The 130284-nt window shown below is 43.7% G+C and overlaps 1 pseudogene; it reads right to left on the bottom strand.

The window, feature by feature from the left end:
* Positions 1 to 37051: 37051 nt before the first annotated feature.
* On the bottom strand, positions 37052 to 117962 carry LOC104657692 (annotated as a pseudogene).
* Between the last annotated feature and the right edge of the window lie 12322 nt (positions 117963 to 130284).

Genomic DNA, 130284 nt, shown 5'->3' with positions numbered 1-130284 from the left:
TGTGTAACTATTCTACTTCAACGAGGGTTTTTGCCTTGTTGGAGAGTCATTTTTAGAAATGTATGTCTTAAGGCTACAATGTAGATTGTCCCTGAGGGCTGCAGGTAAATTAACCAATCATTGCTGAAATTTTCCTTAATTCATATGAGTATTCACAACAAACCTGATAAGATTTTTAGCTAACAACTTCACAGAAGCTTTCAGGGAAAAAAACCATATATATATATATATATACACACACACACACACACACACACACATATATATATATACACACATACACTAGTTGGTATAGTTTAAATTTCCTAATTTATAGAAATTTAACATTTTTTCATATCCAAAGTAGACGAAACATGGATGGAGGGGGAAGGGCCTAATCTGTTCTTTTTTTCTGAAACAGGAGTCTCGCTGTATCACCCAGGCTAGAGTGCACTGGCGCAATCTCAGCTCACTGCAACCTCTGCCTGCTCGGTTCAAGCAATTCTCAGGCCTCAGCCTCTGGGATTACGGGCACACATACCACCATGGCCAGCTAATTTTTGTATTTTTAGTAGAGAGAGGGTTTCACCTTGTTGGCTAGGCTGGTCTCAAACTCCTGATCTCAGGTGACCTGGCCGCCTCAGCCTCCCATAGATTACAGGCATGAGCTACCACGCCTAACCAATCCGTTCTTAATGTTGCTGTGTGCTGGGGTACCCCAGCACAAGAATCCTCATAGGTTGCAATAATCATCCCTCTTTTACAGAAAATAACTTCAGCCTCCAGGGGATAAATAATTTGGCCAAGATCACTAAGAGGCAAAGGCAGGAATCAAACCTGGATATTTTCAATCATTTTTTTAAATCGATCGATTGATCAATTGATTGCCAGGGTCTTACTGTATCACCCAGGCTGGAGTACAGTGGTGTAATCATGGCTCACTGTAACCCCAAATGCCAGGGCTCAAGTGATCCTCCTGCCTCAGCCTCCCAAGTAGCTGGGACTGTATAGGCTTGTACCACCATAACTGCTAATTGTTTTATTTTATTTTTTATAAAGACAGGGTCTCACTATGTTGCCCAGGCTGATTTTCAACTCCCGGGCTCAAGGGATCCTCCTGCCTTGGCCTCCCAAAGTGCTGGGATTATAAGTGTGAGCCACCACACCAGGCCATTTTAATGCAGTGGCTCATGCCTGTATTTGGAGCACATTGGGAGGCCAAGGTGGGAGGATCCCTTGAGCCCAGGAGTTTGAGACCAGCCTGGGCACAATATAGTAAGATGCTGTCTCTTTAAAAAATAAAATAATAATTTTAAATTATTTTGTACTTCCTAATTCAAAATTATTCCTTTATTATTATTTTTTTTTTTTTTTTTTTTTTTTTTTTTTTTTAGTACAATTTAACTTTCAGGATTCCCTTTTAAAAGAGTGGTTGTGGCCGGGCACAGTGACTTACACCTGTAATCCCAGAAATTTGGGAGGCCAAGGCAGGTGGATCACCTGAGGTCAGGAGTTTGAGACCAGCCTGGCCAACACGGTGAAACCCCATCTCTACTAAAACTACAAAAATTAGCCAGGCATGGTGGCGGGCATCTGTAGTCCCAGCTACTTGGGAGGCTGAGACAGGAGAATTGCGTGAACCGGGAAGGTGGAGGTTGTAGTGAGCTGAGATCGTGCCACTGTATTCCAGCCTGGGTGACAGAGCAAGACTCAGTCTCAAAAAAATTAAAATTAAAATTAAAATTAAATAGATAAATAAATAAAAGAGTGGTTGTGGTTCTGATCAATCTATGCCCCTTTCACAAATCAAACATCTTAAACGTCCTTCTCTAAGGGTATTTTTTCCTCCAGGTAACAAAGGCTTCCATGGCTGGGGATGAAGAGGTAAGAATAAAATGAAAAACTAAACTTTTAAGTTAACCAAGGAGCTTTATGGTTACAATTTAGTTATCCCAGTCTACTGCCTTACAAAGAACATTATGCAAATGAGAATTTTGTTTTCTTGATACTATAAGCTTCATGGTAATTGTCTTCAGTAATAATTATAACTGAGAGTATGCCTCCCAATGGCTGTGGGGGTGGGGCATGGCCACCAAGAGAAAGGGACAGCAGAGGAGACTCTCAAGACCACAGAATAACCAAGGCGCATCTTCCTAAAGCTCTGATTTCATTTAATGCTAAGTAATTTAAACATTATGTCCATAATAAAGAAATATGTATCATGGCAGGGCACAGTGGCTCACGCCTGTAATCCCAACACTTTGAGACGCTGAGGCAGGTGGATCACTTGAGATTAGGAGTTTGAGACCAGCCTGGCCAATACAGTGAAACCCTATCTCTACAAAGAAATGCAAAAATTAGCTGGGGTTGGTGGCACGCACCTGTAATCCCAGGTACTCAGGAGCCTGAGGCACGAGAATCGCTTGAACCTGGGAGGCAGAGGTTGTAGAGAGCCGAGATGGCACCACTGCACTCCAGTCTGGGCGACAGAACAAGACTCCATTTCAAAAAAAAAAAAAAATATATATATATATATATAACGTATAAAATTTACATTTTTAAGATAAAGTATAGGGGTTCAACGATATTTTGCATTTACATTAGGTTGCTTCTGCTACATCAAAGGAAGCCTTTCCCAGGGAGGATACATTTTCACTGATCAAGGCAATAAATGTTTACTGAATAACAACTCTTTGCTAGACACTGTTCTAAGCCCTGGGGATACAGCAACAAACAAAACAGACCCCCATCCAAAGAAGTATCCTTGCTCTCATGGAGCTTATACTAAAGTGGAGAGAGATGAACAATAAACAGTAAAAATAATTTTTTTTAAGACGGAGTCTTGCTTTGTCGCCCAGCCTGGAGTGTAGTGGTGCGATCTTAGCTAACTACAACCTCCACCTCCTGGGTTCAGGCAATTCTCCTGCCGCAGCCTCCCAAGTAGCTGGGACTATAAGAGCCCACCATAACGTCCAGTTAATTTTTGTATTTTTTTAGTAGAGACAGGGTTTCACCATGTTGGCCAGGCTGGTCTCGAACTCTTGACCTCAAGTGATCCGCCAGCCTTGGCCTCCCAAAGTGTAAGATTATAGGTGTAAGCCACCACACTCGGCTGGAAAATAAATTTTATTTTAGGAGGTGATAAGCACTTTGACAAAATAATAAAGAAGGAAATGGGGGAGGAGGCAACGTGGAGGGGAAGGATGCTGTGATTTTTAAAAGGCGAGGAAGACTGGCTGAATGGTGACACTTCAGCAGAGACTTGCAAGGAGAAGACACCAAGTGAGTTCTGGGGAAAGGGCACTGTGGGCAGGGGCAGCAGACAGTACAAATGCCCGAGAGGCAGGGACAGCGTGGCCACAGCACAGCAAGCAAGGGGAAGAAGGGCAGGAGAGGTCAGAGAGGGGCTGCAGAGCCAGTGGAGGCAGCCTTGAGGGACCGTTTAAGGACTCTGGCTTTCACATTGAGAAAAAAAGTCATAATTAGAGGGTGTGATAGAGAAGCCTCATTGTGAGACATTTTAAAAGGATCTGTGTGGCTGCTGTGTGGATCTGGATTGTCAGTAACAAACTGGAAGCAGCAGGGGGACCTGCTAGGCTATCGGAACGATGCAGGGGAGAGGCAGTGCACCCCAGCTTGGGTGGGGGTGGTAAGGGAGGGGAGTGGCAGGGGAGGAGGCTTTCTCCAGACAGAGCTGAAGCTCCAGAGGGCTGAAGGGAGAGCCAGCAGGACTCGAGGGCAGGTGGAAGTAAGTGTGAGCGACACCAAGGATGACTCCACACTGTTCCATTAAAGCCATGGGAGAATGGGGACAGCAGAGCAGAGCAGGCTGTGGGGGGCAAGATGAGGAGTTCAGTTTTGGACACGCTGGGTTTGAGGTGTCCGCTGGATACTTAAGTGGTAATACCAGTCTGGAGTTCCGGAGAGAAGTGGGCTAGTCCCCAACACAAAGATGGTATTTAAAATGCAAACTGGATGAGCTCTCCATAGGTAAACAAAGGAAAGACATGAGGTCCCAGGAGGCCCTGGAGCACCTCGACATTAAGAGGTCAAGGAAATGAGGAGAAGCCCATAAAGGAGATAAAATGGGCAGTCGGTGAACTGAATTAAGAGGAACCAAGAAACCGGGCACTGGCTCACACCTGTAATCCCAGCACTTTGAGAGGCTGAGGCAGGCAGATCACCTGAGGTCAGGAGTTCGAGACCAGCCTGGCCAACATGGTGGAAGTAACCATGTCTCTACTAAAAAAAACTACAAAAATTAGCTGGGCTTGGTGGCCCATGCCTGTAATCTCAGCTGCTAGGGAGGCTGAGGCAGGAGAATCACTTGAACCTGGGAGACAGAGGTTGCAGTGAGCCGAGATTGCATCACTGTAGTCCAACCTGGGCAACAGAGCGAGACTCCGTCTCAGAAAAAAAAAAAAAAAAGAGGAAACCAAGAGAGTGTGTGGCATCTAAAGACAATTGGGAAAAGGGTTTCAGGGAGAAGACTGAGACACCATGTCAAATGTTCCTGATTCAAATAACAAAAACCAGAACAAGCACTGCATTTAGTAGGTAGGTCTGGCATTATGCAGGTCCCTGTGAACAGGACAAGGGCAGAATGGGGTGAGTTTGAGGATGAGGCCAATGAAACTGAAGGGAGTGAATACAGACAGCTCATTCTAAGAGTTTTATAGTAACGGGGAGCAGAGAGGAATCAGATGCTAGCGGGAAGGACAGAGAGATCAAGAGAGCTTCATTTGATGTCTATGTGTGTATCTTCAGGAAAAATTCCAGCACACTAATGAGAATTAAAGGGAAAATGTGATTTGGTGTAGAAAGAGGGACCATTCCTAAAATGTCCTAGAACGAGTCAAAGGGAGAGGAATCACACGCACAAGAGGAGGTGGCTCTATAGCAACTGCCCCTCCTATCACAGAAACTTCAGAAACGTTTGAGAGGCACCAACATCACATGCATGCGGTGCGGTGCCAGGATACAGGAGCTCAAGCTCCAGTGAGAAACTCCTTGATTACTTGCATGTCACCGTGTTGTCTTGTCATTTCTATTTTTCCCCCTGTGACATTTTTTAAAAAGGTAAGTGACAGTTACTGTTAGTTTCCTGTTATTTCAGGGGTCTTGTTATTGTTGTTGTTTTACAGTTAACTTGTCTGGCTGTTCGGGTACATTTGTGATCATCCTACCAATTTTCAATGGAGTGTGTGTGTGTGTGTGTGTGTGTGTGTGTGTGTACGTATTCCAAGAATGTATGGACACTTTCCATAAAGTGCTTTACTCTCCAGTGCCTCCTCATGTCATGAGTTTCCTCAGTTCACTACCGTGTCTGTGTATAAAGCTTCCTTTCACTTGTCTTTAAGACGCCTTTTTCCACCTTCCAGGGGTGGCCAAGGGCAACTTGAAAACAAGTCTATCTTTATTCTCTCCACTTGGTTTCTTCTCATTGCCTTTAATCATATGGATTCTAGCTTTTGTCTTTAAAAGCTTGCAAACTCCATCTCTCCTTAGCCCTTCTTCACATCTCCATTTCAGAAATCCGACTCTAGCAATTCTGCGACTATAGAGACGGGTCAGGGACAAGTACAGAGGCAGGATAAGGATTATTCTCACTTGCCAGTGCTTGAACCATACCCAGGATTTTTTAACCTTTATTCAAGTCCTAGGAACACCCTGAATCAACTTCATCCCGACATTATCTTTGGGACTCACCGCATCCCTTTCCTTAAGTGTAAATGATAACTTGGTCTATCACTTTTTGTGTAAAGTTTACTTTTCCAAAAGTGCCTTACATCACCTTGGCACTAAAGCCAGGCCTCATCTGCTGTGTTTCTGTTCCCGTCCAGGGCTTCTTTTCTGTAAGGCACAGAAGTAAGAAAACCTAAACAGTCTTCTATTGGAATGTGACTATAAACCAAACAAAACCAATCTAAGACTGAAACAGGAAGAGACTGGCAGATTAAGTCTAATCCAACTGCCTTATCACATAGGTTAGGGCAACAGTCAGAGAGCTGATGGTCACAGATTGAATGTACGGTTTTGAATTTGAGCAGGCTATGAGAAAAGCAAAGCCCTTTTCTCTACTAGACCTTTAAACAGTCAGGTAAACCAAACCAACAGACAGGTTACCAAGCACATTTGGTAAACAGGTAAGTAAACAGATGAAAGAAAGAACCAAAAAAAAGAGGAAAGAAGAAGGAAGGATGGACAAGGGGAGGAAAGGAAATGTATGTGCATGTAGGCTGGGTGCGGTGACTTATGCCTGTAATCCTAACACTTTGGGAGTTCAAGGCGGGTGGATCAGAAGTTTGAGACCAGCCTGGTCAACATGGTGAAACCCCATCTCTACTAAAAATACAAAAAAAAAAATTAGCCAGGCGTAGTGGCAGGTGCTTGCAATCCCAGCTACTGGGGAGGCTGAGGCAGGAGAATCGCTTGAACCCAGAGGTGAAGGTTGCAGTGAGCCGAGATTACACCACTACACTCCAGCCTGGGTGACAGAGTGAGACTCTGTCTCTTAAAAACAAAAAAAGTATGTGCATTTGTCTGTAGATATATGCACACATATGTATGCATATACAAGTCTCTATTAATTATCTAAGATACATCAGGATGTGCCAAAGTTTCCTCAATTAAGGAACAGGTAGAGTAAGAAAATGACTAACAGGATACCTGGAATTTCTTTCCAAATGGGTAACTAACCATCTTTATGGCTTCAGACAAGTCGCTTCAGTTCTGTGTTTCTTCAATTGTCTCCTTTGAAACATTGCCTAAGGTCCATTTTCAGCTCTAATGTTCTGTCTCTACAATACTATCGACTATAAAGACCTTAAAAATGAGTGTTCGATATGTTTCCTGAGACACTGATGTTGAAGCCTCCTGATATTTGTAAGCCTGTTTTGAGTAATAAAAAGATATTCCACCCTGTTATTAGAATTCAACAGTCAGACATTCAGGTGTATCTACTACCATTATTATTACTTTTTACTGTCTTTAATAGTGCTGCTATTTCTTTCTATTCCATACCTTTATCTTTTTTCTAGCCCTTCTAGTAAAGCTGTTATTACCTTCACATAGAAGGTACACTTAATTTCAAAAAAAAGATGCGAATTATTCCTTTAAAAAATGTCCAAATAGACATTGTTCTTCATGGCCCATATTTTTTTAAATCTAAAAGTTGAAGGCCAGGCGCAGTGGCTCACGCCTGTAATCCCAGCACTTCGGGAGGCTGAAGTGGGCGAATCATGAGGTCAGGAGATTGAGACCATCCTGGCTAACATGGTGAAACCCCATCTCTACTAAAAACACAAAAAAAATTAGCCGGGTGTGGTGGCGGGCACCTGCAATCCCAGCTACTCAGGAGGCTGAGGCAGGAGAATGGCGTGAACCTGGGAGGCGGAGCTTGCAGTGAACAGAGATCATGCCAGTGTACTCCTGCCTGGGCGACACAGCAAAACTCCGTCTCAAAAAAAAAAAAAAAAAGAAAAGAAAAAGTTGAACTAAGGGATCTCACTAACCTGATTTATTATAATCACATAAGTGAATCTTACACAATGAAACTAAGAGGCACATACACATATAGTAAAGTGCCCCATCAGATATTTAAGCTCTGTGGTTTTTTATTCAATACTTCTGGTGGGAAGAAGCTGCAAAGACCTTTAACTAATTTTGCGAAAGAAAGCATGGCTCTGCTCAAACACAATCTCAGACCACCAAGACAGAATCATCTGTTTTACTTAGTGGGTAAGTGAAGGACCCACTTATCCACTGGAAAACTAATCTCTTCACAAGGAGCCTAAGCTTATCTTGCACTTCCAGGCATCCTTCCTGCAGGCCAGATCTAATGAGAGGGCTTTGCAAAGTCACTCCCTCTGCACTAAAGTATTGAAAAAAGGTGTTATCTACTTGCATTCAAAACACTATTTATGGTCTGGTCAGTATGAATTTGAGTCGTTAAGTTCTTCAACAGACTTCACTTTCTGTCCACAAGCTCTGGCAAAAATCAAAGTAGGTGACAAGTGTTAATGTGACCAGAGAAGGAGGAGGCCAGTGCTCTGTTCCTGCTCTCAATGCTTGCTGGCTCCGTCAGAGCAGCATTTCTTAGATTAAAAGGAAAAGTCATCAATAAAATGTGAGCAATCTTTCTATGAACTGTAACCTGCCTGAACCACATTCACATTCCTCCATCCCTAAAGACGTGTCTGTAAAGGAAGTGAACACATGGGGGGTGCGCACTACACCGATGGAGATGACAGCCCTGACCTAACACAGCTGAAAATGAACCCACGTAGCCTGCCTGAAAATAATTCACAACCTCGTAATGCTGAAAGTATAAAATTTTAGAATCCCTAAGTGTGACAAAAGGCCACAACAAAATGTTTAAACATGTTAGGAGAAACTCCAGCAGCTGTTCACTCGTACCCTTACTTTCCAGAAATTCTATAAATAATCCTGTAAGTTACAATGACTTCAATAAAGCTTCCTATTTCTGTCTCTCCACCTACCAATTTTCTGCGAATTACATGCTTGGCCAAATTAATGTAAAGCCAAGGAAGAACTACACCAAAGCCAGGGATCCTCGGCCCCTGCCGATGAGCAAACACTAGACGTCCAGCAGTACTTGTGCTTCTGGGGTTTCAAACACCCTAATGAATGAGCAGCCTCTAATGGACTAGAAGATGAATCAATCACTCCTCTTAAACAAGTACCCCCCTCCCAAGATTACAAGGGATTCCATTTCTTTTTCATCAAGTTTAAGACAAAAAGACAAACGATACTAAACAGCGAACATCAAATTACAAGTCTGAAAAGAAACTCTTAAGCTAAATAGCCCACTCAGCTCAAAACTAAGCCCTGATGAGATTATATAATAACCCAAAAACTGCAAAATACAATCTCTGCCACATTTTAATTTCCCTTTCTACCCTGAAAAAATTAACTGGTAAAGTAATAGTCATCAATGCTTTAACACGATCAGACTGAGACGTGGTACTTTCTTGAGACCATCAAGAAAAATAAATCCATACAATATGTACAACTTTTGGAGAGTTAATTAATAAAACGGGGCAGGCAACTGCAATAAATCACCAATAGGTGTTTGAAAGCATATAGACACTCAAATTTAAAGGTAATGATTCCCTTATGCACAGCAACGTGTGCTGCCTAAGTACACAATAATGTCAAACAAAAATAAGTCAGCACTTACATACTGCCGGTGGGAGGATTTTGAGAAACATTTTTATCTCACTTATAAAATTACATCTCAACTCCAGAAGAGGGAAAGTAAACATTTATAACCTTACCTTTGCCAGAACTTTGGATGTAGCCAGTATTTCTCAGGGTCTTTTCGTTAATAAGAAAAGTTTCACGAAGCTAGATTCTATATACACATCCACAAACTCACTCTTCCTTCTGCTCATGGTAAGCCAGGAAACAGTGTCTAACACTTCAAATGCTCAGCCGTTGAGAGCTAAAAACAGATCCTGTGCAATGCTGGATATATTTTTGTCTGCTAGCTACACACCCTCATCATGTTCAATTTTTTCCATTGGTGGAACAGTATGATGCAGACTTAACCAGAAGTGGTTTTCCATGGGCTGCCTGAAGCCATTAGCCGGGACAGCCTGCCATCATGCCTCAGAGAGGCCAGGCTCGCCCATGACTGGGCTGTTGTTGGGCCTGCATTCCATAATTACCACTGAAGTTCCATAGGAACACGGCTCCCAAGTCAGCCGAATAAAGGTTTACTCACTTGAAGGGAGCCTCAGCTTCTTTTTTAAGTCCTTTAGCAGTAAGAATACACACCTACCATCCTTGCATTTAGAGCAGTAGTAAACATTCTGCCTCCAAAACCACAGCTGGAATGTTATGATCATAAAAATCCTGCCTCAAGAGAGGCCCTTAAGAATAATATCATGATTTGCAAAATATCGGGTATAAACTTCCTTGTGTTCCTTGCTGGAGTTCTTTCATTTTTAAGTTAGCTGAACCATGGTCTTGTACATTGGAAGTCCTTGTTACCCCAATGTGGTGCTTTTTTATTAAAAAGGAACCATTAAATTATCTTAAATAAAAGTTATATACAGCAGAAATTCAGAGTGTTTTGGGATCTTGCTATATCCTTTGATGAAAGACCTTACATTTTAAAAATACCCCAAAAAGGCTGGGCATGGTGGCTTACGCCTGTAATCCCAGCACTTTGGGAGGCCTAGGAGGGTAGATCACCTGAGGTCAGGAGTTTGGAACCAGCCTGACCAATATGGTGAAACCTGTCTCTACTAAAACTACAAAAATTAGCCAGGTGTGGTGGCACACGCCTGTAATCTCAGCTACTCAGGAGGCTGAGACAGGAGAATTGCTTGAACCCGGGGGGTAAGGTTACAGTGAGCCGAGATCACACCACTGCACTCCAGCCTGGGAGACAGAGAGACTCCCTCTCAAAAAAAATAAAAATAAAATAAATAAAAATACCCAAAAGGTAAAGCAGCATTTTCAGATCTTTTATGTTATTGTGGAGGGGGGGATGATAAATAGGAGAACAGGATCACAAACCTTTATTTTATAGAAGAAAACCACTTAATCAAAGATTTTCAAAATGTGCATATTCTAAGTATGTGAATACACAAATTATCCTGGACAAACATGTGGCAAGAGATTTTTAAGGTAATATCTTCATCATTTTAAAAATAACAGAGGCTGGGCACGGTGGCTCATGCCTGTGATTCCAACACTTTGGAAGGCTGAGGTGGGAGGATCACTTGAGCCCGGGAGACCACCCTGGGCAACATAGGGAGACTGTCTCTACCAGAAAAAAATTAAACAATTAGCTACCAGGAAGAAATTTAAAAATTAGCCAAGCCTGGGAGTGCATACCTGTGGTTCAAGCTACAAGGGAGGCTGATGTGGGCAGATCACTTGAGCCCAGGAGTTCAAGACCACCCTGGACAACATAGGGAGACTCTGTCTCTACAAAAAATAAAAATAAAAAAATTATCCAGGGCCAGGGGCGATGGCTCACGCCTGTAATTCCAGCTTTTGGGAGGCCAAGGCAGGCGGATCACTTGAGGCCAGGAGTGTGAGATCAGCCCGGCCAACACGGTGAAACCTCGTCTCTACTAAAAATACAAAAATTAGCCAGGCGTGGTGGCGGGCACCTATAGTCTCAGCTACTCATGAGGCTGAGGTGGGAGAACTCGGGAGGCAGAGGCTGCAGTGAGCCAATATCGTGTCACTGCACTACAGCCTGGGAGACACAGCAAGACACTATCTCAAAAAAAAAAATTTTTTTTTAATTAGCCAGGCGTGGTAGCACATGCCAGTACTCCCAGTTACTTGGGAGCTGAGGTGGAAGGATCTCTTGAGCCTGGGGAGGTCAAGGCTGCAGTGAGCCATGACTGCACCACTGCACTCCAGCCTGGGTGACAGAGTGAGACCCTCTCTCAAAAGAAAAAGGATCTACATATCCAACAGAAAGATTTTTACCTAATATTATAGACCAGACTCTACCATAGACAGATAAGTCTTTAATTTCCTATCTGGATGAAAACTGTATCTTTACATATACATCCATCCATCTACCCATGTAGGCACACACACAATCTTTTTCCATATGAAGTTATTACACACTTGAAAGTATGCTTTCTAATCTTTTTTTTTTTTTTTTTTTTTTGAGATGGAGTCTCTCTCTGTCACCCAGGCTGGAGTACAGTGGCATGTTCTCGGCTAACTGAAACCTCTGCCTCCGGGGTTCAAGTGATTCTCCTGCCTCAGCCTCCCTAGTAGCTGGGACTACAGGCACCCGCCACCATGCCTGGCTAATTTTTTGTTTTTTGGTAGAGACGGCGTTTCACTGTGTTAGCCAGGATGGTCTCGATCTCCTGACCTCGTGATCCGCCCACCTTGGCCTCCCAAAGTGCTGGGATTACAGGTGTGAGCCACCATGCCTGGTCATGCTTTCTAATCTTAATTGGCCAATAATAAGAGCCATTATTTAAGACCATCAGTGTAATAGTTATAAAAATTAGCCTGGCCACAAAACATTTAAGTCAGGGCAGGGGCAGGGGAGAATTTCAGAGGGAGGAAAAAAATGTTAACCTGAACACAGAACAGGGAATTTTTAGTGCTGGAGGGATAAACCTGCAAAATTCCCTATTCCAATCCCCTCAAAGTACAGATAAACAGAGACCTTAAGTGACTTGCAAAAGGTCACAGAGCTGGCCAGCAACAGGCGGCAGCACAAGGACGTACCACCCAAGTAACCACAAGCCCCGGGACTGAAGTCAGAGGTTGCCACGGAGGCCAAGTCACATAACACAAAACATGGGAATCCCCAAAATGTTAATTTGGTGTGTGGGTGTGTGTGGGTGTGTGTGTGTTAGGTAATACAGAAGAATGAATGAATACTATTAAATCATGAGCTCTGCTTCTGTCAGACCCAGCAGCCTCATTTCTGTTACTAAAATAGGGAAAATAAAATAAAATAACAGCCAGTGTAAAAGAACGCCTTCCACATTGACTTAAGACAGAAAGGGGACTCCATGATACAAACGGAAGAAAAATTATGCAGAAGGAAATTTAAAGAGACATGTATCAGAAAGCAAAAAAAAAAAAAAAAAAAAAAATCAGAAGAACAATTAATTGCATGGAAATATTTGCATGTCCTACTCTAATTCCTTTCTTTCTTTTTTTTTTTTTCTTTTTTTGCGATGGAGTCTCACTCTGTTGCCCAGGTTGGAGTGCAATGGCGTGATCTCGGCTCACTGCAACCTCCGCCTCCTGGGTTCAAGTGATTCTCCTGTCTCAGCGTCCTGAATAGCTGGGATTACAGGGTTGCACCACATACCTGGCTAATTTTTGTATTTTTAGAAGGGAGAGGGTTTCACCATGTTGGCCAGGCTGGTCCTGAACTCCTGATCTCAGGTGATCTGCTTGCCTCGGCCTCCCAAAGTGCTGGGATTACAGGCGTGAGCCACTGCACCTGGCTAATAATTCCTGCTTCTAGGTGTTTTTAAAACAATTCTGACCTTTTGATACATTTTATATGTAGATCCCTCTCTGCCAGAACCGCCTGTACACATGAATTATCTCCAACATTCCTCAGATATTTCCAATGGGTTTGCATTGTCTGATTTCATTTTTTATTACTGAGGTCACCCAAATGACTTTAGTTCTATGATTTTACAAAGTCACTTGGGGTTTCAAACTATGTAAGGTTTCTCAAGTGCTTTAGACTGCCCAAGTACAGTCGAATACTGTCAATTTAGTTCTCCATCCTAAAATTACAAAAACCAGATAGTTCCAAATCATAAAACTAGACTTGATCTTTCTAATGCTTCGTTCTGAGATAATAATATAACAGGACATATGTGTTAACAGGCATCTAAAATTAAATTCCTTGGCAAAGATCTCTAAGAAAAATGTAAATTACTACTTACTAAGTATTCTATTCTGAAGCATACAATGCAAAATGACCCACGTAAAAGCAAAAATAGCAAACTATTAACAATTATAGAATCAAGTGGTGGGCTTATGGGTGTTCACTGTACAATTCTTTTGATTTTTCTCTATTCTTGCAAATTTTCTTAATAAAATGTTGGGAGAAAAATATATGTACACACACACACACACACACACACACACACCCGCAATAAATCAATCCATAAAAAAACTACATACCTAGTCCAAAACTATACAAAAATTGTTGCAAACCTGATTGTAAATAAAAAACCTGAATATCCTAGACAGTATGTGTACACATGCATGCAAAGATATGTTATTGAGGGTTTCTGTTCCTATCCAGAGAAGAGCTGGAGAATATAAAATAAGATGGGGCACAGGAACATCTCCAGAATGAAAAGTTTGAGAGCCACTATCACATGACAAGTTTGAGAGCCACTATCACATGACAAATTGTTATTAATAAAAATAAGGGAATAGTGGAAACATCTTAGGCTTCAAAACCAGTAGATCTGGGCTAGCAGTTCACCTCTTCATAACTTAGAGGCTTCCTGAATCCCTTTTCCTTCCTCATAAAGTGGGGTTGACAATCATAGTGCCTATCACAAATAAAAAATGTAAATAATATGTTCTAATCTGTAAATAGTTATAAGAAAAACTGACACTAAAATATAAGTTCTAGGCCAGGTGCAGTGGTTCACACCTGTAATCCCAGCATTTTGGGAAGCCAACGCAGGAAGACCACTTGAGGTCAGGAGTTCAAGACCAGTCTCGCCAACACAGTGATACCCCATTTCTGCCCAAAAATTAGCCAGGCATGGTGGCATGCACCTGTAGTCCTAGCTATTCAGGAGGCTGAGGTGGGAGAATCACTTGAACACAGGAGGCAGAGGTTGCAATCAGCTGAGATTGCGCCACTGCACTTACTCCAGCCTGGGCAACAAAGTGAGACCGTGTCTCAAAAAAATAAAGGCTGGTGCAGTGGCTCATACCTGTAATCCCGGCACTTTGGGAGGCCAAGGCAGGTGGATCATGAGGTCAGGAGATCAAGACCATCCTAGCCAACATGGTGAAACCCCATCTCTACTAAAAAGTACAAAAAATAGCCAGGTGTGGCAGCATCCACCTGTAGTCTCAGCTACTCGGGAGGCTGAGGCAGGAGAATTGCTTGAACCCAGGAGGTGGAGGCTGCAGTGAGCCAAGATTGCACCACTGCACTCCAGCCTGGGCAACAGAGCGAGAGTCCATCTCTAAATAATAAAATAATGTTCTAAAGTAATGTGAGCTCTCAGAAATAACCTCTCTGCTTAGAATTCAAAGAAGAAAACAATAAAAACTCCTTCCACTTTCTTTACTTTTCAGGTCAAACACAGAATGCTTCTGACAGAACATCCCACCTAAGTGCCACTCCTTACTGCTAATCTATATTCAAGAAAGAAAAAAGTAAAAATAAAAGAATAACAAGTAGAGATTAAAGATATAAATTACTTTTACCCAAACAGGATTACAAAAGATTAAATAATCCCTCACAAATGTAAACATGCACCTTGGATGTAATTGCATTAATGGGTAAAAACCTCGGCTATACTCATGTGCTGAAGAGGGCTTCCCCACAGTTTCTGATGAAAAAGCGATACTTTAAATAATGTAGGCTGAAGGAACCCAGACCTTGAGAAATGCGATGGCAAAAATGTCCCAGATGAAGGCAATACTAGAAGAAAATGACGTACACCAAGTATCTGCCCGAGAATCCTGCGATCCTCAGAAACATTACTGGGGGAGATGATTTTTCTCCCCATTTGATTGAAAAGCCCAAATTCAGGTAGTCTGTTTCTAAAACCAAAGGTTTCCAAATTTGCCCAGAGAATGCAGTAAGGGCAGATATGACTGGCCTTCATATCTAAACCAGGGGTGGTGTGAAAGTTTACCTCCCACGTGTCATGCTGAAAACCCAAGCAAATGTACAACTGATGTGCAATTCATTGGCCACTCAGACATTGTTCCTAAGAAGCTGGCAAAACAGCTCAGGGCCCACTATTTAGAGTCCCTCTGGCTTGACATCAGATCCCGCTGTGTGACACTGGACACATCATTTAATTTCTCTGAGCCTCAGTTTCTTAATCTGCAAAATGGGGATAATTTTGTCTGCCTCCCAGGCTTACTGTAAGGATCACATAAAATAATAGATGTAAATTGTTTAACATAAGGCCTGCCTCTTAGAATGTTAATTCCACAAGGCAGGGATTTTGTTTAAATTGTTTACTGTTGAAAGTCCAGGACTTTAAGAAGTGCCTGGCACATGGTGAATACCCAATAAATATATGTTAAGTAACTGCATGCATGAATGAATGAATTAATGAATGGGAGGTGACAGTGATGGTGGCAGTGGTAGTAAATGTGAAAGGAAGAACAGTGTTTGTTGCACTCTACGTCTCTGTGTCAGACGCCAAGCAATCCCTTTATTTAAAATAAGCCACTCCACATGCGATCACTGCCCATCAAGCAAAATTTTCAGAGTTTTTGCTTAAAGATCCCCCGCCATTCTCCATTAGCATTTCATATTCCAAGCTGGCATCTTCAACAAGGCAACACTGCAGTGCCACTGTGCTGGTGGCTGGCCACGTGCTCCTGCCTCCTGCTCTATGCTCCGCACTATGGGAGAAGCGCCAGCACCTGCTGCTGTGAGTCAAGGTCTCACAGTCACAAAAATCAGACGACCCAAACTTCTGCTCTGCCTAATGATCATACGCAGTCAAACAACAGCATTTCTCACAAATGCTGATGAAGAGAACCCACCAGTCTTGGTTTAAAAACTGAATACAGTCATGTGCAGCATAGCAATGTCATAGCTGACGACAGACTGCATATATGGTGGTTTCATATGATTATAATACCATATTTTTAATGTATCTTTTCTCTGTTTAGATATGTTTAGACACACAAATACTTCCCATTGTGTTACAACTGCCTGCAGTATTGAATACAATCACATACCATATAGGTTTGCAGCCTAGAAACAATAGGTTATGCCATATAGCCTAGGTGTGCAGTAGGCTGTACCATCTAGGTTCATGTAAGTACACTCCATGATGTTCGCACAACGAGGAAATCACCTGACACTTTTCTCAGAACTTTCCCCACTGTCAAGTGATGCATGACTATACTGCATATTAACTGATTCAGACAAACCCAGACAAATCCTAACTATAACAAACAAATGAACAAAAAACACTGGTAAACATAGCGTTAATAACTTCAATGCTATTGCCTCACAACACTGTTATGAAGAAATGTTACTGGGCCTAAAAGTTCTGGTAATGTTCTTCTCCTACAATTATTATGCATCATGTTTGTGAGCCTTATACCACACCATCATTAATTACTCAATGGCTATGTATTAAATGAAAGCAAAATGAAGAACAAAATAAATTTTTAACATTTTAAAAAGCAAACTGGAGATGTCTTCAAAATCAATGGTCAATTTTGAGAAAATTCAAAACATAATACTAGCATGGTATGTATTGCTTTAAAACCATTACAAATCTAAATTCCCTAATATAAACTTTTTCTAAGTGTTTCAAAGGCATTAAATGCACAAATAAATTTTAATCCAGTCAATTATCTTGGAAATGAGATATTTTATGATGTATAGATTATATATGATATATAACATATAGATTATATGATATAGATAACATATATAGATGATATATATATGAGATATATATATAGAGAGAGAGAGACACGGAGTTTCGCTCGTTGCCCAGGCTGGAGTGCAGTGGCGCAATCTTGGCTCACCGCCACCTCCACCTCCCGGGTTCAAGCAATCCTCCTGCCTCAGCCTCCCAAGTAGCTTGGATTACAGGCGTGTGCCACCATGCCTGACTAACTTTGCATTTTTAGTAGAGATGGGGTTTCTCCATATTGGTCAGGCTGGTCTCAAACTCCTGACCTCAGGTGATCAGCCTGCCTCAGCCTCCCAAAATGCTGGGATTACAGGTATGAGCCACTGCGCCCGGCCTTATGGTATATTTATAAACTCCAAGTGTTACTTACATAACAAGCAAGCCCCAATAATATCACCAAATGATCAATTAATTACTTTCACAAGAATGTGCAAATATTAAGTAACATAAAAATGAGGATTTAAAACCTTTGGCCGGGCGCGGTGGCTCAAGCCTGTAATCCCAGCACTTTGAGAGGCCGAGATGGGCGGATCACGAGGTCAGGAGATCGAGACCATCCTGGCTAACAAGGTGAAACCCCGTCTCTACTAAAAAAATACAAAAAACTAGCCGGGCGAGGTGGCGGGCGCCTGTAGTCCCAGCTACTCGGGAGACTGAGGCAGGAGAATGGCGTAAACCCGGGAGGCGGAGCTTGCAGTGAGCAGAGATCCGGCCACTGCACTCCAGCCTGGGCGGCAGAGCGAGACTCCGTCTCAAAAAATAAATAAATAAATAAATAAATAAAACCAATTCTTCATAAAAGTTGTTCTTTTCCATTTTTACCACTTTTATTCAACAAAGTACTGGAAATCCTGGCCAGGGCAATTAGGCAAGAGAAAGAAATAAAAAGCATCCAAATTGGAAAGGAAGAAGTCAAATTACCCTTTTGTTCAAAGTAGCTTTTGTTCACACATGACACGGTTTTATATTTAGAAAAACCTAGACTCCACCAAAAACTGTTGGAACTGATAAACGAATCCAGCAAAATTGCAGGATACAAAATAAACATACAAAATCAGTAGCATTTATATAAGCCAACAGCGAACAATATGAAAATGAAATCAAGTAGGCAATCCCATTTACAATAGCTACAACGAATGTAAAATATCTAGGAAGCAATTTAACCAAAGAAGTAAAAGATTCATGCAATAAAAACTATAACACACTGATAAAATAGACTAAAGAGGACACATTAGAAAATGGAAAGATATTCCATGCTCACGGACTGGAAGAATTAATATTGTTAAAATGGCAATACTACCCAAAGCAATTTACAGATTCATTGCAATCCCTATCAAAATACCAACGACATTCCTCACAAAAATAGGAAAAAAACATTCTAAACTTTATGTAAAACCACAAAAGAACCTGAATAGCCAAAGGTATAGATCAATAAGAACAAAGTTGGAGGCATCAAACTATACCGGACTTCAAAATTTACTGCAAAGCTCTAATAACCAAATGAGCATGGTACTGGCTTAAGAAAGAAAGGAAAAAAAAAAAAAAAAAAAAAAACACATACACCAGTAGACCAGAACAGAGAATCCAGACATAAATCCACACATTTATAGCCAACTCATCTTTAACAAAGGCACCAAGAACATACAATGGGGAAAGGACAGTCTCTTCAATAAATTGTGCTGGGAAAACTGTTAACTATAGGCAGAAGAATAAAATTAGACTCCATCTCTCACTATACACAATAAATCAAGTCAAAATGGATTAAAGACTTAAAGCTAAGACCTGAAAACATGAAATGTCCAGAAGAAAACATTTGGGAAATGCTCCAGGACATTGGCCTGGGCGATGATTTTCTGTCTAAGACCTCAAAAGCACAGGCATCAAAGCAGAAATCAACACGTGGAATTACATCAAGCTAAAAAGCTCCTGCCAGCTAGGCACAGTGGCTCACGCCTATAATCCTAGCACTTTGGGAGGCCAAGGCAGGAGGATCACTTGAGGCCAGGTGTGTGAGGCCAGCATGGGCAACAGAGTGGGACCTCTCTCTACAAAATTTTAAAAAGTGGCTGGCTATGATGGTGAGCGCCTGTGTTCCCAGTTACTCAGGAGACTGAGATGGGAGGATGGCTTGAGCCCAGGGGTTTGAGGCTACAGTGAGCTGTGATCACACCAATGCACTCCAGTCAGGGTGACAGAAGAAGACCCTGTTTCAAAACAATAAAAATAAAAAGCTCTGCACAGAAAAGGGAACAATCAGCAAACTAAAGAGACAACCCACAAAATGGGAGAAAATATCTGCAAACTACCTATCGGACAAGGGATTAATAACCATGACACATAAAGAGCTCAAACAACTCAATAGCAAAAAACAAATAATTCGATTAAAAATGGGCAAAAGATCTGAACTGATATAATGGCCAACAGGTACATAAAAAAACACTCACCATCACTAATCATCAGAGAAATAAAATGAGATATCATCTCACCCCAGTTAAAATGGCTTTTATAAAAATGACAGGCAATGACAGATGCTAGAGAGGATGCCGAGAAAGGGAAACCCTTGTACACTCTTGGTGGGAATGTGAATTAGTACAATCACTATGGAGAACGGTTTGGAGTTTCCTGAAAAAACTAAAAATAGAATTACCATATGATCCAGCAATCCCACTAGTGGGTATAGATCCAAAAGAAAGAAAGCCAATATATCAAAGAGGTATTTGCACTCCCATGTTTATTACAGCACTATTCACAATAGCCAAAATATATCAACCTAAGTACCCATCAAGAGATGAATGGGTCAAGAAAATGTGGTATATATACATAATGGATTATTATTCAGCCATAAAAAGAATGAAATCCTGTCATTTGCAGCACTGTGGGCGAAACTGGAGGTCATTATGTTAAGTGAAATAAGTCAAGCACAGAAAGACAAATATCACATATTCTCACTTATATGTGGGAGATTTAAAACAAAAAGTAAGTCTGATGAAAGTAGAGAGTAGATTGGTGGTTGCCAGAGGCTGGGAAGGGTAGGAAGGAAAGGATGAAGACAGGTTGATTAATGGGTTCAAATATACTGTTTGATACAAGAAATAAAACCTAGTGTTAGATCAGTAGAGTGACTCTAGTTTACAATAATCTATTGTAAGTTCCAAACTAGCTACAAAAGAATAGTTCTAATGTTTCTAACATAAAGAAAATACAAATATTTAAGGTAATGGGTATCCCAATTACAGATTTGAGCTTTACAAATTATATGAATGTGCTAAATTACCATTCATACCCCGAAACTATGTACATCTATTATGTATAATTTAAAAATCATTTAAAAAATTTTTTTCTTTAAAGTGACCTTTTTCTGTAGGTCATTATATCCAAATTAAATATATATACCTTAACAAACAACAATGGGTGATAATGTACACAATCCTAAGTTTTGAAATTAAATACAACGCTTTATAAAGGCTAACAGGTAATACTTTTGTGTAAATGATAACATCTGTATTATTATGCTACCCAAAAAGAACCCTACAAAATGAGTTTTGGCTAAGGTAAAACAAAGTTTTTGGTAGAAAAAAAAATCCTTTAGGAAATATGCTTGTAAAATCCCGGCTTATAAATACTAGCTACTGGGTACATCTGTTTACAACATTTTTGAAGGGTTCTATTGGAATATTGAAGAAAGTGCAAGTAATCTGCTCAGATCTAATTGTAGTTAAAGTTATAATGTTATATTCAGCCTCTCAGTCAACTCCTAATATTTTCTCTTTATAGACTGAAGTAAAATTTTTCAAGCTGGAAGTTTCCTAGTAAGTTTAATTAAGAGAATAATTGAATTTGAGTTCCAAAGAGACCAGACAGGTCATCTATCTAGCCCAACCTTCCCTCTAATTTAGGAACCTCCTACAGCATCCTGACAGATGGGGCTACTTTCATTTACCTAAATACATTGAGTGATGGAAAGTTCACAGATCCATTAGGGGGCACATTCCATTGGTAAATAACCAGTTGATAGATGAGAACTCCTTCCAGCAACTTTAAATCAGTCATTCTAAAAATTCCACTAATAAGTCTTTCCATCATTATCAACACACATCCTACTCCTCTCTTCCACCCAACCACCCTGCAAAAAACTGAAGTTAATTACCATGGATCTTGCCTGCTCTCTCTCTAGCCAAGCTCTTCTCTGCCTTCTGCCCTGTCTTCACGATGAAGCCAGAATCACTCTCATAAAGCAAAACAAAGTCAGATTCTGTTCATAACTAAACATCAAAATGCACAAAGAACAGAGTCCTAAAACTTCAATCTGTGCCTTAATACGCACTGAGCCCACTCTCTCAGTTATATCCACTCAGAGTCAACAAGGTTACAGGTTCCATCCATTTGGGTCCATGAAGTCTAGGGCAGACTGGGGATCCACTGGAAAAAGCAGAATGGAACTTAGTTCCATAGATCACAGATGTGTGCAAATTACACACTGTCCCCATTTCACCAAGCCAGGAGGCCACAGTAGATGCTAGGAAAGGCAAAAAAGACATGCTGCCAGGCAACTCCTTCTCCATGCCCATGGAGAACTGAAGAAGAGAGAGGAAATGAGTCATGTCTGAAGACAGAGGGAACCTTTAACTGTCCAGATTAGGGGTTACACTCAGATACCTTCAGAGCTATTTAAATGTATGAGCGAAGCCAGGCACGGTGGCTCATGCCTGTAATTCCAGCACTTTGGGAGGCTGAGGCAGGCGGATCACTTGAGCTCAGGAATTCAAGACCAGCCTGGGCAACATCGCGAAACCTCATCTCTACAAAAAAAAAAAAAAAAAAAAAAAAATAGATACAGATAGAGATAAATATATATAAGCTAGATATGGTGGGGCATGCCTGTAGTCCCAGCTGCTCAGGAGGCTGAGGCAGGCAGGTTGCTTGGATCCAGGAGGTTGAAGCTGCAGTGAGCTGAGACAGCACCACTGTACCACAGCCTGGGTAACAGAGTAAGACCCTGTCTCAAAAAAAAAGAAAAGAAAAGAAAAGAAAAATAGTGTGAGCAAAGCAGGCCTGACTGAGTCATGTAGTCCTAAGACACAAAAACCACTTGTTTGCAAGTTAGGCTTCTACAAGTATACTTCCGCACACATACAAAAATACCCTCTTCTATTTTTTTTTGAAGTTTGAAACTATGAAAATATCTTTAGTTTCACCACTACTACTGTGGACATTGATAAAATAACTGTTTGTTTTCTCCTAATTCTACTAAAAGAAAACAACTTAAGTAAATGAAAAGTGACAACTGACATTTGATAATGGCAGTACTGTGTGGGGACTGTGGCAAACCAGCCGATGCATGACCCAATCAAAAGGCCACCATCTACACAGCTTCAGCTATCCACTGCCAGCTGAGAAGGCAGAACCCAGTGTTGCCAGATAAACCTACATTTTGAAGAAACACTAAAAATTTGGCTTTTCTGTAAAATTCGTAGTTTTTAAATGCAGGCAATCAATTTAAATTTAGTTAACGCAGTGATCAGGGATACATTTTCTAGGCCAGACAAAGGTTATCCACAGCCCAGAACCAGCCCCAAACTCATCAGTTTGCAGCCTCTGCTGCAAATGACAAAATACAAACAGAAAAATTTTCAAACCTAAAAAAAAATTTTAAATTAAAACAATAAGCAGTCCCAACTCCGTGACTTCAGAAGGCTAAATCCTAGGTTTCTGGGGGCATACAACCAACTTGGCCCAGGCAAGCAGATAATCAGGCATGAATCTGGAAATGGGGGCATCGACATATAAGCATTGAAAAGGACTGCAGAGGCCATGTTGTCCGCCTTCCTGGTGCCTGGAGGAATCGTCTCTATAGAGCTCTTGATCTGCAGTCGACTAGTTGCCAGATACCACATGTGGCCCTGAGACGCTCATTATTGCAAAGAGGCACCATCTCATCTTTCCACAGCTCTATAGGAAAGTCTTCCTCACATGAAGCCCAAAGTGGCCTTTCCCTACTGATACCTGCGGGTCCTAGTGCTTCCTGCAGAGGCAGATCAGACACAGCATCCCTGCTTCCCCTTACACATGACATCTGCTCAGACACTCCAAGGTCGGAATTGGCTTCCCTGCTAAGCTTACCACTTGCTAAGCTAAACCCACTCCCTTCATCATTTCGTACAGAATGCCATTTCTACACCTTCCCCAATGGCAATCACCTTCCTCTGGCTATCAATGTGCCTCTTACATCTATGGTCTGGAGAAATGGAAAGAAGGACACTCAGGTTATTAAGCACCTACACTGTGAGGTAAGCACCGTGTCAGGAGTGTGACATACATTTTCATATCACAGCAATCCTCTTTGAACTGTATTATTATCATTATTTTACAGACAAGGAAACTGAGGCCAAGCAAAGTTTAGCAATTTACTGAAGGCCACAAAACAAGCACAACTGGAAAACTCAAACCAGGTGTCTGTCTGATACCAAAAAGACAACTATATTGTTATACACACAGAAAATGGCATGTTTGCAAACAGTTTTATTGTCATTGTTACTTATTAAAAGTATAACTAATTATAAGCAAGTCTATTCTTTCTGGTGATCTCAAGAATGGACTGTTGTTTTCAGTGCAAAACAAATTCTCCATGCAAACAAAACAAATTTCAAACTTGTGTTACCATTTAACGACCAGTACCCATATATAAACATATATATATATATATATATTTTTTTTTTTTTTTTTTTTTTTTTGAGACAGACTTTTGTTCTTCTTGCCCAGGCTGGAGTGCAATGGCGTGATCTTGGCTCACCACAACCTCCACCTCCCAGGTTCAAGTGATTCTCCTGCCTCAGCCTCCCAAGTAGCTGGGATTACAGAGATGTGCCACCACACCCAGCTAATTTTGTACTTTTAGTAGAGACTGGGTTTCTCCATGTTGGTCAGGCTGGTCTTGAACTCCTGACCTTAGGTGATCTGCCTGCCTCGGCCTCCCAAAGTGCTGGGATTACAGACGTGAGCACATACATTATTTTTAAACCTAATTTGTAAATTGAATATATAAATATCTGAGTATATACTAAGTAAAACAGCAGACATTTATATAACCCATGTACTCACATACTTAATCATAATCATTCTACAAGGAAAATTGTATTATCCCCATTTTACATAAGAAGAAAGTGAAGCATCAAGAGGTTAAATAACCTACCCAGCTTGCATGGTAGCTCACGGCTGTAATCCCAGCACTTTGGGAGGCTGAGGTAGGCAGATCACTTGAGCCCAGGAGATCGAGACCAGCCTGAGCAACACAGCAAGACCTCGTCTCTACAAATTATAAAAAAAATTAGCTAGGCCCAGTGGCACAGGCCTGTGGTCCCAACTACTCAGGAGGCTGAGGTGGGAGGATTGCTTGATCCCAGGTGGTGGAGGTTGCAGTGAGCCAAGGTCACATCACTGCACTCCAGCCTGGGCAACAGAGCAAGACCCTGTCTCAAAAAAATAGCAATAATAACCTACTCCGGGTCACTAGCAAGAAAATGTCAGAGATAGGATTCAAAGAACTCAGGCAGTCTGACTCCAAATAACTGTAGATCTTAGGCTTTCCAAATAGTGTATTTCAGCAGTAGTTTCGAACATTGTTAACGCATAAACATCTCTCTAAAGCTAATTAGATACTACTCTTGGATATTCCAATGTAGATGATAAAAAAAAAAAAAAAAAAAGGTCAACAGAAGCAAAGCTTACCAATTAGGTCAAAATTTCTCGCTTTAATATGTATTATATTTATAAATAAACCCAGAGATATTAGACCACTTCCTGTTTACATGTAATCTAATGTTAAACTTGATCATAATATGAGGGCGGAATTCACATTTCAAAAAAATGTTTAAACAGACAAATTAAACCTTTTAAATATCCTCCAGTGTGAGCAAATATCTCACCATGTGACAGTGAGCAATTTATACAATGAGCCTCATTTAACTGTTCAACTCTTACATTCAGACAAAACATATCTGCTGTGCAACAGACCCTCTTGTGGGCTCTGGACACGGGTGAGGAACCGGGCAGAGAAGGTTCCTGCCCTTGTGGAGCTTCTGCTCTAAGGAAGGCAGAGACAAGACAACAAGCTGATACACAAATATGCAAAGGAGAAAATGATCATTGAGGGACAAGGACTTTGCAGGGAACTAAGAGGGAATGGCGTGGTAGCAGTGGCTCAGTGTCCTTTAGATTGGGTGGTTAGGGGTCCTTCAGAGGGAATACTTTGAGCTGAGACCCAAACAGCATGAAGCAGTCAGTCAAGGAGAGCTGGGGCAATCTAAATAAAACAGCAGAAGATTATGCCTGGGAAGCTTATGTTTATCTGAGTGTGCTTCAGCTAAGTACACGTGAACTCCAGACACGGCAAACAGTCCGGGGAACTACCTGCCACCATTTCAAACGCCGCTGGGGAACTGTTCAGCTTTCCTGCTTTAGTACTTAACCTGCAACACCAACACATCCAATTAGTAAAACACCTCCGTCGGAATGAAACAGCCTTAAGGTCACAGTTGGAATCTGACCTTTCCTCAGTGGCTTCCTAAAATCTACGTCCCCTGAGCTTACCTGATCTTACAACTCCAGTTAGAAATTACATGCTCTCTATGTTCTCAAGCAGGAGGTCCTATTTGGTTTGGAGTTTAAGTGTGTGCTCTATCAGTATGTGGCACATAAAAGGATGGAAACTAAAGCTTCCCAGGCTGCATCCTCTCCACCTAAGCTCCCACAGAGGCCTGGCATACCCGTTTTCCACATTGAGTGGGTCATCCAGCACATCCAATTAAAGTGCTTTTGTAATAATCTACTGAACTCTGAAACCCTGTTGCTTGCAGGAACCTCAATTATAAGCATTCGGCAAACCTACTTTGGCTTTCCCCACTCGACTTCTCATACAAAGTGCAATTAACAGAGCTACATGAGAATGTGGGGAGTAAGCAAAGAAATACAGAATGACATATACTTTTAAAGCCTTTGAGATATATAAATGCCTCAAACTTACCCACAGAGGAAGTATGGAGGACACTTAGATTCATTCATCCAGAACGAGTTGGCTGAAGGTATCCTTGTCATTCATACACGCAGCTCTGGCAAAATAAAACAAAAACACAGAGGCGGTGAGAAATAATTTTTCAAATCAGATTTTTATAATTAAAGCTCAGTTTCTCAGCATTCTGTTGTATCTTGGTGTTGATACAAGAAGGGAGAATCTGAAAGAGAAATCAAGAGTTAAGTGATTAATTATAAAGGAAATAAGGTCTTCCCACATCCTAACTGGAGAAGCAGATTTACTGCTTCATTCCATAATGTCATGACTGAACCATTTGAAGATAGAATGGATGGAGGGAGGGGAGAGAGAAATAGATATAGATGATAAGTAAACAGACAGGAGCTGGATAGATGGATGGATGGACAGACGGATGGACAGATGGATGGACGGGTAGATGGATGATTGATTGTTAGACAGAGCAAGCCTACTGTGACCAAACCACTACTTCAGATGCTAGAAATAAAGCAGTGAATAAGAGAGAAAATCTCACTCTCACTGAGCTTCATTCAGATAGAAATACACAGTTCAATAAATAAATAAGAAAAATATCCTAGAGTGATACAGGCAATGCAGAGTCAACAGGGCAACGAGATAGTCGGTGACAAGTGGCTAAATTAAACTGGAAGATTAGGAATTTGCTCTCTGAAATGACAACTAGCCTGAAATCTGAATGGTATTTGAACTTAGGGAAATGATCCCCCAGGCAGAGGGATCGGCTAAGAAACACCATGTCTTGAGCCATTATTATGGATTCAGAAGCAGAACCCAAGTGGGTAGTGCCAAAGGATCAGAATTTCATAACTTACTAAACAGATGAGGCCAGGCACGGTGGCTCATGTCTATAATCCCAGCACTTTGGGAGGCCGAGGTGGGCGGATCACTTGAGGTTAGGAGTTTGAGACCACTCTGGCCAATATGGTGAAACCCCGTCTCTACTAAAAATACAGAAGTTAGCCAGGTGTGGTGGCTCACACCTGTAGTTCCCACTACTTGGGAGGCTGAGGCAGGAGAATTCCTTGAAACCAGGAGGCAGAGGTTGCAATGAGCTGAGATAGCGCCACTGCACTCCAGCCTGGGCAACAGAGAGACTCCATCCCCCCGCCCCCCAAAAAAAGTGATTTCTGAGTCGTCTCCTATTATAGAGAATAATAATACTTTCTTCTTGTATTTGATATGCTACTTGGTTATATATTAAAATTCATAGACCATTAGTCGACACATCAGAAAATACCTCTTTTTTTCATTGTTTAAAAATGTGAAACAGACTGCTTTTAGAGTGAGACTTATCTTTTTAGAAGGCATGATATTAACTCTGTGATGTACACAAGATACTTTATGATGGCAATAACCATGTGTCCTTAACCCAGAATGCAGTCCTTGATAAAGAATGCAGACTTTAGGGCAGGGGTGTCCAATCTTTTGGCTTCCCTCAGTCACATGGGAAGAGAAATTGTCCTAGGTGCCACCTAAAATATATCAACACTAATGACAGCTGATGAGCTTTAAAAAAAAAAAATCACAAAAAACGTCTAATAAGGTTTAAAGAAATTTTACGAATTTGTGTTGGGCTGCACTTAAAGCCAACCTGGGCTGCAGGTGGCCCACAGGCCATGGGTTGGACAAGCTGGCCTTAGAGCAAGGGGATTGAGATTGGAGTTCAAACCCCAGACACTCCATGGCCACCTGAGTGAGCTGAGCCCAGTTATTTAGATTGTCTGATCCTCTGATTTCTTCAACTATATAATGGAAATATGATCTACACTACAGGGGTATTCTAAGTATTTAATGAAATAATGTACATAAAGTACTTAATAAATTGCTTGAAACATGTGACGTACTCAAAGTAGCAAAAAACCACAACTAGACTTTCACTGTAAATAGTCACTATTGAGAAAGGTTTGACTATCACAATGACTAATGCTATAGAAATACACCTATACGGGGGCCGGGCATGGTGGCTCACGTCTGTAATCCCGGCACTTTGGGAGGCCAAGGCAGGCGGATCATCTGAGGTCAGGAGTTCAAGACCAGCCTGACCAACATGGAGAAACCCCGTCTCTACTAAAAATACAAAAAATTAGCTGGGCGTGGTGGTGCATGCCTGTAATCCCAGCTACTCAGGAGGCTGAGGCAGGAGAATCACTTGAACCTGGGATGCGGAGGTTGCAGTGAGTGAGATCATCCCATTGCACTCCAGCCTGGGCAACAAGAGCAAAAGTACGTCTCAAAAAAAAAAAAAAAAAGACAGAAAAGAAAAAGAAATACACCTATATAACCTGGCATAGTAAAAAGAACAATTTTCACTTATAGGATACCAGGATTGGGGTGGACCTGTTAAAACCCACCCATTTCCTTCATTCTACAGGTGAGAATTTAAAGCTCAAAGAGGTAGCATGATTTGCCCAAGGTGACATGATTAGTTTAGAGAACATTTTCAGAAATTTGTTATATCTGGTCAAGAATGCCTACCTTATAGAATACATTCCATATTGATTTAAAACTTTTTAATTCACTTTGTCATTAACCCAGTATGGATACACTATTTATTTATTTTATTTTATTTATTTTATTTTTTGAGACAGAGTCTCATTCTGTCACCCAGGCTGGAGTGTAATGGCGCAATCTCGGCTCGCTGCAACCTCCGCCTCGCAAGTTCAAGCGATTCTCCTGCCTCAGCCTCCCAAGTAGCTGGGATTACAGGCACCCACCACCACACCTGGCTAATTTTTGTATTTGTAGTAGAGACGGGATTTCACCATGTTGGCCAGGCTGGTCTCAAACTCCTAGGCTCAACTGATCCACCTGCCTTGGCCTCCCAAAGTGCTGGGATTACAGGCGTGAGCCACTGCACCCAGCCGAAAAAACTATTTTCAAATGATAAGAATAGAAAACTGAATCAAGCTGCACTGGACTCTGTCTAAATACATCATACTGACAATCTTTAAAAACCAAGAATTGTAATATTTTACTGATGGCCTCATAAATGATTATTTGCTAACTGAAAACTATAAAATATAAGATCTGCCATATTTTAATGTTTCCAATGATAATAATGTTGGATCTCAAGCATCTGTTACATGACAGAACTTTCCACATATTCATTCCAAATACCACCCTATTTCATGTTTTTTGGTTTGTATGCCTTTGCGTATACTGTTCCCTACAAGGAACGCCTCCCTGGAGAACTTCTAATTACCCCTCAAGACCCAGCTTAAGTGTCTCTTCTTCTGATCACCTACTTTCCTACCCTAAAATTCACAGGGTTTTCGCTCCCTCCTTCACCTCAACACTCTTTCTGTTACAGGCAATTGCCTTGCAATTAGTTCTTTTGCACTCATCTGTCTCCTTTACTAGAATTCACTTATCTTTCCCCTTTACTAGAAATGCTTTAAAAGTGAAGTATTTTGTTTCCCTGGTGTCTGACACAATTCCTTACTCATGGCTGCTTGATAAATGTGTTCATGAAATAACTGATTCATCAAATTGCTAATACAACATGTTAAGATGTGGCGTGGCTTGCTTTTCCATCATATCACCATAACTTGCGTTAAAGAGGAAGCTGCAGCTTAACTACTGGCCATTTTGGTGTTTTTTGTTGTTTGGTTTTTTGATTTTTGTTGTTGTTGTTGTTGTTGTTTTTGAGATGCAGCCTCGCTCTGTTGCCCAGGCTGGAGTGCAGTGGCACGATCTCAGCTCACTGCAACCTCTGCCTCCCAGGTTCAAGCAATTCTCCTGCCTCAGCCTCCCAAGTAGCTGGGATTACATTGCCCGCCACCACACTTGTCTAATTTTCGTATTTTTAGTAGAGATGGGGTTTTGCCATGTTGGTCAGGCTGGTCTCGAACTCCTGACCTCAGGTGATCCACCCACCTCAGGCTTCCAAAGTGCTGGGATTACAGGCGTGATCCACCATGCCCGGCCAACCACTGGTCATTTTTGGATGGAAATGATTTTAAGCAGGGTTATAGAATATTTAAGCTTAACTCACACTGACTTCATCCCTGTTCACTTTGCAGATGGAGAAAGTGAAGTCCAGTAAAGATCAAGTAGACCTCTCACGTAGACAACGGGAAACAGCTAAGACTACAACTCAGATCTCCAAACAGCTACATCAGCTCTGTTTCCAGTGTGACAAGTTACTGGTTCCAAGAATGCCCTTCCTTGGATCCCAGTACCTTCCTCACGACCCTCTCTACGTTCCCCATGTGCTCCGGTGCCACGGGAACTATGAACCTTCATTGAGCTGGACTGCAATCCAGCAAGTGACTATTCTTTCAACAGTGGAGACTGGGCTTCGCTGCCAGGGAAGGTCCTGTTTTAAGGGAGAGTTCGCAGTAGGCCAGGACTGCAATATCCTGTGACCACAGAAAGATCAAACAGGGCACCTTGAGCATGTGAGTCTATGAGATCCAAGGTGGTGCTAGGTAAACTATATCTATAATAAAACTCAAGCAATGCTATGCTTTTGCTTACACAAAGAGTGCTTGTATCTCTCACAGCACATAGGTACCATGTGGGGACAGAGTCATCAATCAACAGATTGATGGCTCATGCTTTTATCAGCCAGTCCCGCAGCCTTGGAGCTGCCTGCTTGCACCATGACATCAGTGTAATTTTAATTTAACATGAACACACCTTACATTCTTTTCCCTTGAGCTTTGTGATGAAAAGTGATTATATTTTTACAGTGCTAGGGATTCTGCCCCATGCCCTATTCAAAAGCTGAATATAATCAGGACCTTCAACTACATCACAAAGTTTGTTGTTTGTTTGTTTTTTTTAAGGCCACATCTCAGAAATACTACATGATTAGTCAATGTAGAAGCCTATTGCCAAGGACTGGGTGAAGTTCAGAGTGCCCAGAGTTTATAAAACTTTCATTGCCAGGTGAACCACTGTGCAAGCCCACAGTACTCAGCACAACTGTCAATGCAGGGCAATGAGAAACAGTGGGGAAGGCAAGAGAAAGTTACTACTTACCCTGTACCCTTCAAACATGCCTCCCGTCTCCACCCAAACTACATAAGTAGAACGCATTTGTTACTAAAAATTTTCTCTCAAATTCATGCCTTCTTCAAATAATATCTTCTTTGTAGCCACCATCTCCCTGAATTTAAAACATGTGTTAAAGTTGCTGGGTTTACTTTAGCCTCGTTATCAGCTAGGCAGCTTATCAATTCAGAGATTCAAGTCAATGTTTGTAAGGAAACAATACAGAAAGTGAGATGTTTTCCAGGACTGGGAGTGAGAAATGTAACTCCCATCTCCCTTAACCCCTCCTATGACCCAGGTTTGTAGGATCTAACTGGGCCCTCCAGAGTCTCCATTTACAGGTGGATTACTAATTATCTCATCACTCAGGGCCCGTAGAGATTTCAGACATAATGAATAAACCATTCTGTGACTCTTATTCCAAGGCATTAGGTAAGACTACATCATAATGTGGTATGCCTTAAATAACAATTTTCACCAGCTTCTCACGTCCACATTAATGCACTGTTCCTGCACAAAGAACTAATGGAATCAGATGCTGCACTCAACAAAGGAAAACTGTAGAGTTACCCAGTAGACTATAGAATGGGAGAGAAGCTGCCATTCATGACAAAGAGATGACTAATTACAATGAAAACAGCAAGTTTCAGTCTATCCTCCCCAAAGGACAGACTTCTATACACATGGAGCACAGTATTTACTGTGTACTGTAAGCCAAGTTACAAAAAGACCCTTGTTACTTATAAAACAGCCCATGTGAAATGCCAAAAAAAAAAAAGAAAATGAATGACCGGCTAGAAGGAGAACAAGGTATATCCATTTTGTTCACTGCTCTACCTAGGTTGGTGGTCACATCAGCCAATCTGGCTTCTGTTTAGAGTAAGTCTTTCCTGGGAGTCCCACAAGGTTCACGTATCCAGTGACAAAACTCAAGGATACAAAAGTTAGCACCGTTTTTAAGCTAATGACATTCAATTCAAGAAGTATTTGTTGAATGTCTATTCTGTTCAAGTCACTATGCTAAGTGCTGGAACTACGATGGTGACACAGCTTGCTTCTGATCTTGCCTGTACACAAGCGAGCCACTAGTCCCATGTGGTGGAAACATGGTTGGGGGTGGGGGTAAGAGGCTGTGAAGTGGCCCCTATCCCTGTCTTCAAGTAAGACTCAAATACGAGAATAGTAACACTCACACCACAAAAATTACCTCCATGCAGTGCCCCAGGTAGATCAGAATAGTTCATTCTCCACTAGGATCCTATTCATGTTTTAAAACAGGTCAGTAAGTTCTCTGACACTCCTCTTAGGAAGGGGAGATGGGCACCCCTTAGCCCCCTTCACCTCAATTCCGCTTCAATCTACATATTACAGCCGACGTGACACTAGGATTTCCACGGCTGGGCCAGAAAATGCCAGGAGGTTTACGCCTGGTTCTCTTGGTGCATTTGCCCTGAAGCTCTGAGGCTACATATATCTGGTTTCGTTTGTCACCTGTTGCCACACTGTCACCACACTGTCCAGCATATAAGACTTTACTTCTGGAAATCCTATCCCATCCCTTGCCAAGACAAAATAAATTGATTTAGCACTGGTATCTAAAAGCTGCCACTGACTTCTGGCTTCCAGACAGAGAGATGATCCTCATCTGGTTGACAGACAAAACTCACTGGGCGAAGTGACATTCTTCATTAGGGAACAGCAATATAATAATTCCTCATCACTTCCAAATGAACCACACCATCCATGCCCCAAGAATTACACATATTCAGTATCTGGGGAGGCTTGTGCAATAGTTACAACATGCACCATGTTTATGTCAGCAGGCTAGTCTTGTGGACAACAGGGACAGGCAATCACGTTGCACATAAGAGATAAAGCTGCATGGGGTCAGGAGACCAGCTGCACGGCTACAGCGGTAAACGCCTGCTTCCCTCTTCCTCCTTCCCATGAAGTAAGTGTCTTGTCCATCTCTCTCTCTCTCTCTTTTTTTTTTTTTTTTTTTTGGAGATAAAGTCTCACTCTGTTGCCCAGACTGAAGTGCACTGGAACAATCTCGGCTCGCTGCAACCTCTGCCTCCAGTGTTCAAGTGATTCTCCTGCCTCAGCCTCCTGAGGAGCTAGGATTACAGGTATGCACCACCTCCCTCAGCTAATTTTTGTACTTTTAGTAGAGACAGGGGTTTCGCCATGTTCACCAAGCTGGTCTTGAACTCCTGACCTCAGGTGATCCACCTGTCTTGGCCTCCCAAAGTGCCAGGATTACAGGCATGAGCCACCGCACCCGGCCCTATCTCTACTTCTTTTCCAGCCCTATCAATTAATACTCAGAAGCATCTCATCACCAGTCCTGGCATCTGTTCAAAGAGAGATGAGGAGAGGGAAAAAAGAAGGAATAAGATTCATAAACAAACAGAAGAGAATGATTTTGGGGAGGGAGTGTTAAAAAGTAGCAGGGACTCTGGATTATCCCTTCCATATCCCTCACTATCTGTCAGAACCTCCCACCTAGTTAGCTTCACCAATACAAGCTCCAAGTATAATAAGGCTCTCTCTCTACAAGAGGCAAAATACCCCACTTTAATAGCTAAAGGAACTACCAAAAGACATGATAGCTATCCATTCATTAAAGGAAGAGCTTGCGCTTCTATGATATTTTATTTTATTTTATTTATTTATTGGGTGGTGGGGGGGGTCGTTGAGATGGAGTTTCACTCTTGTTGCCCAGGCTGGAGTGCAATGGCGCAATCTTGGCTCACTGCAACCTCCGCCTCCCAGGTTCAAGTGATTCTCCTGCCTCAGCCTCCCGAGTAGCTGGGATTACAAGCGTGCGCCACCATGCCCGGCTAATTTTGTATTTTTAGTAGAGATGGAATTTCTCCATGTTGGTCAGGCTGGTCTCGAACTCCCAACCTCAGGTAATCCTCCCACCTCAGCCTCCTAAAGTGTTGAGATTACAGGCGTGAGCCACCATGCTGGGCCCATTTTATTTAGTTAGTTTTTAGAGACAGGGTCTTGCTCTGCTGCCCAGGCTGGAGTGCAGTGGCATGATCATGGCTCGCTGCAGCCTCTCCCTCCCAGACTTAAGTAATCCTCCTGCTTCAGCCTCCTGAGTAGCCAAGACTATAGGTATGCACCACCACGCCTGGCTAGTTTTTGATTTTGTGTAGGGACAAGGTCTCACTATGTCACCCAGGCTGGTCTCGAAGTTTTGATCTCAAGTAATCCTCCTACCTCGGCCTCCCGAAGTGCTGGGATTACAGGTGTGAGCCACTGCACCTGGCCTATTTGTACAATATTATCTTTTTCTTTACCCCATCCTTAGATTGAGCAAAGTGCTTCTTTTCAGTAATGAGGCAGCATAGGGATGAAAGAGGTGAATAAATAAAATCAAAAGGGGGACCACTAAGTAACTACTGAGGCAGAAGACTGGCACAACAGCTGATGAAAAAGGTGGCTTGAGTGAGAACAAAAATGCAAGCAGCAGCTACCCTACAAGAGGGAAAGCTTGTAGGGTAAGGGACTTTAAGCTTTAAGGGAAAGTCAGGGGAAAAAAATGAGAGATTTACTGACCTGACAGCAGGAAAGAAACATTCATACATCACTTGAAAGGGCAAGCACCAAACAAATTCCTCAACCACTTTTGTATCAAGCAGCTTGTTCAAACCCCTCATGGAGACTGAGGCATCTCTATGGAACTGTGGGTTCAACAGCCCTCAACAAGTACCTGTGGAATGAGTGGCTTTCAGGGAGCCTCTGCCTGCCCGGGCTCTGTGTGAATGGTTCCCAGAAGTTAACCATGGCTTGACAGCGACTCCTAGCTTTATCTCAGGGCTCAGTCGACTGAGCCAAGTGCATTTTCCAAAGGGTAACTTTACTTCATTCCAGGACTAGACATAATTTCTGAAAAGTGGCATGTTATGGGAAAAACACATTGTGGCTTTTTTTCTTTTTTCTTTTTTTTATTTATAATAAAGACAGTGTGACCACTGATCCCTTTCACAAGGGCTTGAAAGTAAATAACTGTTGAATGACTGTAAGTCCATGGGGGGCAATGAGTGAATCAATGAAGGAAGAAACAAACAAATACATGAGCAGATGGAGATGTCAATAATTTCTGTGGTCACAGAATCCCTGGACTTAAGCAGAATCTGGAAAGATCGGTTCTCAAAGGCTCTAATGCTACAGGCTGCCACAAATGACACTAAGGGTGGTTAAAATATTTTACCCTCCTGATTTTTCAAAACCTGTCACACTTTTCCTTCCTGTAGACAAAGCAAAAGCTAACGATTCACTGAACAAAGAAATATGTCCTGACTGGCCCCCTCACTGTGGACCTCCAGGAAACAATGATTTCAGAGGCATGAGCTTAGCTGTGAAAGTGAATGTTACAGACCTCACCAGAGAAGAATCGAGCTCACCCTAGGTAAGGTACACTTCAAGATCTGCTTCAACTGTCACCCTGCCCTCTGGGGACATTTTACAGGTTCATTCTAAGACTGCAGATGTTGGTCAGGATGGGAAGCATTATTTCCAAAGCTATTTTATAGCAACATACTAAGTGTACTTTCATCTTGGGTAACTTAAAAGGCGCCATCCTTGACCTGGCACTTGAAGATGCCACGTTATGGCTGGGCACGGTGGCTCACGACTATAATCCCAGAACTTTGGGAGGCTGAGGTGGGCGGATCACAAGGTCAGGAGTTCGAGACCAGCCTTGCCAACATGGCGAAACCCTGTCTCCACTATAAATACAAAAATCAGCTGGGCATGGTGGCATATGCCTGTAATCCTAGCTACTCAGGAGGCTGAGGCAGGCGAATCACTTGAACCTGGGAGGCAGAGGTTGCAGTGAACAGAAATTGTGCCACTGCACTCCAGCCTGGGGGACAGAGCAAGACTCTGTCTCTCAAGAAAAAAAAAAAAAAGAAAGGATGCCATGTTGATTTACCTAAACTTCTGTCTAAAGCCAAATATCTCAGAAAAAGAAAACCTGTGGTTATACACCTTGCCCACAAAATGTAGTTTTGTAATAAATTATCTCTTAAGCACTCTCCATAAGTGTTTTCATTTCCTCCCACTGACAAACAGTCCAAGGGAGATAAAGAGGCACCAGCCCACTGAGAAGGCCCTTATGATACCTGTGTCAGCGGTATGGACATCAGAGATAAGGTTTTGAACAATGCTAACAAGGATAAAGCTGACAGCCTCAGGGCGGATAAAGCTGACAGCCTCAGGGCGGATAATGTGCCTCTCTGGCAAGTGAGAAAAACACTTGACAGAGGGCTACTTTGGGTTTTGATTCATCAATGAATTTTGTTGAAAGAAACACATGAGAGTTTCCAGGGGTCAGAGAGCTGTTCCTGTTTTATTCTACCATCATCAGAACGACCCAAGCAGCAAATCCACATAAGAAACTTTTGGGTTTTTTTTTTATGTTTTTTTGTTTTTGAGACAAAGTCTCACACTGTTAACCAGGCTGGAGTGCAGTGGTATAATCTCGGCTCACTGCCTCAGCCTCCTGACAAGCTGGGATTACAGACACGTGCCACCACACCCAACTGATTTTTTGTATTTTTAATAGAAACGGGATTGCACCATGTTAGCTAGGCTGGTCTCAAACTCCTGACCCCAAGTGATCCACCAGCCTAGGCCTCCCAAAGTGCTGGGTTTATAGGCGTGAGCCATCGCACCCAGCCTCTATCAGAAATTTTTTTAACAAAGCAAATGCTAGGATCCATAAAGAAACAGCTCCAAGTTTCACAAGATGAACATCTGAACCCCCAGCTGTACTGACTATAGCTGACGAGTCACTCATTTCACATGCAGTAACATTTGTCCCAATTTCTAGCAAGGCTGGTGTGCTAGGCACTGTGCATTAATTACACAAGGAGGAATCAGGCACAGCACCAGTTATCAAAGGACCTAGAGCAAAAGGGGATAAAAGACAGCAAAGACATCTGACAAATTCCAGAAAGAGGCAAGATAAACTGGCCACCTGGGTCCAGGCGAGGTGGCTCATGCCTATAATCCCAGTACTTTGGGAGGCCGAGGCAGGCGGTTCACCTGAGGTCAGGAGTTTGAGACCAGCCTGGCCAACATGGTGAAACCCAGTCTCTACTAAAAATACAAAAATTAGCTGGGCATGGTGGCAGGTGTCTGTAATCCCCGCTACTCGGGAGGCTGAGGCAGGAGAATCGCTTGAACCCAGGAGGTGGAGGTTGCAGTGAGCCGAGACTGAGCCACTGCACTCCAGCCTGGGCGGCAGAACGAGACTCTGTCTCAAAAAGACAAAAACAAAAAAACAACGATAAACTGGTCATCCAGAATAAGGGAAAAGAACTATCCTTGGTTTATAGAAAAAAAGAAAAACACCAAAAAACACAAGAAAATCCATTAAATGTATCTGAAACAGGATTTCAGGCAGCAACAACCACTAAGATCATCGAGTTAAACTAGAGGAAGATGTATTTTGGATCCAGCTTAAAGGGAGAAGCAAACAAAAGACACCTAACAGAAAACATCAACTTCTGTAATGAAACCAACTCCAGAACTTTACAAAGGATTTGGAGGGTGTGTGGTATCGACTTCCAGAGAGATAAAGGCAGATGCTGCACCCATTACATGAGAGCAGGCTGGGAGCAGGAAAGATCGCCTGCCAGAGCCTGCTAGGATCATGGAGCATGACAGCACCTCTCCTGGGTGGGGGTTCAGACATAGGCAGGATGATGTCGGGGCAGAGCTGGAAAGCCTTGCTGGCTGGCCTGGCCTTAAAGAATGTGTCCGAGCTGGATGTGAGGAACCAGGGAGGCCCAGCATCCCCGTAAGCAGGACAGCATGGGTAAAATGACAAAGAAACCAGGAAGCCTGAAACCACAAAAGACACAGAGAAGCACCAAGTCTGATGGTCCCATGCGTGACGTGAGTACAAGGAGAAAAACAGATCAGGATGCCTAATGCTGGCAGCTACTAAAGTCCAAGCTGTCACTTGTGCTTTATTCATTAAAGTGAACTCAAGGCTGGGCGCAGTGGCTCACACCTGTAATCCCAGCACTTTCGGAGGCCTGGGTGGACAGATCGCTTGAGTCCAGGAATTCATGACCAGCCTGAGCAACATGACAAAAGCCCATCTCCACAAAAAATTTAAAAATTAGCCAAACATGGTAGCATATGCCTGTAGTCCTAGCTACTTGGGAGGCTGAGGTGGGAAGATCACTTGAGCCCAGGAGGAGCTGTGACTGCACCACTGCACTCCAGCCTGAGTGACACGGTGAGACCCTGTCTCAAAAAAAAAAAAAAGAAAAAAGTCAAGGTGGAAAGCAGAAGTCAGAGGTCAGCAATCAGTGAGCCCCTCCCACAGCACCAGACTGTCACCATTAATCAATACTGAGCAAGGATTAATTGCAAAGCAGTTACATGTTACATCATTACTTGTTAAATCCTAAAGTGTGTTTTCAAAGTAGAAAGAGCTCATTCATAAGAATGCCATAAGATCAACAGGCCAGTGAGGCGCTAGAGGCAAATCCCAGATCTGCCACTTGGTAGGGTTTGGGTCACTTACCTGTCTCTCCACAACTAATTTCCCCCATGCAAAATGAAAACAATTACGCCCACCCTCCAGGACTTCTGTGAAAACAAAATGAGAAAATATCTTTCGATTACCTGACACAGTGCCCTGTGACAAGTTAAGACAGTTAAATAATAAATGTTAGTTCTCTCCTCCCGTCCTGGTTTCTCTAATCGTTGCCATGAAATGCAGGCTTTCTTCCATAGTAAGCAGCACTAATAAAAACTTCAAAATATTTTTAACAAGCGCAAGGCTAACAAGATGACTCAGTAATACCAAGGCCAGGCCTAGATGTCCGTTACTAACAAATACTAAAACGCTTTTTAAAAAATATTTCTCTAGGAACTGAGTAAGTGAGTACATTATACGTCAAAGGGAAAATTGACAAGGCAGCACAATGAGGCTTGGAGGTTGTTGTGCTTCAATATCTATAGCAATATTCTAAAAATATTTTCACAATATTCTAAAATCAATAGCAATTACATTATTTAGGGCATTGATGCTTCCTCCAACCCCAAACTAGCATGGAAGCCTTCTGAATGGTCAAGTTATTACAGCTCCTTTTCTGAGCTGAGCCTAAGGCTAAGCCTATAGGGTTCCTGTTCTTTTTAAAAAAAAAAAACAATTACCTATCACTAAAAAGAGTAGTGAACATGCTTTAGGAGTTTATAGAATAAACAGCTTCCTGTTTCTCAAGCCCAGTATACAATAAACTATGGGAATTATTGATAAATTAGCATGAGTTATGACAAATGTATTCATAAAGTTTACATATGGGAAATAAAAAGAATTTGTAGAAAAGGATACGAATTTCAGCCAGGTACAATGGCTCATGCTTGTAATGCCAGCACTTTGGGGGGCCAAGGCGGGTGGATCACCTGAGGTCAAGAGTTCAAGACCAGCCTGGACAACATGGCAGAACTCCGTCTCTACTAAAAATACAAAAATTAGCCAGGCATGGTGGTGCACGCATGTAATCCCAGAAACTTGGCAGGCTAAGGCAGGAGAATCACGTGAACCTGGGAGGTGGAGGTTGCAGTGAGCTATGATCATGTGCCACTACACTGTCAGCCTGGGTGACAGAGTGAGACTCTGTCTAAAAAAAAAGAAAAGGATGTGAATTTCAAACACTGAGTAGCAGGGATGTGATCAAGGGTTTTAACTACGTTATATTTTCAGGATTTTGCTGTTCTTGTAGTTGTCCACCCAGCATCCAATCCCCACCTCTCTCAGTAAACAAATTAGAAAGTCCATACCAATTAGCATCAAATTACAATTACTAGGCCTAAATTATTTGTACTTCTCCCTAAACCATAATTGCAGAATTTCCTTCTACTGAAAGCATTTCAGACCTTTAATTTTCATTACTTCAGCATGGAATTAGCAACATACTTCCCATAGGCATTTTATTACCTATTATTTCATGAGGATGAATAACCAAAACCTCAATGAGAAAATGACTGTAGATGGTGCAGGGTGGGAAGAGGACGACACCCACATTTATTGATTTTTGGAATGCCACAGAGGAATATAATTTGAGCCGAGATGTCAGGTCCCTGAGCGAATGCTCCACCCACTCCCACCTCTCAAGCCACCCCAGGAAGCTCCAGCCCCCATGCCTCACACCCCGACCCAATTATTATGAAGGATCTGAAACTTTTTGAGCGCTGACATGACGCCACAAGTGGAAAATTCTGCACCTGACCTCGTGAGACAGGTCGCAGTCAAAACGTAGACGCTTCTAGTCAAAACACAGCATCGCAGGTGGAGACTGAAAACCTGCCCTGTCTGTTGTTGGCGTGGTTTAACAGCTGATGTGGGTATTCTGGGGGTGCTATGCTGTTGCTTCACTACATGTTATTGTTTCAGTGTACTGATAGTATGTCATATGAGTAAGTGTAAGAAAATGATCACTTATCAGTAATCATATGAATTAAGGAATAATGGTGATAGTAAACACAGATTGTTCACATGGGTGGCTGAGACAGTGACACCTTTGCTTTCTGGCAGCAGTTCAATGTACATTAACTTTGTTTCATGCACAAAATTATTTCAAATATAAAATTACCCTCAGGCTATGCATTTAAGGTATCTATGAAACATAAACAAATTTCATGTCTAGATTTGGGTAACATCCCCAAGCTATCTCATTATATATATGCAAATATTCAAAAATCTGAATAATTCAAAATCCAACACTTCTGGTCCCAAGCATTTCAGATCAGGAATCTTCAACCTTTATTATCTCCTTCTGTGTTATTACACACTAATTCTTTTTGTCGAATCTTGTTCTCACCTCAATCAAAATCCTAGGGACTCCCCAGTGGGATCAGGGGAGGAAAGCTACGGTAGAGTCACTGTGGCCCAACCCTTAAGAAAAGTAAAATAAAAACACAAGGATGACAGCTGTCTTGAAGAGATGGCTGTTGGGTTTCTTTTTTTTTTTTTTTTGAGACGGAGTCTCGCTCTGTCACCCAGGCTGGAGTGCAGTGGCCGGACCTCAGCTCACTGCAAGCTCCGCCTCCCGGGTTTACGCCATTCTCCTGCCTCAGCCTCCCAAGTAGCTGGGACTATAGGCGCCTGCCACCTCGCCCGGCTAGTTTTTTGTATTTTTTTAGTAGAGACGGGGTTTCACCGTGTTAGCCAGGATGGTCTCGATCTCCTGACCTCGTGATCCGCCCGTCTCAGCCTCCCAAAGTGCTGGGATTACAGGCTTGAGCCACCGCGCCCGGCCGGGTTTCTTTTTTTTTTCAATCCCAAGTAACGACACAAAAGGCCAATATTCCATTTAGCATATCGTCATCTAGCTAAAACAGACCATAGCTACGTTAAAAATGTTCCTATGATTATCAGCACAGTTTTGAAAACATTCTGTACTATTAATAATCATGCAGAGAATTTTTCTTTTTACTTTGTCCAACTTGAAGATTTAATCCAACCCAGCCTCCCGTCACCTCCTACATTTAGTCCCTTCCCACCATGAGAGAGTAACCTGGAGTAGCCAGGATTGCATTCCCAGCCCACTGCCCTCTGGCCCTGTACCACGCCCTGCCACCCTGGTCCAGAGCCGTGGCTGCACCCACTGTCCTTTTCCAGAATTGCATTGAGACCCATTCGCCACTCACCATGTGACCAGCTGCCCCTCCACCCTCTGACTCCCCAACGCTGTGGTCAGAAGGCCCCATCTCCACCTCCACTGACAATCCTCAGAGGTTCTATTTTTTTTTTTTAAGATGGAGTCTCCACCCAGGCTGAATCCTCAGAGGTTCTAACGTTATTTCAAAGACCACTGGGATCAGCTCTGAAGACTAACGTGCATTAATGACTTTGGGAACAAATAGCCTCTTAGTCCCTTAGAAAGAACATAATAAACATACAAGAAAAGGCCTTCTTGATAATAATTTGGAAGAACATTTGAAATAAGCTTATCATTTCAGGCCAACTGAGTGGTTCATGCCTGTAATCCCAGCACTTTGGGAGGCCAAGGCAGGTGGATCACCTGAGGTCAGGGGTTCGAGACCCACCTGGCCAACATGGCGAAACCCTGACTCTACTAAAAATACAAAACTCAGCCAGGTGTGGTGACGAGCGTCTGTAGTCCCAGCCACTCAGGAAGCTGAGGCAAGAGAATTGCTTGAACCCGGGAGGCAGAGGTTGCAGTGAGCTGAGATCGTGCCACTGCACTCCAGCCTGGGCGACAGAGTAAGACTCCATCTCAAAAAAAAAAAAAAAAAAAAAAGCTTATCATTACTTTAAATAAATTACATAAAATTAATATTCTTAAACCTTACACAGATATTTTAAAGTCATGGTGCACTATTTTACAAAAGACAACTTTAGAAGTTAATTCTGATATGGAAAGGAAGTCAAGATTAAGTTTGTCATTAGGAATTTTCTTTTCATTAGATCTCTTGTATCCATATCAACAAATCAATAATAATATCAGGTATTGCTGAGGCACGACAGTGCATGAGTGAAGTAGGGCCTGGTGTCATAATGGTGTCATCAATACAGCACCTGTGGTGCATCTGGGTTGAGATAACAAATCAGTATCTTGGCTCAAGTGCTGAGCTCCCAACGAGTTGCTCCAGGGCAGGCACTCTTATGTCTCTCTCCCCATCCAGAACGTTGCATTTGCCACCTACCAGCCTCAAAGGGATTTTTGGGGATTATCCATGTCTGAAAGATCTCTCATCTTTGAGATGAAAGGTCCTAATGAGTATTTTGTTGAGAAGCACTCCCACCCTACCCTATGGGAAGGTTCCAAACTCCTCTTCTAAGGGTGTCTACTACAGGTTGGAAAATGTTACGTTTGAAGTAGAAATCATAATAGACCTTTAATTACAAGCAAGTAGGGTAGCTCACTGTTAAGCAGAGACCAGAGACTCTTCAATTCTTTTTTTTTTAAATCAGCTGCTCTGGTGGGTGTGGCCTGGAGCCTCACTTTCTTGCTCCGTAAGTCCAGGTTGGGCAACCAAAGCTGCTATGAGAAGCAGGGTTTACAATGAGAGGAAACGGTAATGAAGTGGAAACATCTATATAATATCACAATTATATAAAGTAGGACTTGGGTATGGACGCAGGCCCTTCTATAAAAGTACTTAGTCAATCTGGCCAGGCGTGGTGGCTCAAGCCTGTAATCCCAGCACTTTGGGCAGCCGAGGCGGGCGGATCACTTGAGGTCAGAAGTTCGAGACCAACCTGGTCAACATAGTGAAACCCCGTCTTTGCTAAAAATACAAACATTAGCCGGGTGTCGTGGCACACACCTGTAATCCCAGCTACTCAGGAGGCTGAGGCACCAGAATCGCTTGAAACCAGGAGGCGGAGGTTCCAGAGAGCCGAGATCACGCCGGTGCACTCCAGTCTGAGCAACAGAGCAAGACTCAGTTTCCAAAAAAAAAAAAAAAAAAAAAAGGACTTAATCAATCTGAAGCAAGAAAAGCACCATGCACAGCAAATAATGGATAATTCTTTATAAAGTCCTTTAATCTCTAACCTTTAACAACAGATCCTAGGCATGATAAACACCAACTTACAAATGATCTCTAAAAGAGGTTAACTTGATTCTTAATAGTAAATGTGGATTTTAACTGTGCTAACTATAGACTACAGTTTTCTTTAGTAACACTTTTCATTCATCACACAATCCAAAGTAAGGACAAACCCTCGATGCAACTTCTTGAGGTTCCGTCCTCTATTGGCTTCCGCGGCTCCCTGACGACAGGTGATTCCCTGCCCCACAACTGACCCAGCCTCCTTCCTGAGCTCCTCCCTCTGCGCCCACCTCCTGGGATGGGCCAGCCTTTCTTAGTGCTCCAGGCTTGGTCCTCATCTCTGTGTCTTCAATATTCTCTTCCAGGGTAACTTCACAGTTTTTCACTATCATCGACAATAACCAAGACTCGATTTCTTCTGAGCTCCAGACCCACTTGCCCACCTACCAGATGTGCCACCTCAAAAATCAACATGACCCAATCTTGTTATTCTTTTTCAACCCTACCCTAACCCCTTATCACCTGCCCCCCCCCCTTTCTGTGCACTCAAACCATGATAATGTCCAGCCGCTCTAGAAAGACAGGAACCCATCAATCACCCTAGGCTTGCTTCTCCTTTCCCAGATCATGCACACCAAAATGGCCATCAAATCCTCTGGCAGGTACTTCCTAAGTAACTCTTCAATGTATACTTCCCTCTCCTTTGCTGCAATGAGTTCATTCAGCCCTTATAGGCTGATCCTAGCCTGATGCCTCTGTTGTTTCCTACTGGAGTATTTCCAGTCCTTTCTCCACAAATCTCTCCGCCACACAGCGGCCAGGGGAAAATTCTAAAACACCAATTTGATCCTGTTGTGCTCCAGTTTGAAACCTTTCAATGTCATCCATCCCTCACAATTAATACTTCTTTGCATGACATACAAAACTCTACTGACCTTTCCAGCTCCTGTCCTCCCAGCCACCAATGTAAATTCCTTGTAGCCCACATCATACCAGGTACTCCAAATGCCTCCAGGCCTTTGATCCTAGCTGACACACTCCCTTCTGTCTGCTTTAGCAGCTTGACAAATTTCTCCTCACTCTTAAGAGCAACTTAAGCAGTTCATTCTAAAACGTCTTCCCTAACAACACAAAACAGGGATAATAAATCTTTTATTTATTTATTTATTTATTTATTTATTGAGACAGTTTCCCTCTCTTGCCCTGCCTGGAGTGCAGTGGTGCAATCTCGGCTCACTGCAACGTCCACCTCCCAGGTTCAAGCAATTCTCCTGCCTCAGCATCCCAAGTAACTGGGATTACCGGCATCCGCCACCACATCCAGCTAATTTTTGTAGTTTTTAATAGAGACAGGGTATCACCATGTTGGCCAGGCTGGTCTCGAACTCCTGACCTCAGGTGATCGGCCTCCGAAAGTGCTGGGATTACAGGCGTAAGCCACCGCGCCCAGCCAATAATTCTTTACTTTCAGATGTATCACTGCACCTTGCACAAATCTCTGTTCAAGCACTTACCATGCTATGCAGGAAGTATTCACTTCCATGCCCATCTGTTTCACGAGGGCCCGAGCTCTGTTCATTGAGTCTTTGCTCAGCCCTGCCTGATGCAGGGCATAGTAAAGAATATATGAGCACTGAGTGTTCAATAACAACTTAATAAGCAAATACAAGTTCTGGCATATAGTCATCTTAATATTTCATAAATCCACTCTAAAACGCTGCTTCCACTTTCTTCCTATCATTCAGAAATCCCAAGTTATGTCAAGTTCAGGTGTTCTCTGGATCTTGAGGAAGATGGATGGAGACATGCTCCAAAGCTGTCTGGAAAGCCAATGCTTAACCATTCATTTCTATAACACATAAACACAACTGTCTATAAATGTTTATTATGTTTTCCTTTTTTTGACACAGTCTCTTTTTTTTTTTTTTTTTTTTTTTTTTTTTTTTTTTTTGAGACGGAGTCTCGCTCTATCGCCCAGGCTGGATTTCAGTGGCATGATCTCGGCTCACTGCAAGCTCCACCTCCCGGATTCACGCCATTCTCCTGCCTCAGCCTCCCGAGTAGCTGGGACTATAGGTGCCCGCCACCACGCCCAGCTAATTTTTTGTATTTTTAGTAGAGATGGGCTTTCACCGTGTTAGCCAAGATAGTCTCGATCTCTTGACCTCATTATCCACCCGCCTCGGCCTCCCAAAGTGCTGGGATTATAGGCATGAGCCACTGCTCCCGGCCAACACAGAGTCTCATTTCTGTTGCCTAAGCTGAAGTGCACTGGTGCAATCATAACTCACTGAAACCTCTGCCTTTCGGGCACAAGCCATCCTCCCCTCTCAGCCTCCCAAGCTGCTGGGACTACAGGCATGCACCACCATGTCCCATGAATTGTTTTCATTAGTAGTAGAGACAGGGTTTTGCCATGTTGCTCAGGCTGGTCTCAACCTCTTGGGCTCAAGTGAACGACCCACCTTGACTTCCCAAAGAGCTGGGATTACAGGCATAAGCTACCATGCCTGCCCTGAAAAATATTTCTTACAGTACATTCAAAACCCAAGCTGAGCCACTAGGCTTAGTCACGGAGACACACATAAATAAAGGAGCTTTTTGGGAACTAAGTCTCTACCACCACCTCAGGGTATCACCATCCTACTATAAATTTCCCCTTAAAGGACTAAGATGATCAGTTTACAGCAATGTTTTTAAGGCCTTTTGCCCTGAGGTATTAATCATTATGTTTAATTCATCATAAGGAAAATTCCTGAGGAACTGCCTTAAATTCAGGAAAGATATTTACTAGAAAAAAATTTGTAATGAATACTGACTACATGGTATAGGATTAAAAGAAAACAACCAAAGTAAGTCAAATTTCAGCTTTAAAAATAAATGTCTGGGCCGGGCACGGTGGCTCACGCCTATAATCCCAGCACTCTCAGAGGCCAAGGTGGATGGATCACCTGAGGTCAGAAGTTTGAGACCAGCCTGGCCAACATGGTGAAACCCCATCTCTACTAAAAATACAAAAATTAGTTAGGTATGGTGGCATGTGCCTGTAATCCCAGCTACTCAGGAGGCTGAGGCAGGAGAATCATTTGAACCCGGGAGGCAGAGGTTGCAGTGAGCCGAGGTCACCGCACTACACTACAGCCTGGGCAACAAAGCAAGACTCCATCTCAAAAAAAAAAAAAAAAAAATGTCTGGCCAGGCACAGTGGCTCACACCTGCAATCTCAGCACTCTGGGAGGCCAAGGCAGCCAGATCACCTGAGGTCAGGAGTTCAAGACCAGCCTGGCCAACATAGTGAAACCCTGTCTCTCCTAAAAATACAAAAATTAGCCGGGCACAGTGGTAGGCACCTGTAATCCCAGCTACTTGGGATGCTGAGGCATAGGAATTGCTTGACTGCCAGACATTGCAGTGAGCCAAGATCGGGCCACTGCACTCCAGCTTGGGTCACACAAAAAGACCCTGTCTCAAAAAAAAAAAAAAAAGAAATGTCTGTCCAGATAGCATATTCCAAAGCTACACAATACACAGGGAGGCAGAACTCATGGCACAGTTAGAGAACAGCATGACAACTTATTTCTTCAATATCTCCACTGTTTCCATTTTCTTTACTTAAAGAGCAGGACGCCACATACTGACTCAAATCTGATGACAAAGCAAATCATCTGAATTTGTTGTCATTTTTCTAACATATTTTAGCTGCTATGCAAAATATTAGTGTAATGTTAGATACTATACTAAAATTACCATACACAACGATCAACCTTTTCCTATTATGTTACAGTGTAATTCCTTATATCTACTTCTTATTTTGGTGCCCACCTTCAAACAGATACAGATGATTACATTTCACCAAGATTACATGCAAATGTATGCTGCTTTATGGAATCTTTATAGAATAACAGTTTCTCCAAAGGTGTGCCATGAATGAAACTCTGGTCGTTCTTTCATTCAGCTTGAATCAAACAATGGAAAATCAACTATGAAGTTTACTAACAGGCCAGGTGTGGTGGCTCACCCCTGTAATCTCAGTACTTTGGGAGGCTGAGGTGGGAAGATCGCTCAAGCCCTGGAGTTAAGACCAGCCTAGGAAACATGGCAAAACCTCATCTCTACTAAAATACAAAAATTAGCCGGGCGTGGTGGCACATACCTGTAATCCCAGCTACTTGGGCGGCTGAAGTAGGAGAATCACTAGAAGCTGGGAGACAGAGGCTGTCGAGATTGCATCACTGCACTCCAGCCTGGGTGACAGATCAAGACTCTGCCTTAAATAAATAAATTAAAGATTAAAAAGCCAGTTGTGGTGGTACATCCCTGTGGTCCTAGCTACATTAGAGGCTGAGGTGGGAGGATCACTTGAGCCCAGGAGGTCAAGGCTGCAGTGAGCTGTGATTTGCATCACTGCACTCCAGTCTGGGCGATGCAGCAAGACCCTGTCTCAACAACAAAATTGACTAACAGCTACCAGGGGCTGTAAAGGTTTCTAAGATACTAAGCAGTTTCTCCTCACCCAGAATTTCCTGAAGGAAATGGATCTAAAATAGAATACCTAGCCCGGGCAACATGGCGAGATCTCATCTCAAAAAAATAAAAAATAAACAATGGCAGCATGAAAAGTAAAATGTTATTTAAAACCAAAACTACCAGCACTTTGGGAGGCCAAGGCAGGCGCATGATCTGAGGTCAGGAGTTCAAGACCAGCCTGGCCAACACGGTGAAACTCCCATCTCTACAAAAATACAAAAATTAGCTGGGCATGATGGGGGGTGCCTGTAATCCCAGCTACTCGGGAGGCTGAGGTGGAAGAATCACTTGAACCAGGGAGGCAGAGCTTGCAGTGAGCCGGAGGTTGCAGTGGGACCAGATCGCGCCATTGCACTCCAGCCTGGGCAACAGAGGAGACTCTGTCTCAAAAAAAAAAAAAAAAACAACTGTAACCACTTCTGTCTCCTGAAGAGGAAGCACAGTTTGCAATGTGGAGAGAAAATCTCTACACTTCTCCTTTTCATCTATAGAGATTGATAAAAGACAGAGAAAGGAAAAGGCAGAAATTTCAAAACCACTCCCAGATATTCCAGGCACATAAAGGGTGGGTAGAGAGTCTTTTGTCTTTAGCATTCATTGATGCGGAGGGGCTCCAGAAAGGCAGAAAGCCGGGAGACACACATGCCAAATGTGAAGGGAGGGAGGCCCAGCAATAGGGCAAGAGGCTGGAAACTCCAGCGCCCATGGCAGTGACATTCCCAGCACTGCAACAGCCCCAGGTCTTTAACAACTGATGGGTGTAACTGTCTATACTAAGACGTTACATTGCTGCGTATCACCCCTTCTCCCAATTCTTAGCCTGAAACTTGACTAAGTGTAATAAAAACAGCAACACTTGTATGTATGGTTAGGTGGGGGGGAAAAAAAAAACGTAAATTAAAAAACAAGGAAAAGGCTGGGCGTGGTCACGCATTCCTGTAGTCCCAGCATTTTGAGAGACCAAGACGGGTGGATCAATTGACCCCGAGAGTTTGAGACCAGCCTGGGCAACACGGGTAAAGCCCGTCCCTACAAAAAATACAAAAATTAGTCAGGCATGGTGGTGCATGCCTGTACTCCGAGTACTTGGGAGGCTAAGAGGTGGGAGGACCACCTGAGCCAGGGAGGTGGAGGCTGCAGTGAGCCATGATGATGCTACTGCATTCCAGCCTGGGCGACAAAGTGAGACCCTGCCTCAAAATCATCATCATCATCATCATCATCATCATTATCATCATCACCATCCCTCACCCTCATCTAACTAGGTTAGCACAGAGCAGACAACAGGGGCAAGGGAAGCTTAGGAGGGAGTGGAAATGAGAGTCAGGAGGGGCAAGAACTCAGAGCCAGAGCCGAATATAAGAACACGTGTCTCCCTGTGGGAACTTTCTAGATTTCTTGGAGACATGGACCTCTTCCAGAGAGAGGGACAGAGAGTTCAAGTGAATTTTATTTAAATATCAAAAGAAGAAGGAGCCCTCAGCAGACATGTGAGTTCTGACTCTAATAAAAGGCTGAATGTGGTAACTTAAGTATAACCAACATATTATAGGAGTTGGGTGGAAAGAGAGGCTGCTTCGGGTGAGAAAGGTTCTAGGTAGGAGGGACAGTCACAAAAGCTTCCCCTCCATACCCCACCAATGACTAGAAAACTAATATGCTCTGTGCCATCCTAGAATGAGCTCCCCCACAGCCAGACTGGGTCTTCAGGGTCCTGCTGACTCTGGGGTCCTACGATCTGCGGCTGTACCATAAAGACCCTCTTCAAGGTCTTTACTATAACCCTGCAAATCCAGCAGGGTGGGAAGATTGCAAATAGAAATATTTGTAAAGAACTTGTCATCATCCCAGCTCTCTGGAAGGCCAAAGCGGGCAGATCGCTAGAGGTCAGGAGTTTGAGACCAGTCTGGCCAATACGGCAAAAACCCTGTCTCTACTAAAAATATAAAAAATTAGCCAGGTGTGGTGATGGGTGCCTGTAATCCCAGCTACTCAGGAGTCTGAGGCAGGAGAATCGCTTGAACCAGGGAGGCAGACAGAGGTTGCAGTGAGCCAAGATCGCACCACTGCACTCCAGCCTGGGTGACAGAGAGAGACTCAGTCTCAAAAAAAAACTTGTAATCAACAAATCTTTCCTTCAACATAGCAGTTAGATATCAGGAAGGTATGCCAAAAAACATTATACACACACACACACACACACACACACACACACCCCCCCCAAAAGAATTTAAAGTTTGTTGTTAAAATCTGGGCTTGCTTCCCAGTTTTAAGGATGAAAACTATAGGAAAGAGAGAGCCAAACAGGAAAGACACACCAGAAACATGATGCAGAAAGACCATAAAATTGTTGAAGTTCATCCACCAAAAGCGGCTTCCGGCTGGGCCCCTCTGAAAGTCTGCATGAACACACATAACCTCCACATGCCAGAAGCAACTCTTCCCAGCGGTGATACGGTACAGGCAGAATCACACAGATGTATGTCTGTCCACGCTCCAGGACTTCACAGACTCACATGTAATGTGATGTAAACAATGAACAAGGAAACGAAATGTAAATACACAAGAGCCTGACAGAGATGAGCCAAGTTAGAAATGGTGAAGAGTCTTCATTGTGAGGCTAAAAGTGGAGATGGAAGTGGAGGCTCCCACAGGGAATGGGAAAATTGAGACGGGGACAAGAGTGGCCGTCCCAGTAGAGAAGGCCCAGGACCATTTTAGCTGGTGGAGAAACAGCCCATTTTTCCAGGAAGGCTTCAGAGTGGAGTTAGAGTTTCAAAAGTTAAATGCTACTCATTCTAACAAACAAAAGCAGGCCCCTCAGGTATGCATCAAATACCTTTATACCTCCAAATATCTCCAAATACTAATACTGGATCAGCGTACAACTCAAGAGTTATTAACAGAAATCAGCAGCACAACCAGCTACCCAGCAGGCTTGAACAGCGCTCTTGCCCAGATTTCCAACCAGGGACACTATGTCAAAAAGGAGCGGTTTCTCCTGTGCAATGTCATTATTTTTATTTACACATAAAATCACTTTTTTTTGGTGGGGAGAGACAGTCTTATTCTGTTGCCCAAGCTGGAGTGCAGTAGCACGCTCTGGGCTCACTGCAACCTCCACTTCCCAGGTTCAAACTCATGCCTCAGCCTCCCATGTAGCTGGCACTACAGGCACCACCACACCTGGCTAATTTTCGTATTTTTAGTAGAGATGGGGTTTTGCCATGTTGGCCAGGCTGGTCTCAAACTCCTGAGCTCAGGCAATCCACCCACCTCGGCTTCCCAAAGTGCTAGGATTACAAGCATGAGCCACTGCGCTGGGCCTAAAATCATATTTTTTAAAACTTGAAATACTTGTATCTAAAAAAATCACACTTGAAATTACAAAAAGGAAGTTATCCTTTTGTATTAAGAAAAAGTTATTTTTCATTTAGAAATAAAATGATCATATGGGACAAGAAGAAAGGAAATGCACAATGACCTCCACAGGCTTATTTTTAGGCGAATTTGCATTGCTTAAATGCAAGCACAACTAGAAATCAATGGTTTCACACTGTATATATGACTGGGTGCGGTGGCTCACGCCTGTAATCCCAACATTTTGGGAGGCCAAGGTGGGCGGATCACCTGAGGTCAGGAGTTTGAGACCAACCCGGCCAATATGGTGAAACCCCGTCTCTACTAAAAGTACAAAAATTAGCTGGGCGTGCTGCCGGGTGCCTGTAGTCCCAGCTACTCAGGAGGCTGAGGCAGGAGAACCTTGAACCCAGGAGGTGGAGGTTGCAGTGAGCCGAGATCACGCCACTGCACTTCAGCCTGGGCGACAAGAGCAAGACTCTGTTTCAACAACAACAAAAAATACTGTATATATAGGAACAAACTTAATTTTGCCAATATCCTCCTCTGGGGAAGAGGGGAGGGGAGAACAGAGAAGGAGAAAGGAAGGGAAAAGGGTGGAAAGAAGGAGGGGGGAGAAAACTACATGGGGTGAGGAGGGAAGGGAAAGCGAGGGAGATGAGATGTTTATCCTCAATACAGCAGTAACTAGAGCAGGGAATAAATACGTGGCCTGAAAGAAGGATGCCTTGTTCTTTTCAATATGCAGCCACACAAGTTATTAGTCAAACAACCCATGGAGCATAATTATGTAACCCAGCTTTAAAGTTCCAACCTTGTCAACCCTCCACCTGGAATTACTCAAAAGCATTTTATCCTCATTGAGAAACCAAGTCTCTGCCACAGCCATAAAATCCCAGAGCAAGACACCTCCCGTGGTGCCGGGCGGCTCTCACACTTCACATGCCTCTGGGCCAAACCAAAAAGTTCTGGGAAAGTCAAATTCCAGCTCAAACTATATTCACTATTCACCATTAAGGCACAGGCAAGCTGGATACATAAACCCAGATACACCAGGGTTTCTATTTTTAACCACGTTTATGAGACTGTGTGCTTTTCTTTGAGTGATATCATTTCTCATATTCTAGAGCTGTAAAAGCTAGGCTCTAAGTTTCACGTTTAGTTCTTAAATATAAGATACTGTATTATTTTATTCTAATGCTCACCAACAACATGCAAATTCCTACACTGGCATAGGAAATCTGGTAGGTAATCAACAAATCAGCAAAGGGTAAAAGGAAGCCGAACAGGAATTTACAGGTAAATGTGTAGATTGTCAATAAAACTCTATAATCAACTTAAATCATTCAAAATTATCAAGAGAAAACTATCAGTTTTAGAAGCTGTAAGACATCTAGCCTTTCCATATGATGCATATGCTGGTCTATCCTCTGTCCTAAGCTTCCCTGTGGTCTTCCATGGGATAGTCATATGGGATTCCATATAAACATTTGGCTACATTTATCCATCCTTTCATGCTACATAGTTTCTTCTTTCTTCTATTTTTTTAATCCAAGGCTGTTATTGAGATTCACTATCTTACATCCACATGCACATTATTTTTTAATTCAGTTATAATATACATGGGATAAAGTACACAAGTCTTAACAGTTCCATAACCTTTCTTTTGAGACAGAGTCTCACTCTTGTCGCCCAGACTGGAGTACAGTGACGTGATCTCAGCTCACTTAAACCTCCGCCTCCTGGGTTCAAGGTGATTCTCTTGCCTCAGCCTCCCGAGTAGCTGGAACAGCAGGCATGCACCACCACGCTCAGCTAATTTTTGTATTTTTAGTAGAGATGGGGTTTCACCATGTTGGCCAGGATGGTCTTAATCTCTTGACCTCGTGATCCGCCCACCTCAGCCTTCCACGGTGCTGGGATTACAGACATGAGCCACCGCACCTAGCCAACTTTTTACAAATGTGTATATACTCATGTAACTATCACCCAGATAAAGCTATATTGCAGGAAATATACACATAATTGTGCATGTTCATATTTACATGGACACACATACCCACACATGCACACACATACCCACAAATGCACACACATACCCACAGACGCACAACATGTACTCTCCATGCCAGGGACTGCATTAAAGCTGTGGTGTACAAACACACAGGGAAGAGTCTACCACAATATGATCAACTGCTAAAACATTGCTTTTTAGTTGATTGTGGAAAAAAATAAAGTATTTAAAGTATCATTTAAAATTTGTTGCAGAGATCTTGTTACTGCATTTCTAAGTCTTGAATCACTACCCTGTTTATTAAATCATGCTGCCTTGCCACTAAATCTGAACCAGTTATTTTCTTGAAAAAAAAATTACAAGTCATACACTAGGAGAAAATATCTGCAAATCACATATCCAATAAAGAACTTATTTCCAAAACATATGTAAAGAATAGTTGTTAAACCTCAACAATAAGAAAACCAACAACCCAGTTTTTTAATTGGCAAAAGATCTGAACAGACACTTCACCAAAGAAGGCATATTTAGCAAATAAGCACATGAAAGGGTGCTCAACATCATTAGCCATTAAGGAAACGCAAATTAAAGGAGAGGCCAGGCATGGTGTTCATGCCTGTAATCCCAGCAGTTTGGGAGGCTGAGGCGGGTGGATCACATGAGGTCAGGAATTCAAGGCCAGCCTGGCCAACATAGTGAAAGCCCGTCTTTACTAAAAACACAAAATTAGCTGGGCATGGTGGGTTCCTGTAATCCCAGCTACTTGAGAGGCTGAGGCAGGAGAATCGCATGAACTCAGGAGGAGGAGGTTGTTGCAATGGGCCGAGATCACGCCATTGCATTCCAGCCTAGGCAACAACAGCAAGACCCCGTCACACAAGAAAAGAAAGAAAGAAAAGAAAGAAAAGAAAGAAAAGGAAGGAAGGAAGGAAGGAAGGAAGGAAGGAAGGAAGGAAGGAAGGAAGGAAGGAAGGAAGGAAGGAAGGAAGGAAGGAAGGAAGGAAGGAAGGAAGGAAGGAAAGAGAGAGAGAGAAAGAAAGAAAGAAAGCACAAGGATATATTACTATACACTTACTAGAATAAAACAAAAATAATAAAATAAAATAAACTGGTAACTCCCGAAGCTGGTGAGGATATGGAGCAACAGATGGGAATACAAAATAATACATTCACTTTGGAAAACTGTTTAGCAGTGTCTTATAAAGTTAAAACATACACACCTACCATACAACCTAACAATTCTACTCCTAGGTATTTACCCAAGTGGATTAAAAACAGATTATACTTGTGTGAAAACTTGCACACAATTGTTTATAGCAGCTTTATTCATAGTTGCCAAGAATTGGAAGTAACCGAAATGATCTTCAGCAATCAAACGGTTAACAAAGAGTTCCATACCTACATGGAACACTATTCAGCAATAAAAGAGAACAATCTACTGATTCACCCAATAAGCCAGATAAATCATCATTCCCTTTTCCTAAGTGCAGGGGGGCGGGGGGAAACCAGACCAAAAAGGCTACATACTTTATAACTCCATTTAAGAGACATTCCAGAAAAGACAAAATTCTAGGGACAAAAGTCAGTGCTTGTGGGGGGTGAGGGAACCAGACAAGGGAATTTTTTGAAGGATGGAACTATTCAGTACAGCACTGTGGCGGTGGCTATACGACTCCATGCATTTGTGAAAAACCCATAAAACTGTACGCCACAAAAAGTGAACTAAACTGTCATGCAAATTTTTTTAAAAAATCAATCATAGACTCTCTGGGATGTCAGGGACCCTCAGGATGGAATGCAGACTGTCAGCAAGGCAAGTAACTTCACTGGATATGATCCAGCTTCACTACAGTGGGTGGGGGAAAAGGAGCTGATCTAAATAACTCTGGAACCCACTATTTAGAGTGGACACTGTAAACTAAAAATGAAAAAACAAAAACTACACAAACACTGCCCTGTAGATGGTAAATTTATTGCATCAGAGGTACAAGCTGGAAATTCCAAAACTGCTTTACATATATAGTAGGGATGAACACATTTATAATAAATCGTAGACAACATGACTCAAGATTTTCACTGTCAGAAGAAGAAGTTATAAATACAAAAAGGGGGAAGGCTAAACTAACTCTGGTCCTGGATTCAAGTTGGAGACATAAGTAGAAGCTCATGTTGGTTTTAATATATATATAGCTAAACAGATACAAAAAATACAGATACATGTGTGGATTTAGAGATAGCAGTATGAACTCATGTTTTATATATTATATATATATATATATATATATACAGATAGATACAGAAATATAAAGTCTAGTCAGAGATATCATTATGAATATGTTGATTTTGACTGAGAGAGAGACACACAGATATAAATGTGTGTACACATGGATTAGTATGCATATAAATACTTCCTAGCTCTATTCATTGAGAGGGCCTAGAAGAAGCAGTAACACTCCAATAGCAATGGGAACACCTAGCACCCAGAACTTCATCTCTAAACATCATTCTCCAATGAAAGGAACCAGGGCTTCTTGGAGAAATAGCTGACTCTGGAACTGGAACAGAGAAAACTGAAGATGAACCAGGTACCTGTAGTACCGGGACACTAAAAAAACACAAGAGCTAGCCCAAAAGGGCTTCTGTGGGATTTTGTTTTGTTTTGGTTTGATTTTTGAGACAGAGTTTTGCTCTTGCTGCCCATGCTGGAGAGCAATGGCATGATCTCAGCTCACTGCAACCTCCTCCTCCTGGGCTCAAGTGATTCTCCTGCCTCAGCCTCCCAAGTAGCTGGGGTTACAGGCATGTGTCACCACGCCCAGCTAATTTTGTATTTTTAGTAGAGACAGGGTTTCATCGTGTTGGTCAGGCTGGTCTTGAACTCCCGACCTTATGCGATCCACCCGCCTCGGCCTCCCAAAGTGCTGGGATTACAGGCATGAGACACCACGCCTAGCCCCGCAAAAGGGCTTTCAATCACCAAAGCTGGAGCAACTGGAGCAACATAACAATGATAGTATTGAGTTCTAAGTCACAGAATAAAATAATGACTCCATACTTATATAAGTAAATAGCTGAATAAAAAAGTAATTGAAGGAGAAAAAACAATCTTTGTGGCAAAATAATTCCAATTATTAATTTTTTTTTTTTTGTTTCTTTGTTCGTTTGTTTGTTTTGAGACAGAGTTTCGCTCTTGTTGCCCAGACTGGAGTGCAATGGCGCGATCTTGGCTCACCGCAACCTCTGCCTCCCGGGTTCAGGCAATTCTCCTGCCTCAGCCTCCTGAATAGCTGGAATTACAGGCATGTGCCACCACGCTGGCTAATTTTGTATTTTTAGTAGAGACAGGGTTTCTCCACGTTGGTCAAGCTGGTCTCGAACTCCCAACCTCAGGTGATTTGCCCACCTTGGCCTCCCAAAGTGCTGGGATTATAGGCATAAGCACCACACCCAGCCTATTAAATGTATTAATAGAAGGAATGGAGGAAAGAGAAAGCCATCATTAAAAGAACACAGCCGCAGCCTACAGAATAATAAAGGTAGTAGGCAGCGGGTGAAACTTTAAGGAGAAACAAGATATTTACAATGCAGTATATCTGCTTATCTCCCCAAATCTGCTAGACACTATGTTAGTTTTCAGATATGACCACAAATTATTTCATACTACTCCCTCCAGAATTTGGAGTTAAATACTCTCCACTTGAGTGTGAGCTGGACTTGGCAACTTGCTTCTAATGAATAGAGAAAGCAAAAAATAGTGACTTTACTATGGCTGACACCAAGCAGGCTGACACCTCACTAACCAACTGATCAAGGTTAATGTCACCAGTAGTAAGTCGTGTTAATATCATGTGTACCTACCATGTGCAAGGAGAGGGGCTTATCAAACCTTTATGATATTCTGTCCAAAATCCATAATCTTAATTTAATCTGATAAAACATCAAACACAAATAGAGGCTGGGTGTGGTGGCTCTCGTCTGTAATCCCAACACTTTGGGAGGCCGAGGTGGGTGGATCACCTGAGGTTAGGAGTTCAAGACCAGCCTGGCCAACATGGTGAAATCTCCTCTCTGCTACAAATAAAAAATCTGCTGTGTGTGGTGGCACCTGTAATCCTAGCAACTTGGGAGGTTGAGGCAGGAGAATCGCTTGAACCTGGGAGGCGAGGGTACCAGTGAGCTGAGATCATGCCACTGCACTCCAGCCTGGGTGACAGAGACTCTGTCTCAAAAACATACACACACACACACACACACACACACACACACACACACACACACACACAAAGGGACATTCCACTAAATTCCCGATCATTACTTATCAAAAGTGTCAAGGTTGTGAAAGACAAAGAAGAAACAAGAAATGGTCATGGGAGGATACTAAGGAAATACAACTAACTGCAATGTAGAATCACAGACTGAATCTTAGAACAGAAAACCTACATTAGTGGAAAAACTGGGGAAAGTCCAAATAGTGTATGGCTTCATTAATATTATTGTATCAATGTTAATTTCCTAGTGTTGATGCCTGAAACATCTTCTCCCTTTCCATGTTGCATAGTTAATTCCTAATAATCTTTCAAATTACAGGGCAGATGCCTTCTCCTCTGGGAAGTCGTCCATGATCACCCTCTCCTCTCCAGTTGATGTTGGATACCATTCCTCTGTGCTTCTATCATAGCACTTATCACTCAGTATCGTATTGTATATTTCTGACTCTCACCCTACAGAGGCTTCTTGAACAAAATGTATCTCATCCTAACATAATTATCAATTGAGAGCCCTGAGAAAGACAGGAGAGTGGGTAATGATCATCACGAGCTTTGGAGACTCACAGATGTGAGTTCAAACCCCAGCTCCAAGGCTTAGTGATCGCAGGTAAGTTACTTAAATCTTTCAGAGCTTCAGTTTTGCTCACTGGGGAAACAGACTTAAGGTAAATAGTTGTTTGAGGATTTAATGAAATACTGTTACATAAAGTAATTAGCTCAGTGCTTACATATAGTACGTTTCATTTTTATTAACGTCAAGGACTCTTTTATTTTAGTGCTTTGTATAGCAACTGGCAAGTGATGGGGACTCAAGAAATGTTTGCCAAATTAATTAATTATTAAGATGAACACTGACAAACATTTATCCAATATTTACTTCCCTTTACCCTCAAGAGTTTTACAGGCTAGAAATGCTTCTCTGGATGCATGTTAAAATCACCTGGGGAACTAACCGTCTACTAATGCCCAACCCCATTCTCTGAAATTCTGATTTAATTGGCCTGAGATGGAACAACTTGACACTCACATATCTAATTACAAGAATAGGAAACACACATTAAAATACATGTAATCAGAATACCAACATCCCATTAGCAATGATTACACCTTACACCCAGATCTTGGTTTCTAATAGCATTCTAACACCAAGGAACCAGGGCTCCTTGGAGAAATGCCTTATTTTGGCGCTGGGGCAGGAAAAACCACAATGATAGGGGTATGTCAAAGAAATTCAAGAGCCACCTGAAAGAGCTCCGATGGTCAAAACAGGAACAACTGGAGCAAAAATAGTATTAGATTATAACCTAAAGTATAAAATAAATAGCCATGAATCCATCTTGATATAAAAGATTGAGCAGATAAATAAATGGAGAACAGACACTCTCCATGTAGGATTATAGATAACATATGTGGACTATGCAGAGTGACTTTCTTCCAAAGAGTACATTATGGGGCCGGGCGTGGTGGCTCACACCTGTAATCCCAGCATTTTGCGAGTCAGAGGCGGGTGGATCACTTGAGGCCAGGGGTTCCAGACCAGCCTGGCGAACAAGGTGAAACCCCATCTCTACTAAAAATACAAAAGTTAGCCAGGCATGGTGGCATGCACCTGTAATCCCAGCTACTCAGGAGGCTGAGGCAGAAGAATCGCTTGAACCTGGGAAGCAGAGGTTGCAATGAGCAAGATCACATCACTGCACTCCAGCCTGGGCAACAAAGGGAGACTCTGTCTCAAAAAAAAGAAAAAAAAAAGTACATTATGGAAAGAAAAAGGGTAACTTTACAGTAGAAAACATGCGACAAATACTACCTTAAATCAAATGATCAAGATTAACATCAAGAGTGACAAATCATATTAATAGTATGCACCTCTGATATCACATGAAAACAATGGCACTTTACCACTGTGGTCTTCTCAAAAACATATTAGCCCAGTTTAATCAGAAAATTGAGGTGGCCAGCTGCAGTGGCTCATGCCTGTAATCCCAAAACTTTGGGAGGCTGAGGCAGGCAAATCGCTTAAGTTAGGGAGTTCAAAACCAGCCTGGGCAACATGGTGAAACCCAGTTCTAATTTAAAAAATAATAATAATAAAAATTAGCTGGGTGTGGTGGCATGCACCTATAGTCCCAGCTACTCGGGAGGCTGAGTTAGGAGGGTCGCTTGAACCTGGGAAGCAGAGGATGCAGTGAGCCAAGACTGTACCACTGCACTCCAGTCTGGATGACAAAGCAAGACCCTATCTCAAAAAAAAAAAAAAAAGAAAGAAAGAAAAAAGAAAAAGAAAAGAAAACTGAGAAACATTCTACTAGCAAACCATCTAATACTCCTCAAAAACTGTCAAAGTCATCAAAAATAAGGAAAAGTCTGAGAAACTGTAACAGCTAAGAGGAAGCAAAGGAGATATGATGACTATATGTAATATGATATGCTGGATGGGCTCCTGGAACAGAAAAAGGATATTCGATGAGAATCGAATATGGGCTTTAGTTAATAATAAGGTATCAATATTGGTTAATTTATTATAATGAATATACTATAATAAGATGTTAATAATAGGGGAAGCTGGATATGGATTATACAGAAACTCTTTATACTATTTTTTGCAAGAACTCTGTAAATCTAAAATAGTTCTACAATAAAAAGTTTATTAAAAGAATAAGTTGGTCAAGAGATAAATGGATGGTATCATTATACTGTCATTGGTCAGAGTGCAAGAAAACGGCAGAAGAGTAAGACTCGGATACAGGAAACAAGCAGGTGCAAGCAAAAAAAAATCTCTGAATTCCCAGGACCCAAAAGAAGAACAAAAAGGGCCAGGCCTGGTGGCTCAGGCCTGTAATCCCAGCATTTTGGGAGGCCGAGGCAGGTGGATCACTTGAGATCAGGAGTTCATGACCAGCCCGGCCAACACGGTGAAACCCAATCTCTACTAAAAATACAAAAATTAGCCAGGCATGGTGGCGGGCGCCTATAGTCCCAGCTACTTGGGAGGCTGAGGCAGAAGAATCGCTTGAACCCGGGAGGCAGAGGTTGCAGTGAGCCAAGATCGCACCATTGCACTCCAGACTGGATGACAGAGTGAGACTCTGTCTCAGAAAAAAAAAAAAAGACAGAAGAACAACAAGGAGTTCCATTAGAACCAATTAGACAGCATCATAGAGCATACAGAAAAAAAGTAAAAGGTAGTTTTAATAAACTATTTGCAAAGTAGAAACACTCTGGAAGAACATGGTTAATTCTGAATATATTTTTCTGGCCATAGAAGCTCAACTCTTTTTTTGTTGTTGTTTTGCTTTTTGAGTCAGGGTTTCTTTCTCTGTCACCCAGACTGGAGTGCAGTGGCGTGATCACATCTCAATATAGTCTCAAACTCCTGGGCTCAAGGGATCCTCCCACTTCAGACTCCCAAGTACCTAGGATACAGGCGTGCGCCAGTATGCCTGAAAATGTGTTTTATTTTTAGGAGAGACCAAGCTCTTGCTATGTTGCCCAGGTTGGTCTCAAACTCCTGACCTCCAGCGATCCTCCCACCTTGGTCTCCCAAAGCATTGAGATTACAGACATGAGCCACCACAACTGGCCTGATGCTCAACTTGTTATCAAACACTTCTTTCTCTCTAATACCTTCATTCATTAACATTCACCAGTTTTTGTCTCCTTATAGAAAAGATCTTTACGGTTTAAATATGTGCATTAAGGGAGCACAGGCACAAAAATCTCACATACGAAACCAAAAGCCATTTCCTATTTCCAAAGATAAACCCTCAAACTTATACCAAGAAGCCAATATTTTAATTATTTTGTTTTAGTTCCTGAAGACACAATATGATAATAAAATATATTTATTCAATCTTCTATAACCTTGCTTTCTAAAACGGATTCCTCATGGACTTCACAAGTAATCAGCATGTCCTTATTAGTTTTCTTTGGAAAACTTTTGTACAGCAACACAATAATATTTGTGACAAGTGAGAGGACGCTGGAATCTTTAAACTGCTGTCATAGTATGGTACTTTGATTTCAGCAAGTGCCACAAAAGGAATAACACAAAAGCTTCAACAATATACATGGCCCAGAAAGACACACACGCTTCTTGTTTTAATGAATTACGTTCTGCAATGAACAGTGATCCAGACAAATCTCTTGTAACACAAAACACACCCAAACAATGACTCCCCAAGTGAAGGAAATGGCTCCAGATTGCAATTCCACAGCCAAAAATCATGTCCCAGGGCTTCCTGCAGCCACAGCATGTTCCCATCCATCACACACACAAACTAGGAAAAATAACATTCCAGATCATTTCCTCAATATGCGTGTCGACCACAGAAATTAACCCAGTGTCCATAATTCAATCATAGACCTTAATAAGCTGTGCATCCCTGCCTTCTCTTTCACCAATGTCATGAAAACTCAAACAAATATTCTATCCTCTCCTGGAACATTCCAAAATGACACTTTACAACAAACTGCCACAACCTTAAGTACTTTATTGACCAATATCACAGCAGATCCTTGATGTTATGATTCTATTACTGTAGTTTTTAAAACTCTGTACTTCTGGGAGGCTGAGGCAGGAGAATCACTTGAACCCAGGGGGCGGAGCTTGCAGTGAGCCAAGAACGCGCCACTGCACTCCAGCCTGGCGACAGAGCAAGACTCCGCCTCAAAGAAAAAACCAAAAAACAAAAAAAAAAAAAAAAAAAAACACTCTGTACTTCTACAGAATAGAAATCCCTTTCATACCTGCAAATACTCATGGCATGCTTCTACCAAATAATTTCCCAATTCTCTTTCTTCTTTCTCACACACTAATTTCCTTCTTCCCCCTCACCTAACTTCTATATCTGAGATTGTCGCTGAGTATTACTTGGTGCCAAGAGACAGTAATTGCTTTAAAAAGCAGCTTTCATCAAAGAGGCTTCATTGGATGCCATCATCCTAGTGAATTCCCCACCAACCAGAGCATGGCTGTCACCTGTAAGGTGAGAAGGATTAGAGGACAGATGACATCAGTGCACAGAGTACGAGTGCCTCTCAGGGGAGATGCACATAACCAGGCTCACAGAGCCCAACAGTGGTTTCTGTTTTGTTTGTGAGATGCAGTTTCGCTCTGTCACCCAAGGCTGTAGTGCAGTGGTACCATCTCAGCTCACTGCCACTTCCACCTCTGAGGTTCAGAGGAGTCTCCAGCCTCAGCCTCCCAAGCAGCTGGGACTACAGGTGCCTGCCACCATGCCTGGCTAGATTTTGAATTTTTAGTGGAGACGAGGATTCACCATATTGGCCAGGCTGGTCTCAAACTCCTGATCTCAGGTGATCTGCCCGCCTCGGTCTCCCGAAGTGCTGGGATTACAGGCAAGAACCACCACACCTGACCCCAACAGTGTTTTACTGCTGACTATAAAAAGTGTAACCCTCCAGCAGGCGAGGTTATTTGCACCAGTGTGAGTTGCACAGCAGATAAACATGGATGACAAATCATAATCAAGAGGGTGTTTGCTAGGCCGGGCTCAATGGCTCACTCCTGTAATCCCAGTACTTTGGGAGGCTGAGGCAGGCAGATCACTTGAGGTCAGGAGTTTGAGACCAGCCTGGCCAACATGGCAAAACTCCGTCTCTACTAAAAATACAAAAATTAGCTGGGCGTGGTGGCACATGCCTGTAATCCCAGCTACTCAGGAGGCTGAGGCAGGAGAAACCCGGGAGAGGGAGGTTGAGTGAGCTGAGATTGTACCACTGCACTCCAGCCTGGGCGACACGGCAAGATTGTCAAAAAAAAAAAAAAAAAAAAAAAAAAAGTTGCAAGAATAGGCTGGGAGCAGTGGTTCATGCCTATAATCCCAAGTCTTTGGGAGGCCAAAGCAGGAGGATCGCATGAGATCAAGAGTTCGAGAGCAGCCTATGCAACATGACGAGACAAAAACAGAAAAGAGGTGGCAAGAACAGCTTAAAGAGCTCCCACATACCCCCTTATCCGGAAACCCAATTCCTCCAAATGCCACCATCTTACCTATCTGTTCCTTTCCTCCTTTGTTCTCTCTGCAAATATATACTTTATAATGTCTTGATAAATACTTGTATTCTTATCATCCACACTTTCTAAATATTAATATTTCCTTAATGTTTCAGTACTTTGGATGCTCAAAGTCACAATAATCCATTTTTATCCTATTATATCATAAAAAGTACAAAATATTGGAATGAACCTGCAATACTAGGATATACCCTGCACATTGCTTTTAGAAACAAATTTGATTTATTCATACACATTCATTCAACAAATACTCATTAATAACACAATTCTCCTAGATTCTAAATTAATAGCAGTCAGCAAAACAAACATGGTCCTAGCATTTATGGAACTTATGGAATATTTTCCTAAGATTTACTTCTACCATAAAACATATGGCTAATCACATCACAGAGAAGAGAGATTTTCCTATGTTGCATATCAGGCTATCAATTTCTTTCTTTCTTTCTTTCTTTCTTTCTTTTTTTTGAAATGGAGTTTTGCCCTCGTCTCCCAGGCTAGAGTGCACTGGTGCTGGCGCAGTCTTGGCTCACTGTAACCTCCACCTGCTGGGTTCAAGTGATTCTCCTGCCTCAGTCTCCCAAGTTGCTGGGATTACAGGCACGCACCACCACGCCCAACTAATTTTTGTACTTTTAGTAGAGACAGGGTTTCACCACATTGGCCAGGCTGGTCTCGAGCTCCTGACTTCAAATGATCAGCCCACCTTGGCCTCCCAAAGTGCTGGGATTACAGGCGTGAGCCACTGTGACAGCCCAGGCTATCAATTTCTTTATCCTTTGGTTATTCAGAGTTTATTAAGCACAATCAGGAGACAATCAGGATATCAGAGTTCTGCCTATAACTAATAGATCAAGTAACTTGAATATAATTTCAAATTGTATGTTAATATGAAATATTATTTTGCCACCTAAAATACATCATTGATATTATGCTAACAGTACAAGTAAAAGTACAATCACAATAGATAACTCCTTGGTGGTTTTATTAGATTCTGCACTTTGGTTGTGCATCTTGATGAAGTATGTATAGCAGCACTAAATAGTTAACACATTCTTCTCCCACTGACCTTCTCTTCTCTTCCCACTTACTTCTTCATCCTTCCCACAGAGACTACAGGTAACAAGTACTAAAGGAGATCAACCTTCCATAATGGTAACTGCTAGGTGAGTTTTGGGAGCTACCTCTAAATAGAACAGGCTTGGGGAAACTGTTACCTCATTTTAAACGTTTGTTAAGGTCTTTAAAAGAGGGGAGATTTCAGAAATCATTTGTTAGAAAAGAGCCACAGCCGGCCAGGCTCAGTGGCTCACGCCTGTAATCCCAGCACTTTGGGAGGCCTAGACGGGCAGATTGCCTGAAGTCAGGAGTTTGAGACCATCCTGGCCAACATGGTGAAACCCCGTCTCTACTAAAAATAAAAAACTTAGCCTGGCATGGTAGCAGGCACCTGTAATCCCAGCTACTTAGGAGGGTGGGGCAAGAGAATTGCTTGAACCCAGGAGGCGGAGGTTGCAGCAAGCCGAGGTTGCGCCATTGCACTTCAGCCTGGGTGACAAGAGTGAAACTCCGTCTCAAAAAAAATAAGAGCCACAGCCAAACAAGAGGGCATTTTAGGCCAAAAACATCTTGCAAGTAGACTTACAGGAAACACGATGGCTTAGAAGAAAGAATGAAGGTTTTGGAACCAGGTGGATTTGGGTCTCCGTCCTGGCCTACTCATTATTAACAGCGCATTTTTACCCTTGGGCAAGTTACTCAGATTCTTTCCTTCTCTAAGGAAAATAAATGTGGAGAATAAAACCTACCTTGAAATGTTGAAAAGATTCAAAGTAACAAATGTATTGGGCCTGATACTGCACCCAGAAGGTGTGATGCATGCAAATCACGGGCACCCACGGATGGGAGCAAGCAGGCTCTGCTCCCAGGGTGCAAGCTCCGCACAAGGCTCTCCCTTTCCGTTATGCACTGTGCCTTCTGGGCTTGGCCTCTGAGACCCACCCTCTCTGTTGTTCTTATTCTCCACTGGAGACTAAATACTTCCATTTCCATGTTTGCTTTCCACCTACTCTCTTAGACTTGCCATGTCAAACCTTCCCCTACTTCCCAGCTTGTCCTCAATCGGAACCAAAAAACCAGCTTCTCGTTGCTCCAGGCCCACTAGGTACAGGTCAGGGCCACCTTCTTTCCACTCCCTTTGCTCTGTGTCAAACACTTGAATTATTTAACTCAGGATGCAGAAAAAGAAATGAAGAGAACCGAAGTTGATAAAATTCTGTTACATCTTGAGAACAACTATGGTGATTAAATAGACCAATGAATAAAACAATGCCCAAGAGAGGTGGGGGACGCTAAGGAATAGGTCCAGGCAGCAAGACTGACTAGAATGGGACATCTGGGTAAGGAATAAAATAGATGCCCACACTAATTCAAATAAGAGCCAAGTTGTACATTTAGAAGAAGACACCACTGTAAAAGCAGAAAGGCTCACCCATAGACACTCACTCACTGAAGACCTAATCACGGACTGCGTGGAACAGTGTTTGAGGATCTCTGGCCAATGGGGCTGACCACGAAGCTTCTTAGGTCACTGCAAGGAAATCAGAGGCTAGGAAAGCACACAGCCTCCCAGGCTCTTGCTTGGCTGCAGGTGTGCCCCTTCCAGTAAGCAGACGGGAGCTCAGGCTCCTGATACCGTGTTTCTTTCTTTTCAAAAGGATTATCTCAGTCTATATCCAGACCATGACTAATTTTTTGAGATGGTGACATGATCCATAAATGAAAGAAGTCAGCAGAAGGATGTGGTTTGACACCTATAGCTTAGAATACTGTTCTTCACAAGACCTTCCCTCAAAAAGTTAGGCCAGCACCAGCTACAAAGTCAGTGTTTTGATTTTAAATATCTTGAGGCCAGGTGTGGTGGCTCACACCTGTAATCCCAGCACTTTGGGAGGCTGAGGCAGGTGGATCGCTTGAGGTCACGAGACCAGCCTGGCCAACATGGTGAAACCCTGTCTCTACTAAAAATACAAAAATTAGTCAGGCATGGTGGTGCACACCTGTAATCCCAGCTACTCAGGAGGCTGAGGCACAAGAATCACTTGAACCTGCGAGGCAGAAGCTGCAGTGAGATGAGATCGTGTCACTGCACTCCAGCCTGGGTGACAGAGCGAGACTCTGTCTCAAAAATAAATACAACAAAATAAATAAATATCTTGAAACCTCAAATATTAAAATCAGCAAAGGTCATCTTGCCAATACTGTCTAAATTCTAATGTCATAATCAATTACTGAAAAAACAAAAATAAATATTGAGATAAATTATTACCAGGAGGATCCATTTTATGTGATGAGAAAAAAATGAAATTTCTTACCTTCTGAGAATTTTAATTTCAGCCTCACTTACTCTGAACCTAAAGCAATAATATTTGTACTCTCTTAACTTTCAGAGAGAGCGTGAGCTGGAAAAGTCCTGTTGCTAAGACTGTCAACAACTACTCACCTTTTATCCAACTCAAACTTTCATCATGGTGCTATTTCTCTTATCATGACATGTATTTCAGATACATTTTTGCCTATAACTACCACATTCTTTTTCTGGAAAAAAAAATATTTTTGTAATTTAAAAGGAAAATTTTAAATGAAAGTATCTTGCTTGCCCTGAAGTCAACTACCCTATTTTCCTTTTTAACTAACCATTTACTCCAAGTTTTTCTTAATTAAGGACTGCTATTATTTCAAATTAGAACCGTTTTAACAATTATGAAACAGAGGGTGAGAACAGGCTGGTAAAATGTATCCTCAGAATAAGGTTAGCCGCTGTTAATGCAACAGGCATGCCAAGACTTAGCTGCAAGTAAAGTTAGACAAACTTTCCAGAACCAGCCAAGTCACACAGTGACTACAGCACTAATGACCCATTGCTAATGAGCAAGCTTGGCAACTCAGTGGGCAAAAATTAGGAAAACAGACTAAACAGAGCCAATTTCCATTATCTAATTTTATGTTAAGACTGCAATAAAGTCCAGGTATGAACAACCTGCAGAACCAGCTTTCTGTGAAGACACACTCCCTCCTGGCCTCCACGGAAGACATAGACCATCGAACCTTCTCACTCAGGAAGGTGACAAGCAGCAATGGCTCTCACTGTGCTCCACATCCGTGGCAAGAGTTCCTGGAGGTCACATGATAAAAGGCCCCAGCCCACTTCCGCATGTGCACTTGGCAGCCAGGTTTGAATCAAAGCACAGCCTCTGGTTTTGTGTTTAAATGGGGGCCGTGCCCCCTTTCAAAGAGTGGATTAAGGCTGGGCATGGTGGCTCACGTCTGTAATCTCAGCACTTTGGGAGTCTGAGACGGGTGGATCACTTGAGGTCAGGAGTTCGAGGCCAGCCTGACCAATATGGTGAAACCCCGTCTCTACTAAAAATACAAAAATTAGCCAGGCATGGTGGCATGCATCTGTAGTCCCAGCTACTCAGGAGGCTGAGACAGGAGAATTGCTTGAACCCAGGAGGCAAAGGTTGCAGTGAGCCGAGATTGCACCACTGCACTCCAGCCTGGGCAACAGAGTGAGACTCCATCTCAAAACAAAACAAAATAAAACAAAAAACAAAGAGTGGATTGAGGATTTCAAGATCTCCTTCTGTTCAGACATGCACTGAGTTTATTTCTTTGTTGCACCATTGACCACACTATGAAAATATTATTCTGGAATATTTCAAACCAAATTCTCCCACAGTCCTAATGCTGCCTCCTGAGTCTCCTTCACGCCACCTTCCTCATCCTCGAGCCACCAGGCCTGCCACTCTGGGCCGAATCCTGACTTCTTCATCCCAGGACACCCCGACCCCCATTTTCCCTTCTCTTGCTCTGTCCTCTTCCTCTCATGGCCACACTTGTCCTTTCAGCCTTGTTTACTCATTTGCTATTTTCTTCTCTGTTTATGTTCTGCTCCAAACAATATCTTGTTACAAAGGACAGTGGCAAAATATACAATCCAAATTTTAAAATGACCCTTGGCCAGGCATGGTGGCTCACGCCTATAATTTCAACATTTTGGGAGGCCAAGGCGGGAGGATTGCTGAGGACCAGACTGGGCAACATAGTGAGATCTCATCTCTACAAAATAAAAATAATTTTTTAAAATTAAAAAAAATAGGGCAGGAACATTGGCTCACACCCATAGTCCCACCACTTTGGGAGTCCAAGTCGGGAGGATCACTTGAGGTTAGGCATTTGAAACCCCAGCCTGGCCAATACAGTGAAACCCTGTCTCTACAAAAAATATAAGTATTAGGCGGCTGTGGTGGCGCACACCTGTCATCCCAGCTACTTGGGAGGGTGAGGCAGGAGAATCACTTGAACCCGGGAGGTAGAGGTTACAGTGAGTAAAGATCACACCACTGCACTCTAGCCTGGGCGGCAGCAAGACTCTGTCTCCAAAAAATAAATAAATAAATAAAATAAAATGAAATAACCTTGCTGAGACCCACTGACATCAGTGCTTGCCATTGAGCTCTACAGGGCCCAACGGTTCGCATTGGCAGAGCCTATACCCTTTTGCATTCACTGGCAAGTTCCCCGTTTGTTCCTTGTTTCCCTCCCTGAAGTGAAGGGAGAGAAAGTAGTGGAAGCACCTGGGGGTCCTCACGTAAGTCTTCTGCTCCCTCTCTCTCTGCCTTAGAAGGGAAAGTACTTCCTGTCCTCTTTAAACAGGGTGTTCCAAGACATCAATGGGCTTTTCTGAAGGTTTGTGAGAAGAAAGAAGAGGTGGTGTGGCAACAGGATTTCTCCTCCTCACTAGGTCAAGTTTAGGGCTTAAAGAACTTCAAGTGCGGCCAAGTACAGTGGCTCACACACATAATCCCAGCCCTTTGGGAGGCCAAGGCGGGCGGGTCACTTGAGGTCAGGAGTTTGAGACCAGCCTGGCCAAGATGGTAAAACCCCATCTCTACTAAAAATATAAAAATTAGCCGGGTGTGGTGGCGTGTGCCTGTAATCCCAGCTACTTGGGAGGTTGAGGCAGGAGAAGTGCTTGAGCCGGGGAGGTGGAGGTTGCAGAGTGGAGGTTGCAGTGAACTAAGATCGCGCCACTGCACTACATACAGCCTGGGCGACAGTGAGACTCCATCTCAAAAAAGTAAAATTAAAAAAAAAAAAAAGGAACTTCAGGTGCTGGACAATCAGGGGCTGCTGCCTTCTGGATGAGTCTGGGACAAGGAGATGCTGAGGGGAACAAACACTGCATAGAGGGGATTAAAAAAGCACACGTGAAGATGTTTTCTGTCCTGACCCCAGACCAAACCTGAAACTTGGGAATTCTCCTCAACTCTTTCCCATTCGCTTCCTTACCCCAAACATACATCTTCACAAATCTGAATAAAAGGCATCTCCACAGATGTATCTGCAAACTTCTCCAATTCCTACCTGCATCTCCCATCTCACACCGAGCTTCCAACAAGAATAAACAACAGCAGCAAATCAAAACCCAAGAGGCAGTGGCAAGCCCGGGAGGGGCAGCTGCCACACGGACAGGTGGCCTCTCCTACAGGTAGTAACGTCTCTCTATCCCCCCGAGAGAGGCACAGAGGGATCAGGAGAGAGTTCCCAGAGAAGCACAGAAGCTCCTGGAAGCCAAATCCCAGAACAGTATGTGAGCAGGCTCCTTGTGCTCCAATTCTCCCTGTCTGTTAAGATAGAGCAAAGGGCCAGGCGCAGTAGCTCATGCCTGTGATCCCAGCATTTTGTGAGGCTGAGGTGGATGGATCACCTGAAGTCAGGAGTTCCAGATCAGTCTGGCCAACATGGCGAAACCCGTCTCTACTAAAAAAGCAAAAATCAGCCAGGCGTGGTGGCACATGCCTGTAGTCCCAGCTACTCAGGAGGCTGAGATAGGAGAATCGCTTGAACCTGGAAGGCACAGGCTGCAGTGAGCCGAGATCACGCCACTGCACTCCATCTGAGTGCTAGAGTGAGACTCCATCTCAAAAACAAACAAACAAACAAACAAAAGACAGCAAAGAGTGCCCTTCCTCCCAGGCTAGCCATAAAATTACAAGGAAAACAATTACCTTAAAGAAAGAAAACAAAACAAACAGCAATGTTGGAAACAGGAAGAAAAGCCAGCAGTGAACCAGAAACTTTGAGGAAATCTTAGACAAGAGGGGGCAGATAAAATCATACCAACAGCAAAGACAAGACAGAAAACCACAGCCCTAACCTCAAGAGGTGAGAGACCTCCTTCTACGGGAGTGTTGGTGTCAAACTCTGAGTCAAAGGCAAGGGCGTGGGAGCAGGCAGTGGGGCAGTCACAGGGTGATGAACGGTAACTACAAACAGGAGGGCTGAGCCCTGCAATGCCCTTCCCTGCTAGCTCCTGCCTGCCCCCCCTCTACCACCTTAAAACAGAACCCTTAAAGCTGGGCGCCACAGCAGTGGGTTGTACCCACTGGCTATGGCTAAAACCAAAAAAAAAAAAAAGGGTACTATGCCCAAGAAAAACATGTAAGTGAGAAAGCTGGAGAAGAGTTAAGGGTAGTTCTGAACCTCCTCGCAAAGGGCGGCTCCCCACAGGGGTAAAAGCACTGTGGCACCACCCGGTGTCTTCAACCACCGCAGAGGCAAGAAGGGTCTGCCTGCTACTCACACAGCCCTATTTTGGAAAGTCTACAACTACAGAGAAAATCAAAGGGAACCCTCCCAATTTATCTATGGAGTTCTTAATTCATTAAAACAGACCAACCACCTATAAAATCACAACTTATTTGAGGAAAACCCAGAATATGAAAGAAAATGGCCATAATGAATAAATAGAACAAAGGAAACCATTTATGGGACAAAAGACAACTTAAAAAAGAAAGAAAGAAAAAGAAAAAAAAGAAAAAGGGCTTTCAATAAGAGAAAAAGAAAAAAAGAAATTTAAAATGATTGCTGAAAAGAAACACCAATGGATAGGAGAAATAAAAAATGCACCATGCTAAATACCAAAGCTGTGATCTGAAAGATAACACTGAAAAAACAGAGACCAAAGCACAAAGTTAATAGAGACGGATAATATATTCGGAGGTACAAGATGAGTTTCTTTTTTTTTTCTTTTTTCGAGATGGAGTCTTGCTCTGTCGCCCAGGCTGGAGTGTGGTGGTGCGATCTCAGCTCACTGCAATCTCTGCCTCCAGGATTCAAGCAATTCTGCCTCAGCCTCCAGAGTAGGTGGGATTACAGGCACCTGCCACCACACTCAGCTAATTTTTTTATTTTTAGTAGAGACAGAGTTTCACCATGTTGGCCAGGCTGGTCTGGAACTTCTGACCTCGTGATTTGCCTGCCTCTGCGTCCCAAAGTGCTGGGATTAGAGGCATGAGCCACTGCACCCGGCCACAAGATGAGTTTCAAAAGCAGCTAACTAAGACCACAATGGGAAGAGAAGAAAAACTATACATGAAGAAAGTCTCCCCAGCTGACCAAAGATGTTCAGACACGGTTCAGCTAAACGAATAAAAAACAGTCCAGTTGTATGAATGCAGCATCCTCAATGGTCGTCTCTACACTCAAAAGGGCTCTTCAGTATGGTCCTATTACGTGTCTTAAAATCAAAGATAGCTGTGTGGTCCTGTGGCAAGAGAACCAAACCATGAATGAGAACACCTGGCTTCTAGTCTTGGCTCCAGGAACAACCTGTGTGATTGGGCAGGACGAGTAACCTCTTGTACTTATCTTCTGTGAAAAACAGTGAAACTTTCCCCAGCTATGTTGATGATGACAGATATGTGAACAAACTAGCAAGCAGGAAGAATCATACAAACTACTATTACATTTGTGAACATATATAGGGATATAATCTAAGGCATGCTTCACATTTACTGTAACATATTCATGTTTTGGCCAATATCCACAAGATCGTATTACAACCATCTGATTTTCTGCAATCCTTCAAAACTATGCCATGGCCCTCAGGTACCCAGTGGCATGTGCATACTATGGGGTAAGAAGCCTCTCGGATGAAGTTTCCTGTATCTAGACTTGATTGTCAGGAATAAGAAAAGACCAAGGGAGCTGTCAGAGATCTAGGGTCAAGTCCCTGCTTGTAACTGGAAGAAATTAATGGGCTTCAGATTCTTCTGAAAACTGAAAGATTGGAACCAGACCACCCTAGGCGCATGGCAGAATCACCTGGGGGACTCCTAAAACATAGCAGGGCCTGGATCCTTGCCTTAGAGTTTTTTTTTTTTTTTTTTTTTTGAGACAAAGTCTCACTCTGTCTCCCAGGCTGGAGTGCAGTGGCACAATCGCTGCTTACTGCAGCCTCAAACTCCTGGGCTCAAGCAATGCTCCTGCCTCGGCCTCTTGAGTAGACAGGACTACAGGTACGCACCACCATGCCTGGCTAAGTTTGTTTTGTTTCTGGTAGAGACAGGGACTCACTAGGTTGCCCAGGCTAGTCTCGAACTCCTGGACTCAAGTGATCTCGCCCACCTCAGCCTCCCAAAAGTGCTGGCATTACAGACATGAGCCACCACACCTGGCCCCTCTAGAGATTGATTAACTGACCTAGAAGGAGACCAAGGGCAACTTTGTTTTAAACTCCACAGACGATTCTCATGTGTAGCCAGCGCTGAGAGCCCCTGGATGAGATGATCTCTAAAAGCCCCTTGGCTCTGTGGAAGGCACAGAGGGCAGCAGGTGAGTGCAGAGTCAGCAGAACCTGATTTAAATCCACTTCCAGCTTCTTCCCATCTGTGTGACTCTGAGTAAGTTTCTTATCCTTTTGGAATCTCATCTTCCTCACCTGCATCTCGGAGGTCATAATGCATTCCCCCCAGTGTCATAATAAAATTATGCAAATGAAGACCTTGAAAATAGCAACCGGCATTCAGCAGGGGCTCACAAAGAAGTAATTATCATGTTGATTACTACTACTATTCTAGAAAGTAACTGAGGGAGGCTGGAGGGTGGGAAGATTGAGGAGATGTCGCTCAAAGAACAGAAAAGTCCAATTAGACAGGAGGACTAGGTTCAAGAGCTCTACTGTACAACATGAAAACTACAGTTACTAACAATGTGTTGTATACATGAAAAATGCTAAGAGAGTAGATTTTAAATGCTCTCACAGCAAAAAATAAGTATTTGAGGTAACGCATATATTATTTAGCCACTCTACAATGTGTGTGTGTGTGTGTGTATACACAGTACATTGTACACCATAAAATGTTTACAATTTTCATCTCCTTAAGTTCCCTGACAGAATGGATTGACCTATGGATCCTGCTTACTATTATGTATTTGAGACGGGGTCTCGCTCTGTCACCCAGGCTGGACTGCAGCAGTGCAATCCCAGCTCACTGCAATCTCCGCCTCCAGGGTTCAAATGATTCTCCTGCCTCAGCCTTGCGAGTAAGCTGGGACTACAGGTCCCACCATGCCTAGCTAATTTTTGTATTTTTAGAAGAGATGGGGTTTCGCCATGTTGCCCAGGCTGGTCTCAAACTCCTGACCCCAGGTGATCTGCTTGCCTCAGCCTTATAGGCCAGAGCCACCGTGCCCAGCCCCTACTTGCAATTTAAACTAAGGGATGGACTTTGGAAGTTGCAGAGGCCAAACGCACCAAGCCCTGGAAGACAGGCTTCTAGTCTGGGCTCCAGGAAGAACCTGTGTTTTTCCTGGGGCGGGTCTGCAGTAGTATAACTGAATGAGGACAGTGATACCTGAGGCAACCGCCTGAAAGGGACTGGGTGCAACAGTCCACTACCCCTAAAATAGGACCAGAGCACACCAGCCAAGAGGCCACAGGAAAAGGCTTTCCTCTCCCATGAAGAACAAACATTCAAAGATCTAAAAAAAAAAAAAAAAAAAGTCTGGTTGGAGGATGAGAAGTAGAGTAAAACTAACACTGGCTTTGGGCCAGCCTGCCAGAGTGAGGGAACAGATTCCAATACAAAACTGTTTCAACTAAGGCTATTTGCTAATTTATCTGAAAGCAAGTAGGTGCCAGCAGACCACTTATTTTCCTTTCATGCTAAAAATAAAAATTTCCAAACTGACTTAATGGGGTCTACATCGCACTGGCACAATGAAGACCTCAAATGAAGAGGGAAAACCTACGGAGAAGCTCGTAAAACAAATCTTATTTTTCGTGTTTTAACTAAAGTGTTTTAAGAACTTAGGGCTAAAGATTTTTTACCAAGTATTCACGGGTAATAAAGTTCATGAATTTTAGGCATCTGTCTATAAACAGCTGTGATCAAATCAAAACTGACATGAACATGACAACTATCTTTTATAAGGCTTTCTTCTTTTTTTAATTCCTTTTTCTTTCACTGATTACACTCAGAAATTCAGAACAATACAGAATTCCTCCTTGTTTTACTCATTCTCAATATTGCTTTTTCCACCACACCCTTTGTCTTTGGAGTGAGTATGGAGCCAGCCAAAAATAATTTGGCAAAATTCAAACCCATGGAAATGACTGTCACACTTAGAAAAACACAGTTTGAACCCCCATTTAATCTCATTTCTCCAAGGACTAAAATAAGCAGAGGAGGCTTCAATTCACCACAAATATGAACAAGTTTTATAAAGTTTTCCCCCAACCCCTGGGGGAAAAAAAACCAAAAATTTTTCAATCATTTTCTATAATTCAAGTGGTCAGAAACTGTATAAAAGCCCCACTTGAATGGTAATGGAGCTTAATGAGTTTAGAGACTTGTTTTTCACCTTTAATTTAGGATTCAAATTCTGGCTTTGTCCAAGAAGCCAATGAGTTTGGCAAGCATATCCAAGAGCCCCACTGGCACTTAGAACAATGGGCAGTGTGGACACTGAAATCTACATCCAAAAAAATAGGGAACTTGCCTGAGCTGAAAACCCTGAATGGTGGCTGCCCTCGCTCCATCAGGCATTACAAGCACCCAGCTCCCTCATTATAAGAAATTCTGCTATGACAAACAATGACACTCATTCTTTGACTTTTGCCATCATTTTCATGATATGAAAACCTGTTATTTTACTTCCAGTAGCTCTATTTTTCCTACCAAAACAAAGAACTGTGCTCTTGGCCGGGCAGGGTGGCTCACACCTGTAATCCCAGCACTTTGGGAGGCCAAGACAGGTGGATCACCTGAGGCCAGGAGTTTGAGACCAGCCTGGTCAACATGGTAAAACCCCATTTCTACTAAAAATACAAAAATTAGCCGGGTGTGGTGGTGCACACCTGTAGTCCCAGCTATGCGGGAGGCTGAGGCACGAGAATCGCACAAACCTGGGAGGCAGAGGTTGCAGTGAGCCGAGACCGTGCCACTGCACTCCAGCCTAGAAGACAGAGTGCGACTCCATCTCAAAAAGAAAAAAAAAAAAAAAAAAAGAATTGTGCTCTTGCTTAAGATAAAACAAAGCACCACCATCACCAAAACCAGGATTCCACTCTTGCCTACTCAGCTTGTGTTAGGCCATTAGACCTCATGAAATGTCTTCTTCCCTGACATTGGGCAAGTTTCTTCCAATGAGGCCATCTGGTCACTAAGTGGTGCTTTCAATGATAATGGCTCCCCTAACAGCTCCATTACAGCCCTGAGCCACACGGAAGAATTCCCATAGGTAATGAGATTATTCTAATCCCTGATTGATGAAGTATTGATCTGAATAGGGAAACAGATATGAAGACTAATCAGAGAGGGGGGAAAGATGAGAAAGTAATTGCCAAAGAAGAGAAGATTATGCATCTTCTTTGACACAAGGATACCTCAAGGTCCTGATTAACATGGAAATTTAATATAATTTCTCAGAAAATGCCTCTAAAACTTCGTAATGTAACAGTCTAGGCAAGAAATTCAAAGTTAATTGGTTTCAGTCAAGGGTCGCTTTGTAATAACAAATTACAGTACAAATTATTGCCAAATTGAAGTTTGGAAAAAATGGTTACATTGAACAGGAACTATAGTTGAGTTTCAACTGCATAAAGCATTTTCCACGCCTAGGCGCTTTCTAGCTACTTGTCAAGTCTTCTGAATGTAACACACTTTTCCAACTCTTTTTGCTTCTGAGCATAAAGCTTAGAGGAAGTATGCAGTTTGCCATAGGCACATCCTGCTTTATTCTGCCTCTTATTTAGGAAGAGACAAGTTACATTAAACTCACGAAGCTTAAGCTTCAGGGCCCCTCCTGTGGTTCTGGGAAGGGCCCCAACAATGCAGTCACAAATGTTCTTGTAGAAGTTACAGAAGAAAGATCTTTTTGTATTTTTTTTTAAAGAGCCCCTGACATGGCCGGACACGGTGGCTCACGCTTGTAATCCCAGCACTTTGGGAGGCCGAGGTGGGCGGATCACAAGGTCAGGAGATCGAGACCATCCTGGCTAACATGGTGAAATCCCATCTCTACTAAAAATACAAAAAATTAGCCGGGCGTGGTGGCGGGTGCCTGTAGTCCCAGCTACTCGGGAGCCTGAGGCAGGAGAATGGCATGAACCTGGGAGGCAGAGCTTGCTTGCAGTAAGCTGACAGTATGACACTGCACTCCAGCCTAGGTGACAGAGCAAGACTCCGTCTCAAAAAAAAAACAAAAAACAAATAAAGAGCCCCCCCACCATCCCCCAACCCCCAACACCCATTCCCATTCAAATTGTATGAGCATGAGGTCCAACAAAACCTAATCCCCCTGGACCTATACCCCATTTCTAGCAACTTTTACCTAGCTATCCAAACTTCTGGGAAATTTCAGTGCAGACAAAGAACCTTCTCACGCTCCTCAGGAGGCGACCTCCTCCCCACCATGGCCATCAGCATTTTGTCTTCCAGACAAGACCCATGCAAGATCTCAAGAAATTTCTTACATCTCAGACTCAGGGGAAGACAGAAAAAGGAGTGGAGTGAGCTTGATTACTGCTAAAGAGGGATGAAAGCACAGTTCTGGTCATCAAAACTTTCTCATAGGACCAAAATATATTTTTTTTTTTTTCCTTTTTAAGAGACAGGTTCAGGCACACTGGCTCACATCTGTAATCCCAGCATCTTGAGAGGCCAAGGTGGGAGGATCACTTGAACCCAGGAGTTCAAGACTAGCCTTGACAACACGGCAAACCCTGTCTCCACAAAAAAATATGAAAGTTAGCCAGGTGTGGTGGCACACACCTGTAGTCCCAGCTACTCAGGAGACTGAGCTAGGAGGATCAACTGAGGCTGCTGGTTCAAGGCTGCAGTGAGCCAAAATCACGCCACTACACTCTAGCCTGGGTGACAGAGTCAGACCCAATCTCCAAAAAAAAAAAAAGACAGGCTCACAGGCTCTCACTCTGTCACCCAGGCTGGAGCAGTGGTGTGGAGTGTGGTGGCACAATCACAGCTCACTGCAGCCTCAAACTCCTGGGCTCAAGGGATCTTCTCACCTCAGCCTCCTGAGTTGCTGGGACTACAGGTGTGCACCACTATACCTGGCTAATATTTTTATTTTTGTAGAGATGGGGTCTCACTATGTTGCCCTGGCTGGTCTCAAACTTCTGACCTCAAGCAATTCTCCTACCTTGGCCTCCCAAAATACTGCATTTACAGGCATGAGCCACTGCACCTGGCCAGGCCTACTCTTCATTTTTAAAAGTCAAAGTCTAGTATTTTCATCTTAATCAAAAACACAGTGCTTTTTCATACCAGCTTCTGATATCAGCATTGTCTTAGTAGTTTCAATCCTTTGTTGAACAGAGACAGAAAGCAAAGGGAGCATGCACACAGTCAGTGTTTCGCACAGCATCTTCTCTGCATCATCTATCCCACCTCCAACTAGCCCAAAGGGAAGACTGTTTAAGGAGAGTGGAAATACAGCATCCTATGCCTCTCTTCCTACTGTCTACTGAAATGCAGGCGGCACTGGGAACAAAGAACCAGTCTCTCTAACCCCAGGCATCCCATCTGGGGGAAGGGGTGGGAGAGCAGGGCAGGCCAACCAGACCCTACAGAACTAGCTGGCAGATGGTGGGTCAGAGGGCACCAGGGGCTGAAATGCCTCTCACAACACGTGGGTCTTCTGAAGGATAACAGGGGTGAGAAGGCTTAGGAAAGCTCGGGCCATCAGACTTTTCTTAAACTTATTACCATCCTCATTACATGGTGTGTTCACTTTGGGAAAATTCATCAAGTTCCACCCCAGGATTTGTGCCCTTCAAGAAAAAGTTTGTTTTAATGCTCCTTATTTAACAACTCAGCCGGAAGGAAAATCTTAAACTCTCTTTTCTCCTACAACTGGAGAAAGAAACTGCCTCTTTTGATCCCAAAAGTGAAAACAGAGAAACAGAAGAATTCCTCAGGGTCGACCAGGTACTCCAAAAACAGAATGGAGAGTAAAGACCGGGCCAATAGCAACTTCAGATAAAGATGCAGAGCAGCAACGGACGCAGAAGGAGGAAGGACCCAGAAACAAGCTCCGAAGGCCAGGCGCGGTGGCTCACACCTGCAATCCCAGCACTTTGGGAGGCGGAGGTGGGCGGATCACTTGAGGTCAGGAGTTTAAGACCAGCCTGGCCTACATGTCAAAACCCCGTCTCTACTAAAAATACAAAACTTAGCCAGGCATGGTGGTGCACGCATGGTGGTGCAGGCATGGTGTAATCCCAGCTACTCAGGAGGCTGAGGAGGGAGAATTGCGGGAACCCGGGAGGCGGAGGTTGCAGTGAGCCGATATCACACCATTGCACTCCAGCGTGGGTGACAGAGACAGACTCTGTCTCAAAACAAACAAACAAACAAACAAGAAACAAGCCCAGAGGAGCACACTGGGAACTATTCATGCTGACCTGCAACTTTAAGGGAAAAGTGCATTTAGTTCCAGGTGATGAGAGGGAGTGGTGATTTTTTTTTCAGAACAACAGAAATACAGAAAAACTTTAAAGTCTTAATCCTTTAAAACAGAAAACTGCAGAGCTATTGAACTCAAGGGAAAGGAAAGATGGTCACCTTCAGAGTTTACTGAGGACCTTCTATACGCTAATTATACTGCCAACTTCTTTATGTCATTGAAGCCTCACAACTCAATTCAAGGTCGGTATTTTACTGCCCCCATTTTACAGATGAGAAAATTGAAGCTCAGAAAATTTATCTACATTGAACATTTACAAGCAATAGTTCAAGAAGAAAAGAACGGAATCAGATCTAACACCAAAGATGCTCGTCCTGGGACACGACAAGTTGCAAAGGCAGCTTGGAAGAATGTTCTTGAACTACTACAGGACAGGAAACTGTGATGTAACAATTAGGTGAAGGAAACTGAAAAAGTTATAGAGAGTGGTGCCTAAGGACAAAAGCGAACTCCCTGGGCCCTAACTCCAACAATAATTTTAAATGTCTGAACTTTAAGAATTTCTCCAGGCCAGGTGTGGTGGCTCATGCCTGTAATTCCAGCACTCTGGGAGGCCAAGGCGGGCAGATTACCTGAGGTCAGCAGTTCAAGACCAGCCTAACCAACATGGAGAAACCCTGTTTCTACTAAAAATACAAAAATTAGCCGGGCGAGGTGGTGCATGCCTGTAATCCCAGCTGCTCAGGAGGCTGAGGCAGGAGAATCACTTGAACCTGGGAGGTGGAGAGGCAGTGAACCGAGATCATGCCACCGCACGCCAGCCTGGGTGATAGAGCAAGACTCCGTCTCAAAAAATAATAATAATAGGAAGATACATTTAAGGCCAAGAATAAAAACACAGCAAAACTAAACTTACATCACTTGCACATCCATTCAGCAAATAAAGAATCAGTGCATACGATGGATTAAGCAAGCTATAATAATCAGTTCATTCCCTCCAAACCGTATTTCTACCTTTTCCTCTTTAACTGTGAAAGCTTCTTGGACCCATATAGGTTTTACTGAAATATAATTTTAAATTTCCTTAGATTTATTATGGTGGGTTTTGGTTTTTGTTGTTTTTAGTAGGGATCCTGTAAACATTAAAAAAATATTAATTCGTAATCAGCTAATGAAAAATATTTTTCAACTCTGTTTTTAAAAACTTCGTAATAAACAGCATCTTTGAAAACATTTGTGGCTAACATCATACTTAATGGTGAAAACTGAATGCGTTATATTAAGACCAGGAATAAGCCAACGTTGTCTTGGAGGTCTCAGCCAATGTGACAAGGCAGTAAAAAGAGGTTAACTAGCCTAGCCAAGAATCAAACAGGGGCTCTCAGACTCCAAAGCACATGCTCTGAGGCAGGAGCTCCATGGAGAGATGCAATTCTGAGGTGAAAAGGCTTCATTCACTTCTGAAGCACTCAGTTGCAGGAGGGCAGCAAACATCTAGATGAAGACATCCAGTTGGAGGTTAAAACACTGGACCCAGCCAGGCATGGTGGCTCACGCCTGCAATCCCAGCACTTAGGGAGACCGAGGTGGACAGATCACCTAAGGTCAGGACTTCGAGACCAGCCTGGCCAACATGGTGAAACTCCATCCCTATTCAAAATACGAAAATTAGTCAGGCGTGGTGGTGGGTGCCTGTAATCAATCCCAGCCACTTGGGGGACTGAGGCAGTAGAATTACTTGAACCTGGGAGGCGGAGGTTGCAGTGAGCCGAGACCACGCCATTGCACTCCAGCCTGGGCAATGGAACAAGACTGTCTCAAACAAAAAAAACAAAACAAACAAACAAACAAACAAAAAAAAAACCACTGGACTCCAGAAGAGAGGTCTCACCTAGAGTTATGTTGACTGGGCAGAAACTGGCACATATTCTGGTAGATGAAGGCGGGGCAAAGCAAAAAATTATCCACTGAAGAGAACCCAGGTTGGCACCCTAGGGAGAACCTCACTGTTTGACAGTCGCATAAGGAAGGAGACACCAAAGGGAGGCAGAAAGAAAAAAAAAAAAAAGGGTGAGCAACAGAGAAGAAAGCCAAGAGAAGCCAGGCACAGTGACTCACGTCTGTAATCCCAACACCATGGGAGGCTGAGGTAGGTGGATCACCTGAGGTCAAGGAGTTCAAGAAAAGCCTGGCTAACATACTGAAACCCCATCTCTACTAAAAATGCAAAAATTAGCTGGTCATGGGGGCAGGCACCTGTAATCCTGGCTACTCGGAAGGCTGAGGCAGGAGAATCATTTGAACCTGGGACAGGGAGGTTGTAGTGAGCCAAGATGGCACCACTGCACTCCAGGCTGGGTGACACAGCGAGACTCTCAAAAAAAAAAAAAAAAGAAAAGAAAAGAAAACAAAGCCAAGAGAAAGGAGCTGGCCCAGGAGCCAATGGCAGAAGCTACTTCAAGAAGGGGCCAAGAGTCTTCTAGGAAACAGACAGGGCGGCTCTGAAGAAGACACTGTGTGTGAAATATTTCTGGGGCAAACTTTTTTTTTCTGAGCATAACTCATACTTGGCACGGCTTCCTTTCTTAGCTAAGAAACTAAACCTTTCTATTCTTGAGTTTTATCTTTAAACCTGAGAAACCTGCTGTGCTTCTACTCTAAATTTCAGAGCCAAAGTGCTATATCAACTACAACATTAGGGTATTTCATAAAATAAAAACAAATATTGGAGACCACGGATAAAGTTGCTCAAAAGCAAAATAGGACTATGTCTTATCTTTCTAACAGTTGTTTTGAGGAGACAAGCCAGCTCCCTTAAGAAATTCATGTAACCTAAAACGTAACCATGCTCCTGAGAGATCACAGAAGTAGCCCAGTGATAACATCACCAAAGTGGGATCTTTGGGCCGCATTTAAGTAGGGCATAGGCAGGGCTGTAGAGGGCCTGGGGCCATCATGGCTACAGTGAATACATATGTACTCAGGATGAGATCCCGGTGTACTCGCCTTCTCCAAACGTTCAGGAAGGCAACGAGAAGACCTGGGAACAAGGAAAATCTAGACCAGTTTGACCAGATGTGTTTAAGATACAATCTAACAGGCACACAGGCAAGAGCACCAACATGGACAACAGAAAGGAAATGTAAATGGGCTGTGGTCGTAGAATCAACACATAGCTGTTTTCAACTAAAGACAGAAATCATTTAGGGGGAAATGATTCTTTTACACACCCCAAATTCCTTTGGAGTATTCCTTTGGTCGACATACAAAAAAATGTTCGAAAGAAGAGAAAAAGAGGCCAGGCATGGTGGCCCATGCCTGTAATTCCAGCACTTTGGGAGGCCGAGGTGAGTGGATCACCTGAGGTCAGGAGTTCAAGACCAGCCTGGCCAACATAGCGAAACCCATCTCTACCAAAAATACAAAAAGTTAGCTGGGCATGGTGGCGGGCGCCCATAATCTCAGCTACTTGGGAGACTGAGGCAGGAGAAATTCTTGAATCCAGGAGGTAGAGGTTGTGGTGAGCCGAGATCACACCACTGCATTCCAGCAACAGAGCAAGACTCTGTCTTAAAAAAGAAAAAAACAAAAATCCCTGCAGCCTAAAGAGGGTTGGAGTGCAGCAGAAATGAAGAACACAAACCCTGCTCCTGCTCATCCTCAAACGATTCCCACTGCATTTTTTTTTTTTTTTTTTTTTTTGAGATGGAGTCTTGCTGTTGCCCAGGCTGAAGTACAGTGGCGCAATCTCTGCTCACTGCAAGCTCCACCTCCTGGATTCACGCCGTTCTCCTGCCTCAGCCTCCCTAGTAGCTGGGACTACAGGCGCCCGCCACCATGCTCAGCTAATTTTTCGTATCTTTAGTACAGACAGGGTTTCACCGTGTTAGCCAGGATGGTCTCCATCTCCTGACCTCATGATCCACCTGCCTCGGCCTCCCAAAGTGCTGGGATTATAGGCTTGAGCCACCGCGCCTGGCCCCCACTGCATTCTTTTGACAGATGCCTCAGTTCCCCGTTTGATGATGCTTGTGTGCACAGGGATTTAGAATGCCACGCATGACACAGATGGCTATCAGCATCTTCACGCTCCAAATGTAAGCCCACTGAGTGGTGCATTCCATGAATCACACTGTGAGAGGCAAGTGGGGAAAGGATTACAATGGAAGCTTTCCAAACTTTAATTCCTGTTCACAGACAAGCAGGCAGGTTGGCACAGGCTTAAGACATGTGTATGCACCAGAAGAAAACATACAGGAACACTGAGGAGAACATTTTGGCAAATGGCTTAGCTTGTTCAACCTAAACATAATTTCCTTTCTCACAGTAGCATAACCTCTCCCACTGAGTCAAAACCTTTTTTCTCACAGATCTTCCATTGTATAGTCTATAAAGTATACGCTATGCTTTGAGAGGTTCTTCTGCTATGCCAAAGCAGTACTTACAGGAACTGTAAATCTCTTACCTTTTCAAGCCCCTAGTCTCACTCGATATACATCTTCAAAATATGAATTAAAACAGCTTTCATAGATACTTCAAATTAAATAGACAATGTTTGCTTTTTGTTCCCAGGGATTTTCCTTTTGATTCTACCCAAAAGTAAGAAAAGCAAGTAAGATAATTCAAATTAATAATGTTACATTTTCTTCTTTAAGCCCATCACATGGACATATCTCCTAACATATTTAGTTCCTTTTATTTATATATAAGTTCTGCAATTTGTTTAGTCTTAAAAGACCACAGATGCTGTGCCCAGGCTGGAGTGCAATGCTGAGATCTCAGCTCACTGCAGCATCAACCTCCCCAGGTTCCGGTGATCCTCCTGAGAGGTGAAGCCAGCAGGACTTCCTAGGTCTAGTGCGGACTTGGAGAACTTTTCTGTCTAGCTAAAGGTTTGTAAATGCACCAATCAGCACTCTGTAAAAACGCACCAATCAGCACTCTGTGTCTAGCTAAAGGTTTGTAAACACACCAATCAGTACTCCGTAAAAACGCACCAATCAGTGCTCTGTGTCTAGCTAAAGGTTTGTAAACGCAACAATCAGCACTCTGTAAAATGGACCAATCAGCAGGATGTGGGCGGGGCCAAATAAGGGAATAAAAGCCGGAGCCAGCAGGGGCAACAGGCTTGGGTCCCCTTCCACACTGTAAAAGCTTTGTTCTTTTGCTCTTCGCAATAAATCTTGCTGCTGCTCACTCTTTGGGTCCACACTACCTTTATGAACTGTAACACTCGCCAGGAAGGTCTGCAGCTTCACTCCTGAAGCCAGCCAGACCATGAACCCACCAGGAGTAATGAACAACTCTGGACACTCCACCTTTAGGAGCTGTAACACTCACTGCGAAGGTCTGCAGCTTCACTCCTGAAGCCAACGAGACCACAAACACACCAGGAGGAACGAACAACTCTGGATGCGCCGCCTTTAAGAACTGTAACACTCACTGTGAAGGTCTGCAGCTTCACTCCTGAAGTCAGCAAGACCACGAACCCACCAGGAGGAAGAAACTCCGGACACATCTGAACACCTGAAGGAACAAACTCCGGACACACCATCTTTAAGAACTGTAACACTCACCACAAGGGTCCGCAGCTTCATTCTTGAAGTCAGCGAGACCAAAAACCCACCAGAAGGAACCAGTTCCATACACACTCCCACCTTAGCCTCCCCTTAGCCTCCCAAGTAACTGGGACTATAGGTGCGTGCCACCACGCCCGGCTAATTTTTTGTATTTTTTGTACAGATGCGGTTTAGTCATGTTACCCAGGCTGCTCTCAAACTCCTGGGTTCAAGTAATCTGCCCGCCTTGGCCTTCCACAGTGCTGGGATTACAGGTGTGAGCCACCACTCCCAGCCTCATCTCTTCATTTTTAAAACAAAAACTCTTTTGCATTGAGACAGCTACTAAAAAATATTAGAGATAAATTATAAAATAATAGCAAAAATTATTTGAAGTATCAGCAACAGTGTCTGAGTCATTTAGAAAGACTCACCTGGATTTATATTGATTCATTCTAAAATATGCATAACACATACAAAGAGGCACATATGTATTTTGTTTTTTAAAAACAAAGAAACTGACAAGAAGTGAATAGGTGTTACACCTTTAAGCACCTAATTTAACACTGAGAAGCATTTATGACCATGCGTGTTCACACTGGAATTTTCAGCATACTGTCAAAGGGTTAAATAAGTCAGAAGGCATCTTGCGAATACCAGTCGCATAGAATTTCATAAAAACTCTTAGCCACACACAACAAAGAGAACAGCAGTCAGGGAGGCCAAAGAGCCTCACAGGAACTTATTTCACCAAAACTATGAATGCATTCTCAAATTACTAAATCTTTTGACACCATTACTATGCCAGTCTTTTTATTTTTATTTCTCCAAGTCTTCTAATGAGAGACAGTTGAGATCCTGATGTAAACACAGGAAGATCACTAAAATGAAAGAGTTAATCTCATTGTCTAGAAGACTATGGAACCTCCCTGGTTGAGTTCAGGGCAACATTTACCAAAAAATTTCTATAGTGAAAAGCAGAATCCAAAATATAATTTCCATCATGATAGAACAGCAGCTTTCCTCCAAAATTTACCAGTTAGTATTATTCCACAGGAGCAAAATGGGGAAAGTAGCTAACATTCTTCCACAATCACATGAGAAAATCAGTCAAATCATGGATTGGCAAGCATTCCCCATAGAATGGAATTTCTAAGCAGACACCCCTTGAACAGTTGGGTGAACAATACCAGGAGGCTTGCGGTTTGGATGCAGGTTAAAAGCAGAGATCAACAGCTTGTTCCTCCTAACAACCAGACAGGCTCAAATCCCTGGCTATTGCTCCTTCTCAACCTTAATCTCTTCAGGAGATCATAGTAACAAAATGTGAGCAGCTATCACAGGACTGTTAAAATCAACTTCTCACCAACAGAAGGCAGTTCAATTTTAACAACCTACATCATTTCCTTGTTTTCTAGGAAAAAGGCAACACGATTGATCACAACTTGGTTGTGAAGTTCTCTTTCCAAGATGTTCAACTCTCCACCTGCATCTGGCCTGCCTCATCCCATGCTCTATCTTGCCTCCCTCTCCTCCCTCCCCAAACTCCATAATTTCAGAAAGTTATCATAATATAAAAATCATTTCAAGCCCATTTGCTTTACAAGTGTTAACTATGAAACTTTCAAAGAACAACAAAGGCACAGAGGCTCACACCTGTAATCCCAGCACTCTGGGAGGCCAAGGTGGGAGGATGGCTTGAGCCCAGGGTTCAAGACCAGCCTAGGCAACATGATGAGACCCCCCCATCTCTACAAAACATACAAAAATTAACCAGGCATAGTGGCGCATGCCTGTGGTCCCAGCTACTCGGGAAGCTGAGACAGGAGGATGGCTTGTGTCTGGGATGCGGAGGTTGCAGTGAGCCGTGATCGCACCACTGCACTCTGCCTGGGCAACAGACTGAGACCCTGTCTCAAAAAAAAAAGTCTTTAGATTACATATATATAGTTCCTGAGTATAGGAAAAGATGGAAAGTTTACCAATTCATTTTATGAACCTTCATACAGTAAGACAAGAAAATAAATGAGGAACAAATATTGTTCTACTTTTATGAATGATATGACATCTGCTTAGAAAGTCAGATAGCTGAAAATTTACTAGAAGTATTAACTTCAGTAAGGAAACTGATAATGAATATACAAAATCAGTAAGCTCCTCTATATTAGTAATAACCAATTAAAAATTAATTGAGGGAAAAAATCCTGGGCTGGGTGCAGTGGCTCACATTTGTAATCTCAAAACTTTGGGAGGTCAAGATGGAAGGACTCCTTGAGCTTAAGATTTTAACACCAGCCTGAGCAATAAAGTGAGACCCCGTCTTTACAAAAAAAAAAAAAAAATCAAAAAATTAGCCAGGTGTGGCACACACCTGTAGTTCTAGCTCCTGCTGAGGCAGGAGAATCAGTTGAGCCCAGGAAGTTGAGGCTGCAGTGAGCCATGTTTGTGCCACTGCACACCAGATTGGGTGACAGAGCAAGACCCTGTTTGAAAAAAGAAAAATGAATCCTCTACCACCAGCAAATATTACTAAATAAGAAGAAATTAATAATAATGTGTAATATCAATGTTTTTAAAGGTATAAAAAAATTTACTAAAGGGCACAAATACCTAGGAATTTCTGAGACAGTCTACGTTGCTTGACAGAAAGATTCAAATCAATAAGAACAATTTTCCTTAAATTACTATACATTTGGTGAAACTCAAATAGATTCTTTTTTCCTTTTTTATTTTTTTTTTCAGACAGGGTTTCACTCTGTTGCCCAGGCTGGAGTGCAGTGGTGCGATCTCAGCTCACTGCAGCTTCCGTCTCCTGGGTTCAAGTGACTCTCATACCTCACCCTCCCGAGTAGCTGGGATTACAGGCACACGCCACCATGCCTAGCTAATTTCTGTATTTTTAGCAGAGATGGGGTTTAACCATGTTGGCCAGGCTGGTCTTAAACTCCTGACCTCAGGTGATCCGCCTGCCTCGGCCTCCCAAAGTGCTGGGATTACAGGCGTGAGCCACTGCACCCAGCCCCAAATAGATGTTAAAACAACATGCGGTCAGATAGAGACCATCCTGGCTAACATGGTGAAACCCTGTCTCTACTAAAAATACAAAAAAATTAGCCAGGCGTGGTGGCGGGTGCCTGTAGTCCCAGCTACTTAGGAGGGTGAGGCAGGAGAATGGCGTGAACCCGGGAGGCGGAGCTTGCAGTGAGGCAACAAAGCGAGACTCCATCTCAAAAAAAAAAAAAAAAAAAAATGACAGGCAAATTCTAAAGTTCATCTGGAAGAATAACTTTGTGAACAATAGTCAAGAAAGAATATATTGAGGAAAAAGAGAATAACAAGGAGATACTTGCTTTATCAGATAGCAAAATCGTTTATACAATCAGTTATTTTAATTTTTTTTTGTTTTAATATTTAATAATTTGGGCCAGGCGTCAGGCAAGTGGATCACCTGAAGTCAGGAGTAAGAGACCAGCCTGGCCAACATGGTGAAACACCATCTCTATTAAAAACAGAAAAATTAGCCAGGCATGGTGGCACATCCCAGGAGGCCGAGGTAGGAGAATTGTCTGAACCCAGGAGATGGAGGTTGCAGTGAGCTGAGATCGCTCCACTGCACTCCATCTCAAAAAAACAAAAACAAAAACAAAAACAAAAAAAAATGTAAAACAAAAATATTTAATAGTTTGCTAATGAACAGAAATATTCAAAGTCCAGAAACAGACACAAATTATATGGACACACAAAATATCGTAAAGGTAGCATTTCAAGTAGGTAAAGATGTGCACTATAACAAATGAACAGTTTTTCTCTTCCCAACCAGTTGCTCCGTTACACGGTCTCACCATGTGTAAAACCAGCAGTAGCCCAGTCTCGCTAACTACATACAAAAGCCAAAAGGTGTGTGCGTTTATTCTAGCTTCTCACCAAGTCCCTAACCAAAGGTGAGTCCCACTCCAATCAAACCAGAAGCCTCATCGTATATTTTAACTCTCAAGTTCTCGTGGGAGAGGTGAGCACCAGCTCCAAACTCCCAGAGGCTGGCACCAGGGCCAAGGGGCCACCCAGGCTGCCATGTGAGTCATGGATGAGTCAGTCCCTCAACGCCTGCCAGCCCCCACTGGGATGCATCTACCTCAAGCATGCAGCCTCTTTGTTACAAAAACATTTCCAGCCCTCCTCCAGTGTCCCATAGTTGTCTATGTCTATGCCCTTCGAAACATGAGGATAAACCACAGTGAGTTTTGCAAAGAAAATTAACTGTTTAGCATTGAAACAGTCTACCCCCACCGCGAGGGGAAAAAAAGTGAGAAACTCAATTCTCGTTGCAAAAAGATGATTCTTAATGGAAACCTTGGGAAGAACCTGGGGGAAGCATTCAGAAAGAACGCCAAGATCATCTGTATTTGCTGAGGAATCAACAGAGATTTTGAATATGTGAAACTCTGAACAGATCCCTAAGGGGAATACTGTTTAGCATTTTATGGTGTGACAGCTTACCCAGGTCTTAAATATTCCTCTCATTAGAAGTTCTTTTTTTATCTAGTACCTAGCCAAAGCTATGCAGCAATTTACGAAGACAAAGCTGAATGCCTGGATTTGAGCTGTTTTATGTTTCCATGTAGAAATCCAGCCTGTCATTATCCGAGCTCTGGCTGGGCTGCAAAGTACCTCTAAGCAAGAAAGAACCATTAAAGAAGCCTGTTCTATTTATGAGATCTACAGACCAGTGGATGTTCCATGTTCTGAGACTCACAACTGCTCAAGGAGGCTTTTGTCCCACTGCTCAACAGCACCTTTCCGAAGCATCCAAATGTTTCCTTCCCTTCTTGCTTTTCTTTGTGTGTATGTTGGGGGAGGGGGGTGCTCACATATGTTTTTATGTATCGGTATTACAAATCTATTTCTTTAATGTGATTGGCAAAATTGGCAGGTATTACCCAAACCTCAGCGGTCAAAGACACATGAATTTTCAAGGAAAATAATTTCAACTTGGATGAAAAAATATTACAATGTATATGAGCACACACTAAATAAAAATAACCTCCTCTTTGCCGGGCGCAGTGCCTCACACCTGTAATCCCAGCACTTTGGGAGGCAGAGGTGGGCGGATCACTTGAGGTCAGGGGTTCAAGACCAGGCTGGCCAACATGATGAAATCCCAACTCTACTAAAAAAAATACAAAAATTAGCCAGACGTGGTGCCTGTAATCCCAGCTACTCAGGAGACTAAGGCAGAAGAATCGCTTAAACCAGGGAGGCAGAGGTTGCAGTAATCCAAGATCACGCCACTGTACACCAGCCTGGGTGCCAGAGACAGATTCTGTCTCTAAAAATAAAATAAAAATAAAAAATAACCTCCTTTTTAAATAAAGTCAAATAAAACCAGGTTCTATGGAATGCTAAAAAACTAAAATGACATTTAACAAATTACAAGCTGAGTGTCTGTTTTCTGGATTTCTCCCTTCTGGATCTGTCACTTCATCTATTGGACAAGTGCTGACAGGGACAAATGCCAACACTCAACCACCTGTAAATAAAAGCTGTGATCCTGATTTCGAAACATTTGCATTCCCCACTCTGTCACTGCAGGACACAAAAGGGAAAAGAAAGTCAGGGACATTTGCTCAGTAAAATGAAATCCTTTCTTGGCTCTCCTATGATTTCATTTACTTTTTATAGCTTGGCTTTCAAACATAGTAATTGCTTTTTGTTTTTTTTTTTAAGACATGGATTTATACCACATTTGAGTGTCCCTATATATAGATTTCAGTCTACAATAATAGCGAATTCACAAGATCCCACAGCTAAAGACCTAAATATAACAGTAATTTACGAAAAGGATCTTCTTCTTCTACAAAGAAAAAATATTAAAGAAGGCAAAAATAACTTACCCCATCTGCCACCAAATGGCAATTCTTAAACCCAGCTTTTATGACACTCTCAGGAAAAAGCAAAAAATGCACAATTTCTTCCAGGAAATTTGTTGTCTGAAAATCCTCTGAATTTTTAAAAATTGTGTTGTTTTATTTCTGTTAATACTTAAAATCTCTGGTTCATCCATGAGTAATTAAATCTTACAGTAAGAAAGGCAGTTATTCCAGCCTCTTTCAGTTCTCCTAAAGCAGATATAGAATTCATTTTTGTTCTTCAATTACCTGTTTCTTACCGAAGAAACGTGGCCATATGTACTTTTCCCAGAATCATAAAGCTGTAGAAGCCAGCAAGACGCAGTCTGAAGAACAAGTGCTTTGGAGTCAGACAAGGTCAAAACCCAGCTCAGCCACTTAATGTCTCACCCTCTCTAAGCCTGTGTCCTCTGCAGATTGGGAGGGAATCTGTCCTGGAGAGCCGCATGCAGAGTATCGAGATGTTAATAAAGTGTCTGGTACAGCCTCTGATCGACAAGTTCCTATGATGTCAAGAAAATGATGATGTTGCTGATGATAAAATAGAGTCTTGGAAATACTCTCTCCAATCTCTTCATTTTGCAGGCAAAGAACAGTAAGGACCCGAGAAATTAAGTAATGTACAAACCAACCATCTGCGGCTCAACAAGTGGTTTACAGAGTGCACAATTTAAGGTTTCAATTAGGACTTCTATATACGATGAACAAAAGCACAAAAATACTCAAGTTCTATGAGTATCTCCTTGGAGGCTCCGCCTGCAAGGAAGTCTGGCTAAATCTCATTATTGCTGACCTTTCCCCGCAAGAGAAGACCTCCAGAGGATAATGGGTAAAATCTGCCTTTATCCAACTGCAAATAACTCATCATTGCTTGGTTACTTGCAGCTGGTTCCAGGCCAGGATGCTACCCAACCTGTAGGGCTGCAAAATCAAGAGCAAACACACAGACACGGTACAATTCGGTCGGGTACTAGATCCCATTCCCATTCACAGAACACAAATTTAGACGCAGCCGAAAAGGACCAGGGTTCAATATGCAAAGACAAACTCTGTTATTAAACTGCAAAGTTTCATAAGAACGCTTTTGCCCTGAATCACAAAGGTCTCTCACATTGACCCATCAACAACAGCCCTCATCGCAGAGTTTTGTCTGTCTAGACTTAACTTCATCCTGAGACCTGGCCTAAAGGGAGCCAGGTGTCAGGTACCTGCAGCTTCTAGAGCAGAGATTCCCACCTGGCTCAGATTTTTCTTTAAAGTCAATTTCCTGAAGTGGCTGTAAGTAAATCCAAGTCAAACTCAGATATCTTGAACAAAGAGGAAAGGATTGCAGATTTCAAAATGAAATAAATTCATTTGCCAAGAAAAAAGATGAAATTAATTCATTTGCCAAGGGAAAAAAAAAAAAAAAAAACAGAACAAAAAATGAGTCCCTCCTTCTCTCTCAGTGCCCTAGTTTTAAAAACCACTCTACAAAAACAGAAGCCGGAAAGGAGAAACCTAAGATGGTTACAAAAAGGAATTCACTTTATCCACATCCATGGCTGCCAAGCCCAGTGCCATGACACAAGCAAGCCCTTGAAACGCCTTACTAAGAAACCATCATTAGTCCTCTTCTCTACTAACCCGAACCTATATTTAAGTAGCAACCATATCGTAACTTCAGTAAGCTTTAACTTCTCATAACTCAAGGGACTTGTCAACAATAAGCATTGCATTGTTTCTGCAAGGTGGCCACAGGCAATGTTCCCTATGCCGTGACAGTTGAACTAACACAACTCAGGCCCCCTGTTGCTTGTGAGTTTCTCCTTAGCATTAAATACCCGTTATCAGAGATGAGCTCTTCAAGCATCAGACAGGCGGGCCAGGCGCAATGGCTCACACCTGTAATCCCAGCACCTTATGAGGCCGAGGCAGCTGGATCACCTGGGGTCAGGAGTTCGAGACCAGCTGGCCAACATGGTGAAACCCTGTCTCTACTAAAAATACAAAAAATTAGCCAGGCATGGTGGAGAACGCCTGTAGCCCCAGCTACTCGGGAGGCTGAGGCAGGAGAATCGCTTGAACCCAGGAGGTGGAAGTTGCAGTGGCCAAGACTGCGCCATTACACTCCAGCCTGGGCGACAGAGTGAGAGGGAAAAAAAAAAAGAATCAGACAGGCACACGTGGACACAAGCAAGCCCAGCACTGGTTAATCACATTTAAATATGGCTCAACTTTCTACAGCTGTTGGTACAGAGCTCGACGTCTCTGTACTCTTCCCCTCTTATCTCATTTTTATTAATATTTTCTTCTCAAATGATTTTATAGAAATTATCAAGTTTTGAGAACTGTATCAGGACAAGTGAGTTCATTTTCCTAAGCTCCTTTGGACTGAAAACAGAGGAGGAGAGTAAAAAGCAAATTATTTAATACCAAGTATGATGCTGCAGATGCTACTAGGTGGCGATTAAACTGAGAGGTAAACTGAGAGGTAAACAGCACAAAGCAGCTTTGGGAAAGCGGCAGAAAGAAGCAGGAGGTCAGGACAGGGGCTCATCTGTGTAAACTCCTGCACCTCAAAAAGCACTGATGTGTGCCCTGTGTGTTGAGTAAAGAAATAAATGAATGATCAGACTGCATCGCACATGCAACAGGGAAAGCAGGGAGACTTGAGTTTTAGTCCTACCTGTGACAGTAACAAGCTAAGTGGTCATGTCACTTAACCTATTGGGAAAGAAGTTTCCTTATCTGTTTAAATGAGGCAACTGAGGGGATAGTCTCAAAAAACCCTAGCACTTTGTAGAGGTAAAGAAACTGGAACCCTTGTGCACTGATTGGAATGTAAAATGGTGCAGGAGCTGTGAAAAACAACACAATGGTTTTTCAAAGAATTAAAAATAGAATTCTGGCCGGGCGCAGTAGCTCACGCCTGTAATCCCAGCACTTTAGGAGGCCGAGGTAGGCAGATCACATGAAGTCAGGAGTTTGAGACCAGCCTGACTAACATGGTGAAACCCCGTCTCTACTAAAGACATAAAAACTAGCCGGGCACGGTGGCAGGCGTCTGTAATCCCAGCTATTCAGGAGGCTGAGGCAGGAGAATCAATTTAACCCGGGGGGCAGAGGTTGCGGTGAACTGAGATCATGCCATGGCACTCCAGTCTGGGGGACAAGAGCAAAACTCCGTCTCAAAAAAAAAAAAAAAAAAAAAAAATAGAATTCTACTTCTCAGTTTATATCCCCAAAGACTTGAAAGCAGGGTCTTGAAGAGATATTTATACAGCCATGTTCATAGTTACCATATTCACAGTAGCCAAAAAGTAGAAAACCCCAAATGTCTGTGGATCAATGAGCAGACAAACAAAAGATGACATACAGAGACAAGAGAATATTATTTCGCTTTAAAAAGGAAAGACATTCTGATACATGCTACAACATAGATAAACCTTGAGGACACACGCTAAGCAAAATAGGTCAGTCACAAAAGAACAAATACTGTATGATTCCAATTAAATGAGGTACCTAGAACAGTCAAATTCATAGAGGCAGGAAGTAGGGTGGTTGCCAGGGGTGGAAGAAGAAATGGGGAGGTATTGTTTAATGGGGTACAGAATTTCCGTTCTGCAAGATGAAACAAGTTCTGGAGATGGACAGTGGTGAGAGTTGCACAACAATGTGAATGTACTAAACTATAGACTTAAAAATGGCTACGATGGCCGGGCGCAGTGACTCGTGCCTGTAATCCCAGCATTTTGGGAGGCTGAGGCAGGCAGACCACTTGAGGTCAGGAGTTCGAGACCAACCTGGCCAACATGACAAAATTCCATCTCTACTAAAAATACAAAAAATTAGCCTGGTGTGGTGGCGCACCCCTGTAATCCCAGTTACTCAGGAGGCTGAGGCAGGAGAATCACGTGAACCCAGGTGGCGGAGCTTGCAGTGAGCTGAGATCCGGCCACTGCACCCCAGCCTGGGCGACAGAGCCAGACTCCATCACAATGACAACAACAGAAGGCTAATACAGTAATTTTGCTGCAATAATTTTACCATATTTTTTAAAGTAGGTGAAAAATGGGGGACAATGTTTATAGCACATAAATTATACCTCAACATGTCTAGTTTTGGGGAAAAACATCTTTCAGAAGTTCCCCCTGACAGCTATCCTTTCATTCTTCAAGTCAACAGGTATTTATCAATCACTCTGTGATCTGGATCTAATTTCCACAGGTTTCTTTAGAGGGTCCTCTGGCAGGAACAGGAAACTCCTTCTTCACACCCACTCTGGAAAGTGTGGAAGAAGTTCGGGACTTAGGTAAGGCTGCACAGCCGGCAAGTGATGATAGCCGGGTGGAGAACCTGGAGAACCCAGTCTGACTCCCAGGGACATGTCTACTACCAAACTTGCTGCCTTTTTTTTTTTAGATGGAGTCTCACTCCGTTGCCAGGCTGGAGTGCAGTGGCGCGATCTCAGCTCACTGCAACCTCTGTCTTCCAGGTTCATGTGATTCTCCTGCCTCAGCCTCCCAAGTAGCTGGCACTACAGGCACCTACCACCATGCCTGGCTAATTTTTGTATTTTTAGTAGAGACAGGGTTTCACCATGTTGGCCAGGATGGTCTCAATCTCTTGACCTCCTGATCCGCCCACCTCGGCCTCCCTAAGTGCTGGGATTACAGGTGTGAGCCACTGTGCCCAGTACCTCACTGCCTTTTCTGATCTGCTCCACTAATTCTGCAAACAAGGAAGCAAAAGCCTCAGAAAGGTTAAGAAAATTCTCCAAGATTTGCCGGCTGGTCAGTGGGTCCACCAGCAAGAAGTCAGGTCCACCAACTATCAGTCCAGTGTTCCTTCCAATCTACCATAGAAAGCCGTATCTGGTGAGAAAAGGAACCACAGGGGTCCCACTGGAATTTCCAAAGCAGCCCACCCCCACCATTTGCAACCTTCTTCCCAAAACTAAGAGTTTCATTTAATCACTCATTTAACAAATCATTTACAATAGCTTAATTTTTCTTTTTAAAATAATCCTCTGGACATAAGTCTCCTCTTACCCATTCATTATTCGATCAACTGATATCTACTAATCACCTACTAATTTGGATTCTTTTTTTATTTTTTTTTTTTTCGTTTCTTTTTTTTAGATGGAGTCTAGCTCTGTTGCCCAGGCTGGAGTGCAGTGGCTCAATCTTGGCTCACTATATAGCCTCTACCTCCCCGGTTAAATTCTCCCATCTCAGCCTCCCGAGTAGCTGGGATTACAAGCATCCGCCACCACGCCTGGCTAATTTTTTTGTATTTTTAGTAGAGACGAGGTTTCACTACATTGGCCAGGCTAGTCTTGAATTCCTGACCTCAAGTGATCTGCCTGCCTCAGCCTCCCAAAGTGCTGGGATTACAGGCGTGAGCCACTGTGCTCAGCCTATTTTTTCTTTTTTAATTTTTTAGACAGAGTCTCACTCTGTCACACAGGCTGCAGTATACTAGCATAATCTCGGCTCACTGTAACCTCTGCCTCCCAGGTTCAAGCGATTTTCCTGCCTCAGCCTCCCAAGTAGCTAGGATTACAGGCGCCTGCCACCACACCCAGCTAATTTTTTGTATTTTTAGTAGAGACGGGGTTTCACCATGCTGGCCAGGCTGATGTCGAACTCCTGACCTCAGGTGATCTGCCTGCCTTGGCCTCCCCATCGAAAAAAAAAAAAAAAGTGACAGGCACCTTCAGGGAAGAAAAAGGAAGAGATGGGAAGGAGAGGGGAGGGGAGGGGGAAATGTGAGTCGTGTACGCCATTTTTTTTTTCTTGAGACAGTCTCCCTCTGCCACCCAGCCTGCAGTGCAGTGGCAAAACTTTGGCTCACTAAAAGTTCCGCCTCCCTGGTTCAAGCGATTCTCATGCCTCAGCCTCCCAAGTAGCTGGGATTACAGGAGCTGGCCACCCCCTGGCTAATTTTTGAATTATTAGTGACATGGGATTTCACTGTGTTGGCCAGGCTGGTCTCAAACTCCTGACCTCAAGTGCTCCACCTGGCCACCGTAATTCATAGTGAGCCACTGCACCTGGCCTGTAATTTAATTTTCTAGTGACCATATTGAAAAAAATAAGAAGCAAGTGAAATTAATTTATATACACATATACATATATATACACACATACATATATACACCTTTTTTCTTTTTTCGAGATAGTCTCACTCTGTCACCCAGGCTGGAGTGCAGTGGCAGGAACACAGCTCACTACAGCCTTGAACTCGTGGGCTCGAGTGATCCTCCTGCCTCAGCCCTCCAAAGTGCTAGGATTATAGGCGTGAGCCATTGTGCCTGGCCCATAATGTATTTTAATCCAATACATCCAAAATATCTTTGTTTTAACATGTAAACAATACAAAAATCATAATGGGATATTTTACATTTAGTTTTTCATATTAAGTCAGCAAAGCCTGGTGTGTATGTTACACTCACAGCACACCTCAGTGGTGGTGACCACATTTCAAAGTGCTTGACAGCCCCGTGGAGCTGGTGGCTATAGATCTGGACACACGAGTCTTTCAGAGGGGTAGAGAAGACTTAAAACGTCAGGCTAAGTTTGGACTTTACAAAAAGACAAAAGGGAGGGTCAGGCGTGGTGACTTACACCTGTAATCCCAGCACTTTGGGAGGCTGAGGCGGGCAGATCACGAAGTCAGGAGATCGAGACCATCCTGGCTAACACGGTGAAACCCCGTCTCTACCAAAAATACAAAAAATTAGCCGGGCGTGGTGGCGGGCGCCTGTAGTCCCAGTTACTTGGGAGGCTGAGGCGGGAGAACAGCTTGAACCCAGGAGGCGGAGACTGTAATGAGCCAAGATCCTGCTACTGCACTCCAGCCTGGTGACACAGCGAGACTCCATCTCAAAAAAAAAAAAAAAAAGACAAAAGGCAGTAGGTGATCTTCTAGAAGCAGTAGTGACAGGAAGCAAGGTCTTATATCAACCACTGAAGCTGCTGTCCCATGCAAGCTCTCAGCTCTCAGGGACCACAGTCTCTCAGGGATCCTAGACCCAATGTCATCTACCCCTGTTCCCCCAGCCCCTTTCACAGGGGCCCTTCTGAGACATGTCTCCCTCTACAAGCTGCACCCTATTTATCCCCAGTCATTTCCACAATCATGTCATTACCAACCTGAAGCCCCTTGCCCCTCAGTTTTCCTGGATAAGCCTTATTAGCCTATAGAAAGTAAACTGCCAAAGTCCCATCATTCCATCCCTGCTCCTGGACCAGCCAGAACCCCCAGGCGATTGCCTTTCAGTATCACCAAATGGGGTGGACGAGGAGGGGAAACTAGGAATTCTAGTTCTCGAAACTTCCCACAGCCCTGCCTGTGAGTTCCTGCTCTTTTTACTGACATATTAATTCTCTGTCATCTACATCAGATCAACTTTTTGCATCTACTCAAGTATCCAAAGCCACCCCAAGGCCCCTTCATGCTCAGGTGATATTTCGGCCTCTCAAATTATTTTATTTATTTTTATTTATTTATTTATTTATTTTTGAGATAGGGAGTCTCGCTCTATCGCAAAGGCTGGAGTTCAGTGGCATGATCTTGGCTCATAGCAACTTCAGCTTCCCAGGTTCAAGCGATTCTCCGGCCTCAGCTTCCCGAGTAGCTGGGACTACAGGCACGCATCACCACACTTGGCTAATTTTTTTTACTTTTAGAAGAGACAGGGTTTCGCCATGTTCGCCAGGCTGGTCTTGAACTCCTGACCTCAGGCGATCCACCCGCCTTATCCTCCTAAAGTACTGGGATTATAGGCGTGAGCCACTGAACCCAGCCGAGCAGTCTGGTTTTTTAAATTTACCATTTAAATTTAAATTTAAATATAGTATTCTCATACTACCAACCTCTCTCCTCTCAAGCACCATTAACATCTACACAATAATTTTTTTATCCTTTTATCTTCTACAAAAATGGGATAATAGTATACATGGTTCTTGACTCTTCTTTTCTCGTGGGAATCCTTCCAGGTCAAGTGCAGAAATCCAAGGCATGGACGCGTGACATCTTATCCAACCGTTCCTCTGTCAAAAGCATCCACTTAGTTTCTAATTCTTTGCCACTACAAACAATGCTGCAATAAATATTCTTGTGCAAACAAATTACATACAGCTGCTTTTATTTCTATGGGAGAGAGTCCCAGGGGAGGAACTGCTGGGTCAAAGGCTATGTGTGTTTGAAATTTTAATAGACTCTGCCAGAACTCTTTCCAGAATGGTTATTCCCACCAGCAATGCTTGAAGATCCCCTGCCAGCAAGTATTGTTGCCTTTTAAAATTTTTGCCAGTCTTAATGGTCTGATGTACATTACATAAAGGTTTTTTTGTTTGTTCGTTTGGTTGGTTGTTTTGCTTTTTTTGTTGTTGTTGTTGTTGTTTGCTTGTTTTTTTGAGATGGGGTCTTGCTCTGTCGCCAGGCTGGAGTGCAGTGGCATGATCTTGGCTCACTGCAACACCCGCCTCCTGGTTTCAAGCGATTCTCCTGCCTCAGCCTCCCCAGTATCTGCAACTACAGGTGTCCACAACCATACCCGGCTAATTTTTGTATTTTTAATAGAGACAGGGTTTCGCCATGTTGACCAGGCTGGTCTCAAACTCCTGACCTCAAGTGATTCATCTGCCTAGGCCTCCCAAAGCACTGGGATTGCAAGCATGAGCCACCGTGCCCGGCCTAAAGTTTAAAAACTCTCCCTTACCTCCCATCCTGCTCAAAAAATTATTTAATAATTCTCTTTGTTGACAATTGTTTCCGAGTCCCCTTCTCTGCCTCCTATTCTTCTTCCACCTCCAAAATTTAAGCAGAAAACAAGGCTCTTGCCTGTCTTTTTCGCCTCTCTTTGCACATCCTTCTTTGACAATGTCATTATTTCTCAGGGTTTCAGTCATCCCCTCTAAGAGATGAATCTGAATCTACATACCCAGCCCAGACCTCTCTCTCTCGAGCTCCAGATTTCTAACTGCTCACGAGACACTTCCCATAGAGCCTGCTGACACCTCAAATAGGATCAAACCCAAACTCTCCTTGAGTTGCCCCAATTTAATCTTCCCCCAACTCTATTAGTAGAGTAGTATCATCCTTATCACAGGTACGCAGGCTTGAATGCCCAGTGTCATTGTTTTACCCCTCCCTATGCTTTGCCCCCATATCCAGCCAGCTACCTCGTCTGGATGGTTCTCTCTCCTCTCTCTTATCCACCCTGTGCGGACTCTCTGCACAGATCACCAAGACTCCTGCAGTAGCCCAGCTGGAACCCCCAGCTCCAGCATGCACACCCTACCCTGCCAGTCCAACCCTCCAACACCTCCCCAGTTGCAGACCAAGTTAAACCCAGACATCCTAACCACACTTTCAAGCCCTTCCCAGCTCTTATTCCAGTCTGCCTCTCTAGCCTCCTGACTGACACATACTCCAAACTCAATATGAGCCTGCCCGATTGCTTGTAGCCTAAAGGAGATTCTTTTCTCATAGGAGAAGAATTTGCAAAGAAGGAATAAGAAAGGTAAACAGATGCTTACTGCAATTCCCTCTGCTGCTCTGGCCCTATCTCTGCCAAGGAAATGTCTTTCTCTCTTATACTTTTAAAAAGGAAAAATGTTTGGCAGAAAAAAGTTAAATAAGTAAATGAACCACATAATATAAAATGACAAGAACTCACAATTGAGTATATGTAGACACTCACGAAATGACCAAAACTAAAAACAAAAGAACAGGAAAACCATCAACCAGAGTCAAAAGCATCCTATATTGATACAAATAGCAAAGAATCATTTTACAATCACATGTGTCTTGTGATTGAGTTTCATGTATCAGATATTCATATATGACTGCATTAAAACTCAGCAAGATTTACATTATAATAGAAGAAAAAGAACTATAGTGAACTAAACAAAACTTAAAGAGACAAAACCCAAAACTACTTAACATAATACTGTAGTAATCTGAGAAGGAAACAATAAAAATGACTACTTTATAAACATTTATTTGATGCCTATGAATTAAACCCTATCCTGCATAATGAGAGAAGATAAAGACGTAAGAATAAGGTCAATGACCTCAAAGAGTATAAACACTAGCTAAACTTAAGATGAAACAGTTCCACCAAATAAGAATAGACAAAGAAAAATATATTTTCAAGGACAAAGAGTTAATTAAAAATGCAATACAAATGAGTAGCATGAGATTAGACAAAACAGATTTACTGAAGTAAGGTACACAGAAAAGGTCCCTATATTTTTTGTGTCAAAGCAGAGAGAATAACAAAATGACTTTAAATTATGGAACATCTACTAAAAATACACGTCACCTTAGTTTTTCCTTCCTTTTCTTGCTGGTAGACACACAAATACAATGATCTACCCCATCTCAGGGGGGTGTGTATGTGTGTGTGTGTGTGTGTGTGTGTGGAGAGAGAGAGAGAGAGAGAGAGAGAGAGATCTGCCTAACAGTACCTTCAATGCTTTCTAACCCAGCATAATAATTAGAATCCAAGTTTCAATTATACTTACTCAGCACTTAGGAAAGACCCTGTGAGCGCTCCTCCACGGACTGGGACTTCAGCCTCTTCTGATGGAGACTGTCAACAATCCATCATCCCTGCTAATGGTGGGATGCAGTGTCACAGATAATTTAAACAGCTGTCAGAGCTGAGCAGCTCTTCAGACTTCCATATGGCTCATAAAACGCACATGTGCTCTGTGCCCTTCCCCCTCCCAAGAAAGTTGGGAGGAAGGATATGAAGTCAGACAAACTGGGATTCAATCCCAGCTCTATGCTTCAATATCCTCGTGTACAATATGGCTTTCCAATATCCCTTTTGTGTAGCAGAGGGGAGCAAGCACTTGGAAGTACCTAGCACAATGCCAGATGCAGAAAAGGTATGTAGTAAATGCTGGTAACCATGCCTTTCTTCTCTTCCCTTGAGTTCCGCCACCTCTCCCAGCAAGCCGTCTCCCAAATATCGAGTTCTCCAAAGCAAAAGAGACAAAACTCCACATGAAACTCTGAATACAGAGAATTTACAGATTATCAAACACAGAAATAAGCAGACATGGATTTTTTGACCTGCTTTCTGGATCATCTATGGCACACACACCTGCAGGAGCACAGACTAAGCCAGCTGTAGACCCCAAACCCCAGCTGTGCTACAGGAGCCACGGAGACTGGTAAGCATCTATGTACAGAGAAAGCCTGGGTCCCTCCAGCCCCAGTGAGGAGAAGCAACAATATGCCACAGGTAGGGGACAGGTGAGGAGCAGGAGAAGAAGGGAGAGGACACTCAGAAGGCCTAGCATAGCAGCCAGAGTTATGAGATGGAAGAGACTGGGCAGGTTACTTCAACTCTCTCACCTCCATCTTCTGACGTGAGTCTGAACTCACTCTAAGGTCTCTCCCAGTATTTTATGATTTTAATATGATTCTCTGCTAAACTGTAAGATTTTAAGATGTGTGTTTTTAGTATTTCTAAAATAACATCAGAGGATGGGGCATAGTGGCTTACGCCTGTAATGCCAGCACTTTGGGAGCCCAAGCGGGGAGGATCACTGGAGGTCATGAGTTTCAGACCAGCCTGGTCAACGTGGTGAAACCCCGTCTCTACTAAAACTACAAAAATAAGCCAGGTGTGGTGGTGGGAGCCTGTAGTCCCAGCTACTGGGGAGGCTGAAGCAGGAGAATCGCTTGAACCCAGAAGGCAGAGGTTGCAGTGAGCCGAGATCACGCCACTGCACTCCAGCCTGGGCTACAGAGTGAGACTCTGTCTCAAAAAAAAATAAATAAATTAAAAAAAATAAAATAGCATCAGAAATGGCCCTGTGATTAATTCTGTAAGATATCCTATATCTTATAGAATTAGGAATGAATGGGGTTTGGTAAGTTGGTTGGTTGGTTTTTGTTTTTAAACCTTACTCCACCCAACACAAAAGTAGCAAATGTGCTTTCTGTAAGACTACATTGAGTCAAAAGCTCAAAAGTGAGAAAAATCAAAATACTGTTAAGGATTATCGCTCCCTTCCTACTCTGTGGACTTACTTTTGCTCTGTGAACTCTCATAGTAAACAACAGGATAAGACATGTGCGCTGTACGGTACAAAATGAAATATGACAATGCAAGGGGCGGAGAGAAACAGGGCTTGAACATAAAATGTTTATAATAAACTGGCCATAAGGAAAGATGAACTCTTTGAAATTGTGGGCTCTACTCAAACACTGTATGTTATTTATTAACCACTCCTTTTTTTCTTTCTGTAAAGAAATTCAGTACAGTATCAGCTTTGATATATTTACAATACTTCTCTTGGAGGAAGTCCAGAGTCTACATTTGGTCTTAAAAGAAGGTTCTTCCTGCATGGAAGCTATCTCAAAAAGCCAAAACACACATTCAGAAAAGCTGAGCCTCTCGTTAACATTTTTCAAGCATACAGTAGCTGTGCACCATTTGGCACTCACCAAAACCCCTCCAAAAGTATCAAAAGGCTGCCAACGTCTCTTTGCACTTACAAGAATAATTCCTGAAAAAGTGTCTGTTTGCAGAAGAATTTCACTCTAGTGATAGGCTGATCAAAAGTTGACTGTCTCCCCATAGAGAGTTGACTGGTTTTAGTGACTTGGCCAAATATAAAAAAAGCTGTAATTAAGTGGGATTGTGAGAGCCAGATGAGGTATAAAAACTGAGGGTGATCCCAAAGGAACTAAAATTATGCTTAGCACATGTTTAAATTATATACCAGTCACAGGACAAACCATTGTCAGACACCCCTCTCAGGAGAAAAATAGATCAATATGACTGAAGGAAGTGCGCATTGAGACAAGCTGTTTTGTTGTTCAAAACTAAAACTGACCGAAGTGATTGTCTAAGTTTTTCAAAACAAATATCTCACACTCAGTTATTTTGCTATGATGTGAAAAATTGAGAAGCCACAAGATCTCAATGCTGTTCATTAGGATTATAAATGGAAACAAACTCATGGAAGGCGGCAGCTATGTAGGTCAGGTCCAAGGGAGAAATTTTTTAATTCACAAGATAAGCACAGATTAAATGATCGCCTGTTCAAAAGGTCTCCTAACCAGTGTCAATTCCATAACTACTCCTCCACTCCTGAAAATGAGGAGTTGTGAAGACCCCTAGAGTCTTATAAATTGCATAGTCACCTAAAGTATCCTAAGAAACCTTTTGGTTCGGTTTGGTTTTTGGTCACTCCATATTACAGAGGACTCACTCAACATTACCAAGGACTGAAAAGAACAGCTCCTAAATTTAATTTTTTTTTTTTTTTTTGAGACAGAGTTTCACTCTTGTCACCCAGGCTGGAGTGCAATGACTCGATCTTGGCTCACCACAACCTCCGCCTCCCGGGTTCAAGCGATTCTCCTGCCTCAGCCTCCCGAGTAGCCTCCTGAGTTCTGGGATTCTTCGGCTAATTTTTGTATTTTTAGAGGAGACAGGTTTCACCATGTTGGCTTGGTTGTCTGGGTAATCCCAGCACTTTGGGAGGCCGAGGTGAGGGGATCACTTGAAGTCAGGAGTTCAAGACCAGCCTGGCCAACATGGTGAAACCTGTCTCTACTAAAAATACAAAAATTAGCCGAATAATCCCAGAACTTTGGGAGGCCGAGGTGAGCAGATCACTTGAGGTCAGGAGTTCGAGACTGGCCTGGCCAACATGGTGAACCCTGTCTCTACTAAAAATACAAAAATTAGCTGAATAATCCCAGCACTTTGGGGGACCAAGGCGGGTGGATCACTTGAGGTCAGGAGTTCGAGACTGGCCTGGCCAACATGGTGAAACCTGTCTCTACTAAAAATACAAAAATTAGCCAAATAATCCCAGCACTTTGGGAGACTCAGGCAGGCACATACTTGAGGTCAGGAGTTCGAGACTGGCCTGGCCAACTTGAGCCACCGCGCCGGGTCTAAATTTAATTTTTATAGGCCGGGCACAATGGCTCATGCCTGTAATCCCAGCACTTTGGGAGGCTGGGGCGGATGGATCACCTGCGGTCGGGAGGTGCCAGCTGACGAACATGGAGAAACCCTGTCTCCACTAAAAATACAAAATTAGCCAGGCGTGGTGGCACATGTCTGTAATCCCAGCTACTCAGGAGGCTGAGGCAGGAGAATCGCTTGAACCTAGGAGGCAGAGGTTGCAGTGAGCCAAGATCGTGCCACTGCACTTCGGCCTGGGTGACAAGAGCGAAACTCTGTCTCAAAAAAAAAAAAAAAAAAAAAACTAAAAATTATGGGAATCCCTTGAGTCTTTGGCACATTTTAATATAAGCTGTACATGTTACTGTCATACACATTTTCAGTCACTGACCATGAGCATTAGAGTCTGGGCAAAATATAGAGGACAGGTAAAGTCACACTGGTTTCCACAAGGTTGAAACCAAACCAAACATCAGAGAGGGTTTGGACTCTGGGGTATTAGGCACTAAGTCCAGCTGCAATCATTCATTAAAGTCTCAGGGACCTGTGGGCATGGTGGCTCATGCTGTAATCCCAGCACTTTGGGAGGACCAGGCAGTCTGATCAGTTGAGCTCAGGAGTTCAAGACCAGCCTGGGCAACATGGCAAAACTCTGTCTCTACAAAAAATACAAAAATTAGCTGGGCGTGCTGGTGCATGCCTGTAGTCCCAGCCACTGGGGAGACTGTGGTAGGAGGATCGCTTGAGCCCAGGAGGTGGAGGTTGCAGGGAGCCAAGACAGCACCACTGCACTCCAGCCTGGGTGACAGAGGGAGTTCCTGTCTCAAAATAAAATAAAATAAAATAAAATAAAATAAAATAAAATAAAATAAAATAAAATAAAATAAAATAAAATAAAATAAAATAAAATCTCAGGGACCTAAGCAAGATCTCCCACCCCAAGAGCTCATCACCTCCCATCTGCCAGGTGATATGCACTCACAGAAGTTCAGCCTTCTTTTGGTTCAGTCCATCATACTCTTAAAAAAAAAAAAAAAAAAAAAAGCAGCTTTGCATCTCCCTTTATTTTTAAACTTATTCCTTTTTTTTTTTTTTTTTTTTTTGAGACAGAGTCTCACTCTGTTTCCCAGGCTGGAGTGCAGTGGCGTGATCTCGGCTCACTGCAACCTTTGTCTCCCGGGTTCAAGCGATTCTCCTGCCTCAGCCTCCTGAGTAGCTGGGATTACAGGCGTGTGCCACCACGCCCAGCGAATTTTTGTATTTGTAATAGAGATGGGGTTTCACCATGTTGGCCAGACTGGTCTTGAACTCCTGACCTCAAGCGATCCACTCGCCACGGCCTCCCGAACTGTTGGGATTACAGGCATGAGCCACCATGCCCGGCCTAAATTCATTCTTGAGAGGCAGGAAAGACTGAGGAGCTGCAGCAGAGACATAATGTATTTTGGAAAAGCCCCCAAGGTGGTTAAGATGGACCCTCTCCCCAGACTGGGAACCTCTGCTGTTGCTAAGGCTCTGACCCACGTTATGTATCCTTCAGAGATATTCTAAGCATGGCAGTGGCTTTCTAACTTTGACAGATAAGACATGTTTTGCCTTATGATTTAGTATCCCACATGCAATGGCTAATTTTTCTTTCATTTTTTTTTTTTTTTTTTTTTTTTTTTTTTGTAGAGATGGAGTCTTGCTCTGTCACCCAGGCTGGAGGGCAGTGGCACAATCTTGGCTCACTGCAACCTCTGGCTCTCAGGTTCAAGCGATTCTCCTGCCTCAACCTCCTGAGTAGCTGGGATTACAGGCACCCGCTACCACATCCAGCTAATTTATTTTGTATTTTAGTAGAGACAGGGTTTCACCGTGTTGCCCAGGCTGGTCTCGAACTTCTGAGCTCAAGCAATCTGCCTGCCTTGGCCTCCCAAAGTGCTAGGATTACAGGAGTGAGCCACCGCGCCTGGCCTGAAATGGTTAATTTTACATGTCAAATTGGAGGGTGTTTTGGATGAGACTGACACCGCAGCTGGAGAACTCTGAGTAAAGCAGACCACCCTCCATAATGTGGGCGGGCCTCATCCAATCACTTGAAAAAACAAAAAGACCAACTTCCTAGAGCAAGAGGGAATTCAACAGCAGACTGTCTTCAAGCTGCATCTGTATCATCAGCTCTCCTGGGTCTCCAGGAGTTCATGCTGCAAATTTTGGACCTGCCAGCCTCCATAATGAGGTGAGCCAATTCTTTATAATACAACTACACATATACATACACACACACACACACACACATAAACAGACCCTATTGGTTCTGTGTCTCTGGATAACCCTAATACATGGACTGACAGACAGGATAGATACTAAACTGAAACAAATGTTTCAAGAAACAATAGTTATTTTTACTATATCCAACGTATTCAGATACTTTCTATTCAATATTATGCTACCTTAATATAGGCGTGTGTCTCTTAATTTGGGTCTTCATCAAACAAGTCAGAAAGCCACTGAAGGCCAGGTGCAGTGGCTCATGCCTGTAACCCCAGCACCTTGCAAGGCCAAGGCAGAAGGATCAATTAAGGCCAGGAGTTCAAGACCAGCCTGAACAACATAGCGAGACCACCTCCCCACTTCAAAAAAATGTAAAAACTATTCAGACATGGCGCACTCCTATTGTCCTAGCTACTTAAAAGGCTGAAGCGGGAGGACCGCTTGAGCCCAGGAGTTCAATGCTACAGTGAGCTTCGCACTACTGTACTCCAGCCTGTGCAACACAGCAAGACCCCGTCACAAAAAAAAAAAAAAAAAAAAAAAAAAAAAAGAAAAGAAAAGCAAGCCCCTGGAATTTTTTTCAAGTCTATTTGTATTCATATAATAACAATAATAAACCTGACCCACTAATTTACTTCTGATGATTCATAGTTTTATTCAAAAAGTTGCATGCTATATACAGTGTATGGCACCTAGATATCTTCACTTAGCATACCACAGAGATTGTTCCATACCTATTCAAACTGTTTCTATTTAGAGCTTTTCTTGAAAGGGAGAGTGAGCCAAGAAAGAGGAGGAGTGAGAATAAGGGATTCAAAAGAACGAGAACAGTGAAGCATTGAGTAGCAAAGTCAAGTTTAAGCTAATTCACAGTTTCTCTGGAGTCAGTTTTAGGACATCCATAACACAGTTGACAAACAGAGCCAAGCACAGTAGGCAAATATCTCTGGACATCTGTGAATCATGAGGTCCTTCATTTCTCTTATTGAAACATTGGTAGTGCTGCTCTCTTACCTATTTTTCAGCAAAAATTCCAGTAAAGATTAGGAAATTCAATTCAGGCTTGACCATCGGACTTACAAAAATGAGTTAAATTTGGCGAGGCACAGTGGCTCACACCTGTAATCCTAGCACTGTGAGGGGCCAAGGTGGGAGGATGCCTTGCGGCCAGGAGTTCAAGACCAGCCTGAGCAACATAGCGAGACCCCACCTCTACAAAAAGTTAAAAAATAAAATTTAAATTTAAAAAATCCTTGGCATCTGACTACACCTTGAAAAACAAATTACCTAGGCACAGTGGCACACACCTGTAGGCCTAGCCATTTGGGAGGCTGAGGCAGGAGTATGTCTTGAGCCCAGGAGTTGAAGGCTGCAGTGAGCTAGGAGCTCGCCTCTGTCCTCCAGGCTGGGTGACAGAGGGAGACCCTGTCTCAAGAATAAATAATTAAATTAAATTAAATTAAAATGAGGGCCAGGCACGGTGGCTCACACCTGTAATGCCAGCACTTAGTGAGGCCGAGGTGGGCGGATCACCTGAGGTCAGGAGTTCGAGACCAGCCTGACCAACATGGGGAAACCCCGTCTCTACTAAAAATACAAAATTAGCCGGGCATGGTGGCGCATGCCTGTAATCCCAGCTACTCGGGAGGCTGAGGCAGGAGAATGGCTCGAACACAGGAGGTACAGGTTGCAGTGAGCCAAGATCATACTATTGCACTCCAGCCTGGGCAACAAGAGCAAAACTCCATCTCAAAAAAATAAATAAAAGAAAATTAAAATGGGTTACACATTATTTCAATTCAATTACACATACCAGCTGCACACAAAGATGGCAGGCACACAGTGTTACCCAAATCCTTTACCTCATTTCTTTTCTTACTAGAATTTCCTCAGTTCTACTAGAAATGAGCTGTGGATCTTTTACGAGCTGTTGCTACCATGAAAATCTCAAGCTAATTTATTGCCTACCTATTTATATATCCTAAACATAGCTTCTTATATCAAAAGGCACAACTTCATAGTCATAAGTCTCTCGCTTAGATTCCTTCCACTCTCTAACAGTCTACAGTTTCAAGAGTATACAGAATCTGGCCGGCCACGGTGGCTCACGCCTGTAGTCCTAGGACTTAGGGAGGCTGAGGCACGCAAATCACTTGAGGCCAGGAGTTCAAGACCAAAACCCCATCTCTACTAAAAATACAAAAATTAGCCAGGTGTAGTAGCAGGTGCCTGTAGTCCCAGCTACTCAGGAGGCTGAGACACGAGAATCACTTGAACCCAGGAGGCGGAGGTTGCAGTAAGCCGAGATCACATCACTCCATTCCAGCCTGGGTGACCGAGTGAGACTCAGCCTGAAAAAAGAAAGAAAGAAAGAAAGAGTATATAGAATCAGAGAAAGCGACAGGTGCGAGGGACCTTAGAAATCCTCTCTTCCACTGGATTCACAACTGTATTAGGTTCTTTAGAGGGGCCCAAGGGGCCTTCTGTCCCTTACAACTGCATAATTAATATAATTCCCATTCCATCCCTTTTGTATATTATATATTTGGGTCTTGGTTTCACATAGATGTAGTTTGGAACAAAGGATTCCTCTGATCTTCAAGAAAATCACTAATACTGCTTGGACCAAGCAGGTGTATACAAACCCAGACCCTGAGAAGCTGAATGATGTCCAGGGATCCACATCTCCACTCAGTACAGACCAACACTGAGCCTCCAGAACACAGTCTCTCCAAATGTGGCCCCAGATCAGCCACAGCAGCAGCATCACCTAGAAACATCATAGAGATACAAATTCTCAGGCCAAACTCAGATCTTCTGAGTTAGGGCCAGGCATGGTGGCTCACACCTGTAATCCCAGAACTTTGGGAGGCCAAGCCAGGTGGAACACCTGAGTTCAGGAGTTCAAGACCAGACTGGGCAACATGGTGAAACCCCATCTCTACTAAAAATACAAAACCTAGCTGGGCATGGTGGCTCACACCTGTAGTCTCAGCTACTCAGGAGGCTGAGGCACAATAATAGCCCAAACCCTGGAGGTAGAGGCTGCAGTGAGCCGAGATTACACCACTACACTCCAGCCTCGGTGACAGAGCGAGACCCTGTCTCAAAAAAAAAAAAAAAGATCTTCTGAGTCAGAAACAGAGGACAGGACCCAGCGATTTGTGCGTTAGCAAGCCCTCCAGGTGATTCTGATGCCCTGAAGTTTGAGAACCTCTGTTCTGGAATAATACCCAACGTGCTTTCCATTATTCTCTTCCTCTTCCTATTTCAATCCTACAACTCCATGGCAGTACACACTAAGCAACTACCCCCAAAACACTGAACCTAACCATAGATTCACCCACTGAAAACGTAAGAACATCACAATTAGGTTTACAAACACTGCTGCAGTACAGTTAGTGCATTTTTCTTTTCTCACAATACAAACACCCACATCCAAAAGGGTCAAATAAAAGTTTGAGTTTCAAAGAATAATTCAAGAGAGTGGAATTTATGTACATTTCAGACACTGAGCCTCAGAAGAACTGAGTGATGCTAAGAAATTTATTTCCAGCTTCTCTGGGCACACTGCCTGTGGGGTAGCCCTGCTCTGCAAGGAACAGTATTTAAAAAAATTTTTTAAAAAGATATTATTTCCAGAACAGTAAGGTCATGGTACCTTAGACTGTCAGTGAACAACAGTGAGTACCAAAGGGACAAAACATGGGAAGATTACTAAATGGAGACAGCTCCTTCCAGGAAAACCTGGTTCACAGACCTGGAAATAAGTAGTAATGTGACTGTGTTTCACCCCTAGCCTGAGGCAATTGATTTCTCTGTACCTTATATTTCATGAGGTTTGAGGTATATGTTTGTCATCTGCACAGGTGATTTTGCTGACTTTCTGTAATATACACATAAGAGGCACTATCCGGACTAAGCACTAATTGTAAGCCACATCTCAGTGTCATGCTATTTTAACAAATTTTAGGGATGCCAAATGAGAAATTACAACAAACGTAGTTTTCAGAAGTTTGTCATATTATCATCTACCACACACAGAAATATAAATGTACTTTTATATCTTGAAATTATTCAAGAATTTTCAATGCACTCTATAATGTTTAGAGATTTTCCTTTAGACAATGTATTATTTAAGGTTGACAATTACATATGTATGTGTCCATTTTTTTTGGAACAACCCATTTGTTGGTTTGCTGAAAATTCCAACCGTTGGCTGCCAACTCTGTACACTCCATGCCTTAGTGAATTTTCTAACGTGATTTATCAAGCTATCAAAATTTAGCTTCAGTGACAGACAGCTTTTCAGAAAATGCCACACTGCAATGACATTCTCTTCTCAACATACACCAGGACTGCTGCAATGTCAACCATCCAATGGGCTCAATTTCCTCACACCTTTAGACTAATGGCCAGGGTGGAACTTACAACAGTCTGACTTAGTGATATCCCTAGATTTTTAAAGACAGGTCATTTTAAAATTCCAATTCCATGGTAAACTGAAATAGAACTAAGCAAAGTCCTGCCTGTTGGTATCCCTCAAGAAATGGCCTTTATTGAAGAGACAGAAGTGTTTTCTCACTAATATTCATCACAAAAGAGATGTTTTTAAGTAGACTGACATTTTACCTAATCGTTTTCACTGTCAATATGCTTATAACTAAACTTTTTCTTTAGAAACCAGATGTTTTCCTTAAAAATGGTTCCTGTCAACAACAGCGTGAACTTGGGAGGCGGAGCTTGCAGTGAGCCAAGATTGGGCCACTGTACTCCAGCCTGGGCGACAGAGCAAGACTCTGTTTCAAAAAAAAAAAAAAAAAGGTTCCTGTCAAACCATACATCATGGATCACCCCAAAATAAGAAAACCTGTGCTGCATTTGTATGTGAATGGCCTACAAATCTCTTGCCCATCTCTGGCAAATTCACTAACATGGTTAGATCCTCACAATCCTATGCAAGCCTATGCAAAAGGGCATCACACAGGGAAAAGGCACAGGAAGAGAGACCTTGATTCTACTTCCCGACACCCTCCACACACGGAATGCCCTACAAGCACAAGTCTTGCCTCATTTAGGACAGTTTCTCAAAATACAATCAAAAAGCCAGTAGCAGACCAGGCGCAGTGGCTTACACCTGTAATCCTAGTAGACCAGCCTGAGCAACATGGCAAGACCCTTTCTCTAGAAAAAATACAAAAATTGGCTGGGCACAGTGGTTCATGCCTGTAATCCCAACACTTTGGGAGGCCAAGGCAGGTGGATCACTTGAGGTCAAGAGTTTGAGATCAGCCTGGTCAACATGGTGAAACTCCATCTCTACTAAAAATACAAAAAAATTAGCTGGGCGTGGTGGTGGGCACCTGTAATCCCAGCTACTCAGGAGGCTGAGGCAGGAGAATCGCTTGAACCCAGGAGTTGGAGGTTGCGGTGAGCCAAGATAATGCCACTGCACTCCAGCCTGGGCAACAGAGGAAGACTCTGTCTTTTTTTGTGTGTGAGGTGGGGGGGAGGGGGGACAGTCTGAAAAAATGTTGCCCAGGCTGATGTGTAATGGCATGATCTCAGCTCACTGCAACCTCCGCCTCCAGGGTTCAAGCAATTCTCCCACCTCAGCCTCCTGTGTAGTTGGGATTACAGGCACGTGCCACCACACCCGGTAATTTTTGTATTTTTAGTAGAGACAGGGTTTCACCATGTTGGCTAGGCAAGTCTCGAACTCCTGACCTTGTGATCCACCCACCTCGGCCTCCCAAAGTGCTAGGATTACAGGCATGAGCCACCGTGCCCGGTCAAGACTCCGATTTGAAAAAAAAAAAGTGCTTTGAGCCCTGGGTGTTACTCCAGCTCTGCCACTGGACTTATGTCCTCTGCTGCCCTGATTATAAACAGCTTCATTTACTTGTTTGTCCCTACCACTAGAGTGTGGACAGCATTAGAGTGTATCTGGTTCTCCACTGACCTCAACATTAGGCACTTGGTAGGCACTCGGTCACTGATCGCCAGCTGTGCCCTGGGTCGGCCTCCCATCTATAAAATTAATCAGGCAGCACTGCCTCCAAGACCCCTGGGGGCTACACATGGCAGCCTCCCTGCACTCCACTCCTCGAGGCTCAAGGACCCAGAGGCAGGTGGTGCGATCCAAGAACTAGTCAGTCTGTGGCTCCTCCTCACCCACCCTTTTCTCTAGTGACTTTTTCAAATGATTCAAATTCCTTGAAAGTAAAGAACTCGGCCAAGCGTGGTGGCTTACGCCTGTAAGCCCAGCACTTTGGGATGCCGAGGCCGGCAGATCACCTGAGGTCGGGAGTTCCAGACCGGCCTGACCAACATGGTGAAACCCCGTTTCTAGTAAAAATAGAAAAATTAGCTGGGTATGGTGGTGCACACCTGCAATCCCTCAGAAGGCTGAGCCAGGAGAATCGCTTGAACTCGGGAGGCGGAGGTTGTGGTGAACCGAGATCACGCCATTGCAGTCCAGCCTAGGCAACAAAAGCAAAACTCCATCTCAAGAAAAAAAAAAAAGTAAAGAATTCTTATAGTGCTGGGTGGGTTGGCTCACGCCTGTAATCCCAGCACTTTGGGAGGCCAAGGTGGGCGGATCACTTGAGGTCAGGAGTTCAAGACCAGCCTGGCCAACGTGATGAAACCCCGTCTCTAGTAAAAATACAAAAATTAGCTAGGCATGGTAGTGCACACCTGTAGTCCTAGCTACTCAGGAGGCTGAGGCAAGAGGATTGCTTTAACCCGAGAGGCAGAGGTTGCAGTGAGCCGAAATCGCATCACTGCACTCCAGCCTGGGCAATAGAGCTAGACTCCATCTCAAAACAAAAACAAAAACAAAAAAACTCTCTTGGGTCTCTCTAAGATTCCTAGCCCTCTGGCATAGCCTGTACTCAGGATGCCTGTCCAGCTTCCAGATGGAATTCCTCACTGTTATTGTGGAAAGACAGGCAGGCCTCCGGGGTGGAGGTGAAAGGGGAAATGAGGGACGAGTTGCTGATGAGCTACTCCTCCCTCCCCAGGCTGCCAGGCTAATTGGAGAGAGCCTTACCCTGGGCAACCTGACCTCCGTTACCATCCTCCCAGCCTTCTACTCTGGTGCAACAGACCATTCACTGGCTCATGATGAGTTACTCTATGACTGCCTTCTGCCTCTTCATGTGGGCAAATGGCTTAAGGTAAGTGAAGGCCTGCTTGGGAAGCTAGAGGGACTCGCTGCAACCTCTGGCTGTGAGGGATGCTCCAGGCTGTGTGTCTACCTCAGTGGCCTCTTCCCACTCTATAAATCCATCTATTTTCTTGGCCACATCTTCTTTTGGAGCCTACTATATTCACAAAGCAATGGTACCAAAGAAAGAGGAGTTAAAGATGATGCAGTAATCTATTTCCCTGGTAAGTAAATGTCCTACAACTAAGCTCAAAATACCAGGTTACATAATAGAGCAACAGGCTTGGGAAAAAAGATGGTATTGGAGGCTGGGCGCAGTGGCTCATGCCTGTAATCCCAGCACTTTGGGAGACCGAGGCAGGCAGATCACGAGGTCAGGAGATTGAGGTCATCCTGGCTAACACGGTGAAACCCCATCTTTACTAAAAATACAAAAAATTAGCTGGGTGTAGTGGCACATGCCTGTAACAAGTCCCAGCTACTCAGGAGGCTGAGGCAGGAGAATCGCTTGAACCCAGGAGGTGGGGGTTGCAGTGAGACGAGATCGTGTCGCTGCACTCCAGCCTGGGCAACAGAGCAAGACTCTGTCTAAAAAAAAAACAAAAAAGGATGGTATTGGAAATTTGGGGTGAACTCCAAGGATTAGCCTGGCTACTACATACAGAGTATGGGCCCTGACTACTCTGACTTACTGAGGCACACTAGGAAGACTCTGGAAGGACTATAGACCAGGAGCTAGGAGTGACTCTGACCAGCCTTCCAATCAAACGTCTTGTCTTGCAGGTAGCCTACAGCAGGACTGGTGCAGAAATTACTTATCATAGCCGGGCACCGTGGCTCACGCCTGTAATCCCAGCACTTTCAGAAGCCGAGGCAGGCAGATCACCTGAGTTCAAGACAGCCTGGCCAGGAGGGCGAAACTCCATCTCTACTAAAAATACAAAAATTAGCCAGGTGTGGTGGAGCGCACCTGTAATCCAAGCTACTCGAGAGGCTGAGGCACAAGAATCACTTGAACCCAGGAGGCAGAGGTTGCGGTGAGCCGAGATCACGCCACTGCACTCCAGCCTGGGCGACAGAGTGAGACTCTGTCTCAAAAAAAAGAAAAGAAATGACTTGTCCCCCTTTTCACAGTCTCCCTGGCCCCAGAGAACAGAAAAGTCAGGGAAGTGGAAGACATGACACTCCCAGCTGTGCCTCTGCTGCCGGCCAAGTCGCCACTGGGGCCAAAGGGGAAACTCTTGCGGGATGAGCAGAGGGGCCCACATCTCCCCTCTTGGCTCCCCCATGCACACTGCCTTATCTCTCCCCCCTAGCCAAGAATCAGTTGTGTGTTTCCTCTGCCAATTTACTATGATTGTGTATTGGCTGCTACCACTGCGGCTGCCATGGTGGGGCAGGGAGGAGAGCAAGGCTCTGTCTGTTCTACTTTTTCTACCCTGGAACTGTAGCAGATAAAATCACTTCTGTTTGTTCAGTTTTTCACCACTAGCATTCATGACTGCTTTCTTTCCCAGTTCTTCTCCAGACCTGCCATGGCTGAAATAATCAGGTTTCTCTCCTTTAGAGCTGGAAGCTGGAAACGTGACGCTAAAGCCTGCCTTAAAGCCTGGAACCAAACTGCTAACTATAACCTCACATCTGACCCCGAGGTCCAAGCGGAACAGTTTACACCAGCACATACTGCTAAGTTTAGGAACCCCCAAAACAACCTGATGGGAGTATTCATAGGATAAACAAAGAGCAAATGTGTAGCCCTGGCTTCCCCAGACTCCACAGTCTCAGGGCAGGAAGGGTATCTTCCAGCAGTCGGCTCAGAACCATCGAGGGATGCAATGGCAACAGTTCCTGGTTTCAGAACAGGTTCTACTACTGTCAAAGGACTCCCCCATAATTCTTCAAAGGCTGTGGTAAGTTCTGCATAGGGGAGGGCAGAAAGGGGATACAGCTGATGGACACCATCTTCTCTGTATATTCCACACTGGCATTGTTACGGGCAAAGACCCCTACCTCAAACAGTATCACTGCTGGGCACCAGCTCTCGCATATCGCTGGTGACTGGGATGGATAAAAAAGTGTCAATTTTTGGCTGGACACAGTGGCTCATGCCTGTAATCCCAGCACTTTGGGAGGCCGAGGCCAGCGGATCACTTGAGGTCAGGAGTTCAAGACCAGCCTAACCAACGTGGTGAAATCCCGTCTCTACTAAAAATACAAAAATTAGTTGGGCATGGTGGCAGGCACCTGTAGTCCCAGCTACTTGGGAGGCTGAGGCTGGAGAATGTTTGAGCCCGGGAGGCAGAGATTGCAGTGAGCCAAGATCGTGCCACTGTACTCCAGCCTGGGCAACAGAGCAAGACTCTATCTCAAAGTGTCAATTTTCATACATCCAATTGGATACATGAAAGAGAAGGTAAGTAAGAATCCAGGCCAGGCACAGTGGCTCATGCCTGTAATCCCAACACTTTGGGAGGCCAAGGCGGGCAGACCATCTGAGGTCAGGACTTCAAGACCAGCCTGACCAACGTGGTGAAACCCCATCTCTACTAAAAGTACAAAATTAAGGCCAGGCATGGTGGCTCATATCTGTAATTGCAGTACTTTGGGAGGCCAAGGCAGATGGATCACCTGAGGTCAGGAGTTCAAGACCAGCCTGGCCAACATGGTGAAACCCTGTCTCTACTAAAAATACAAAAATGAGGCATGGTGGTGTGTGCCTGTAATCCCAGCTACTCAGGAGGCTGAGGCAGTAGAATGGCTTGAACCTGGGAGGGGGAGGTTGCAATGAGCCGAGATTGTGCCACTGCACTCCAGCCTGGGCAACAGAACGAGACTCCATCAAAAAAATAAAATAAAACAGTAAAAACAAAAATATTTTATTTCCAACAATAATAATCCACTTTCCAACTAAAGTGATCTGACACTGATTCTTAATTACCTTCAAGAGCTTCTGGGGGCCATCAGCTGCTCCAACACTGAGCTTGTGTAAAAGCTGAACCATGAGGCCACAAAAGTGGTCAAAGGTTCTCAGAATTCAGGTCTGGGGGCTCACTTCAATCAGAACCTTCTCCTGCATGTGGACAGAAACCTGCAGCACGCCAGCTCGTCTCAGAGAACTATCCAGCAGCATCAGGGAATTCTGGTGGGCTGTGTCTGAGCGCACCTCCCCAAGGTCACGTCCATTCTTCAACAACATAGACTTGTGCTTGTCACAGCTGAGCAGCTCTTATGTCTTCCCTACCGGGACTGTCTCCAGACTGGCCTCCTCCAGCACCACAAGGAGGCTATGGCCTCCGAAATGGTTTCCTGCCCCAGGTCAGGGCCTTTTGGGTGCCATAGCATCCCAGTCCTGTTCCTGCTCCCCATCACTCTGGTCACAAGGTTGGACTCCAACACTGAACGTGGCCACCTTGCAACCTTACTTTTTTTTTTTTTTTTTTTTTTGAGACGGAGTCTCGCTCTGTCGCCCAGGCTGGAGTGCAGTGGTGCGATCTCTGCTCACTGCAAGCTCTACCCCCCAGGTTCATGCCATTCACCTGCCTCAGCCTCCCGAGTAGCTGGGACTACAGGCACCTGCCACCAGGCCTGGCTAATTTTTTTTGTATTTTTAGTAGAGAAGTGGTTTCACCATGTTAGGCAGGATGGTCTCGATCTCCTGCGATCAAGATCTGACCGTCTCAGCCTCCCAAAGTGCTGGGATTATAAGCGTGAGCCACCGTGCCCAGCCCTTGCAACCCTACTTGTAAATGTTTATAAAATGTTTTCTTTTCCTTTCTCATACTGTGTAGCTACATAGAAACATTGAGTTGTATAGTTGAAAGGACCCCAAAAATTCATTGAGTCCAATGGAACTCCCAAAGTTACAAATAAAGAAATGGTAACCCAGAGAGAATATACTGTTTCGTTCAAGATCATGCAGCTGTTTTTGGCAAAACTACCCAAAACCCAGGGATCCAGTCTTCTTTTCAGTAATATATGCTGACTGCCTGGATTATTACCTCTGACTGGACAAACACCAAGAACAATTCAATGAAACACATACAAGTTCTTTCAAACAGCTCATCTTCTGTCACCCACCAAAATGGAGACAAGCAAAGGCACTGATAAAAGTCACATGAGTCCCAAAACATGTCACACAACAGACTCAACAGAATGCACTTTTTTCTTGGGGGCGGGGGGGTAGAGATAGAGTCTCGCTCCGTCACCCAGGCTGGAGTTCAGTGGTGCAATCTTGGCTCACTGCAACCTCCACCTCCCAGGTTCAGGTGATTCTCCTGCCTCAGCCTCCTAAGTAGCTGGGATTACAGGCGGCCACCACTATACCCAGCTCATTTTTGTATTTTTAGTATAGATAGGGTTTCACCATGTTGGCCAGGCTGGTCTCAAATTCCTCATCTCAAGTGATCTGCCCACCTCAGCCTCCCAAAGTGCTGGGATTACAGGCGTGAGCCACCATGCCCGGCCAGAATGATCACTTGTATATCATCAATAAGGAATCCAATGGTGAGAGAAAGTAGGACACAGAGACACATACAACCATCATACACACAAGGTTATAACCACCATACACGGAAGGTGGCCATGTGGAGGATGGACCCTGAGGGTGGTGAAAATGAAGTGATTACTTCTCAAGAGGAAATGAAGGTTCAGAAAATGAGCAAGGAAAGCTTTAGAAGGAATGCTTGAGATGAGCCTGGAAGGCCGGGGAAGCCAGTACTCTCGAGTCATTAAGTTGATGCAAAAGTGATTGTGGTTTTTGCCATTACTTTCAATGGCAAAAACCACAGTCACTTTTGCACCAACCTAATACAACAACAAAATTCCAATACAGAAGAAGATGCAAGCAAGTAGGACCTGCTAGGAGGGAGTGAGTGTACCCACAACAAATGGATCCAATCAGTGAAGTTTCTGATTTTCTTTTAAATCTTGTGTAACTTCAAGGTATTTGCCCACATGACACACAGTGGCTTCCCATCAAGCAGTTCAGTAGATGATTGTCAAGGGAGGATTACTATGGCTAACTCCAGTTTCACAGAATGACTAAGATTTTCCAGAGGGAAAGTTCAAAATGGACATGTGAAATGGGAAAATATTTTGGTTTCTGATGCAGCAAACGTTCATTGAGCCTTCATGTATTCATGCAGTAGGTGTTGATCCCAGAGGTTTCAAATGCCACCAACACAAAAGATAACTTAATTCATTTTGATGGATTCCAGATGTGTTCTTCCTTCACTTCTGCTCATATGCACCAATGCGCTTTTGAGAGCCCTCATTTTCATCCAGCTTCATGGTTATGCAGAGTGATGAGAAGTATGACTATCATTCTGCCAATCACAACCTTAGTACAAGGCCTGAAGAAGAAGGTTAATGAGAAGGATTTAGTGGCTCCATTGCCAGGAGACCCTGGGAATCATTAGAAAACAATTTTATGGCTGGGCACAGTGGCTCACACCTGTAATCCCAACATTTTGAGAGGCCAAGGCGGGTGGATCACCTGAGGTCAGGAGTTTGCAACCAGCCTGGCCAACATGGTAAAACCTCGTTTCTACTAAAAATACAAAAATTAGTTGGGCATGGTGGCGTGTGCCTGTAATTCCAGCTACTTGGGAGGCAGAGACAGGAGAATTACTTGAACCTGGGACGCAGAGGTTGCAATGAGCCAAGAACACACCACTGCACTCCAGCTTGGGTGGCAGAATGAGACTCCATCTCAAAAAAAAAAAAAAAAAAAAAAAAGTATTCTCTCCCTGGGAAAGCTAAGTCCCTCAAATGTTTAGGTGACTTGCCAAATGGGTAAAAGGTGTATTCCACACCAGAATCTAGAGCTGTTACTATCCAATACAATAACCTTGCCACAACTCCACGCTTGGGGAAAAAAACGGATCAACCTTTATGTATTTTAACTTTCAGCACTTTATTACTGATAAAGTCCATTTAGAGAGTCAAATATTTGGCAAAGCGTGTCTCAATTTCATAATCATATTATAATACTTTTAAAAACAATTTCATTGAACACTTCACACATTCTGTCAACCACCATCTAAGAGTGTTCACTAAAGTACCAGGCTGGATATAAAAGCAGTACGAAAATAAAACAAGCATGGCTGGGCGCAGTGGCTCACACCTATAATCCCAACACTTTAGGAGGCCAAGGAGGGCAGATCACCTGAAGTCAAGAATTTCAGACCGGCCTGGTCAACATGGTGAAACCCTGTCTCTACTAAAACACACACACACACACACACACACACACACACACACACACACAAATTAGCCAAGTGTGGTGGTGGGTGCCAGTAATCCCAACTACTTGGGAAGCTAAACCGGGAAAATTGCTCAAACCCAGGAGGCAGAGTTTGCAGTGAGCTGAGATCACACCACTGCACTCCAGCCTGGGCAACAGAACGAAAGTCTGTCTCAAAAATAAATAAATAAATAAAACAAGCAAAGCACTCCCTGTGTGATGGAGAAGTCACCAAGAATTAAATATTATTTGGTGAATGCAACGACTGATATAGACCACGCAAGTGCCTAAGAAGCAACTCAGAGGGAAGGCTTCTCTGGGTCTCTGTACCCCTGTCTCTGTATCCACCAGACAGGCAATAATGCAAGGAAAAAAATGACAGAAAGAAATACAAAACACTTAGTGAACTTTCTCATTGTGACAGGCCAGGTTCTAAGCATATTATGTTAATTTTATTTTATTTTGAGATGAGGTCTTGCTCTGTCACCCAGGCTGGAGTGCAGTGGCATGATCATGGCTCAAACAATCCTCCTGGGTTCAAACAATCCTCCCACCTCAGCCTCTTTAGTAGCTGGGACTACCGGCACATGCCACCATGCCCAGCTAATTTTTGTATTTTTTTTTTTGTAGAGACAGGGTCTTACTATGTTGCCCAGGTTGGTCTCAAATACCCGGCCTCAAGTGATCATCCAGCCTCAGCCTACCAAAGTGCTGGGCTTATGGGCGTGAGCCTCCACACTCAGCCATATTATGTTAATTAATTTATCAATTCTCAAAGCAATATTCTAAGAAGGCACTGCTCTCATCCTTCTTTTAGAGATGAAAATCTTAAGGCACAGAATGCTCTTTACTAGACAACAACAATATAATTTTTTGAATTTTAAAATAAGAAAATATTGCACTAAAATTTATCACTATATTTTAAAGGCAATGAGAATCCTTCACTTTCACCAGCAGAAGGAAAGATTTGCAAGCTTATTTATTATGCCATTTCCCAAACTACTGACAAAAGAAGCTTCAAAATTCAAGTTTTACATACTGTTCCCAATGCAAAGAAATCACTTAGTAATGGGAACTCATGAAGAACCATGTCCAAAAGGCACATTCAGAAACCTAACCATGAATTTAAAAGAAAGCTTGTAATCCAACACCATGAAAACACAATGAACACGACAGTCCAGATTCTGTTACTCAATCTACAAACCTCATAAATGAAAACAAAGCAGACCCATTTCCAGCTAGATGGAATGCCTGGAGAGGAGTGCACCAGAGCTCAGGCCATGTAACATCCAAGAGAGGAAATACGTTATACACTTCTAGCAGGGAACCTGCTAGCAGGAACTTCTTCTCAGGGCACCAGCCTATGTCTGCTGGCAGTAACCATCTGTGGGCATTTTTTTTTTCCTTAATGTTATGAAAAAATATTTCATAAAAATAAAAGCTTTCAAATGCTAGATGATTTTTATTAAGATCCTGTATTTGTTTACAATTAAGGGCATGCTAACTGCTGGGTCAGTATAGAAGAGTGGAAGGATCATGTGGTCAGACAGACCTGGATTTAAATCTCAGCTGTGCAATTTCAAACTACATGAACTTGGGTAAGGGATCCCACAGGTCTCCAACCTTCTCCTTCTGGGTTGTCATATGGGTGAGCAGGCTGGATGTCATCCTTTACTGGATGTGATTCTCCCTGCCCTCCACTTTCTCAGTCACCAAGTCCATCACACTTCCTTTATATTTCTGGAATCTTCCTCCGTGTCTGTCCCCACTGTTCTACTGCCACCGCTTTTGATGATCTACACTGTTACCACTGACCTTCTTCCTGTCAGGCTTGCTTCCCTAAATCTACTCACAACAATCTAAAAAGAAACTGATTTGTTTGTTTGTTTGTTTGAGATGGGGTCTCGCTCGGTCACCCAGGCTGGAGTGCTGTGGTACAATCCTGGTTTACTGCAACCTCCAACTCTTGGATTCAAGCAATTCTCGTGCCCCAGCCTCGTGTAGCTGGGACTACAGATGTGCACCACCATGCCCGGCTAATTTTTGAATTTTTAGTAGAGATGGGGTTTCACCATGTTAGCCAGGCTGGTCTTGAACTCCCCACCTCAAGTGATCCCCAGCCTCAGCCTCCCAAAGTACTGGGATTACAGGAGTAAGCCAGGGTGCCTGAACAGAATTGGTTTCAAATGCAAATCTGACCTATAACTCCTCAACCTAAAACTTAAGGAATTTGCTTTTGTGTCACTTAATGTCACTTACTGTTCTCTACTTAAAGTATGTTATCTTAATGACCATCCTGTTCAGAGCGTAACAGGTTTTTGGTTTTTTTGTTTTTTGTTTTGTTTTGTTTTTTTTGCAACAGAGTTTCCCTCTTGTCACCCAGGCTGGAGCGCAGTGGTGCAATCTCGGCTCACCGCAACCTCCACCTCCCAGGTTCAAGCAATTCTGCTGCCTCAGCTTCCCAAGTAGCTGGGATTACAGGCATGCGCCACCACGCCTACTAATTTTTGTATTTTTAGTACAGACGGGGTTTCTCCATGTTGGTCAGCTGGTCTTGAACTCCCGACCTCAGGTGTTCTGCCCCTTGGCCTCCCAAAGTGCTGGGATTACAGGCGTGAGCCACCACGCCCAGCCCAGTTTACCAGTTCTTATCACATCGTAGGGGGCTCACTCAACACATGTTTAACACTGAGGGAGTTGTTTAAGCATGAATTTCTTCCTTATTCCACAAAAGTCTTACTTTTTTTAAATTCAGAGGAATAAATGAGATGATGTATACAGATGGCCTAGCACAGGCCAAGTAGTTACTGCCATAGCTTCTACCTCCTCTTACTGTTCATTGTTCCAAAATTTGCAAAGTGCTTTCATGCACTTCAGCTCATTTGATGCTTGTAACAACTCTAAGATTTAAGGAGTTACAAGAGGCCGGGTGCGGTGGCTCACGCCTATAATCCCAGCACTTTGGGAGGCCGAGGCGGGTGGATCACAAGGCCAGGAGTTTAAGACCAGCCTGGCCAACATGAAGAAACCCTGTCTGTACTAAAAATGCAAAAATTAACTGCGCATGTTGGCACGCACCTGGAATCCCAGCCACTCCGGAGGCTGAGGCAGGAGAATCGCTTGAACCGGGACCCAGGAGGCAGAGGCTGCAGAGAGCCGAGATGGCACCATAGCACTCCAGCCTGGGCTACAGAGTAAGACTCCGTCTCAAAAAAAAAAAAAAAGGAAGTTACAAGAAACTGAGGCTCGTGACATTTATGGTCTGCAGAAGAATAGCTAGTTTTCAGACAAACCTCCTGATTCCAAATCCTGAGCTTTTTCATTATGCTTTTCTGTCAGGAGTTCTAGCTTCTCCTATAGAAAATAATAAAGAAATAAAAATTATTTTTCCTGGCCGGGCGCGGTGGCTCACGTCTGTAATCCCAGCACTTTGGGAGTGCGAGGCAGGCGGATCACCTGAGGTCAGGAGTTCAAGACCAGCCTGGCCAACATGGCAAAACTCCATCTCTACTAAAAATACAAAAATTAGCCAGGTGTGGTGGTGGGTGCCTGCAATCCCAGCTACTCGGGAGGCTGAGGCAGGAGAATCACTTGAACCCAGGAGATGGAGATTGCAGTGAGCCAAGATTGCCACTGCACTCCAGCCTGGGTGACAGAGCGAGACTCTGTCTCAAAAAAAAAAAAAAATTCCCTATAGCATATCAAATGTCTTTGAATGTATAACAGAGATGCCCATCTTATCCATAAAGTTTAACCAATACTTTTTATGGCATTTAAGAAATACAAACACATGGACCAAATTCCACTCCAAACGGACTTTGCATCATTTCTTATCAATTACTTTAAATAAGGAAGCTGTCATCTGGTTTGTTCATTCATTCCTCCATTCAGCAAATATTTATCACATGCCTACTTTACCCAGGGCATTGTGTTTGGCACTAAAAATCTTTTCTTTCCCTGAGGTCCTAAAATTTAGCCTATACCTTCAAGATTTCCCAAGTGAGGCCAATGATGGGACATACAGAAGGGGTGTTCTTATAGGTACTTGAATATGAAGTAGAAGCCAGGAAATCTGAAAGCTCGTCCTGGCTATGCCTCTACACAAGCTTAGTGACCCTCCATAAGTTCCTGGGACTCAGTTTCCTTACCCATAAAATGGGAGAATTGATCCATATTATCCTTAAAGTTATTCCAATGCTATGAATTCAAGAGATTCCAAGATTCCATATAACTAGCAAACACTTTCGACATCTACAGTATATAATTTTATATCACATTCTTATACATGTTTGCATGATAATTCACATATTTATTGTAGCTTGAAAAATACCACCAGATCACCCCACAAATTGTTGATTTTAACTACATACAAAATTTGGAGCATTTTTACAACTCTTGCAGCCAACTCAGCTTGTAAATGGCCCCCTCCCAATGAAAACTGCATTTTTCATGCATAAACTGTGATATTAAATACTGATCTCATTGGAGATCCTAAATAAATCAGATTCAAACCCTTCTTACTTTCTTAGTTTAATTCTGTGACATCTCACTTTAGGATGACTTAAATTCTTATATACAAAATGGCACCTAATGCAACTTATTAGCACATGTTCCTGTGAGCAAAGCTCTTTAGGGCCTTACTTCCAAGTTTCTTGCCCCCTTATCTCTCTCGGCAAATCATGATTAGACATGTAAACCTGAGTGGCTTGAAAAATCATCAGCTGAGGAGACACCATATGTTGACACAAATCCCTGACGCCCACCCATGAATTCATATTCGCAGATTCTTCCCTGTAATCAAGGAAAAGACATCTGTCTAAGCATCATTTGAAGAGCCCAGACATAAGAAAGCAAACTGAAGCATATTTCTATATACTGACTTATACAAAAAAAATCTGACCCCAAACTCTTACTTCTTTCTAGATTTCGTAGAAGTAATCTTTTCTGGCTGGACACGGTGGCTCATGCCTACAATCCCAGCACTTTGGGAGGCCAAGGAGGGTGGCTCACTTGAGCCCAGGTGTTCGAGACCAGCCTGGGCAACAAGGTGAAACCCCATCTCTACAAATTTTTTTTTTAATTAGCCAGGTGTGGTGGCACGTATCTGTAGTCCCAGCTACTTGGAAGGCTGAGAAGGGAAAATCAATTTAGCTGGGGAGGCTGAGACTGCGGTGAGCTGTGATCTTATCACTGCACTTCAGCCTGGGCAACGAAGGGAGACCATCTCAAAAAAAAAAAAAAAAAAGAAAGAAAAAGAAATAATCCTTTCTTTCTTTACTCATTCATGGAACCGCGGAACCTTAACTGAGCTCCTATTACATCAGTTGAAGTGATGGATGCTAAGTACAGTAGTGGGGATAGGTTTAGGGTTACTACTAACCCATACTGTACTTTTGGTTAAATTGCCAAATATATCCTCTTCCAGTGGAGAGGAGTGCAGTAGAGGCTTGGCAAGTGGAGTGTGAATTGGATTTCAGCCTCCAATTGCCTGTTGGACAAGATGACCTTGTGTAGTGAACAGCCTGAACAACTGTGCAAGGTGGCACTGCCAGACGTATATACAAAAATGTGTTCTAGTAGAAGCACTGACTACTGGAGGAGGAGGAGCTTAACTTTGCCTACGGATAAGGGGGAAGAAAAGCTTCCTAGAGAAGGTATTTGACTGACACATTAAGAATGTGTGGGTAACTGACAGATGGACAAGAGGAGTAAGAACAGTGTAAGCAGAATTTCATTCATTCCAAACAATGGTCTGGAAATGACAACTTGTGAGTAGTTTGATGTGTCTAGAGCAGGCAGTGTGAAAGCGGGGGAGAGCCAGGAGGCCTGGGGAAAGTCAGTAGATGGAACTGGAAAGGCAGGCAGGTGCCCCATTATGAAGCATCTTAGTATGGTATGTGAAGGTGTTGAAAGCTGATTCTGAGATCATTAGGGGCGTGTTTTGCCACTGTAAATTATAAACTCTTCTTCAGTTATACCTTGTCATGTTCTTTTACATTTACCCAACACAAAAACTTCTGACACCCTAAAGCAACAAATTTTATTTTCCTGTAAAGTGAGCAGGTAAAATCCGGTGGAGCAAATTTTGCTTACAAATCTGCACCAATCATACTACATTTTTAAAACATAACAATCTTAAAGAATATCAGGAAATACTTCTAAGAGTATAAGAACACACAAGTTCTACTGGCTATGCCCAAATTATAAAACCAACCATGGACACTTTTTGATCCAGAACCTAGGACTGAAACATTTATAGCATATGACCTGCACCTGTACGAAACTTGGTAAGATTTTAGAGACACTCTGGCTTACATCTATTGGAAAGAGAACTGGAGATAGCCGGTGTTGTCTGTTAAAATAAGGTCGTCAGCATCATTGGGGGAGCAAAAGGTAGAATGTGTGAATAACCCTGAGAAGAGAATCCCAGGCCCTTCATTGCATTGGAAATCAAGGTCTCACCACTACCCAAGGAGGCTGAGGAGTGTCACCAAGTGGCCTCTTGCTTGAATTATGCAGAAAAAAAGCAGAAAAACCTCCCCCTGAATGAAACTGTCTTTGGAATCAAGCAGCCTTCCCCCTCTTTAAATAAACTTAACCTATTTTTCTTTTTTTTTTTTTTTTTTTAAAAAGAGACACGGAAGCTCATCAATATTAAATTTCACCGCTCCTTAAAGATACAAATACCTCCTGCAATCTTACTCCCGGACCTTTCCAGCGGCTGTCAGCAACGAATGGTTGGAAGAATGGACTCTTTTCTTTCTGAACTGTTTTTGGTAAATAGGATCCATTAGGGGCACAACGTGTCGGTTTTCACAGAAACTTGGCACCTCAGCCCCTCTAGGAGCCGCGCCCGTCCGGGATGGCTCCCGCGCTCGGAAAGGCGGAGGGGCTGAGGAGGGACCGCACGGTCTACGCTCGCTGAGCCGACCGCCTGGGATCCTGCTCCGCCGCGGCGCCTTTCTGAGGCTCCGAGGTCGCCGGGCGGGCGTGGGCGCAGCAGGCTCTCCCCTCGGGGCACCCACGGCTCGGCTTTGGGCGAGAACCTCGGTATCTGGAGGTCCGGGTGCCGCCTCCTCCCATCCGGGATGGGACCGGGGCTGAAAGTGGGTCCTGGCCTGTCGCGCAGCGCGAGGGGACCAGGGTACCTGGTTTCAGATCCTTCTGGAAAGTGCTTGGTCCCCAGTGCCAGGCTGTGCCCGGACGCTGCCGCCCTCCGGGGAGAGGGTGCCAAGCCGCGCCCCGCAGCCGCCACCTTCCGCGGGACTCCCAGGAAAGCGGGGGCAGAGAGGGGCGGCCAACAAAGGGGAAGGGAGGGGAACGCCGGCCGCGCGCCGCCCCGCCCGCAGGGGACCCGGAGCCGCCGCCGACCAGCGCCGTCCTCGCCCTCCTGCGCCCTCACCCGGGCGCCCCTTACCTCGGGTCGCGCGCCGGGCTCCGCGGGGCAGGTCGCGCGCCGCCCTTCGCTACCCTCGGCGCGTGGCCCTCGCGGGAACGCCGGGAGGAGTTGGAGAAGTTTTGGGGGTCACTTTGTTCTCCACTTGGACGCGCGCTGTACGCTTGCGGCGGCGACCACGGTTACGGTTACGGCTGCCCCAGCCCCGCGCGCAGCGACTACAAGGCCGGAGCCGCGACCGCACCTCCCGCCCCGCCCCGGACACGCCCCAGCCCCGCCCCGCGTCAGGCCCAGGACCCCCGCGCCAGCTCCCGGCTAGTCCCCGACCGTGTCCCTCGCGCTTTCTTTGGAACAACACAAATAATGAAAACAACAACTCAAGAAACATCGAGCACGCGCTCGCTGTGAGCTCTGCCCGCGACCGCGGATGCGATGCGCCAATGCGACCCCGGCCCTTCCCCAAAGAGCTTAAAGACGGCTCTTCCCGGGTCCCACCGAGGAAAGGCAGGCCAAGCTGAGGTCAGCGGCCGCAGAGACTTCCCATCTCCTTCCCCTTCTGAGAGGAGATGGCTTCGCAGCGGAGACGGCAATCGAGTTGGGACTCGAAGGCCCGGTCGAATTGTGACTTCCCAGGTGGAGAAGCTGCAATTTATTTATTTGTTTGTTTGTTTATTTATTTATTCAGACGAAGTTTCGCTCTGTCGCCCAGACTGGAGTGCAGTGGCGCGATCTCGGCTCACTGCAACCTCCACCTCCCAGGTTCAAGGGATTCTCCTGCCTCAGCCTCCCGAGTAGCTGGGATTACAGGCATGAGCCACCACTCCCGGCTAATTTTGTATTTTTAGGAGAGATGGGGTTTCATCATGTTGGTCAGGCTGGTCTCGAATTCCCGACCTCAGGTGATCCACCCGCCTCGGCCTCCCAAGGTGCTGGGATTACAGGCGTGAGCCACCGCGCGCGGCCGAAGCTGCGATTTTTATTAGAAAAGCCTGAGTGGCCCAATGGGCCTGGACGCTGGGAAGGGCGAGGGAGCTAAGGAGACCCAAGAATGAAAGCTGCCTGGAACACCGAGTTCCTGGAATCACTCTCCTCGCCTTGAAAAAGGCTCCACCCTGGAGAGAAGAGGGAAGGGAAGGTAGATGCAGGCCATGTGTTAGGGTGGGTCCTCCGAGAAGAAGCACCCACTCAGGACTAGATGCGGAGGGTTTTCTTGGGGGAAATGGCCGTGGAACTAAATGAGGAGGGAGCTGTGAGAGCTGGAGAAGGCCGGGCATTCCGCAAATCCGAGCCCAGGTGAAGGAGGGAAGGAAGCACCCATCCCAAGGAAGCACCCATCCCGGCCTCCCTGCAGCCTAAGAAAAGCTCAGCAAGATCATCCGTGAGACCTTCAGCCAAAATTACCTACCATGGGGATCCCGATTCTCCCCAGAACCTGCCTGCCTTCGTGTCCATGCCGCCACCAGTCCTTGGCTGGGAGCGGCCAGATGGGAAGGGTGGCGTTGGGCACAATCCCAGTGCTGGAGTTCACGGCACAGCAGCCAAGGCCCTGGTCAGTTAGGTGCAGTGCGTGAATACGGCCCAGTCTCCATAACTGGAGATCAGCGGAGAACTGTGAGTCAAACAGACAAGTGGAATCAGCTTTCCCACAACACACCCACAGTTTCAAAATGAAGCCTCCAGGCTCTGTGGGGATCGGACAGACCTGCTCTCCACCCTCAACCACCACAGGCTCTGTACACACTGAACTAGTAGTGACTGGCCTCTCGCACTTCATAGGCCCTCCCCTGGTCCTATCTGCATCTTTGCGCACATGGCCCTGCCTAGGAAAATATCTTCCCACTCCACTCACCCTTCCATGCTCAATTCAAGCATCACCTCCAAGGACCTTTTCTTCCTTGACACTTATTTACTGTTTTGTGGGCGGGGTGCTTATTTTGTTTTGAGATGGAGTGTCTGCCGCCCAGGCTGGAGTGCAGCGGCATGAACTCAGCTTACTCAACCTCCACCTCCCGGGTTCAAATGAGTCTCCTGCCTCAGCCTCCCAAGTAACTAGGACTACAGGCATGCACCACCACGCCCAGATCATTTTTGTACTGT

This window comes from Rhinopithecus roxellana, chromosome 4 (assembly GCF_007565055.1).
Source record: "Rhinopithecus roxellana isolate Shanxi Qingling chromosome 4, ASM756505v1, whole genome shotgun sequence".
Lineage (NCBI taxonomy): Eukaryota > Metazoa > Chordata > Mammalia > Primates > Cercopithecidae > Rhinopithecus > Rhinopithecus roxellana.
Note: the sequence above shows the minus strand (reverse complement) of the source record. Positions and strands in the feature narration are given on the sequence as shown.